Source organism: Beta vulgaris, chromosome 1, assembly GCF_026745355.1.
Source record: "Beta vulgaris subsp. vulgaris cultivar EL10 chromosome 1, EL10.2, whole genome shotgun sequence".
Lineage (NCBI taxonomy): Eukaryota > Viridiplantae > Streptophyta > Magnoliopsida > Caryophyllales > Amaranthaceae > Beta > Beta vulgaris.
This window is the reverse complement of record NC_079202.1, coordinates 39,988,994-40,133,172: the sequence shown is the minus strand read 5'-3', so window position 1 is coordinate 40,133,172 and position 144,179 is coordinate 39,988,994. Positions and strand designations below refer to the sequence as shown.

General features: G+C 36.5%; 11 protein-coding genes and 2 long non-coding RNA genes across 34 annotated transcripts; 3 read left to right on the top strand and 10 right to left on the bottom strand.

The window, feature by feature from the left end:
• Positions 1 to 8,938: 8,938 nt before the first annotated feature.
• Positions 8,939 to 9,791, bottom strand: LOC104889098 (uncharacterized). The gene is made up of 3 exons (XR_789523.4): positions 9,445 to 9,791; positions 9,262 to 9,365; positions 8,939 to 9,152 (listed from the first exon to the last, which is right to left on the bottom strand). It is a non-coding gene; the product is annotated as an uncharacterized LOC104889098 (long non-coding RNA).
• Positions 9,792 to 17,593: 7,802 nt separating this feature from the next.
• LOC104895119 (psbP domain-containing protein 4, chloroplastic) lies at positions 17,594 to 20,154 on the bottom strand. Its single transcript, XM_010681551.4, has 5 exons — positions 19,615 to 20,154; positions 18,828 to 18,931; positions 18,624 to 18,735; positions 18,100 to 18,327; positions 17,594 to 18,009 (listed from the first exon to the last, which is right to left on the bottom strand). Exons 1-5 carry the CDS (start codon positions 19,934 to 19,936, stop codon positions 17,945 to 17,947), a joined length of 831 nt encoding a protein of 276 aa, XP_010679853.2. The 5' UTR covers positions 19,937 to 20,154; the 3' UTR covers positions 17,594 to 17,944.
• A 17,933-nt stretch (positions 20,155 to 38,087) lies between these two features.
• On the top strand, positions 38,088 to 48,361 carry LOC104895134 (putative transcription elongation factor SPT5 homolog 1). Its single transcript, XM_010681563.4, has 22 exons — positions 38,088 to 38,603; positions 40,298 to 40,530; positions 40,613 to 40,759; positions 40,841 to 40,999; positions 41,075 to 41,158; positions 41,391 to 41,461; positions 41,565 to 41,919; positions 41,999 to 42,154; positions 42,355 to 42,452; positions 42,563 to 42,611; positions 42,688 to 42,840; positions 42,949 to 43,092; positions 44,148 to 44,232; positions 44,324 to 44,482; positions 44,563 to 44,611; positions 44,687 to 44,781; positions 44,884 to 44,962; positions 45,250 to 45,304; positions 45,387 to 45,480; positions 45,561 to 45,692; positions 47,438 to 47,538; positions 47,836 to 48,361. The coding sequence occupies exons 1-22, from the start codon at positions 38,273 to 38,275 to the stop codon at positions 48,079 to 48,081; spliced, it is 3,075 nt and encodes a 1,024-aa protein (XP_010679865.1). The 5' UTR covers positions 38,088 to 38,272; the 3' UTR covers positions 48,082 to 48,361.
• A 1,152-nt stretch (positions 48,362 to 49,513) lies between these two features.
• Positions 49,514 to 53,893, bottom strand: LOC104895143 (alcohol dehydrogenase 3). Its single transcript, XM_010681574.4, has 10 exons — positions 53,519 to 53,893; positions 52,329 to 52,465; positions 52,192 to 52,238; positions 51,375 to 51,700; positions 51,201 to 51,283; positions 50,576 to 50,651; positions 50,389 to 50,450; positions 50,201 to 50,296; positions 49,925 to 50,086; positions 49,514 to 49,831 (listed from the first exon to the last, which is right to left on the bottom strand). The coding sequence occupies exons 1-10, from the start codon at positions 53,553 to 53,555 to the stop codon at positions 49,715 to 49,717; spliced, it is 1,143 nt and encodes a 380-aa protein (XP_010679876.1). The 5' UTR covers positions 53,556 to 53,893; the 3' UTR covers positions 49,514 to 49,714.
• A 4,362-nt stretch (positions 53,894 to 58,255) lies between these two features.
• LOC130590849 (uncharacterized) lies at positions 58,256 to 59,499 on the top strand. Its single transcript, XR_008968600.1, has 2 exons — positions 58,256 to 58,835; positions 58,938 to 59,499. It is a non-coding gene; the product is annotated as an uncharacterized LOC130590849 (long non-coding RNA).
• A 297-nt stretch (positions 59,500 to 59,796) lies between these two features.
• Positions 59,797 to 64,295, bottom strand: LOC104895152 (alcohol dehydrogenase 2). 2 transcript variants are annotated; one of them, XM_048643587.2, is made up of 10 exons: positions 64,205 to 64,295; positions 64,133 to 64,171; positions 62,146 to 62,282; positions 62,004 to 62,050; positions 61,413 to 61,738; positions 61,239 to 61,321; positions 61,069 to 61,144; positions 60,790 to 60,947; positions 60,537 to 60,698; positions 59,797 to 60,081 (listed from the first exon to the last, which is right to left on the bottom strand). In XM_048643587.2, the coding sequence occupies exons 2-10, from the start codon at positions 64,167 to 64,169 to the stop codon at positions 59,965 to 59,967; spliced, it is 1,143 nt and encodes a 380-aa protein (XP_048499544.1). In that variant the 5' UTR covers positions 64,170 to 64,171; positions 64,205 to 64,295; the 3' UTR covers positions 59,797 to 59,964. The 2 variants fall into 2 exon arrangements, with proteins under 2 accessions (XP_048499544.1, XP_010679888.1); XM_010681586.4 differs by having other exon boundaries at positions 64,133 to 64,294.
• Positions 64,296 to 74,444: 10,149 nt separating this feature from the next.
• Positions 74,445 to 75,424, bottom strand: LOC109135832 (hypothetical protein). The gene has a single exon (XM_019251493.3). It carries the CDS (start codon positions 75,342 to 75,344, stop codon positions 74,856 to 74,858), a length of 489 nt encoding a protein of 162 aa, XP_019107038.2. The 5' UTR covers positions 75,345 to 75,424; the 3' UTR covers positions 74,445 to 74,855.
• Positions 75,425 to 75,661: 237 nt separating this feature from the next.
• Positions 75,662 to 80,999, bottom strand: LOC104895168 (protein trichome berefringence-like 7). The gene is made up of 4 exons (XM_010681602.3): positions 79,836 to 80,999; positions 78,331 to 78,489; positions 77,323 to 77,634; positions 75,662 to 76,009 (listed from the first exon to the last, which is right to left on the bottom strand). Exons 1-3 carry the CDS (start codon positions 80,738 to 80,740, stop codon positions 77,325 to 77,327), a joined length of 1,374 nt encoding a protein of 457 aa, XP_010679904.1. The 5' UTR covers positions 80,741 to 80,999; the 3' UTR covers positions 75,662 to 76,009; positions 77,323 to 77,324.
• An 18,172-nt stretch (positions 81,000 to 99,171) lies between these two features.
• On the bottom strand, positions 99,172 to 99,726 carry LOC104898980 (uncharacterized). The gene has a single exon (XM_010686117.2). It carries the CDS (start codon positions 99,724 to 99,726, stop codon positions 99,172 to 99,174), a length of 555 nt encoding a protein of 184 aa, XP_010684419.2.
• Positions 99,727 to 103,076: 3,350 nt separating this feature from the next.
• LOC104895179 (pentatricopeptide repeat-containing protein At3g09040, mitochondrial) lies at positions 103,077 to 113,234 on the bottom strand. 21 transcript variants are annotated; one of them, XM_048643629.2, is made up of 10 exons: positions 109,252 to 113,234; positions 107,215 to 107,399; positions 106,850 to 106,958; positions 105,931 to 106,000; positions 105,687 to 105,779; positions 105,091 to 105,176; positions 104,297 to 104,641; positions 103,998 to 104,138; positions 103,756 to 103,849; positions 103,418 to 103,669 (listed from the first exon to the last, which is right to left on the bottom strand). In XM_048643629.2, exon 1 carries the CDS (start codon positions 112,951 to 112,953, stop codon positions 109,915 to 109,917), a length of 3,039 nt encoding a protein of 1,012 aa, XP_048499586.1. In that variant the 5' UTR covers positions 112,954 to 113,234; the 3' UTR covers positions 103,418 to 103,669; positions 103,756 to 103,849; positions 103,998 to 104,138; positions 104,297 to 104,641; positions 105,091 to 105,176; positions 105,687 to 105,779; positions 105,931 to 106,000; positions 106,850 to 106,958; positions 107,215 to 107,399; positions 109,252 to 109,914. The 21 variants fall into 21 exon arrangements, with proteins under 21 accessions (XP_048499579.1, XP_048499586.1, XP_048499594.1 ...); XM_048643637.2 differs by lacking the exon at positions 106,850 to 106,958 and adding an exon at positions 105,579 to 105,609; XM_048643639.2 differs by lacking the exon at positions 106,850 to 106,958 and adding an exon at positions 105,579 to 105,609 and having other exon boundaries at positions 105,937 to 106,000.
• Positions 103,161 to 106,347, bottom strand: LOC104896466 (serine carboxypeptidase-like 42). Its single transcript, XM_048635295.1, has 6 exons — positions 106,338 to 106,347; positions 105,687 to 105,779; positions 105,091 to 105,176; positions 104,429 to 104,578; positions 103,544 to 103,669; positions 103,161 to 103,328 (listed from the first exon to the last, which is right to left on the bottom strand). Exons 1-6 carry the CDS (start codon positions 106,345 to 106,347, stop codon positions 103,161 to 103,163), a joined length of 633 nt encoding a protein of 210 aa, XP_048491252.1.
• Positions 113,235 to 124,207: 10,973 nt separating the features above from the next.
• On the top strand, positions 124,208 to 124,849 carry LOC125492645 (uncharacterized). The gene has a single exon (XM_048635300.1). The coding sequence runs from the start codon at positions 124,208 to 124,210 to the stop codon at positions 124,847 to 124,849; it is 642 nt and encodes a 213-aa protein (XP_048491257.1).
• A 4,010-nt stretch (positions 124,850 to 128,859) lies between these two features.
• On the bottom strand, positions 128,860 to 133,014 carry LOC104895227 (serine carboxypeptidase-like 42). Its single transcript, XM_010681681.4, has 10 exons — positions 132,232 to 133,014; positions 131,606 to 131,713; positions 131,432 to 131,524; positions 131,224 to 131,316; positions 130,657 to 130,742; positions 130,272 to 130,550; positions 130,042 to 130,175; positions 129,680 to 129,772; positions 129,477 to 129,594; positions 128,860 to 129,279 (listed from the first exon to the last, which is right to left on the bottom strand). Exons 1-10 carry the CDS (start codon positions 132,491 to 132,493, stop codon positions 129,112 to 129,114), a joined length of 1,434 nt encoding a protein of 477 aa, XP_010679983.2. The 5' UTR covers positions 132,494 to 133,014; the 3' UTR covers positions 128,860 to 129,111.
• Positions 133,015 to 144,179: the final 11,165 nt, after the last annotated feature.

Genomic DNA, 144,179 nt, shown 5'->3' with positions numbered 1-144,179 from the left:
ATTTAACCCTTAAACTTGTTTTTTACTAAAAAAAAATAATAAATTCCGCTCCACCGGTTCCGACCGCTAAATTTCGAATCTCGACCGAACAAGAAACCTAGAATCACAATTTTTTATGGACCGGTCTGGAGGTCCATTCTGGTCCAAATCTGCACACCACTAGTTGCGAAATTTGTATAGATTAAAAATATTACTCTTTTATATAATATATTGTTGCGATTTCTCTTCGAACTACAACAAAAAAGGACGATTTAACTAATAAATATTAAAATGCGTTTAGCTAGGGTTGGTATTTCTTATGGTGATGGTCGTTGTTTTTTTGTTGCCCGGTCATCCCCCCCCCCCCTCTCTCTCTCTCTCCTTCGTTGCTCCTCATCCATTCTTCCCTTCTCTCTCTCTTTCTCTCTCTCTCTCTCTCACTCTCTTACTCCATCATAGGGGTGTGCAGTTTTGGATCAGGACAAGAATTCGAACCGAAATTGACAAAATCGAATCACACCAAAAATTTAGAGTTTACGATTCCGTGTGTTCCGGTCCAGTGTGGTCCAAACTCGGAATTTTTCGAACTAGACCGACGAACCAGAAGTTCTGATCTTTTAGTAAAAAAAAAAGTTTTATGGGTGAAATAAAGTTCAAAAGTAAGAAAGTTATAAAACTAATGCATAATCTTTATTCCCTTTTGGAATATTGTTTTTAAAATTTTTAAATTTTTAGTGTATCCAATATATAAATATGTTTAAATCTAAGCAAAAACGTCTTTTTTTTAAAAAAAAAATACAGATTTCGAACCAATAGATCCAAAACTAAACCGGACCTGAACTATACCAAAATATTCTGGTCCCGACCGTCCCGATCCACAAAATTTTCAAAACGATCCACCAGTCCGACCGGTTCCGCTTTGGTCCGTTGATGGACCGATGCACACCCCTAATTGTCCTCCGCTGCTCCTCAATCGTTCTTTCTCTCTCACTCGTTTGCTCTACCTTCGTCGTTTATGCACCTCCTTCGACTCTCTTTCACTACCGGAGTTCACCTCCTTCGCCACTCTCTTGTCTCTCCTCTTTACGTCAGATCGTCGTGATTTTGGACGTTCGTCGTCATCTCGCCGACATTCTCTTCTTGTCGTTGTTGCTGGGCATTCTTTCTCCATTCGCCATCTTTGTAAGTAGCGCTAGTGAGTTTTTCTTTTTGATTTGGTTGATTTGATTTGTGTTCGATCTTTTCTTGCTTGAAATTAATATTATTTAGTTTAGCTTTTGTGTTGATATGGTTGCTATTTTATTTCGGATTGTTAGTTTTTTTTTTTTGTACAAATTTGTATTGTTAATTTTAACTTTTGATTTGTATGTAAATGACATTAAATGTTTATTCCCATTTTTCCGATGTATTCATGTATATGTTTTATCTGGATGTTTTTGCTTTTCATAATGAATTCAAAATTTAACGAGGATATAATACTACTATTATTCTAACCTTTTTTTTTTGGAAGGGAAGTAGTATATTGTTGTATTCCATGTCTGGTGATGCCAAATACTTAGGTCTTGTATAGATTTTATTTTGAAAAATATAAAATCACAAAAATATTGTCAAGTTAATTTGTATATATCTTGTAGAGAGGTATTTTTATACACTTTTAATTTTCATTATATGATATGTTTAATAAAGTTCTAGTAACTTGGAATCTTATGGATAAAAAGATTTGAAAGGTTATTAGATCTTATTGTTGTTGTTGTTTGCTATGAATTATAGGTTGATATATTTGTGCCTACAAATAAGGGAAGTGGTGCGAGATTTTCCCAACAAACTCGTTGGTTCACTAGTGGAAAAATAAGGAAGGGCTGCGGTTAAAAGAGCCCTAAGGGCTGCGTTTTTTGCCAGCATCCCTTTCCATAGCAGCCCTTCAATAGAAAAGAAGGGTTGCTGTTTTTAACCGCAGCCCTTCAAATCCTAAAACGCAACCCTTCGTAGCTCGAAGGGCTGCGTTTTAGGCTTAAACTGCAGCCCTTCTTCAAGTGAAGAGAATGTAACACCCCAGAATTTCAAAGCGGAAACGAAAGAAATAAAAATAGTATTAATAGGACGATGGCGGAAACATCGTCTTTTGGGAATGTCACTATTACAAGAAATGTGATTACATAACTAAGTGATAAACCAACATAAGTAAAAAGGTATAAAAAATTAAATTAAGTAGAGTAATAACAAAAAGAGAAAACTTACTCTTCAACTAACTAAAAGTCTAGGCCTAAAACACCTAGCTTTTTAATGCTCACAACTCAACTCGAGCCCAAAACCAAAGGAGAAACCCATTAACATAACCTGCAAAATATACAACAACTTCCACAATCAGTGGGAGTAACTAGCAGTTCTCCCAGCTCTAATAGAAACAGATAATGAACTTAAAAGAAATTAGAAGCAACATCAAAGAACACATTATCAAGATACCGTACCCAGTACGAGGTACAATATTCATAAGCAACCGGTTGTACTCACTATGAGGTACAAATTATCATAAGCAACCGACCGTTACTCACTACGAGGTACAAACGACAACCATGCAACAAATGCGGTCAACATTGCAACAAATGCAACAAATGCGGTCCACAAGCTCAAACATAACAGACCATACCGCCTGTGAGTAGACTCATTGGACCATACCGCCCAAGGCCTACGTTGCATATTCGAGGAACCATACCGCCCTTTTTGAATAGCTAAATTTTACGGATCATACCACCCGTAGTGAACCAATGGACCATACCGCCCAAGGTTAAGTAACCAAATCCTAGGACCATACCGCCCTTAGGATAACTAAACACAAACTCCTAGGACCATGCCGCCCTTAGGATCATCACACAAACTCCTAGAACCATACCGTTCTTAGGATCACATATATCTAGAACCATACCGTTCTTAAAATCAACTAACGCAAATTCCTAGAACCATACCGTTCATAGGGTCAATCAAACACAAATTCCTAGGACCATACCGTCCGTAGGATCAATCCAACTCTACAAGCACAAGGTATACACGACAAGGTATACACAAAATCCATCTAATCCAACTTTCATAGGTATACACAACAAGGTACACAAGCAAATCGAATTCACTAACGAACAAGGTTCGAATGTGTGAATGCACAACAAAGCATAAGCCCTCAACATACTCCAAACCAAACAACCATAGGCTACCCAACAAAATAGGGCACATACCCTTAATGTAACACTTAAGTCGACCAAACTATACTCAAACACCCTTAGTATACATATCTACGACCACTCAAGCAAAGGTACACAAGTTGTAGACCAAAAGGAAACAAAAACGCAACAGCACGACTCAAGAGGCAGACCCCTCGTCGCGAGGTGCGACGAGCATCGCGGGTCGCGACAGCCAGCCGTCGCGAGTCGCGACGAGGCTTGCGAGTCGCGAGCAGCCCACTGCCGTGGCCTGCGAGCTTCTCTCGTTCGCCCACAACAACTCCTTCGAGGCTAGCACCAGCCACCCACGCCTACTCCAACCTCAATGATACATCGACACACACGCCAAGCACTTCCATAAACATCCATACTTCACCAATAACAACAACGACAACTAAGATTCCAAGACGCAATCCAAGTAAATCAACCAAAACTTATTCTAACACACTTAGCATACATGCCTAACACAACACCAATCATCCTCACTTGAGGCTAAATCTTATCAACAACGACAACTTCTCAAAATCCAAAGATAACCCAAGTGAACCAATGAATCAATTTAACCACAACAACAACAAGGATACAACTAATCAACAAAACTTAACAAGATGATCATAGTAGAAATCCAAGGTATGAAAACAACACCAACAACCATGATAATAACAACAACCTACTCCAACACCAACAACAACGACAATAACCACAACACACAACTCCATCAATCATCACAATAACACCCAAGAGTCCAAGACACAAGCAAGCAATTCAACCCAAAAACACAACCACAACATTCTAAGAGAAACAACAATTTGACAAATGCTAACAACAAGTTTGTAGTAGTATTTCCAATCACAAATCAACATCAACAACTATGAAACTACCAGAAACTTTAACCATACAATCTTCTAAGTTCCACCTAACATGATACTACGTTCTCTAACGCATTTCTAATAACCTAAGTTCAATATCTATACTCTATCGAACTAGAATAACGCTAGTTACCTTTTTCTTGAATGTTGAAAACTCTTATTTTGCACTGCTCTGCTCCGATCATGATTTTCGGTGATCAAAAGCTCGGATTCCCAATCGCTTTGGTCAAAGTAAAGAACAAGGTGTTATCAATGTTCTGTCCACATTTTAAGACGATACAACGGTTAGATCTCCGGCTACGGTTATTTTCGTGAAGGTGCGACAAGGAACAAAAACCGGATGACTCGTCTGATTGCAACGAAAACTGCAGTCGCGTCTTCCTCTTTCTTCAAAAACAAATTATACCACGAGTAAGATATTTCCGAGTAGATAGATTTTGACTACTCACACGCTCAATTCGGATAAGAAACGAAGGAGATATGTTGCAAAGAAAATGGGTGTGCAGAAATGGACGAAAACCGAGAAGAGAGAAGAACTCGTTCTCTTCCTCTCTAATGGTTGGACGAGAATGGGGGTTACAATGCAGCAGCCTCAACTGATTAATAACCTTATAAAGCAAAGGTTCAAATGGTGATTATAAAGGTGGGTTAATGGGGTATTAAATAGGGAGTTACAAGAGACTCAAAGGTTAGCTTCATAAGCACGCACCAAAACTCTTCATCCTCCACAACATAATTGCTAACTTTTGGCTAGCATGACACGCCACATGCAATGTAACATTTCATCATCCAAGTCGGTCCAACAATATTACAAAAATGCTACGCGACAAAACCGGATTCTAAACACCCAAATAAATAACGAAACTAATATAACAACTTAAAATAAATATCTAACAACTTAAAATAAATATATCACAACATATAAATATATATACACATTTTCATAACATGTTCCAAAATAATTCAAATGATAAATTATTTATTTTTGTGAAAAGGTAAAATACTATTTTAAAATAAAGAAATACCAAAAATAAAGGGTTAAAATTACGGGGTGTTACAAGGTGGTGCAGATGCATGGTGGTGGCGCACTGGTGCGTGGTGGGTCAATGTGGTGGCGGAGGTAGGGTTCGCGCAAGAAAGGTGGTGCAACTTCGCTCGTAAATTTTGTCTAAGGGAGGGAAATAGAAATGGGGATATTGTACAATATGCGCGCAATTAATTAGAATAAAAAAAAATGAAAGGGAAGGGATACGCTTATCACAAAAACGCAGCCCTTCGTGTATGAAGGGCTGCGATTTTTGGGATAAGCGCAACCTTTCACTTTTAGGGTTGCGGTTAGCCCAAAAACTGCAGCCCTCCTTACAGTATGAATGGCTGCGTTTTCTTGTTAACCTCATCCCTTCACTAAAAGGACTGCAGTTTAGGGTTGCGATTTAAAGAAAACGCAGCCCTTCCTTTTTTTCACCTAGTGGTTGTTAGCGCACAACGGCTAGTGGAAGGTGGTTAGAAACTATTGGACAAAACATGGTAATAATGCAGCAAGTTTAGCACCATGATTCCTAGATCTAAGCAAGCATACAACATGGCTACAAATGTGGGAAGCAGCGCATAACAATCACCAACAACCTGCGAGATATTTCCACAAACGGTAGTGGGGTAAATAATTGTTGCTAAGATTGTCAGATATATGGCACAAGATCATGGATCAAGAGTGCCTACATTTTAGCTGAAGAAAAACTTGGATTTCCAATTGAAGTGTTATGACCGTTGTAGCACCTATTTATAGAGGAAGAATTATTCGAAGAAAAATAACAACTTTCAAGCATCAAAAGTTCATCTTAACATGTAAAGTTTTTCTGTATTTTCTTCTTCTCCTACAATCACTTATCATGGTAATATTGTTAGTGTTTGGGTGAGAGAAATTTTGAGAATATCCTTGTAATTAAGAGAGAGAAAGAAATAGAGAAAAGAGAAGACTCACTACTACACTAAAAGGCAAAGGCAACCCACCAAAATCGTTGCAATAGGGCTAAAGGTCGTTGCAATAAGCCTACTACAACGGTTTTGTACCATTGCAATAGGCCTAATGCAATGACTATTAGGGATATTGCAACGGCTAAACTTGTTGTTGTCTTAGTTCAGCTATGTGTTGTAACGGCTTTGTTAGTGGGTGGTTATGCAACATACTTGGCTATTGCAACACATGCCACTTAAGCTAGTGCAACGAACTTAAGCTAGAGCAGCGAATTGTTTTTTTCTTTTTTGTGGGGATATTACTACGATTATCACTGTAATCTTTTTGTGGGGATAATACTATAGTCGTGTATATATATATATATATATTATATATATATATATATATATTATATATATATATATATATATATTAGTCACGATGCAACAAATGCCAAAATACTCTTGAAATGCCAAAAATAATTGTCATATTTGTATTATAATTTCCAAAACTAATTAAATTAAGAGTATACATGACAAATCCTAATTAAGAAAAACAAAAATGTACTTAATCAAACCCAACTAATAATAAATATTTGTTTTACTACCACAAATAATACTTTTAAGTACATATAGGTCACTTTCCTTCTAACCATCAAGTACCACATCACTATAATATAGCTAAGCTAAATCTGGCCAATAATGTGTATAGTGAGACATCTACATTTGATCTCCTTCGGTTGGTTCATTATTCACCTAAAAATTCAAATATTATAATAGTTAGTAAACGTACACCATCAACAAAGTCCAACTGTCACAATGCATACCCATATTAGATTTTATCCAAAAACTGACTGCCCAATGAAACAATTATGATATTCATATGAACTTTGCGTAAGAAAAAGAAGTACAAACGACAAAATAAATCCAAGCCAAAGGATTGTTAGCAATAATAAAATATCTGGTGCCACATTCAAAAACCCGCAATCCCGTGTATTTGTTTCTTTCTCTTTACTGTTTGTTGTTCCTGGAGTAGTTTATATGGATTGCCACAATATACTAGCCTAGTACTTTCTAAAATGGGCATATCTCTTGCCATTTCTACATGAGGACTTATATTTCCCTCACCTCATAGTTGATACTTGATTTTATGCCTTTTGCTAAAAGGACAAGCAGTACAACATCAATAAAGTTGTTGTATTCACTGTTTTAATGATGACAGATAATGTTATTGAGTCTAGGCAAATTAGTTGAGTCTAGAAAATTAATTGTGTATCTTCGAATTACTTTTAATATTGTCTTACGTGTAATTATTTAATTATAACTTGTGGAGAAATGGTTATGAGTTTAACCTAGTCAAGTTATTTTAATAAATTATTCCATATGCTCGAAATATTGTATGTTATAAAATTGCTAATGTCATGGAATATTATTTTGAATAAAAATAATCTCCATGATGTTCGAAGAGATTATGTTTGTTACTTCCTGTAGAATAAACGGTTGAAATCTTGGGTGTAACAAACTGAGTTGTTGCGAAGAACACTAAACTCAAGCAGCTGTTCCTGGATTCTCGAGAGTCGGTTCCTAGAATCTTGGGGGAGTAACCAACTACCTATGAAGATAGTGCACAACAACTAAACGCTAAAACTATGGAGTGGGTGGTTGCATGAACGTGGATATAGTGGAAATAATAGTGTGGTTATTATGGCAAACTCAATGGATTGATCATGGGTCATTAACACCCACGTCTATGTAATGGAGCAAAAATAGGAGTTGTTGTGGTTTCTATATATAGCTCGACGATCAACCAAAATAGACGAGACTTTGATTTAATGTAATATTTTATGTGAAAGTTTATTTTCGGTTATTACTCTTCAAGCAATTATTGTAATACTTTTCGAGTGTGGGTTGAGAGAACTTAAATCTTGTATTCAAGAGTGAGAAAAGAGAAAGAGAAGAGAGAAAGAGAAGACTTATAGTTAAGTCAAGTGAGGAAAGTCACGTGTTCATGGGGAACAAGGTGACTGGGAACTGGTTCCTAGAGGAACTGAGTGAGGATTGATTTATAATAAGTTGTAATAACTTTTATAAATAAAAGAGCAAGGTTTAGGATAATAGGTCTAGGTTTCGTTTTTGGTTTGGCTTAGAATTTCTCTCTCATCTTTTTTTCAGTTAACTCAGCAGTTTTCCTCGTAAAAGTCTCTTATGTTCCATTGATGTGTTTCCAACAAAAGTTTTATATTCTTCAAATAGTATGCTTGTTAATTACACTATAATACAACCTCCCTATAGTGTTCATATTCGAACACTATTATACCAAGCAAGGCTTAGCCTATCGGTAAGGTTTGGTCTCATGATTTCAAGGTCATGGGATCAAATCCGACTATGGGCTCTTTGGGGTGAGGTTTCCCTTACCATCCCCCCTCCCTCCAAGAAGTGTGACCTGCAAACCTAGCTGCACTAGTACAGAAAAGGCAATTTGCGTCGGATGTGAGGCGCCTATTTGCGTCGGACTTTGGTGCGACGCCAAAGCCCTCGACGCAAATGACTCAAAAACGATCTGCGTCGTATGCGGAAACGACGCAAATGGTTCACCTATTTGCGTCGCACCTGTATACGGTGCGACGCAAGTGGATCTTGCCAGCCAAAATCACCAAGAAAAAATTGTAATTTGCGTCGCACATCGCCTGGGGTGCGACGCAGATGAGTAATTTGCGTCGCACCTTGGGCCACGTGCGACGCAAATTGCAATTTTTTTAAAAAAAAAAATTTTTTTTTTTATTAAAAAAACTAACAAATGCCAGAAATTCTACACAAATTCCATCATGAATCAACAATAACGAATGCAGTAATTGAAAAGGAAATGAATACTGTACAAAAAACTAATAACAATACAAACTACAAAGGTAATGGACTATGGAGATGTAAGAGATAGAGGATTGAAAATCAAATAAAACTAATAACAATACTGTACAAAAATTCGACCAGATCTGGAAAAATAAAAACGAAAATGCTTCGAATTTTAGAACATATATATTACAATAATTCATAAAAACAAATCTATCAATATAGTTAAAAAAAATGTTGGAGCTTCCTTCACATCTTGATCTTCCTTCTCGTTGTTATACTTCGAACACATCTGGAATTCACGAAAATTAAAAAAACGAAGATTTCAAACAACATCTGAAAAAATGAAAAAATTGCGAAAAATTAAAACAGGCGAATAACAAGAAAAAAAAAGAAGTTACCTGGAGATTTTAGGATGAAAAAATGAGTTCTTCGAAAAATTCACGGAAATCTTCGAAAAATTCACGGAAATGAAAAAACGAGGTCTTCAAACAAGATCTGAATTCTGAAAAAAATGACAAATTACGAAAAATTAAAACAGGTGAATAAAAACAAGAAAAAGAAAAAGAAAAAAAATAAGTTACCTGAAGATTCGTTCGTCCGCTGAAGATTCGTCAGTTGTTCGAAGTGTTGTTGCTGGTGTTAGTGTCGTCGACGCTGAAGATCGCTCACTGAAGGTCATGGCGTCGAAGTTTCGATCGGCGGTTGATGCGAACTGAAGCAGATCGTCGGACGAAAGTGAGAGACAAAGAGAGGGACGAAAGTGAGAGAGAAAGTGAGAGAGAAAGAGAGGGAGGCGGGTTGAGAGGGACGAAAGGGAGAGAGAAAGAGAGGGAGGCGGGTTGAGAGGGACGAAAGGGAGGCGGGTTGGTTTTGAAGCTTTAGGGTTTTGAGTAATGTTAAGAGGGGCGCTGGTTATGGGGTTAGAAATAAATTGGGCTTTTGGGCTGATCTGCGTCGGATGGGCTAAGGGGTCCGACGCAGATTACTTTGTTTTGTGCGTCGCACCATGACCTTCATGCGACGCACATAGATGATTTGCATCGCACAATATTTAGATACGACGCACATAGTTCGTCTTATGCGTCGATTCATTGTTACATGCGACGCAAATAGTATATTTGCATCGTTTCCGTGTTTGTGCGACGCAAATGGGCCGACGCAAATTGACCTTTTTCTACTAGTGCTGGTTATACCTGTGCGAGATGCCAGTTTAGTAAGCTCTTTCATCTTACCACCTTAAAAAAAATTGAACATCGTTATGTTAAGCTTTTAAAAAAAACCATTAAAAACTAAAAGATGGTAGGAATTATAGATGTAAAGTGTTTGAAAATGTAGTTGATGTACACCTTTTTATAATGGCACTAGTTATTAGGCTCGGGCTATGCCCCGAGTAAGAAAAAATTTCATTTATTAATATAATACTTTATGATAGTAACACTAGATACAACTTAGCCTAGTGGTTAAGACTTTAATATATGCACTTGAGGTCTCGAGATCAAACCTTATACTACGCAATTTCAAAAAAAAATTATCGACATAGATTACATGAATTAAAACTCCCTAGGGATAGCGCCACGTGGCACAGTTTCTTGTTTATGCACGCCTTTTAATATATTTGTATAGATGTTGACAAACTGATTTATCAAAAATAGTTAGTAATTGAAAATTTTTTTCCTATAAAACAACATTTTTTTCCTCAATTTGAAGTTGCAAATGAGTTATATACCTAATGATTGGGATTTTTTTGCCTTAGGTTTATTTATGTGTTTTTAATTTTCTTTTTATTTTGAGATTGATGTATATATCATGCAACTTTGGGAACTTTTTTTTGGAACACATAGTTAGATATTAGAAGACGAAATGTATGAGCGAGATGAATAATCACTTTACTTTACTTGTGGATGTTAGTGAGCGGGTTAAATAGAAGAATCGCTCCATTCCCGCCTTAGTGGGGTAAGAATGGGTCTTGGTTAGGCGGAATGTAGGTCGAAAATGGGGATGGTAGTGATACCCAGCATAGGTGATGGATTGGGTATGGATTTTAGGTTCTCTTCGCCCGAAGCCACCCCACCCACCCCCACCCCCACCCCCAATGTTCTTTTTATTTGACAAATAGCTCTTTTTTAAGGATAATAATTGTTTATTGAGTTATCCACTCTGTAACGTTTTCCATTTGTTCACTTGTAATCTTGTCACCATTCACAACTATAGATAATTAATATACTAAATTCTTCTAAGTATGTAATAAAATAAATTATAGTCTTGTGGGGTCTTGTTTGATTCATCTCGATGAGTACTTTTTTAATTAATATCAAATCGTTATGATTTTTACTGATATGTAATGAAAGATATTTAAGGTAAAAAAATACATTGACAAATGCGCACAGTAAAAAAAACAAACAAAAAAATACGAGGAATTACATGTTGGAATAAGAGGTAGTAGCTCATTGTAGTACCACCCCGAATTTAAGGTCTATACTTATCGAGCACCCACTATGTACACCCTAGTATGGTGGACTTGTTTAACATTAATATGGGATTTCTATATGCCTGCTACCACAACCACTAAAACCATTTTCTTCCCTCTAGCAGAGATGGAAAATACTTTCCAAAATGCCACAATTTATTGTTGAGACACAAATTCAAAATATTGTTGCTACATTTACATTGCATAATTACATTAGAATAAATTCACCGAATGATCCTCTTTTTCGAGTGTTAGAACATTATCCTAATTTTATATCGTCATTTGAGCTTCCTAATGTTCAGCCTATCGCACAAGGTGAAACTGTAGTGGGAAGTTGTACAGAAGTGAAAGTAATTCATGACCATATAGTCGATTGTTTATGGAAAGCTAGACGACGCAGATCGGTAGTTGTTGAAAACTAATTGATTTTCTAATTTTATGTGTAAGCATTGATTTTTTTTTTTTTTAGGGGGTGTAAGCATTGATTTTTTTAGGGGTGTAAGCATTGAATTTATTTATAAAGCTAATTAATAAAAATGTTGTAATTAAGTTTGTAATAAATCTAATATATATGACTAATATTGTATTTTTTAAATTCCAATCGCTAGTTTTGTAAAACACTTATTATTTAAGCAGCTACTTTATACTCTGACGGCTAACAGCTACTAGTTGATAGCTAACAGCTATTACAATAGCTACCCGCTATCACGACCGCTAGTTTTACCAGACAAGGCCTAAGTCTTGGGAGGGGGTGTGGATCAAATCCTGTTTACATCAATTGTTCTTGTGGGTCTCTCCTCACCTCACTGGAATCATCTCATTTCGAAAAGGAGCTATACACTTCTTATCAGTTATCTATTCCTAATTGTACAAGTGTGGAGAATAATTGTGTTAATCCTGAGTAGGTTAACCCTAGCATTCAATATATATAGTGTTTACAATACAATCCTATGACTAGTAACAGACTATTCTATCCTTTTACATACAATGTTATCTAATACACCCCCTCAATCTTTACAGGGTGATACAACGGATAGATTGGAACGATGTGTAGTAAACAAGTCAGTAGAGAGACCCTTAGTAAAAATGTCGGTAACTTGAGACTGAGTAGGAACATGTCGAACAATAAGACCTCCCTTGGCAACCATTTCTCGAACAAAGTGATAATCGACATCAATATGTTTTCTACGATCATGATGAACTGGATTAGCAGTGAGATACGTAGCAGATCCTTATCACAATAGACAATCACAGGACGACGAAGAAAATGGTCAATGTCAGCAAGTAGTTGCTTGAGCCAAATGGTTTCTGCAATTGTGTAGGCAACAGCCCTGTATTCAGCTTCAGTGGAGGATTTGGAGACAGTAGGTTGCTTTTTCGAACACCATGAAATAAGATTCTTCCCAAGAAAAACCACATAGCCAGTAGTAGAACATCGCGTGTCAGGGTAGGCAATGACAACAGTAGGAGAACTGCTGCTATATAAGAAGAGACCAAAATCCAATGTGCCCTGCAAATATCTGAAAATTCTTTTCACAACATGAAGGTGGGTAGTACGAGGAGCATACATAAACTGAGACACCATATTAACAGCATAAGCAATATTTAGACGAGTCATAGTTAAGTACTGCAATGCACCAACCATCCTACGATAATCTATGGGATCAGCAAGAAGTTCTCCATCAAGTAGAGACAATGTTACTCTAGAAACAACAGGTTTGGTAACTGGTTTAACAGTATGAAGATGAAATTTACTAAGTAAATCAGAAACATACTTATGTTGAGACAAAAATAAACCACAGGGAGTACGCACAACCTAAACACCTAAGAAGTAATGAAGATTCCCTAAATCCTTCATAGCAAACTGAGAAGAACGGACATAAATGAATTTTGTGACAAGAGGAGGACTACTACCGGTAAGGACAATGTCATCAACATATAATAGAAAAATAATGAGATGACCACGATATTTGAGAGTAAACATAGACGTATCACAAGTGCTGCACTTGAAACCAATAGTTAAGAGGAAGTTACTGAATCTAGAGAACCAAGCTCGAGGAGCTTGCTTGTTTCAAACCATAAATGGACTTACGGAGACGACAAATATAAGTAGGTTTAGATGGATGAATAAAACCCAGAGGTTGACACATATAAACCTCTTCATGAAGAAAACCATGAAGAAAAGCATTTTTGACATCTAATTGACGAATAGACCATTTAAAGAAACAGCAATAGTTAGAACCAAGCGAATAGTAGTAGGTTTAACAACGGGATTAAAAGTTTCAAAGTAATCAATACCTGCCTGCTGGTGATTTCCAAAAACGACAAGCCTGGCTTTGAACCGCTCCACAGAACCATCAGAATTATATTTAATCCGATAAACCCACTTACAACCAAGTAAATTCTTATCATAGCTGCGAGGTACCAACTCCCTTCTGTCTTTATTAATTAAAGCCTTATATTCATCTAACATAGCTTGTTGCCAACAAGAGTCTTTAGAAGCTTGTTTAAAGTTTGTGGGTTCAGACTCGACAACATCAGCTTTTAAATTCATTAACACTTAAGGCTTAGTCACACCATCTTTGAGCCTTGTGACCATTGGATGACGGTTAAGGGGAACACTAGAACTCATAGGGGAGGTAGACAAAGAGACACAAACAGGGGTCAGGGAGGGGCGATTGGCCTGCGAATTGGGGGCAACAACGCACGGACTAGGGAGGGACGTGTTTAGGCTGTCAGTCGTTGGGGAGCTAGCGGGCGAGACCAAAATCCCGCAAGAGGGAAAGGGAGCCCCAGCTAGCGCTGGGGAGCTAGCGGGCGAGACAGAATTCTCGCGAGAGGGAAGGGGAGTCCCAGCGAGTGCTGGGTTGTCGTCGGGCCCAACAGAAGAGTTGGAAGCCAGGCCATGAGGCGCTGACGGGGACCTGGGCGAAGCAACAGCAATGCTGCGAGCTCGGGAGGGGAAGAGTACGACGGGTGACAAAGACACGGGGATCGATGGTTGAGTCATAATAGACACAGAGACCGACGCGACAAGGGTCGGGGTAGAAGGAGAAGACTCACAAGCTACATTGGTTAGGTTCCAATCATTCATTAGGACCAAAGGTGAGGTGTGTGACACAGTAGATTGGGGACAACCAAGATCACGATACGGAAATTTATGTTCATGAAAAAGAACCTGACGACTAGTGAAGACTTTGTTGGTAGTAGGATCAAAACAACGATACCCTTTATAATCTAATGCATATCCAATAAAAACATAGGTTTTAGACTTAGGTTGCAATTTGTGATTTTTAGAGTTCAGAAACAAAGGGAAGCATTCACAACCAAACGTTTTCAAAAAATGATAGGATGGAGGACGATGAAACAGTTTTTCAAAAGGAGAAACACCCCCTAAAACCGAGCTAGGCAATCGATTAATAGTATAAATGGCAGTGTAGGATGCATCAACCCAAAATTCAGCAGGAAAGTCAAAATGAATAATCATAGTACGTGCCATTTCAATGATATGACGATGTTTGCGTTCTGCAGTACCGTTTTGAGCTGGAGTATAGGGACATGATTTTTGAAAAATAATGCCATTGTCAAGAAAATGTTGTAGAAGAGGGGAATTATCAAATTCCCTACCTCCATCACTTTGGAAAATTTTAATCTTGCAATTAAAAAGATTTTCAACCATCTTTTGAAAAACAAGAAATTGAGAATAAGCTTCAGATTTACGACGTAAAGGATAAATCCATGAATATCGCGAAAAATCATCAACAAACACAACATAATAACAATATAATTGATTTGACAAAACCGGAGATTGCCAAAGATCACTGTGAATTTTATATAATGGATATGAAGAAATATGTTCAACTAAATCAAAAGGTAAACGATGTATTTTTCCTAACTTACACCCAACACAATCATCATGAAACTTAGAAGTACATGTGATAGATTTATTTGAACATAAAGATCCTAAGATACTAGAATAGGTATGACCCAGACGAGCATGACACACGTCACCCGATTCCTTAGTTGCTAGGAAAGCAGGAATTGGAGTCTTAGGAGGGACAACACTGGGCTGAAGAGGGTAGACACCTTGTTTACTGGATCCCGAAGTAGAACCTCCCCCGTTCTCTGGTCCTTAACAAAAATAAATTTTTTATCAAAACTCACAACACAATCATTTTCTTGACACAACTTGTTAACTGATAAGAAATTATGTTTTAAGTTAGGAGCATGACAGACAGATGATAACTGGAGGGGACGACTCGTAGTTTTTAAGGTTAAATTTCCAGTACTTTTAATCGGGAGTAAGGTACCATTACCAGCTATAACAGAACTAGACCCAGCATAAGGTGTTTTAGCAAAAAGCTTACCATCCTGAGGAGTCATGTGAGATGCAGCTCCCTAATCCGGGTACCAGACTAAATCAGCTTCACCACCAATAGAAAGTCCAGCTAAGGCTCGAGTGACACTTTCAGAGGAAGATGATGGAATTGAATCGTTGAGGACAATAGGCAGTTAACTTAAACAACAAGTAACGGAAGTAGGGGTAGAGGTTACATTGATACTTGATGTATTACTCCCTGCAGACGACAAATTATTAGTAATATAATCTAAACAAGGCATACTATAGGATGACAAGTTAGAATATTTACTCATACCATTGGAGCGTCCCCGATTAGTATTGTTGTTGTTGTTGTTTCCAGAGCCACGAGAATTATTATTTCCCCCATTTCCACCACCATTACCACGAGTATTCTGATTATTGTTACCCCCATGATTATTGTTACCCCCACGATTTATGTTGTTTCTTCCCTTATTCCTCCCTCCAGAATTAGACTTTGAGGAGGAACTTTATCCAGAACCAGTCGATTGAACAACAAGTAAGACATGATGAAAGGAGGAATCAGATCCATCCTTCAAATTTATCAAACCTTGTTCATAAATGAGCAACTTAGGACACAAATCATCAAAACTAAGAGGGAACGGATAATGCAGTAAAGTAGTGACAATGTGATCATACTCAAAATCACGATCCAGGCCAAAAAGTGTGTACTGAACTAAATCCAGGTTCGACACAGGACACTGAATGGCAGCAAGGGAATCAGCAATCACCTTAATCTCACGTAAATAACCATCTATAGTCTGGAAAGCAGTCTTTTTAAAACGAGTTAAATGTCCCTTCAATTCTAGGGATCTAGCCATACTAGCATGCATAAACCTAGTTTGTAACCGAGTCCAAATTTCTACAGAAGCAGATAAATCATGCACATCCACAAAAACATCTCTAGACAAGGTGGCAAAAATCCATGATTTTATTTGTTGATCCACACGCAAATATTCATAGAATTGATTATTAGGAAGCGGAACACCACGTTCATCAATAATAGTAGCAGGAGGGATGGATATAGTGCCTTCAACCATACCAAGCAGTTGATGGGAAAGAAGCAAACAAGTAATCTGAGTTTTCCACAACAAATAATCCTCAGGAGAAGAGAGAGTAATAGTTACCAGATTACTTAAATTAGGCGCAGAGATTTGCGAGAGAGCAAATAAGGACTGAGATGCCAGTGGTGTTTGAGGAAACAAAGACTATGGCGCAGATAGCGGCTGAGAGAAGCCGGGCGGCACTCACGGTGGTGTACGCGAGGAGGTCGATGGCGTCGACGAATTGAAAAGAGCCGACGAGAAGACGTGCGGCTGCGGCGGGGGGAGCCCCCGGGGGCGTGAAAGGGACTCGTGGACGTGGCAACGGCGAATGATGGCTGAGGTCCGATAGCACGCATGGGACTGGGCTGTGAGAACATCGAGGTGAGGGGCTGCATGGCAGCGGGGCTCTGCGCCCGCGGAGGCAACGGCGCTCCGGAGGTCGACGCCGGCGGCGGCTGCGGGGAGGCAGCGAAGGAGGTGGAAGCATGGGTCGAAAGATCCATCAGGAAAGAAAAATTTATTTTGGATAGGAAAAAAAAATTTAGAAAAACCTAGACTGTGATACCATGTACAAGTGTGGAGAATAATTGTGTTAACCTTGAGTAGGTTAACCCTAACATTCAATATATATAGTGTTTGCAATATAGGCCTATGACTAGTAACAGACTATTCTATCCTTTTACCTACAATGTTATTTAATACTAACTTCAATATTGACGCTCGTTAAGTGTGCGATTTTATGGCCCGGAGAAATTGATCGATCAACATGAAACATTGAAATGCAATGCTGCAAGGTCTATTTATGAAAGGATTTGCCGTTGAAATAAGAACAGATATGATTAACAACAAAAAAAAATCCTGCATCTAGTTCAATCATGTTCAATAGTATAAAGTAGAAACACCATCTTAATTCGAACTCGAACTTGCGCAGTCTGTAATCTATCTATAATACTAGGTGCACAAATTACATTTCAATTGAAAATTTTAATCTATAAATTATATTAAGCTTTCAGGCCGTTGAATATGAGTACATGATCATCGCACACCTTAATTAAGAAGCTGCAACCACGCCAGTGATTTAGACAATCATTCCGCACTTAAGAAGCTTTCATGTTCATTTTACAATACTGTGGTCTGTGGACTGTAGGTTGCCTCTTATATTGTATATTCCTTGGGCGATGCCACCAATTTCAAACAATACGGAAAGATTCAGAGATTTGTTTCAGATCCTTGTAATGTCTCTTCCATTGAAGACCTGTCAGAATGATGGAAGCATATGAGAAGTATATTGTATTGATGTTCCTTGAAACAAAGAAAGAATTGTGCACCAGCTTAAGTTGCCTACCACTGCCTGTAACACAAAAAAGATACAGCCGATTTCCAGCTGCTGTCGCTGTGATCAAAACATGAGGAGGCTCCAATTCGAACTGGTAATATTTTCTTCCTGAATGCTCCGCCACTTCCATGCTTAAAACTTTCCCTTCTACATTCTCCCCTATTACTTCTGGTCCAAAGGCATTAATAACCTTCTCAGGTGTTCCAATTTCTTCAATTGTCGTATTGTCCCCAAGTTCTATGCGCAGAAAGAAGCCACCAAGAACCATGTTACTAATTACTATAGCATGTTTGACTGTAAAACTGAAACACTATTTGATGACAATCTGTGGAGGCAGTGCCTTCAACTTAATAAAAAAAAGTTAAGTTTCAGGGCTCATCAGGTCTAATAAGTTCACTCGGAGCACTTCTGGTTAAGAGAACACCCCCTAAGCCGGATGTTTGTTTGAGTGTTCAGTGAAAGTATGATTTTCCTGGTCCATGATTATGCTGATACTACACAATTGACGCCAGTGTTTCAGAATATAAACTCACCATCTGCAAATCTGCGGACTGGAGCAACTACAACAAACAAGCGGCCTTGCTTGGGGCTCGCAAACCTGAGATCGATTTCTGTTCCCCCTAAGTCAGCAATGGAGACTGGTACCTGCAGTGTGGGATCATGAAGCAACTTCAGGAATATTATCAACAACAGTCAAAGCAAAGAAAAATTTCACGGAACTGGTTCGGCTTCTTTACCTCATCCCAGTCTCCATAAACTTTAAACAGGTAAGGAATAATTGGACTCCATCCAACGCCATGGCCTCCCGACTTGTCATCTGGTCTTCGGTATGTTCTCCAGCCTGTCTGAGCAGAGGATGACAAAGGGGAATGAATTATCGGCTCTTTTGCATAATGTGATTGCAACCAATACTGAGAGCCTTAGGATAAAACCCACCTCCTCCTTCTTTATTCGTTCATAATATCACAGTAACCAGAGTTGATACTTAAGAGTTAAGATAGTAGGGTTGCTTAGAGTCTAGCATACACATAAATCATGTAAACACTATGCAGGGTGACTTGTTCAATGATGTTAACTTTAAGGATCAGAACACATCATTCATAATCTTCTCTGTTGTCAAGACTCAAGAGTTCGTTTCCCGTCAGAGAAATGCCTAGCTATATCCTCTCAGGGAGTCAGGGAGGAAAAGCCAAATGTAGGATAGGAGATCTAACTTCATATTTCCCATATTGATTTGAACATCATTAAGTTCCTAACTTTTTTTTAACCTACATTTCGAATTATACACTTCGGCCCAATACTCTAATAGGTTCAGGATAAATAAGATGAAGAGAGCGCACCCTAAGGTTGTGACACGAAGTTTGCAATCTTATAAAATAGTAGTTATATTAGTCACTTACATAATCTCATAATCTCATAATATTATTCCCTTCATAAATGTCAGATGATAGGCAGAAGTATATATTATTCTATGAAAAAAAAACATCAAATTAAAAGTTTGAAGTCCCCAGAAAGCAATTTAACCTTGTTCATCTGGCTCGGACAATCCAGGTACTCTTCCAGCAAGAGGCCCTTGTTTAACTACAGCCAAACCCTGTTCTGGAAATCCAAGAGCAGTTAAAGAAGAAACAAGTGGCACCAACCCAGATTGCAGAACTACTGATCTTCTCTTCAATAAACAAGAAGAAAGTTTTGCAGCTCCATCATCAACAACAGATGTTTCTGGTGGATTAAGTGATGATGAATGAATAAACTCATTCTGAATTCTATGATTTAGACTATGTTTCTGGCTATAATTCTTCCAGGCAAAACATGAAGAGCTACTACTGCACATGGTTGATGCCATTTGTTGCTCTAGCCTCTAGTATTACAGGAATAGTAGGTGATAAGAATTTTGGGAGAATGTAGATAACTTGTGTAATGTGCTAATTTTGCAGGTACTGGTAGATATTAGGTGGTTAATGCTCTTGTATGTTCTGGAATGTGTGTCGATGATGCAATGAAATATGTTGTGTTTTGAGTGGAGAATATTGTTTGAAATGGAAGTTTTGGGGGTGTGTGTTCCTCATTGCTGTGAATGTGGGATATAAAGTTGAGTGAACAAGAAGCTTGTGTGGCTGCTGACCTTACACGTGGAATAACATGATTTATGTTTTCTTATTCTAATATTTTCTCGGTTCCAAAATTATTACAACACTTGTTAGTATTGCTATTTACTGCCCATATTTACTAAAAATTATCCATATTTTTTCCTTAAAATTCCCCCATACCCCTCCCCTTTCACCCCACTCTTACTCTCTCACCTCTCATCCAACTTCACCTCACTCCATCTCTCAGACCTCCACCACCAGTGTACCACCACCACCATCACCACCACCATCACCACCACCTGCGGACCACCACCATCGACAGACCACCACCATCACACCTCCACCGGCGAACAACCACCACTGGAGCCACACTCGCGCATCACCACCATCGCAGACCACCACTGCAGACCACCACCTCACTGTTGCAGACAACCACTAATGGAATGCGGTAAGTCTTTTAAAAAAAATTCTGCCACCAAAGGTACGATACCAAACTGTTTTTTCGTTTCCTCAGTGGAGGAAACAAAAAACCAGTTTGTTTCCTTGGTGGGGGAAACGAAAAAAAATCGATGGAGGAAATCAAGTAAATTTTTCCGGTGTGTTACGTACTAACAACGGGGGTGGTGGGTTTTTTGTTTCCTCGGTGGAGGAAACAAAAAACCAGTTTGTTTTCTCGGTGGAGGAAACGAAAAAAAAAATCGATGGAGGAAACCAAACAAATTTTTCCGGCGTGTTACGTACTAACAACGAGGGTGGTGGTTTTTCCGACGAAAAAATAACAAAAAACTCATGCTTTTTCCGGCGTGTTGTGATGATGGCGGTGGGGTGGTGGGTCTCACGGTGGTGTTGATGTTGCCTCTATCATGGTGGTTGACGCGGTGGTGGTGGTGGTCGCCGAGGTGGTGGTTTTTGCTATGGTGGTTTGGTGAGGTGAGATAAAGTGAGAATGAGAGTGAGAGTAGGAGAGAGAGAAAGTGAGCGAGGGTGAATGAGTATACATAGGGGTAGTTTAGTGAAATCTTGAAAAAAATACAAACGATTTGTAGTAAATACAGGCGGTAAATAGTAAAGCCCTTTTTTAATTAACAATACTTCTAGAAATGGACAAAAATCATGGGATAACTCACCCTCAATAACTCTTCTTTCTCCTTATTTTAACATAATTATTAACACAATACCCAATTTTGAACTCCCTCCTAAATTTCTGTAATAAATTAAAGACAAGTGTTGTATTAATTTTGGAATAGAGGAATTAATCTTTTGGCAATATTAATTACTAGCGAATAGGAGTACATAAGAAAGTAAGTATATATAAGTAATATTGTGCACACTCAACAACTTTTCTTTCTCCTTATTTTAACTTAATTATTATAACTAGTTTTTTAATCTGTGTAAACTTCACGGGAAGTTTTTTGTCTTATAAAGTGAAGAGTTCAAGAAGTTCTTTCTAAAATCACGGTGGTAAATATTAACTTGTGATTTCAAATTTTATAATTATGTATTGAGATTATTTTAAAACTAACTCATGACTTGTGCATTTAGTGGCTGATGTAGTTAATGTTGTAGTGGATCACATAACCCACCTTCTTTTTTATAAAGAGTTTATTGAAATAGTCTTTGATTTGTCTATTATTCCCTTAGTGTCTCAGATAAAATCAATTCGGACCACCACCGAGACTCAACCATAAACACGTTCCGCTTTCGCTCCCACTTCTAGCAGTCCCATTCACCTTCTACCTTGCCTTCTTGCACTACTAATGCACCAAATTTGGCCACCCAGTGGCCACTGTCCACTTATCCATGATTTTAATTTTAGACCTGTGCAAATTGCACAAGAAATTTTCGTTTTATAATTCAAGATTTTATGTTATTTTCCCTAATATTATGGTCAGTAAGCTATAAAAGTGATAATACTACTATAAAAATTAAGAATACAAAAAATAGATATATATAAGTTTGAAAAATTAAATTTTAATTTGCTATTAACCATATACTATAGATTTTCTAAAGCAGGAGTGGTTAGTTATAGAAAATCAAAGATTGGGTTCATGATTGTTTACTTATCTAAAGAAAAAATGATGCATTCTATTTTGTAATGATGTTATCTTTGCTTGTTCAAGGTATTGAATGCACATTTGATCAACAAATTTTTTTTAATATACCTAACAAATTAAATGGATCCAGACATATTTTATACAATATTATTGACACATACAAAGTATCAAGATAACATTATACTAAAATTTTCAAATTTTGGACCTTGAAATATAAGTGAATGGACATTCTAAAGAGGGAAGAAACACATTTTACATATTACCATCAATGTCATTGGCTATAGTCAATGCTTCTAAACTTTGAGAACTACATGAGAACAACTCTATCTAATTTTCATAACTAATAACTTGTGATTTAAATTTTATGATCTTTGTACTGACAATTATGAAAATTGGCTTATGACCTACATGTTGTACATTTATGTTTTGTAAAATAGAGTTCATATCTGAAAATTTTGTTTAATACTTTTGGACTGGTAATATGAAATACTCTTTACATGTTACTATCAATAATGTTATAACTTATAGTCAATGCTTTTAGACTTTGAGAACTGCATGAGAACAATTCTATCTGAATTTTAAAACTAACAACTTGTGACTTAGATGTTATATTCTTGTTTTGAGAATAATTAGAACGTTTCTTATTACTCGTACATTGTAGAGTTACGATTTTTGTCTATCTACCCCTCCTCTCTTGCTATTTTGCACCACTGCTGCATTACACCACGTCACCCAATGGCTTACACCTATTAGCCACCATTGATTGTTTGCTTCACTACAAACCTGCAATCTACATGTACCCTTTTTTCTTTGACTTTGGATTTTTTTCAGTTGATACTGTAATTTGTTGATGAGTTTTAGTTAATTTGCAAGGAGATAAGTTATACTACTAAATTTTGATCGATTATAATTAAAAAATTATAACGAATCATTAGTTTTGATTTTGAATTTTTTTATATTGTGTTGTAATTCTGTTTAATTTAATTTTGATTTTTAGTGACAATAACTTTTTTTCTCTCTTTTCTTTACCATGATAGTTTTCACGGGTTCTTTCTGCTATCTTTTGTTTTATTTCTTCCATTTTTGAGATTACGGGTTTGGTTTTTTATGAGCTAAAAGTTAAGTTATTCAAGTGTATTTTGATTGAAAATATTAGAAATTTTTTCATGGATGTAGCTAAAATTGTGTACTATTGTACTTTGGATATGGCTAAAAATTTAATGGACATGGTCAAAATTGTGATACTAATTTTTGCATGGGTATGTTAAAGCTCGAAAATCGTAATATTACTTTCAAAACCTTTTAGAAAGTATTTCATGCATTAGATATTGATTGATGTTTTGTTTATGTCCCGGATCCAGCACTGCATGTGTTATACAATTATGACTTATGACTTATTTATAATAATTAGTATTATTGATATAATGCTTTTAAAAGTTTGTTACTAACTTGCCAAAAAATAACATTTTGAAAATATTATTTTATATCCATGTAAGTTGCACAAATATTTTTAATTTTTTCAATATGATTGAGTTTTACTACTATTTAAGGTACGGGTAATTCACATCTAATGATTGTTTTTTATGACTGATGTTATCTCGTGTAAAGTGTGTAAAGTTATAGATATTATCTCAATCACAATCTATATTACCCATATGACTTGATATTATTTTTTCTTTTCTCGGCTTATATAATTGTTTCATTCCATGCTTGATAAATCGTATACTATAAATAGTAATTGAATTTAGATAAACATATATGATATCTTAGACATTTATATTTTCTTTTGTGCTTAGCTTCGAGAAATGTTTATGAAGATCATTTAGGTTTTCTTCTTTGTATTTTTCAATGATAGAATACGAAATCATGTCATCTTTTATTTTTTTAATTATTGAATAGCATAGAAAATATGTTAAATATATTTTAATCCCTAACCAATTATGTGATTTAACATTGATCTAATAATGTTTTGTAGGTTATATTCTAGCTTTTTTTGTTATATTATATTTGACGATAAATGAAAAATTCAAAAAACTATATTAAATTTGGATGCTAAATACATGCAAAAAATAAAAAGACTAAATGTAGCTAAAAAAAAATAAAAGACAAACTTAACCTTTTGAAAATTTAACCCCTAAAATGATATAAATTGAGGGGTCGTTTGTGATATGTCATCTATAATAGATGACCATCCTGTTGAACCATGATTAGAAAAATATGTTTTCCTAAGAGTACAACTTAATAAAGGAAAAAGTGTGTGTTGAGAAATGATTGGATAATTATATTCTCAAAGTCAACTTATGAATAAATAATATGAAAACTAATTTTCTTTCGTAAAAAATTAACTCAACGAACATGTAACCAATATCGAGGAAAGGTCTCATAAGGAAAATCCAACAACGTATATAGACCACTATTAATTAGCGCGTGAAAAGAGAAAATATGGTACTTTCAAAAATAGGCGGGTAGAGAAGATATGTTTTTAAGATATTTTTTCACTAACCTAACTGGTGGTTACTTCTTTTTTTTTTACTGTATTTATCTCCTTTTTTGCTGCATATTGCACTTGTATCTTCTTAACTTAGTCTACCATCAACATATTTGTCAGTCTATAAATAAACAACTGCACATTGATTTACGACCTTAAAAAGACTGTAAAAACACATATTGTTAACAACGAAAAATCTATCTTTTTTCAATATGCAAAACCATCTAACATTTTGACATTAAGTTTATTTGTTTCACAAAATTACAATAACAACGACTATCGTAATATGAAATACAAAAACATTAACTGGGAATAAAACTATATTGATTAAAGGTTTATAATATAGTAATTATGAAAATCAAAAATGTTGATTGTGCACGATTTTCTTCCTTTAACAATAATAATCTCCTTGAATTTATTAGCTTCCTAAAATGAGTATATTGAAGATGGAATATCATTGTTTCTTAAATTACCGCAATTAAGATCTCAATTAGAAGGAATGATTGTAGGAAATTTATCACCTAATTCGTCCGAAATTTTTCAAAGAGAGGTGCTTGACACTAAGACCATCTAGTGTAATTATATATATATATATATATATATATATATATATATATATATATATATATATATATATACTATAAAGCAATAAGGATTTGCTTAGTGGCATGAGCAAAGTAAATTGTTGATTTGTCAATTCTTTGTATAAACTTCAAACTTAAATGTTAATGATGTGTCATGTCTTTGTAAAATACAACATGTTTGGTGTACTAAGTTTACTAAATTAAGGTATTTGGCTTCGGTTATATTGAAGACTAGTTGTATATGCACGCGATGCGTGCGTCGGCAATCTTCTGTAGTTTATAAAAATAGACATATTTTTTTAAAACTAAATTTATTTTGATAGTGATGTAAATTATTGAGTTTCTTTTGTAAATGTTATTATCTTTTTAAATTAACGGTGAATGATTTTTAACTGTTCAATACCGTCACTCTAAATTTGGTAGATGATTTAATAATTTTCTTTTCAACGATTTTAGTATAGTTCTTTATCAATTATAGATGTTAATAAACCATATTGTTTGAACTTTGTAAATATAAAATATTATGTTATCACGATATGTTGCTAACTTTTTTTGGTTGAAGATTCTAATTGATTTCATGAGCTGATTGTGTCAATCTAGTTTGTTATTAATCGTATTGCATATTCCATTTTTGATCTACTCATATGGCAAGTTTCATTGATTCTCATTTTTCAATTTTTTATAAAAAGAAAAACATTATTTTAAATTATTAGAGGGTATTTTAGTCACTTCAAAAGAGGACACCACACCTCCTCCCTTGGCTTATATAATAGAGATATATAAGGAAGTCCAATCAAGCTTAATCTGAATCAAGGCAAAAATTAGGAGTCAAATGCACAATCATAATAAAAGTAATTCCTAAAATAAAAAATTATATCAACCTAAATCCGACAAATTTGATATAGTTACCCCATTATATAAGATAATCAAACTAATATAAACCACTATTTATAACAATTGAAACTCTTAAAATATCTTAAAAATACTTTCAAAAATCTGTTACTATTAATTAGCGCATGCTTTTCTCTATTATCACCCATTGGTGTAAATTGCATAAAAATAAACTTTCAGGACAATACTTTCAAAACGATTAGTACAGGACAATGGGTGATGATAGAAAAAAGCATGTGAGGAAGAAGGAGAAATCTTCAATGATCAAGGAAAATCAACTAAGTGACTGTAAAAAAGGTGCACTTGAAGTCTTAAACCCATTTATTTAGAACTCTCAGCCTACAAACAAGTAAGATTTGAGTTAATTGTCTATGAAAGTTTATGGCCAGTGTCCAAATTGGTTACTGAACTCTAATTGGATGTAAAATCGGAAATCAAAAATTAGACGGCCAACTTAGTAGACAATCGAAAAAAATGGCCTCCCATCAACAACCAAATTGGAGCAAAGGTGGATAAAAATGGTGTTCATCTAGATAACCGATTCGTGGTTCCATACAACTCATATTTGCTTCTTAAGTATCGTGCACATATTAATGTAGAATGGTGCAACCAATCAAAATCAATCAAATATTATTCAAATATACCAATAAGGGGTATGACAGGGTTACTGCAGCAGCTTAACACAATCAACAAATTCCCGACGATCCTGAAAAAATTGATGAGATCAAAATGTTTTATGATTATATATATATTTCTCCTTACGAGGATATTTGGAAAATTTGTGGGTTTAACATTCATTATAGAACACCTCATGTTGATAGATTAAGTTTCCGTCTACCCGATGAACAAATGGTTATGTTTTCTGATGACTCGCATGTTAAATCTGTCCTTGAAAGGCCAAATATTGAGAGGGAAAAGTTCTTATCTTGAATGGAATGCAATAAGACATATGATGAAGCTAGAGAGTTAAGATATATGGAGTTCCCAACTAAATTTTTTTGGAAGAAAGATAAAAGAGAATGGATTCCACGTAAAAGAGGTTTTACAATTGGTATGATCTACCATGTGTGGTATCCGATTTTTGACTGTCTTAATTAACAGTCTGAAAATCCCACAAAAGTCTCTCATTGGACTATGAGTTTTAGAAAACTTTGAAGTCGCCACCCTATTAATATCTCAATAGGGACAAATTTATTTAATGAATCATTTTTAAATCAATGTCAAGAAATATCATTTAAAACGATGATGACTTCATATGGATAAGACTTTTTGAAAATTGGTCTTTCATACCATGAGATAGGATTCGGGGTTAAGGTTAAGAGGTGCGAAGGTTTGAAACTCGTCTCCTTTTTCGTTCTAAATAATGGGCCCTTACTTAATCCGTTATTTTCCATTTAAAGTAATCATGGCTATTAAAAAAAGAATGAAAATCACATAGCTTGCACATATACACATCAACCATTTTTTTTAGTTTTTTGGGACCAATATATCATTTGCACATGGTAGGTTTGAGCACCGAAGTTGCACTATGTACCAATCATTGCAGGATTAGAATCCACTCATGGATCAAAATCATCGTAGTTCGATCTATGTCTCACCCTAAATGGCCAATTCCATTAGGAAAGAAAAGGAAATAGATTATTAATAACTCACCTTTAGAATTAAACAAATCTATTGGAGATGAGGTAATCACCTCAATCAGTGATTGAAACAGGATTCAAATAATCACTCCAATTAGTGATTGAAATGAAGGATTAAGATAATCACCTTAATTAGTGATTAAAATTGAAAAGATAAACACCTCAATCAGTAATTAAAATGAAAGTTAGGAAATAATCACCCTAATTAATGATTATTCAAGATTTAAGATAATCACCTTGAATAGTGATTAAAGGAAGAAAAGATAATCAACTCAATTAGTGATCAAAATGAAGGTTAGTAAATAATCACCTTAATTATTGATTATTCAAGGTTTAAGATAATCGCCTTAGTTAGTGATTAAATATGATGAAAGGTTAAGATAATCACCCTAATTAGTGATTAATCAAGCTCTAAGATAATCACTCCAATTAGTGATTAGATATAATGAAAGGTTAAAATAATCACCGTGATTAGCGATTAATCAAGATTTAAGATGATCACCCTAATTAGTGATTAAATACGATAAAGGATTAAGATAATCACCCTGATTAGTAATTAATCAAGATTTAAATAATCACCCTAATTAGTGATTAAATATGATGAAAGGTTAAGATAATCATCCTGATTAGTGATAGATTAATCAATATTTAAGATAATCACCCTAATTAGTGATTAAACATGATGAAAGTAATCACCTTAATTAGTGATTGATGTGAGTTGAAATAATCACCTTAATTAGTGATTAAGATTATGATCTTTTAAGAGAGGCCTTTTTGAAAAAGAGATTTGCTTCCTAATTAAAGGCTTTTGGATGGATGAGAAATAATCTTATTGAAGATTATTAAGTCATTTTTAGCAAGATGATCGATTTGAGATGGAATTCGGAGATTGTGTTTGGCTAATCAAAATTTGGCCATTTAAAGTGAGACACGTGAAATGGCCTAAAATCAATTAAAAGGTCATAATTACCTTTCTAATTATGTCAAATTATATAATTGATTCATTTGAAGATTATGGAGAATAATATTGAAAATGTAAGATGAATCATCATACAATTTAACTTAGTTGGATTTGTAATTATTCCTATTAATTGAGATTGGATCATTTTATTCATATACTATTATATATTGGAACCAACCTGCAATATTTGTAACATTGGTTGCTCATTTTATTCAAAAATAATTGTGCAATTATTTATGATGATTATGCATAAACATTTTCATATTTCCCATTAATTGATTGATGTAATAACTATTTACAACGAAACTATTATTACAACAAAATGTACAAATTCTACAATCTATGCAAATCTTCAATCTTGATCTTCACCATGATGCTCTTCGATCTTCATTTGCTTGAATGGGCTTTGGAATTCATGTTTATTTGTAAACTTGTGAAAGTTAAAGGTTAATTAACTTCTTTAATTTGATTTTTTATGATGATTTTTGTTGATTTTTATTTACTTAATCAACATTGAGTCATTTTAAGAGAAACTTAAATTTTTTAATGAATTTTAATTAACATTTCTGTAACAAAAGAAAACATTTATTTTATGAAAGTTGGTTGATCACTTTATTTCCACTAGTGGAAAAAAGCTCATTTGATGCGGTCAAAATTGGGCTTACTGATGCGGATTTGGTTCGCATCAAATGGGCCACAACATATTATACAAATTAATTGATCCGGTCCACAACTGCATCAAATAACTGACTTAATTGATGCGGTTCTTGACATGACCACATCAGTTTAATAACTTTGAATATTAAAAAAAAAACTGCATACAAAGCACTGTTGACAGTACTTTGTATGCAGTTCCAAGTCTGCAACTCTGCATCCAACTAATCCAACCAAAGCAACGTTGAAAATTAAAAACCAAATGAGCAAACTTAATATAAAAAATCAACGAAAGAAAAACATATATTGATATATTATTATATTTACATAGAATTAGAAAAAAGAATACATTACAGTAAACTGAGATAACAAACAATTATACAACAATAATTATACATCAAAATTAGAAAAACGAAAATTTTACATAAAATTTTTTAAAAAATCAACCGAGAACAGGATTCAAGAATATAACGAAAAAATCGAACAAAATACGAAAATTTAGAAATAAAAATAAAGTGAAATCCAAATCTAGAAAAAACCTTAAAATAACAATGAAAATAAAAATTCAGAAATGAAATTACAAACTTAAAACTAAGCTAAACGAAACAAAATCAACGAAGTTAAACCCATACATGAAATTATGAACGAGAGATGATGAACTAGTGTTGTGAAATAAGATCGGAAATTTTCGATCTATGAGCACGGCGGCACGAAAAGATGAACAACACCATGAAAAGATCTGAAATCTGTTGAAAGATGAACGACGAGGGATGAGAGACGCGTGCGACGATGCGACGATGAAGAGGTTGTTGAAGATGATGGTGCTGAAGATCCTTTAGTTCATTTAACGATGAAGAATGACGACGGATGATGAGAGAGGACGGCGGGTTAGGGTTTGAGAGAGACGAGGGGGAAAAGGAGAGTCAGAGATGGATGGGGGGGGAAGGAGTTAGGGTTAAGGTTTTATGGGGGGAGGGTTTTTTCTACCCGTGCGTGGGTTTGAGAGGGGGGATAGAGTAGGGTTGAGTGAGGAGAGAGAGAGGGCACATAAGGGAAATGGGTTGGGATTATGTAACACCCCGATAATTCTCTCTTTTCAGAAATGACTTTATAATATAAAACTTAGAGAATTACCCAGGCATTATCGCCCGTGTGGTAACGTATCGGCTTATTCAGAATTTTGCAGTGGAAAACAATTTACTAAAAACCAACTTTATTAAAACTTACTAAACAAATGACAAGTGTTTGAAACTTAAACACACCAACTTAAATAAACCACAACCTGAAATAAAGATGTTCCTACGAAAACAGAACTTAAACTACGCTAGATATATATATAGTCTCTCCACTCCAGATTCCCAATGTGATGCACATCTGCGAACCTGTAATGTCAATGCAATATCGACTCTGCTCACCAGAAGGATCATCACAGGATCAATAAGGCAATGCCATGATCACACACACAAATAAAGCACGTAATCAGCAAAGCTGAGTACTACATATCAAATATAAATATTCCTAAACATGATACTAAACAATAACGTATAGGAATAAATAATAAATAATCATATAATAAACTGCAGACAACTTTTACTGAACTAAACTTAAAACATCTTTTTAATACTTAAATGGAATAGTTATTGGGACGAGTTGTCTTGCCTACTAATGTGATATGCGGGCGCGACTCCGCATTTTAGAGTGACCTGCGATATCGAGGAACCTTTGAAATAAAAGAGGGATGGTGATTAATCCATTCCTAGAAAAGATATGGCACGCTCACCATAACCCCAACCCTTATGTCCAACTCTAGATGTGCACAAGTCTAAAGTCTATAACTTATTCTCGCTACACTTTACGTTAATTACATCTTATTACTTGTGTTGACACACACAGACAAGTAACACATAATTAAAATCAAACAGTCATAACAGAACTTCTTTTATCTTTGGATTAACAAGTGATCACAACTTACAATCCAAGACTACTTAATTCCTTTTTATTCTTTACTTACTCACTTACTTGTTGAACCTAGCCAACAATAAACTTACCTTTATATAGGTATAACTTGTAACTTACCAAATAAGGTCCACGGCCCTCATAAGATAATAAAATGATACTTCTCAAGAATATGATTCACTTTAACATACACTAATTCTTATATGAATTAATAAATAAACTAACTTAACATGCTTGCATCAATCATTCCATACAAACATTATAATTTGATAATCATCATCAATTCTAGATCACATGTTGCACACAGGCATATAACATGTAAAATAACTCCAGAAATCACATATATGAACAATCAGGTTCCTATACATGATACTAAAAATTTAAACCTTCCTTAAACATGTTACTAAGCCACGTAGCACGTAAATAATGTATGCTACCTCGTATATACTAGCTTGTAGGCACACTTTAAATCGTTAAAAGTCTCCTACAACGTATTCTCCGCCTAGAAAATAAAGTAACTAAAATTAATAACTTGAACCAAAAATTACAGCAGTTTAAATAGATTAAAACCCCTTAAAAACACGTTTTAAAATCGTTTTTAAGTGTCAAACTTAAGTTATTTTTAATTCCTAGTAAAGTACTACTATTCTAGCAGTTAAAAATCCTTAAAACTCCATAAATACTTCTTTTCTGAAATTACAGCACTTTTAAAATCTAATAACTCTTCTGAAAATATGTACAACGTATTTAAAATTACGTACTAAACAAATCTCATGGTCAATATATTTCTTTAGTTTCTAGCAAATAAAAACCCTAAAAACTCTTATTTCCATGATTAAAACTAAAAATAAACTCAATATAATAAATCTGAAATTTGTTATAATATAAACTATGATAGCCGAAATATATAATATAAAGAAACAGTAATTTAATTAGTAAACATGATAAATAATAATAAAATAACATAAAAACCTAGTCTTTTAATGGAATCTTAGGAAGGAAGAAAGAAAACAACCGACAACAATGGAGGAAAAGTAGAGCCGGCCAGCAACATCACACGGCAGCACACAGCAGCAGCAACTTTCAATTTTTGAGAGAGATTTGTGGCGTTTGATCTTGTTGAATAAGAAACGTTACTTGAAGAAGAAGAAACGAGTTTTTTTGAGAGAGAACCGAGAACGGCGCACAAGAAGGAGAGAGAAAAGGTCGAAGGAAGAAGAGAGAGAGAATGACGTGATTTTTGAGAAAAATAATTGTGTAGGGTGAAATAATTGGGTTTTAGGATATTTATGTAAAGGCTTCCCTTTATGGGCTTAGGAAAAGAGATAATGTTTAATGAAACTTGATGACTAATAAGATGGACAATTTAAGACTTTAGTCATCAACATGACTCTTTCCCTTTATATCCTTTTAGGATTTTCGATCCCATTAAACTTCTTTTTCAATATACTTTCATATTCAAAACCTTTAATAAAACATGCTTGATTAAAATATTTCTAATTTTATTAAGCTATGAAAAATAATTTCATTTGACTTTTAAAATAGTCAACCCTTTTAAAATAGTCAAATCATTTTCCAAACTCATTGGGATTTAAATATAACTATATAAATACCTGAATATATTTATAAAAATTCTTTAAAATTGTGGGGGATTACAGATTATAAGGGAAAGAAATGGGTTGGGATTATACTGGGCCACGAGTTTCCATTTTTTTTTAATCAAAATGAGAAAATTTGATGCGATCCTAGGAACCGCATCAGATGTCAATAAAACCACATCAGTTTTCAATAAAACTGCATCAGTTTTTTAATCTGATGCGGTTTACAAGAGAACCGCATCAGATTTTTCTCCTAGCTTTCCTTCCCATTTTTTTATTTGATTTTCTAGTGCGGTTTTGTAAAAATCGCATCAGTTACTAAGTGACGGATAAGGTTTTTTCTACTAGTGTTCATTTTACAGATTGCACTTTTGTTCTTATAATGACTTATAAATTCATAACTTGTTGTACAGAACGTGCAATTGAACATGTGATACACCTATGGATAGTTCAGTGAGCTTTTTATGTTGTGTCAAAATTTCACAAGCTTTTAGTGACATCTAAAATTATGGTGATTTTTTTTACTAGAATCGGTCAAACAGGACCTTTATCTAATTTGTTCTTTGAAACCTAACTTATTGAATTTGGTTTGAAATGAATTTTGGTATGAATATTTTATACATATTGCAGGACTAGACCAAAAATTTTCACTTAAATTGGACTTTTCAAAGACTCCTTTTTATTTATTTTATTAACTGAAGAGAAAATCAATTTTCTGAAATTTAGTGATTTGTACGAACGATTTTGTGAAAATGAAAAAAATTATAAACTACATATGAACATAATCATTTTTATGTTTTTGGAAAGATACTGACATTTAATTTAAAGTTTATGTTTTTAGTTTTATCTAAATGAGTTTAGTTTGATCTTTGTTGAAAGAACAAGCTTATGTGGTACTGGACGAAATCAGTTCTTCACAACAATTTTGTATTTTTTTTTTGAAAGATCACAACTATTTTGTATGATTTTTAATTAGCTATACAAAATTTATTTTTTAAAAATTCCAAATTCCAATTGCTTGAAATAGCTTTAACTTCATAGGAAAAATATTACATCCTAAAAGATATTTATATAATATAGACGAAAAATGAAATAAAGTACAAAATTAAAAATGAAATAAAGTACGAAATCACCATCCCAAAACAACCGAGTGACTCAAGCCTTCCATGATCATGATTCTTGATTTAGTAACTTGTTTTTCCTATGGAGAAACAAGGAAAACTATAAGAAAATTTTGTAGTTTTATTATTATAACATATTCATTGTTGTAGTATTTCAATTTATCCTCGGATGGTCAAGAGGTTGCCTACTTTTAATCTGAAATCAGGCAACGGTCCAAACACAATATTAAGAAGAAAGCGGACCATATTTCTAATGACTAGTTTAATCTACTATGTGACCACTATAAGACATTCAAGAATCACATTTTTTTAGTCAATTTAGTGACTATTTTAATCCATTTACTAAGATTGCGGGTTATATATCAGAATTTGTAGTGCGATAGTCAAAAGGGAAACAAAGATATGAGAAGAGAAGGGACGACCAGGTTGGTGCGATATATTAGGGATAGTATTTGGTTAAAGTGAGATGAAATGAGCTTATATTAGAAGAATGTAGGATTGAGTTTTGTCTAATTTTATGTTAAAATTTGACCGCCTATTTTAATATTTTGTGTTTTCTTTTTATGTTGTTATTCATATTTTTTTCTCAGTCCAAATTTGGTGCATCAATCATTGTTCGGTATTACATACCTTTAGATGTATATAAATTTTTGTAACAAATCATCTATAAACATCTTAATTTTCCATTTTGTCTACTTAGGCTATCTCAAACATGTTGAGGCTTATGTCTTATGCTATAGATGAAAATCGAATATCTAAACTAAAGAGATAATGCATAATATTATTATATAGAATGAATAAAGACAATAAAGAAAAGTAATTTACTGTATGAAAAAAGAAAGATAAAGGGGTTGTTTGACAATCTGTTGTTGGTTGTTGGCTGGCTGTTGGCTAGTTTAGTTCACTTATTTCATTGTCTGGAATCATTGACTATATGTATTGGCTTTTTAAGTTGTCTGTTTAACCAAGTTGTTTGCAAAAGTGTTTGGTAAAATTAGGTGTGGTGTGGCTGTTTATCACAGTGTTTGTGGGCCAACAAGCCAAAAGCAAATCCAAAAAAACAACTACAAACAAAATTTTCATTTTAGCTTAAAAGCCAGCTTTTCAGCCAACCAAAAAACGAATAACTAAACACTTTTTTTGGCTGTTTGACCAAATTGAAAGGCCAAAAATCAATGAGAAAGTATGATGTAATTTTCGTGGCAATTTTCGAACTCTTTTTGTGTTTTATGATTTTTGTGGACGAACAACAATGAAATTATATGGATATTACTCTTAAGTCGCGGTTAAGAGTATGGACAAACAAGCCTCGGTTGTTTGTTTAGGTTTACTACTTAGAAACCTAGTGTTAGCTTGTGCTTAACATATGCAAAACATATACATCAGTTTTTCTCAAAATCAATCTACCTCTTTAGGAGGATAGACGTCCCTTATTTATAGTAGAAGAGGCAAGAAAACCTTGTTACCAAGAGTTCGGATCCTCTGGAGTTTTAATACAACTTTACATGATAGAGTTGTATCTAAACCATATATTTCAATATAAAGGGCTCATATTGGTGGAAAGGGAAAAATTAAGGGTTAGATTTTGATGAGAAAACATAGGGGGGATTTCGAAAAGATAATATATGAGCCAGTGATTTTTTATTCAATCGTTGATATTGCTCAAACTCTAATTTGTAGAATTATTTTAGAACTCTCACTAGGGGAAAAAACAGAAAGGGCTGCGCAGGAAGGGCTGCGCTTTTCCTAAAAGCGCAACCCTACTAGTGAAGGGCTGCGCTTTTTTAAAAAAGCGCAGCCCTTCTGTAGGTAAGAAGGGCTGAAATTTGAAATAAAAAAGTTCACGGGCTTCAAATATTAAGCGGAATTCGTCAAATATATCCCTCATTCTTCTCTCTCCTCTCTCACGTCCCTCATTATTCCTTTTCCTCCTTCTCTCTCATCCTCTCAAAAACTCCCAGAAATGTTGCGACAAAAACGCTGAAATGATTTGCACGAATCATGCCGACAGAGTCCGATTGCCTATTGTGATACCTTTTCGGAAGCGGAACGAGCCAACGAGTCAAACTCACTGCTATGCTGTGATGTTTAGGCTTTTTAAGCCATCCGAGTTCGTTTAAGCCTCCAAATAGCCATTTTAAGTTTTTCCGAATTTTTTTTTTTCCTTAATTATGTATTAGGGTTTTGTTTTATGTATTTAAACATTATTAGGTTAATGTTTGGAGGTAGTTCTTGTATTTTCAGATCCATAGGTCTTGTATACTTCTCTTTGTTTTGATTAATGTTCTTGTATATTTCTCTTTGTTTTGATTTAATGTTCTTGTATACTTCTCTTTGTTTTGATTAATGTTCTTGTATACTTCTCTTTGTTTTGATTAATGTTCTTGTATTTTCATCTTTGTTTTGATTAATGTTCTTGTATTTTCAGATCTATAATTTCTTCTCTTCTCTATACTAGTTTTTGTTCCTTTTTTTCATTTTCGTTTCGTTTTTTTTTGTTTTGGGTTTAGTATCTTCATTCTCGTTTCGTTTCTCTTCTCTTCTGTTTAATTTCAGAAAATGTGAGATTATGAGTAAAAAAAAATGTCGAAAAAAAAATTTTTTTTTTTTTTGGTAGGAAGGGCTGCGCTTTTTAGGTAAAATGTGAAGGGCTGCTGTCAAAAAGCGCAGCCCTACAAGCCTTTTTCAGCGCAGCTCTTCTTCATTTTTCCACTAGTGTCTAGAGGATCCAAACACGTTCTCGAAGTACGTCACATGACCGAATTTTTCTAAGTAAGAAATAAGGAATGTTTCCCCTAAATTAAAGCCTAGAATCTAGCTAGTTTTTAAGGAAACACTTGATTTAGGAAAGCTTTGCAAAACTTTCCATAAAATCTTACAAAACCACACGCCTAAGTCTTCCCTTATTACAACTCATGACAACTTGGAGCTTAAGTAAATGAATTACAACTGAATTTTTCGACCCTTAGTTAAAACGAACTACTTTAATTAACTAACTTAACTAATAATAACAATAAAAGACATATTTTTGGTTACATGTAAAACCTTTACTTTAAGAGTAAAGTAAAACTCATGTAACAATCTTAACAAAGCAAATTAAATATAGAAATGATGCTTGATCTCATATCAAAGCCATTTATCAAACATGGCCAAACTTTCAAAAAGAACAAAATGTAGATATTTCGAGACTCATCAACCACCCCGAGGCATCAATGGTAAGCCCCTTTCCTCCTTTTTATTTTCAGTTTTTAGTTCATTTTCTTGTTTTCTTCAATAAATTAGTCTCTCTTTATGAGATTTTCTCAAACCCTGTTATGGGGTTTTTAGTTTCTGTTTTGGAAATCTCCTTCTCCCCTATGGGAGTTGTGAGTATGGTTCTTTTATTTTTAGGTATGAGACATTATTCTCATTGGTTGAAGTTCGAGACTCAACATGAAGGTATTAGAATCTCGGATGCGGTCAACCTGACTCGATCAAGAATGTTCTTCCCAAACTATATCAGAATGATAGACTTCCTCATCAATAGCTGCTTGATTCAGCAAATACAAGGGGGTTGTGCTGTATTGTTCGATCTGGTTCATTGTAGTTTCTTCGAAGACGAATTTGATTTAGTCTTGTTTAATTGTATCTTGTTTTACTTTATACCTATTGTAGATGCCGTTTGGCTTTCAATTAATAAAACTCTCTTTCAAAAAAAAAAAACCACCCGAGGCGTGAGTGGTGACCACCACCTAGAGTCACGGCACCTTCTCGTTCTCGGCAAATGTTCTTGGCGTTGTAATATGAATACCCAACATGTCTACCTTTTAAACGATGTCCCCGTGCCATCAAACGCTGCAGCACGGTATAAATTTTGAAATAAAGAGTTTTCCCAAATTCCCCCCTCGGCACTCGGCCCTCACACTTTGAAACCGCACCGCCAAATCGAACAACCCAAATCGGCAAACTCCGACCCGTATCCATCTGAGTGGGTCCCACCTACTCATCACTCATCCAAACCAAGATTTAATACCCACTTCTTTGTCCATTTTCCCTCTTTTCTCTCTCCTCCATTTAGGGCTTTCATTTCTTTGAAAACCCTAAAAATTCCAACCCCAAATCCCTAATTTCACCTTCAATTTCTCCTTGATCTCGCAATTCCAATCATGTCGAGAAGAGACGACTACGAAGACGACGAAGATTTAGAGCCAGAAGACGGTGATGAGTATGGCGAAGATCTCTACGAAGAAGAACCTGAAGATGAAGAAGATGATGACGACTATGGCGGCGGCGGAGGTGGAGTTAAAGGCGGCCCAAAAAAGCGTCGGAGATCGGAGTTTATCGACGATGTTGCGGAAGAAGATGACGAAGAAGAAGACGACGATGAATTGTACGGCGCTGCGCGCAAACGTAAGAAGAATCGTGGTGGTGGTTTTATTGATGATATTGCGGCGGAAGCTGAAGATGATGATGAAGAAGAGGAGGACGGAGAAGATGGTAATTCACTTTTTTTTTTAAATTTATTTCTGCTGTGTGAATCGAGTTTTTGTGAGAATGTGCCGATTTATCTCGGAGATGTACAGACTTTGACATTACTGATATCGAGTCATAGGGGTAAAATATACAAAAAATAAAATAACACCTTATGAGTTAAAATTAGTAACATTTATTTATGAAACTGCCACTTGATGTACAAATTATTGGTGCTTAGGATTTATGAGTTAGGTTTTTGAATCTTATCTTTGCTATGTTGTGGAATAGTGTAGTATACTGTACTTAGGTAGTAGTGATTTTGGCAGTTCGGTTGTCTCATAAACGAGGTTGGTTCGGGTGTGTATTCGATCAGAATGGCAATGTTTGCCTGCCCTGAGCTTGAGAAGTTGCAATTGTATGCATGAAGTTTGTATATTGTGAGAATACATTCTAATGAAGCGTGGTTGAGATGGTTCATTTGCTTGTGATTTATGGGTTGATGATGACTTTTTGGGTGATTGTATTAGGGACGGTTTTACAGAAAGAAAGGAGTCGGGGCCTTGGTTTTTGTTGATAGCGAGATTACCCACCTGTATGATTATGTGCCTTTAGTTCAGTGACAAAGCTGTTCAGTCTCTTTTAGGTTTAGAGGCAATGTATCATAAGATGATCTATTTACCCGAGATAGCTATGAGTATCCTACGCTCAACTTAGTGACATGGGCTGCCAGATTGACCTATTAGTAATCTTATTTGATCTATAGGCTGTTGATATGGAATATGTGCTAGACCGCACTAGTCATCTTTTAGAAGACTCTGAACTCAGGAGAACATTATAGAAGATGCCAAGTATGAAATTGATAGGATGAAGATTAAGTGGACCAAGCATGAAGATTTTCTTTTGGGAAACGATTTTTTGTTTGAAAAAAAATTCAAGTAGTGAATTAATGAGCAGAGCACACATGAAGTTTACACATTTTGGCGAGTGACTTATGGTGTTCCTTACTTGTTTCATTCATAGCGAAGCACTTACAAAGTAAACAAACTATCCTTAAGTCAACATGTATACCTATTTGAGGCTTCATCAAGTCTTTGGAGCCACAACATATAACGTTGAAAGTTTAGGGATTGAAAACTGGATCTGGGAATCAACAAAAAAAAATTGGCCCCCTTAGACACTGGCTCACTTGGTCATTGGATTTCCTTAAGCTATCCTTTTCTCCATCACCAGTTTAATGCTTTCCTTTTTCTCATTTTGGAAAAATCTGGTAGTCTCGATGCTTTATGTAATCCCTCTTTAATGCAATAAACTGCCCATGAAAAATATTCCCTTGTAATTAAGCTTGTCTAAGTTGTCATTGCTTGATGCTAGTTACCATCATCCATCGGTGCACATTCTCTAATTGCTCCTGTACAGTACTCATTTGTATGTGTGGAGTTGCGTTTTTTTTTTTACAATTAGCACACTTGAAACTGTATGCACTCATGTGCATTTCCTTCACAGATCACTACAACAACTGAGTGCCATTTATAATGTGTCAGTCTGTCATGTTATGTAGCTAATGCCTCTCCAAGTTTACAGATGTTCTTATGTCTTTGCCGCATGTTTATATGTTTTCCGTTGTCTAAGCTTTCCAGGATCTCCCTTTTGTTTTTTCTTAATTTTCTTGCTTAGTGAGCAATATTTGTGGTGCTTATTCGTCTTAACTTGCTGTGCAGATTTCATTGTAGACAATACAGCAGATATTGCGGAAGATGAGAGAAGGATGCATCGGCGACCCTTGCTTCCAAGAGAGGAGCAGGAAGAAGATGTTGAAGATCTTGAGAGGAGAATACAGGAAAGGTATGCTCGGTCAAGTCAGGCGGAGTATGATGAAGAGACCACAGAGGTGGAGCAGCAGGCCCTTTTGCCATCTGTTAGGGATCCCAAGCTATGGATGGTGAAATGTGCGGTAGGATTATCTTAATTGATTTGACCATTCATGCCTGTATGGTATTATCATTGTTTGTTTTCATATGTTTGATTTATGTCAGATTGGCCGTGAAAGGGAGGTAGCTGTGTGTCTCATGCAAAAGGTTATTGATAAAGGATCTGAGTTGCAAATTCGTGCTGCTGTAGCTCTTGATCACCTGAAAAATTATATATACATTGAGGCTGACAAAGAAGCCCATGTTAGGGAGGTGCGCAGTAATACACTCACCTTGTACTAGTATGATTTATCTCTTTTATTGTTTCTGATTTGAATATTATTACTGCTTCAGGCCATCAAGGGTATGCGCAACATATTTCCAAGCAAAATAACACTTGTCCCAATCAAAGAAATGACTGATGTTCTCTCTGTTGAAAGTAAAGCAATTGATCTTTCCAGGGATACCTGGGTGAGGATGAAACTTGGGACTTATAAAGGAGATCTTGCAAAGGTATAGTGTACTTACCTTTTGAATTGCATGATCTGGTTGCTTCTTATCTGAGAACTTGATCTTGTCTTTCTGTAGGTATTGGATGTAGACAATGTGCGACAAAGAGTTACAGTGAAGTTGATTCCAAGAATAGATTTACAAGCTCTTGCAAATAAGCTGGTATGTAAGGTTTTAAGCAGTTTATCTATAGAGTTGAGAGTATTAATTGGATGTAGCAGGATAGCATAATGTAGCAGCAAAGCATTATCTCTCCTTTTGATATGTATATTGGAGAATTCGATGGTCTTTAGATGTTAGGGGATTAACTGTCTCATGTAATTTGGTCCATTTTGTTCTTTTGATTTACTTGTTAAAGGGTACTTTGCTTAGTTGCTTACTGTTTCACTTTCAGGAGGGTAGAGATGTCGCTAAGAAAAAAGCTTTTGTTCCGCCGCCACGATTTATGAATATAGAGGAAGCAAGGTATTAATACTACCGCTTCTCTCCCTTTCTTTCCGCTGATGTAGTTGGCTTTTCCCTCTTTATAGGGTTTTGACAATGTGTCACTCTTGGGTTGTATTCCTAGGGAACTGCACATCCGTGTTGAGCGAAGAAAAGACCAAATGACAGGAGACTACTATGAAAACATTAATGGGATGATGTTCAAGGATGGATTCTTAATTAAAACTGTATCCATAAAATCAATCAGTACTCAGAACATACAGCCCACTTTTGATGAGCTGGAGAAATTTCGAACACCTAATGAAGGTGATGGTGACATTGGCAGTTTATCAACATTATTTGCGAATAGAAAGAAAGGGCATTTTATGAAGGGTGATGCTGTTATTATTGTAAAGGGAGATTTGAAAAATTTAAGGGGATGGGTTGAGAAAGTTGAGGATGGAAATGTTCACATAAGACCAAATGAGAAGGGCCTTCCGGTACCTACTCTAACTTGCTTCAGTAATCTTGAATATCTTTTGCTGTCCACATATCGTATATGATCGCATGCTTTTGCAGAAAACACTTGCTATAAATGAAAAAGATCTCTGCAAGTATTTTGAACCCGGGAATCATGTCAAGGTTATTTCTGGCTCTCATGAAGGTGCAACTGGTATGGTTGTGAAGGTTGAGGGCCATGTGCTGATAATAATATCTGATACAACGAAAGAACATGTACAATTTCCTTACCTTTCTCTCTCTCTTTTTTAGTGTATAATTGTCATTAGTAAATATATTGATGACGCCCTCTTTGACCAAAACCCTCTTTAACCAAATAAAAAGATATTGATGACTTCTTTCCTTGTTCTTCTTTGAGCGTCTCTCTTGACTTTATCTTCTTTTTGCGTCTTGATGTTTATTCTTTTTGTTGGCAGATACGTGTTTTTGCTGATCATGTTGTTGAAAGCTCCGAGGTGACAACAGGTGTCACGAAAATTGGGGACTATGAGCTGCATGATCTCGTGCTATTAGAGTAAGCAGCTCTATAATCTCTTTGCACCCTCCCCGTCTTTTGCTGGTATCCAAGTTTTTCTTATAGTTTTAGTTTGTGAATTAAGATTGAAATTATGTACTTTTGTGCAGTAATATGACATTTGGTGTAATTATACGGGTAGAAAGTGAAGCTTTCCAGGTGATTTTCTGTGACTCAACTATTTGAAGTGAATATCTTGAGATCTCCTGTATGAAGTATGTCCTCTGAATTGCAGGTGCTCAAAGGGGTCCCAGATCGTCCTGAGGTGGTTTTAGTAAGGTTAAGAGAGATCAGATCAAAAATAGATAAAAAGTTGTTTGCTCAGGATCGATCAAAGAACCCCATAGCTGTGAAAGATGTTGTTAGGGTTCTTGAGGGCCCATGCAAGGTGTGATTCGTATTTCTTATCTTGCTTGTGTCATAAGCTAAGGTGGTATAACTTGTCTTGTAGTATTCTATTCTAGCATTATTCATGCTTTATCTTTGTAACTTGCAGGGGAAACAAGGTCCTGTGGAGCACATATATAGAGGAGTTCTATTTATTTATGATCGTCATCACCTTGAGCATGCTGGATTTATATGTGCCAAGTCTCAGGCATGTCTGGTTGTTGGCGGCTCGAGAGGGAACAGAGATAAAATAGTAAGGATAATGTTCTTCATGCTGTCTCTTAAATTTTTCCCAATGGAGAATGAGGGAGGAGGGGATTCAGTCTGATGTATCTGGAATCTAGCACCTTGTACATGTTCTTCTAGCATGCTATTTAAGTACAAAATTCTATTTGCAAATATATTCAAGTATTCAAGTTCTAACATTTAACTCCATTATCTTTATTTGTAAGACAGTACCTTGTATATTCTCCTCTAAAACACCCAAACAAAAGAAGAAAGTGGGAGAGAAAAAATAGAAAGGAAAGATTGGGGATAAAATTAAGCAAGAAAAGGTAGTAGGATATTGTGTCCCCGTAAAGCAAGGTAGGCATAACATAAAAGCAAATTTCAGTAAGATTAGTGATAAAAAATAAGGAAGAAACTATAGGAAATAATGTAACTGAGTTTTCGCAGCCAAAGGTGAAAGGGAGCAGGCTATCTGCTATTAACTGACATAGCTGGGGAGAATAAGAAAGGAAAGAGATGAAGATAATATTTAATTAGTTTTCTGGAAAACAGACACAAGCTTTCTAGAGGCTTGTTCTCTTTTAATTACAAATCTTAGTTTTAAAAGGCGCAAGGCGCACTGAGACGCGAGGCGGAGAGAGGTACAAGGCGAAGAAGCACGCATCTCCTAGGCGAGGCTCACCTTTGGTGTCAGAAACTTTAATTATTATTAGTAAAACATTTTTATATTCAAAAGAAGATAGTGATTGAGATTTTCATAAGCTACTGTAATTATTAAAACAAAAGCTATTGTAAATTTTATGATTGCTTATTTACAATATAGCAATGAAATTGAGTGGCTGGTATTTTTACTTTTTTTTTAAAAATAACTAGCCATGGGCTAAGATGAACATAAGCAACAAAAGAAGGAAAGGAGAAGGAAAGAGGGAAAAAAGAAAAGAAAAAAACATTTATAGGGTCATGATCTGTTTTAGTTTTTAAACACTTATTTTCTTTTAACTTGCACATTTACAGACCCCTGGTCATAATTGGGTCCTGGCTGATTCCTTTTTGTTTTATATATTTTTAATTGTTTTATAGGGTGATCCGTTGTCATATCTACGGACTCCACAACGAGCACCACAATCTCCTGGAAGACTACCTCCAAGGGGCCCTCAATCAGAATGTGAGTTCCATAGTATGATTTGCCTTCAACTTGGCATATTTGATAGTAATCAGATGTGTTTACTTTGTTATTTGGTGTCTCAATGTTGCAGTTGGAGGAAGGCATAGAGGGGGTAGAGGGCATGATTCACTCATTGGGACCACAATTAAAATACGTCTTGGACCTTATAAGGGTTACCGAGGACGTGTAAAGGACATTAAGGGCACAACTGTGCGTGTTGAATTGGAGTCTCAGATGAAGGAGGTTACAGGCAAGTAATTGTGGCAAGACAGTAGACAGGTCTCTTCTTGGTTTTTATACCGTGAAGCTAACCATTTTTTATTTTTCCAGTTGAACGTAGTCATATATCTGACAATGTTGCGGTTACAACTCCATATCGGTAATCATTATTTATCCTTTGCTATCTTCTTGTGTTGCTTCTGTGATATGCCTCTTATCCAGTGTCATTTTCTAGGGAGACGTCTCGATATGGTATGGGGAGTGAGACTCCAATGCATCCTTCTCGCACACCGATGCATCCCTACATGACTCCTATGAGAGAGGCGCGAGGTTGGTCTAATTGTGTTCTCATATCTTATGTTATCATGTGACTGAACACTGAAGTATGAATCATGTCTTCTTATCATGGTCCTATTTACCTTATTCTTTTAGCTACACCAATTCATGAGGGTATGAGGACGCCCATGGGGGGTCGCGCATGGAACCCATACACCCCAATGAGTCCAGCGAGGTCAGTTTTTATTCATTTGTCTTTGCTGCGGCTTTTGTTATTCATCTGCGAATATGTGACACTGAACCTGAGTACCAAGTTACTTTTTTTATTATGTTCATGAAATATAATCAGATGTAATTTGTGTAGAATATACATATGAATGCATTTCCTTCTGATATCTCCCCCTGTTCAGTTCCTTCTTTATTATCATATTTGGTTGCACTTGCTGCCACTAGATCTAGTGTACTAATGGGAAGTTACTGCTTCATCGCGACTAAGTTCTTTCTGGAATCTTGCAATATCAGGGAAAACTGGGATGATGCGGATCCTGCTTCTTGGGGAACAAGTCCACAGTACCGGGTATGGATTTGTGTCACAATATTTAAATTTAGAAGTAATTTTTTTTGTTTGAAATGAGGTTGACATGCTTGATGCCCTTCAGCCTGGAAGTCCTCCGTCAAAGCCATATGATGCACCTACTCCTGGTGGCAATTACGTTGAAGCTGCGACCCCTAGAGAAACTGGTTTAGCCTATGGTGAATTAGCTTCCTGTTCAATTTTGGTAATTTTGAATTTTCTGTATTATAATACTGATTAATTTTTATTCTCTTTTCAGGTAATGCTCCAAGTCCTTACTTGCCATCAACCCCTGGTGGACAGCCGTCCACACCAGGCTCTGTGTCATATTTACCTGGTACTCCTGGCGGGCAACCAATGACTCCTGGAGATATGATGTCTCCTACAATAGGTTTGACCTTTCTCTCTCTCTTATGTCTATTTAGCGTTCATCATGATGACATATGCAGCAGGTTGAAAGGTTGCATCATTTGATGAGATAAGACAAGTGAAAAACTTTAACTGTCCTTGTTGCTTTGCTTATATATTTATTTGATGAAGCTAGGACCGAGATCCTCTATGACAGTGTACTATAAGGATTATGCTGTGGCAGTGGCAAAACAGCAGAGGTGCCAAGGCAGTAATAACATATATTGACTTTCCCATTTGCTGCAAGTTTTGGATTCTTCAGTATAGAAAATGATATTGGATACGAGATTCCTTCATACTTCTTGCTGACAAAATGAACACAATACTTCTACCTTTCCCTAGTGCAGGATCTGCTAACTGTCCGAACTACCCAAGTTACTTTTGATACTCCTCGTTTTGTCTTTTTTCTTTCTTGGCTAAAAGCCTGTTGTCTTGTTTGGCGTGTCTCTCAAAGGTTTAGTTTGACTCCATGGCATGGTATTAAATCTCGGTTTCGTTGCCCATTGCGATCGCATTGTAAAGGTTTTTGAGCTTAGGAGACCGAGATATAAGGCAGCATAGCTCCAAACCATCTGCACTGCCTGCGAAATCTGGGACCGTATCCAACATTTAAAACCGCGGTCCGTGGTCTAGGTCTTATTTAGAGCTATTTCTTCACATGTCATGTTATATCTTGACTATATATCTTCATTCATAGTTCTGCAATATGGTGAACTGAAATCTATTTAGGGAGTTGTTGCTTCATATGATTTTGGTATGAGGTATGGGCTTAGAATGAGCAAAACCCATACCTAGTGTTTGTTTAATAATTTGATAGATTTAAAACCCATACCTTAAACCCATAAGGTATGGGGTTTAGAAACCCAAGGGGGGAGGTGGGTTTGGCTCATAACAATACCTCTAGGTATTAAATAGAAGAAAAAATTTCATTCCCAAATAAAACCAAACACATGGTATTAGGTATTAAGTTCCAAACTTATACCACCATAATCTAATTCTTGATTCCAAACCATACCACTATATGAACCAAACACCCCCTTAGAGCTTGGAATTCTGCAGGTCTATGAATGGGTAAATTCAAGTTATCTATCGATGCTTTCTTTATACACTTGTACTGATATTGGGAGTTCAATTTAAAAGGGATACTTACCACAGTTTAATAGGCCATTTAAGCTTCTTATCTTCTTATCTTCTGGATATAAATGATAGATTGTTTGCTTCTTGATGGGATGTTACGTGTTTGAATGAAGTGAAGTCATAACTACCTTCTTCCCTGATTTCTTTCACACCTCCCTGTGGGTTGTCTCGAAATTATATATGCGAACTTCTATTTTGGGTTAAAAGAGAACAATGTAATTTATGTTTTTAACTCTTACGCTGTCACATCAACCCTTCTCATATTCGTCCGCCTATCCACCCTGCAATTTTATCTACTTTGATTACTTTTTATCTCCATTCCGAATTTACATGTGAAGGAATTTGGGATGGAGGGTGTACATTCTTTTTCTTCTTTGGAAAGTATGTGTGTGCATGATCCTGTGTGGTTATCGAAAAAGTGGGGTGTTTGTTGGGAACTACCTAAGCTCCTCTATAGGTGTATAATCATTTTGCATGGGACGTCATATGCTCTTATAAATCACTAGCCTTTTGTTTTATCTATTACCAAATATATGAAGAATCTTTGAACAATATATTAATTCGACTCCTGTATGTAATTTCAATGTGCAGGTGGTGAGAATGAAGGATTATGGCTTTTGCCTGACATTTTGGTAAATGTGGTAAAGTCAGGTGATGATTCCATGGTGGGAGTTGTAAAGGAAGTGTTGGCGGTATGTTCTTGTTTTCTTCGACTTGATTGGTTGTAGTTTGAGATGCTCTCAAAGTTGCTGCAGTTGGGTGGCTAGTGCATAATACTGCTGCATGTATTGTTCATATAGTAATTTTTTTTGTACTTATTTTCATTCTCATGGTCAGTTGGTTTCTCTTGGATGAACGCTTATCCTGATAGTTGCTCAACTGACTCATCATGCGAACATCCAGAAATTTCTCCGCTAAACTGTAGGAGTGCACATGAATATGCACATATTTTCCGTTAGCATTCATCTTTGCTTTCTTTTTTTTCTCAGGATGGATCTTGCCGAGTTGCGTTTGGAACAAGTGGCAATGGTGAGGTGATAATTGCGTTGCCAAATGAGATTGACTTGATACCTCCAAGGAAATCAGACAAGATTAAGATCATGGGAGGTGCACAACGTGGTTTTACAGGTAAATTGATTGGGGTGGATGGTTCCGATGGAATTGTAAAAGTAGATGAATCACTCGATGTTAAGATTTTGGATATGGGTATTCTGGCGAAGTTGGTACAGTCCTGATGCGAGCAACTTGTTTTCTGAGATAGTGTAAATTTTGTTCCCTGAAGCACATTGTATATTTTTTTAGCTAGATCAATAGATTAGTTTATAGGTCCCTTTTTTTTTCTTCTGGAAGTATAATTGCAGGCTTAGATCTCTGTTTTTTTTCGTAGATATAGTGGTAATAGGGTTTACTCAAATGGTGAACTTAGGAGCTCCAAGTTTAATGCTCCCACTTTGAGGTTCATCAATGGATTGACCCATTAACGTTCATAAAGATTTAAATCGAGTTTATCATGAAGTACCAATCTAATCACAAATGAAGCATCTTATATCAAATAAAACTATTAATGAATGTTTCTCAAAATAATCTGAAATTTAGTTCCACGGATATACTCGATGAAACTGAAGTACAATTTTTAATTGGATTTGATCGATGTGAACTATTTCAGTTGGGGAATTTTAGTTTCAATCATATTTGATCAGTTTAAAATTTTGTTTGATATTGTAGTTAGTTATCTTTTTTGTATTTGAATTGTTTTTCGAAAGTTAAATGAGAATCTGACGTGGATATCTATAATAAGCTTGGGTATGGATAAAAGAAACTTTTGTTTTTGTTTTTTTGGCAACATGATAAAAGAAACTTATGTCATGATGATTTGTACAAGTGTGCAAAAATACTCTCCCCATCTTTATTGACTGCTACCAAGGATCCTTGAGTCCAATGATATGGCTTTCTATTTCCCACATGGAAGACCAAGGTTTGAATTTTGGTGAAAGCAAATTTCAATATTGTTGGGGAGGGGGGAAGGGGGTTTGGGGATTGTTGGGCCTCTGGGTGAGTGGCCTTGTACGAGGGCAGCTCAGAGGTATTTAATCTTACCACGGTTTTCGAAAGGGGGCCAAAAAAAAAAAATCTTTATTGAGTGCTACATTTTCTTTTTGAGATCTATTTTAACTGATTATTCTGATTTTTGTAGGTAAAAATGTGTGATTTGTTAGACTTGTGAATTTATTAATTTCTTTGGTATTGATCACTTCACAAAGATTTGAGCTTTAGCGACAAACCCAAAAGGATAGTAGGATACCACTGTGAGAGCCAATAAATATGGATCTAGCTACCCGTAAAAAAAATACGGATCTTTTTGAAGGGTTAATAGTTGATTAGTTGTTTTGAATAAAATATTATGTTTGATCATCATATAAAATATTATGCAAAATAACATATAATTTATAATTATTCTACAAAATTATCATGTTAGGATTGTTTAACAAAATAAAACACCTAAGCTATGGGGTTTAAGACAAATAGACAATGTTAACTAAACAATAAACTTTGGAAATTTTTGGACCCTCAAGAGGAGAGACTATGTCTAAGACGTATTGATGTCGGTCACTATGGACATTTTTTCACAAGAGTTAAGAGTTAGTGATTATAGATTTCCGCCTGCAATTATATAAACTCAAGGTCCTTTCATTCCTCAACTTTGGTATATAAAAATTTGAACACTAATTCTCAACGGAAGCTCATATACTATGGGAGAAGTAAACCCTCCATATCCATTAACATCATACAGAAAAAAACATTGCTAATTTTTATTCATCCTTACAACTCGTTTAACACAAGAACATAAACAGAGCTCTATCTTCAACTTCATGCATCCATGCGGATAATGCACCTGATACTTTCACCTTTCAACATAAGGTCGAAAGCCTTGTTGATATCCTTAAAGGCGACTTCATGGGTGATAAATTTATCCAGCTCAAGTTCCTACATAGTTTAAGAAGTACATTGAAAGATTGCTTAGATACAGATAGTAATCTACAAATCGTTTGAAAAGAGCACACACAATTCTTTTGTTACCTTGTTCATGTACTTCTCCACGACCCCTGGAATATCAGTACGGGGTTTATAGTTTCCGAAGAAAGTCCCTTTAAGTGTCCTCTCGTTCAGGAAGTTCACAGGGTGCGTCTTGAAGGCGTCATCTTTGTTGGGTACACCAACAAGAACAGCAACACCCCAACCCTGAAATGGATCAAACCCATATGGCGTAAAACGATCAGTATATAATCCGAATGATATTTGAACTTTATTTATCTTATTAGTAGAGGTTGATAAATTGGTTGGTTGAAAACATACATCATGGACACATTCAAAGGCTGAAATCATGGCTTGAATATTTCCAGTACATTCAACGCTTCGGTCCACACCTCCATTGGTCATCTCCGCAATTACCTAATGAAGAAGCACAAGGAGCAACATGAATGGGTTAACTACAGTATCAGAGAGGTTGTATACTGAAGTCTTTAAGGAGTAGAAGTAAAAACCTCTTGCACTGGTTTGTTATGGTCTTTGGGGTTCACAAAATCAGTCACACCAAACTTCTTTGCTGTTGAGAAGCAGTAATATATATCATCAGATTATAGCAACGTATGATGTTTGCAAGATAATGGTACTTCTCATGAAACAGATTATATGGAACAATCAGGATAGTGATATAGTATAATAATGTACCTGCTTCAAACCTACTAGAAACCAGATCCACCCCTATGATCTTTGATGCACCAGAAACTCTGGCACCCTCAGCAGCCTAAAAACATATATCAATCATATCAGTGAAGTTCAATCAGAAAGTTGTACTCCCTCCGTCTTTTTTTATTTGCTACAAGCACTTTTTCACAAAGACCAAGGAGGGAGTGGGGACCATTGACATAAATGGAATTAACAAAAAAGCAAATAGGTAAATTGTGGGACCTGTGTATTATATATGGAAACATTTACAAAATCACGAAGGGAATGATGACAAATTTGTAAATAAAGTGTGGGACCTATGTACTATATATGGAAATATTTGCAAATGTAGCAAATAAATTGAAACACCCCTAAATGGCAAAATGTAGCAAATAAAAAAAGACGGAGGGAGTATTAAGTTTTGAAGCACAAAAACCTCTAGGACATGAAATGTTTCCATTTACGGAAACCCAATCATTTCCGTGCTAATGAAGCTCAGAAATGGTTGGTCTTGAAGTTTGCCCATTATGGCATCATAGAGATATTTCTATATTCAAAACCCCAGTTGTTCCCATGCTACATAGTTAATAAGCATCATCACATAATGTAGTCACGGAGGAATACTAACCGCAAGCCCAACAGCTCCTAGGCCGAAAATAGCAACTGTTTGACCCTTCTTTGGTCTTGCGACATTCACAGTGGCACCAAAACCTGCAAACAAGGCCCAGATGCTAAAATTCATTAGCAATATACTAAATTTCGCCATATCATGTCAATAATGAAAATGGGTAATCTAAACAACCTGTAGAGATTCCACAGCTGAGAATACAGACTTTGTCAAGGGGTGCTTCAGGATTGATCTTAGCCAGGCAACCAACATGAACCACTGTGTATTCACTAAACGTGGATGTGCCGACAAAATGAAATATGGGTTTGCCGTTGATTGAAAACCTCGATTTTCCGTCATTAAGCATCACACCCCTGTCAGTATTGATCCTCAAAAGATCACACATGTTACTCTCCTCTGACTTGCAGTGCGCACATTCCTTGCACTCACCAGTGAAAACAGGCAGGACATGGTCCCCTGGCTGGAGGTCTGTCACACCCTCTCCAACACTTTCCACAATTCTATATGATCAAATTCATAAAAGCACAATTTTAATTACTAGCCAGCAATGTTAATGCTACAAACAAATCATTTCTGAGGTGATCAATTATAAATGTCAGGTAACCAACCAGTAATTGAATGTGATCACTAGTCCAGTCAAACACAATATAGTTTATGCATATGTCATTGCTCATTCTATGATTTCTATTGAATAAATTAGCATTCTCTCTAAAAAAATATACTTCCTCCGCTCAGATTACTTCTTGCAACGAAGCTCCTATACACAATTTTAGGAATATGCTAGACGAAATAAACATTCAATTTATAGAATTGATTTCCCGGGAGTTTGGTTGCAAGTATTGTGAAACGGTAGAATTAGATAATAAACAACAACAATTGCATAATTTTGGTGCCAACAACTTCAACTATCCAATCATTCCACGAATTCAAAAGAATAAAACACAAAGTTGAACATGTTAACCAAAAACATATTTGAGAAGAATTTGCATACCCTCCAGCTTCATGACCGAGAATCCGAGGAAACACTGGTGTTTGCCCCTGAACAATAAAAAAAAAACAAAGTTGAGTAAAAACTGCATCATATACACACTAGTACACTATACCAATGTTATGTGGTAATCATATTACCTTGGCCTCCCAAAAGTAGACATCAGTATGACAAAGGGAGGTGAAGAGGATCTTCACACGAACCTCCATTTTCTGTGGAGGAGCAACCTCCACTTCTTCCATCACCAAGGGTTTTCCAGCTTCCCATGCTACAGCAGCTGCATTCATGCCATTATCACAACATCAATCTCACATTCCTCCCTCTATTTGGTTGTACCACGTAGGATTTACAACGAACGTAGACTCCTAGACTCGTAGGAGATAATTTCAGATAATGATTGATCACCATTTTCTTCTAGGTTTTTGGGTTTTTATTTTTATTTTTTTGTTGTTAATTTTTATTAATCTTAAGGCAACAAACGATCAAAGAATTACAACCCCGAACAGTTTCCATTTGTGGTAATAATCATAATTTAAGGGTTTTCCATAACAGGCGTACTACCTTGATATCTTAGCACAGTCAACCTATTGACTCATATCTTTTTCAATTAAATTTGATTGAAAGCTTTTAACATTTTCCGGGACTACATAATCTCACTTACAAGATGGATATATTGTTTTGAAGTTACAGAAATGCGAAATTCATACAAATTAAATGGACATCTATAAGCGACCCTTTACTTTAAAAATTACTCTCCATCTCTTACTTTATTCCTTATTTGGAATTTTTTCTCTTTTTTACCTCTCATGTCTGTATCATATGGTCCACCATTACATTATTAATTCAATTTTACTCCATTTCTCTATCTTGTTTTAACCCTTTTTATTTGTTTATTTATCTTAACCTTTTCCTCTCTCCTATTTTACCCAGCCCCACACTCCACACAACTTTATTCTCATTGGTGTATCTAGAGTGACAGTAACACGGAAGATCTCTAGAAAACGAAAGTAAATTTTTAAATACCAACATTAGTACAAATTTAATGATCTTGTTAAAAAATGCATCATTTTCAACTTGACATCAAGCAGACATAAACATCATCAACAGGAATCCAAAACATGAAAAATATCATAATAAGTTCTTAAATAATTATATTTTAAAAAACAAATCAAAAAAAATGATGGATCATGAACTTGATCTTACAAAAAAAAATTAGATAAAACAAAATTTCATCTTATACCCATAAAAAATGCAGTAATTCCCATCAATAAAAAAAATTAAAAAAAGAATGCAGTAATTAAAGTTGAGCAATTTGATGAAATGATCATACCTTTGCAACGAATAACTTGACCAGCAGTACTCGTCATCTTTTGAACTTCTAATATTTTCCCAGAAATTCAACCTCTTATACTATTTATAAAATAAAGGGACCGAATTTTTCTCTAAGAAATATAAAACTTTCTCCTTTTTTTGTTTGTTTGTTTGTTATCCAAGAAAAAAAAGTTTAGAATTTGCACCAAGAAATGTAAAGTTGTAAATGAGATAGTACGAGTGATGGGTTTATGTGGCAATATAAGAAATATTGTTGTTGTATTTATAAGAAATAAATCAGGCGTCATCTTATACTTTCATTAAATTTTGGGTATATTATTAAAGTAAGAAAAACCGAGTGCAAAACTGTGAGTTGTTTCCTGTGTGAGTTAACACGTAAGAAAAGAAAGAAAATGGTTTTGGAAGGAAGAAAACAAGAGGCTTGGTTTTGGATTTGGCATTGAAAACCATTTTAATTTTGATACTACTACAAGTCTACAATACTACTTAGATAGGTTTTGGGTTTGAAATGCAGCACCCCTGGTTTTGGTTTAACACCAGCTACTGTGCTAATTGGTCAGTCAGCATTCAGCAAAAGTTAATGGTATCATTGTTCATCATCTTAGATCTATGAAAATGATAGGCTAGCGTGTGTACTATATTTAGCTTTAATGAAATATTAAGGTAACGGTTTTCTTTATTTTATTACTTTGGTCATAAAATCGGTAGTTTTTTTTTATGGGATATACAAATAGGATATTTGACATTTTGCGGGACATACTTCGCTGAATTTTTTTTTTTGGGATATACCAACTTAAATTTAAGTTTTGTTATACTAACATACTATTTTCGACGAGAAAATCAAATTTTCAGCCTTTGACATGGTACTCGCGAGTGAGCCACAAATAAAGTTGGAGAAAAAATAAATGTAATCGAAGCAATTGAATATCACGCACTATATAAAGAGTAATTAAGCAAGTCAAATGCCGAAAATTTGACTTTCTCACCAAAAATAATATTTTTGGTACCTTTTAACATAAGTTAAATTTAGGTTAGTATATCCCCACAAAAAAATTTAGTCTGGTATATCCCCGCAAAAAACTCTAAAAAAGTGAACCTTCGTCATTTTGTCTTTGTCTAGCTAAGTCAACAATTTTTTTTTTATGTTTCTCTGGTAAATTGTATTTGCATATTTAGAATCTTTTTTGTATATAAAAATGATTTGTTTTGTACATTTAAAAACTATATGAGGATATCCATAATGGTTTTTATATCTTCATGCATTAGTTTTCTTGTACATCTAAAAACTATCTTTGTACATGCATAATATATTTTGTACATCCAAAAATTAAGTTTGTATATCCAATAAGTCCAAAAGTATTTTAGTACATCCATGTAATTTTGTACATCCAAAAATTATATTTGCATATTCATGATTTCTTTTGTACATCCAAAAACTACATTTGCACATCCATAATAGGTTTTGCATCTTACATCCATTAGTTATTTTATACATCCAAAATATATGTTTGCACATCCATAATTGACAAAAAATAATTAAGAATATTTTCCAAGAAAAAATACATCCATATAGACAATGTTCACTCGCGAACATTGTGCCATCTAGCCGGACTCTTCATTTAGAATGTAAAGTTTGTCTTGATGCTTGGAGTTTATTCTATATAGAAAAGAGTTTTTATATCTACATGTGAAAAAGAAATGTAGTGGATCCTACTTTTAAAAGAAGTTAGAGAAAATGAGTTCATGGACTCTGCATATTTCAAACTTTTCAATGTTTGAGATTTACATATTTAGTTATTTTATATGTAGGAGGTAATTTTTTGTATAATCATTAGTTGTAAGTATGAAAGTTCAGAAATATATCTTGGACATTGTCTTGGAATCATGTTCGATTTTCTCCATTTAACAAGATATTCCTTAAGGGAACCCCCCTCCTTGTAGCATGACTGCAAATCTCTTCTTGCGCCATTTTACAAACTAAACTTTCGAAGGGTTAGTTCGTTTTTTCTTCATCTAACTGTTGAGTCATCTTACACAATTCTATATTGGCGACATCATCGAAGTGTGTGCTCTGGGTTAGTTCGTTTTTTTCGACTAACTGTTGAGTCATCTTACACAATTCTATTGGCGACATCATCAAAGCTTGTGCTCTCAAGCCGGGCATAACAAGAACATACATAGCAGAAGCAACAACTCTCCATCTAGAATTTTTCATAGCAATCAAAGAAGCGGTTCAATATCTTATTATCAAAAGTAATAATCTGATTGTCATCAATGCTGTTATAGGAATATGGAGTCCTCCATGACAAATTACCAATATTATTAAAGATCTCTACATACAGTTACAGTCATTTACAAGTTGGGGTATCAATCACATTTATAGGAAAGTTAACGGAGCCATAATTTGGATACTTAATGTTGGTGATTTAGTTGATTTTTTCTTTGGGTTTTTTCACCAGGTACCCCTGTGGTTTTAAAAAATTCATGGGGTACCCCTAGTTTTAAAAAAATGCACCAAGTACCCTTATTATTTAAGTAAAATGCACGAAATGCGCTTAATGACTAACGGTGTCAAGTTTCCGTTAGTCATTAGGGTTAATTAACATCTCTAACCCTAATTTAAACCCTAAATAAACCCTAATTAAATCCTAATTAACTAACTAAACCCTAACCTAACCCTAAAACCACCACCCATCCCACCCCCACCCCACCCCCACCACCACCTGGCAGCCCCCCACCTGGCAGCATCCCTGCTACCCTAGCAGCAACCACCCCCACCCCACCCCGGCAGCATCACTGCTCCCCTAGCAGCAACACCCTCACCCCACCCCACCACCACCCCCACCCCTCTCTAAAACTGATTTCGAAAATCAATTTCAGAAAACAATTTCAAAATCATTTTCAAAATCATTTTCAAAAATAATTTTCGAAAAGGATTTTGGAAATCATTTTTGAAAAGAAAAACCATTTTTGAAACTATTTTCGAAAACGATTTTCGAAAACATTTTCGAAAATGGTTTTCGAAACTATTTTCGAAAACCAATTTTGAAATCACTTTCGAAAACCATTTTCGAAATCATTTTCGAAATAAGTTTTTGAAATAAAAAAAAATCGATGAAGAAGAAGGAGAGAGAAAAAGAAATGAAGAAGAAGGAGGTGGTGTTTTCCAGTTCGACGGCTGGGGGCTTCGATTTGGCGGCGGGAGTGGGGCAAGCAGGGGCGGTGGTGGGTCACCATTGGGAATCCGACGGGGTGGTGGGGGTGGGGAGAGGGAACTCGACGGGGGTGGTGGGGGTGGGGAGAGGGAACTCGACAGGGGTGGTGGGGGAAGGGTGGGGGTTGCTTGGGTGGGGGAGGGGTGGTTGGATGGTTGAGGTAAAGGTAAAGGTGAGGTATTAAGAGGTTAGGATTAGGGTTCAAGAGTTAGGGTTAGATGATTAATTAGGATTAAAGGGTTAATTAGGGTTAATGACTAACGGAAACTTAACACCGTTAGTCATTAAGGGCATTTCGTGAATTTTATTAAAACCTTAGGGGTACCTGGTGCATTTTTTTAAAACTAGGGGTACCCCATGAATTTTTTAAAACCACAGGGGTACCTGGTGAAAAAACCGTTTTTTCTTTGATATTTGTCCTTGTAATAATTACTTTTTATTCCTGTAAATAATATATTAAGTACTTTTCTCGTGAAAAAGGGTCCATTAATATTTTTTTTTCTTTATCTTATTTTAAAAAGTTTCAATATGATAAGATTGTTATATATGACAAATTGTTAATGACAAAAAAGACTAGTCATTTTGGTCAATTTTGAAGTTTTGTCAATCAAGTTCAATGCAATGCAATGAATATAGTTTGATTTAGAGAAACTTATTATGTGGACTTCTTTTTGGTGAAGGGTTGATGGCCCTTAATTACAAGGAATTTATGTGGACTTACTATGCCCTTAACGTAAAATTCTGTCTATGACACTATTGTGTCATAGTTGTACTTTCATGTTGTGTGAGAGACACTAGTGGTCAAACATCTACTACTCATCAAATCACATTTTAATTTGTAACTAGTTATTGGACTCGGGTTATTCTCCGAGTAAGAAAAAATTTTATTTATTAATATAATACTTTATTATAATAACACTACATACAATTTAGTCTCATGGTTGAGACTTTAGTATACGTACTAGAGGTCTTGGGATCAAACCCTATACTATGAATTTCTAAATTTTTTTATTGTACATGGACATAGCCGTTTTGAAGATTTTGGGGTCCCGGTTCTAACAAAAAATTGGGCCCTAATTTATAGAAAATAAAGATGAAAAGTTGAAAATCTAAAGATAAATCATTGACAAATTTATTAAGGGTGGAAAACAAGGGTGATTTCTACAAATATGAAGTAAAATTTTCAAAATAAAATATTTTGAGACTTTTATAATTTTACCCACATTTACCCCTCTGTACATGAATTATATGAACTAAAACTCCTTATGAAAAGCGTCATATGGCACAATTTCTTATTTATGTACGCCTTTTAATACACTTATTATATAGATATAGATTATGTCACAACTAAAATCCAAATTGTGTTGTATTAATATGTTAGATGCTTATTTCTTAATCTTCTGAATCTATACCTCTATATTTTTTTAAATCCTTATTAAATTTTCTATACTGTATCTCCAGACTTACGAACGTGTCATTAGTAACAAGAGTTGGACAGACATTAAATTGCATCATTGTAATTACTTTTAATTTATTTGCCCTCCACCCCATTTCCCCTCCTAAGAACATCACCAATGGATTAGTTGGTTCTTTAAAAAAGAAAAAAAAAAAGGGTTGGTTGTTCTTAACTAGTCTTTATGTTTTTGTCATTTTCTCTCCTAGTCATTCCCCTCCTGTGCACTCCATCCGAAGTGAAGTTGGTTTGAAATTCCAGACCAACCAAATCAAAGGACCAATTGTCCCAATAATAAAATCAACCAAAACTAGTTTTACTATTTCTTAGATCAACCTAAAACTATCCCATTTTACTGTACATGCTCTAAGAACTTGACACTCTTCACAACCCCTTTTATTTCCATCTCTCATCCAGTCATCCTCACTCTGTTCGTCTTCTGAGAAACCAAATAAGAAAAACAAACCCCTAGAAATCGAATGCTAGACCTGCTCAAAGACTTCGACCCTCACACTTGAACCAAAAAATGAAACACATGGAGCAAAAAGAAGGTAATCATAGGCTCATAGCATCATATCTGCAATTCAATTGCAAAGGACTATGGTGGTTGAGAAACAAAAAATCGAGCCTTTTGAAAGATCAATCAGGTATATTACTATTTTTTTTCACTTTTTGGCAAAATCTTTAATGTATAGTAGTATTTTTATATATGTGCAATTTCGCATTTGGTTCCAAATCACTATCTGCAGCAATTGGTGAAGAGGAAGTTGACATTTGAAGAGTGAGAGTGCGTGGCGTAGCAGATGGTGCGAAGAGAAGAATAGATGGATAACCCGCTTAATGATACGGGTCAGGCTACTGTTAAAGGGGTTTCGACACGATTAACTATATGGGTCGGGTTAGTCTCAAGAGTTTTCGACAATTCGACACGATTAACTAAGAGTCCGTTTGGTTCATATAATGGTATGGGTTTGGAATCAGGAATGAAACCAAGGTGGTATGGGTTTGGAACTTGATACTTAATACCTTTTGTTTGGTTTCATTTAAGAATGAAAAATCTTCTTTTATTTGATACCTAGAAGTAAGGTATGAGCCATACCCACCTCCCCATGGGTTTGTAAACCCCATACCTTATGGATTTGAGGTATGGGTTTAAAATTAGAAATAAGTTAAACAAATACTAGGTATGAGTTTTGTTCATTCCAAACCCATACCTCTTGGGTAAGTGTCGAGCTTCTTGAAAGTTGGTACGATAACTACGATTAATGTATGACACAAATACGAAATAGACACGATAAGACCTATTCGATAGCTCTAGCCTCTAGTGTTAGCTAATGTGAGATAATGGACGATAATTTTGTGCATTGTTTAAAAGTTTGAAGGCACGATGTGGAAAATTAAAAAAAGGTAAGGTTAAATGTAGAATTTCAAAAAACCTTGGAGGACTATATTAAAAAAATCCAATAATTGAAGATACTCAGCAGACAAATAATCATTATTTTTCATATTCACAAATACTTTTCTGCTGCAGATTTTTTATCAGTGCAATTCAGACAACAGTGTACAATTGAAAACAATTTGCATGTATTGAAAACAACTACACAAGTATAAACACAAAAACTCGTCCTAATAAATAAGCAACATTTACGTTAATACAACAATGAAATAGATACAACTACAAGACTATGAAATTCCACTTTTATCATCTCTATTAACACTTTTGTATCTTGATAGAATGTACTGTTGAAGGTAGACTGGTAGAGCTTAATCTTCCGTCTACGCGTCCATGCGGATAATGCACCTGATACTCTCCCCCTTCAACATGTAATCAAAGGCCTTATTGATGTCCTTGAAGGAGACTTCATGAGTTATGAATTTCTCTAGCTCAAGCTCCTACAATACCCAAATCATGTCACAAAAAAAAAGACTTACGGTCTTTATCTATCTGAGAAATACTAACTAAGGCTATGTTCAATTCACCTTATTTTTGCTTATTTCAGATTTAATCACATCAGATCAGATCAGAAAAATAAGTTCAGATCAGATCATGCTTATATTTTAAAATCATTTTACTATTAAATATCTTTCATTACATATTAGTAAAAATTATAATAATTGAATATTAATAAAGTACTCATTGAAACGAATCAAACAAGACCCACATGACTATATTTTTTCTTATATATTGAGAAAAATCTAAAAGATAAGATCTTGTAATCAGATCAGATCACTTCAGATCAGATTAGATCAAATTAAAAAAAATAAGTTCAGATCAGAAAATTTCAGGTGAACTAAACATAGCCTAAGAAGCAATCCAAAGCGAGATTACCAGGAGAAAAACAAATTACCTTCTTCATATACAATTCCACGACCGATGGTAAATCTGTACGAGGCTTGTAGTTACCGAAGAAAGTTCCCTTGAGTGTCTTCTCATTTAGGAAGTTTACGGGGTGGGTCTTGAAAGCATCATCTTTGTTGGGTACTCCAACAAGAACAGCTACACCCCAGCCCTGTGATTGATACAATTAGTCAGAATCCAATATCAGGAATATACAGGGGATATATTGAAGCAATTAATGGAGTATCGATTTATGAACATACGTCATGGACACATTCGAAAGCAGAAATCATGGCTTGGATATTTCCGGTACATTCAACACTTCGGTCCACTCCACCATTGGTCATCTCAGCAATTACCTCTTGAACTGGCCTTTTGTGGTCTTTAGGATTCACGAAATCAGTCACACCAAACTTCTTCGCTGTTCGCAAAGAGTATCAACCTTCATTAGTCTCTCTGCCTCAGTGAATCTTACACGCTACAGAAAAATATTTGATTAATAGAAGAACAATTATGATTTGCTGTTGCATATTATCATTTACCTGCTTCGAACCTACTGGAAACCAAGTCCACACCGATAATCCTTGATGCACCAGAAACTCTGGCACCCTCTGCAGCCTAAAGAAATGAACAATCAAGAATGTTAGTGAACTGCATATCGAAGTTTTAATCGTAATTCATAAGCACACAATGCCTGAAAATATGTGCTTACAGCAAGGCCAACAGCTCCTAGGCCAAAAACAGCGACTGTCTGTCCCTTCTTTGGTTTAGCAACATTCACAGTAGCACCAAAACCTGTCAAAGGAATTTCAACCAACATTCATTAAAACCAATGTGTATATTCACTGTCTTATATCAAGTAATAGAAATGGGTAATATAAACAACCTGTAGAGATTCCGCAGCTCAGAACGCATACTTTGTCTAGGGGTGCTTCAGGGTTGATCTTAGCCAGACAACCAACATGAACCACTGTGTATTCACTGAATGTGGATGTTCCAACAAAATGAAAAATGGGTTTGCCGTTGATTGAAAACCTCGATTTCCCGTCATTAAGCATCACACCCCTGTCAGTGTTTATCCTCAGGAGATCACACATGTTACTCTCTTCTGATTTGCAGTGCGCACATTCCTTGCACTCGCCTGTGAAGACCGGGAGAACATGATCACCTGGTTGTACTTCAGTCACTCCCTCTCCAACACTCTCAACAATCCTACATTCCACAATGCATAAAATCACAAAAATTAATTACTACGATTACCCTTAAATATTATTGCCAGAAAAATACCATGGAAAAAAAAAAATAGTTCATGGATCAAAAACACAAAAAATTCACCCCCATCATGAACAAGTTGCATAGTATTTTTGGTCATATTGTGACCAACAAAGGAATTATTTATGGTGGTGGATGGTCTGAGGTTCATTATTTATTCAATTGGGTAATGTAAGAAATCATCTTGGAAGGAAGAATGACGTACCCTCCTGCTTCATGACCCAGAATACGAGGGAAAACTGGTGTTTGACCCTGAACACATAATAGTAACAGGAAAAACTGGTAAATATTTCACAGCAAAATATTATACTGAAAATTTTTGCTGTATTTCTATGAGATATGAGTACCTTGGCCTCCCAAAAGTAAACATCAGTGTGACAAAGAGCGGTGAAGAGGATCTTCACTCGAACCTCCATTTTTTGGGGAGGTGCAACCTCTACTTCCTCTATTACAAGGGGTTTTCCTGCTTCCCATGCCACAGCAGCTGCATTTATAATTCGTCAAAACTATTAATATTCGAGTTATTACAATTAACCAAGCACGATATATGTCAATCTCTCCTTTTCACTTATATCATTTGTTGCGAAATATTCTATTTAATTTGTGTAAAACAAGTCATAAGCATTTAAGTGAATGTCTTAGATAACGTTCATATACCTACTTTTGATAAAACTAACTTTGTATGATATTTGAGTTAGTCTTGCGTGGATGGTGGACCTGGTCCACAACAATATTATTGTCGACCAAAACTACTTATTTAACATAGCGATCTTTATTTTCAATATAGTAACATTTTAAAATTGTAAGTTACATTATACCGTTACTCTATATCATAGTGACCGTTTTTTTAATATAGTCCTCTTTATTACATTGTTTATTATGATGCAATTTTCACTTCAGGGGCGGGGCAAACATAGCGGGGGCCCTATACGCTCTTTTAAAATTGGGTCTTTCATATTTAGTTCATAAAAGATATTAGATTCTCAATTAAAAAAATACTTCTACATTGAAAATAATATATATAATTACATCATATTAAAATAATCTAAATAGATCTACTTGAAAAAAAGTGTTACTCTTTTTTGCACATTCAAAAGCAAAATCACTAACAACACATTGTACATCAATATCCTCCAGAATATCGCTCTCAATTGCCATCATAACAAGTCCATTTAAATAGATATAAATACACTCTCAACATTTCAAATAATTATAAACAAACAAATATTTAAATATAAATAGAGTAAATTTTATTTGAAAATTGCAATAAAAAAATATAGGAGTATAAAGTAGAAATTAATGAGAGAGAGTTAGGAAGAGAGAGAAAGCATGTAATGGAAATGTGGAATGAGATTTGAATCAACCAAAGAAAAATTAATGTGAGTAGGTGATGAGTCAGCAGTCATAATTAAAACAGCAAAAAGTAAAAAAAAACTAATCCTAACTAGAATCGAACCCACGCCCCTTTGCCCCATCCCTTACCACTTTACCATTGATCGAAATGCTTTCCTTTTGTTTTTCTTTCAAACATTTAATACATACTCTAATATATTTCGGGACCCCTTTATTTTTGGGGCCCTACTCTGTCGCCTATACTGCATGGGCCAAGAACCGCCCATGTTTCACTTTATGAAATAAGAGCTTTTCTTTCACATAGTCAAACTTTACAATCTATATCTACTCATCTTATATATATATTTTTAATATAATAACATTTTTTTTTCATAAACCATATGAATTAACACTAGGTCAATATATAAGTTTTTTATTGGATATTTTATTTTAAACTAGTCGTTTAGTTTGGATGATGTTCAAGGCAATTCAATAAAATAAAGAAATATGTATAGCTTAAGATTGACATATTGCCATAAGCACACAACATAGTTTAGTGTTAAGATCATAATAATACAAGGTAAGAGGTCATCGCCTCATCGGTTTGAGATATTTTATGCATTTTTTTAATAATTTTCTAAGCAAATCTTTGGTTGGCATATGAATGCTATATCGAAGACAAAGCATCACCATGCATGTGATCTAATGAGGTAGGGTGTCAAGGGTGATATATGTGGTGTATAATGTTTGTTCATGTGTTTTAATAATATATTATAGATTTAGATGTAGATATAGATATTTAATATTAACATGAATAGTAAAAAAAAGACACCATTTTCATATATAGATAACTTTTTAGCTCAAGTGAACCACTAGTTAATAATTACACTTTACTAAAGAAAGTAACTAATTACCTAATATTGTAATATATTTATATCAAAACATATACTATCTCTATTCTAAATCCATAAATGATCAATCAATGTAATACTCTAATCATACCTTTGCAGCGGATAACTTGCCCAGCAGTGTCCAACATCTTCTGATTTAGTGTCATTTTCTTAGGACCAAAATAATTGTAATTGTAAGAAAAACTTTGAGAAATTTTGTGCTCTAAATATGAAGTTGTTTTTGAGATGCTTGTAATGATGTGTTAATACTTAATGGGTCAATATGTGGGTATATATAGCGAATGTGGGTGGACTATTTTTCCATAAAAAAAATGAGTTTTGTTACTTTGTTCTGTGTGCTAAAAAGTTTACACCTGAAACTGATTTGTTTCACACTTCTAAACGAGACACTTTAAAAAATTAATACTCCTAGTTCGTTAGTAATTGTAATGAATGAAACAGGAGGCCCTCCTTTTATTTGAAAACCATTTCTGGTTTTTAAAATACTGCTAAACAGTCGCCAATTAGTCTAGAAAAAGCCAAAAAGGTGTACTAGCATAGATGCACACTAGCAGAAATGCCAAGAAAATCAGAAAAGTCAAAGAAGAGTTTATTTATTTATTTATTTATTAAACTCCTATTCGTGGTCCTGAAATTGCTTAAAATCGTCCTATCTATCATGTAAATATACTATTATACCTTTTGTGGCTTTTACCATTTTACTTGACTTTAGAATTTCAAATTTTCACTTTTAACATTTTACCAGTTTACAAATATCTCTCTCCACCACCACCTAAAATCACTAACCACCAATCGCTACCTATAACCCAACACCATCATCATCGACGATCATTACCGACGACAACTATGTTTTCCGACGAGGTAAATCGTTTTTTTTAACGAATTCTATGGGTCTAACGTGTGGCATGCACGTTTGTCCCATGGACACAACGTCTGGCCAGGACGTTGTGTCCATGGGAATAGACGTTGTGTCCATTAGGATAACGTCTGAGCCAAATGTTTGCCACATGGACACAACGTCTGGCCGTCCATGGGACAAACGTGCAGGCCACACGTTAAGCCCATGCATACGTATTTTCTATATTAAAATTTATAATATTATTGATTATGTTGATATTAAACTTTTAAAAATTTATTTTAGATTATAGGTAAAATTGCCTTTCAATTAGGTACTAAATAGTAAAAAGATTTAAATAAGATTAATTTGGTTAAACTAATGTGTGAAATAAGATTAATTGATGATTTTTTCTTGTAATAACGATGATTTGTTTGTTCAGGAGCCTGTTGGTAATGTGATTAATTATAACCTGTATTTCGACAATAGTCCATAATTTCAAAGTCGTGATACTGCATGTTGTCGGAGTAGTGTAGGGACATTGCCGTTGATCTTAGGTTTTGTTTTTTTGACAATCAATAGTCATAAAAAGAAGTATCAGCTTTTGGATTGTCATCGTGGCAAGAAGAAGGAGCTCGTGATTTCAGCACGACAATCAGAAGAAAAACCAAGAGAAAAACACGTGGTTGTGAATATAGGTTGTTTCTTGTCCCAAAAGGATTACGCATATTGGGTAGTCGAGACTAAGGTTGAACATGGGTTTCATAACCACCAAATGATGTTATACCCAGAGGGCCATCAACAAGTCAGGTTGGAGAACTAACTTCATCCCATGTGAAACCACGACACATCATCAAAGTCATCACATGTGCATTTCCGACTTTGAAGCCTAACATGTGGCAAATATACAATTGTATAGATGTATTGAGAAGGGCTAGATCAGAAGGCATAAATGCAGCTTGGTAGTTTCTTCATCATGTTGTTCAAAACAATTATCTAATCTGGCTCCATTCGAACGAGATGGGTAGGGTGACACATACATTCATTGCAAACCCGACGTCCGTGAATTTAGTGCGTACATATCCGCACGTAATCCACATTGATGCAACGTACAAGACAAACAAGTACGTGTATCCTTTGGTGGAGATTGTTGGAGTGACACCTAACAACAACAATTTTCTTATTGCATGGGCATTGTTGCAGCATGAGGATGCTGAGAGCTATCGTTGGATGTTGGAGAGGTTGAAAAACCTCATTGGCATGAGTGTGTCTCCGAATGCCATTGTAACCGATCGAGATCTGGCTTTGGTAAAATATCTCTCGGAGGTTTTTCCCAACTCTGCTCATGTACTTTGTACGTAGCATATCAATCATGATGTGGAGGCATGGATCACAAAGAAGGGTGGTGGGAAAAGCAAGATGGGAGTTCGGTTAGGGCGAGGAAGTTGGGCTAGGGTGATGAAATCCAAAATCGAGGAGGAATATGATATAAATGTAGCCAACATGATGGAGGAGTGAGGTGTAGTTGGGAAAAACACATCCATTGATTTTCCTACCTACATAAACTCGACTTGGCTTGTGCATAAAGAGAAGTTTGGTAATATAACAAACAACAAATTCCCTGCCAAGATGAGATTTTTGCAGCAACGTAGAAAGAGTCGAGAGTTCTCATCCGGCCTTGAAAGCGTGGATTGCTACTCCAACTGAAACAATTGACACACTGTTCATGCAAGTTGATGATTTTGTTGATGGGCAGTTGGCAGAGATTAAAAAAACACCTTGGAAGCGTTGCGCCGGACTCATGGGACTGGATTTGATCCGCCACCATAGACCGCATTAAATGGTGTTTGTTCTCAGTATTGTTTGAAGATAATTCAAAGAGCGCGTGCAAGAATAGTTGAGCTGAATTGGGACTGGAATAAATGTGGATGTGTTGTTGAGACTGCGCATGGTATTCCATGCTTGCCATACCTTTTTCTCCTTGCAAGCAGAGTATTTCCTATACAAGCATGAGGTTGATCCATTTTGGTGGAGACTAGTCATTGGTGAAGGGGTAGATACGACATAGATACTATTGGAGTGCGATCAGGATCATCAGTTCTTCCAGAAATTTATCACTGAGGTACATGCTAGGGATCGGATCCCGCGGTCATGAGGTATGTTTCTCGGCTAATCCATTCAGAGCTCCACCCCGAACATTGTTCCTTCGAGGAGCATCAAGTAAACCTAACGAGTAAAGGCCGTGAAAAGTTGAAGAAGGGTATGCGATGGGAAAAAAAGTGGGTGGGATCACGTTATGGACAAATCTTCTGGATCTTCTAAGGGTCGTGGCAAATCATCTGGGTCGACCAACATGTCATTATCCCTTGGTAATAATATATTTATTTATATACTTTAATTGTTTGTTTCGTATCATTGTACACATTTAATTAAATTGATTTATAATAACTTTGTAGGGTTGGGATTAGATATGAAATTTTTTTCATACTTTCATAAACTTCCATTAGCCATCCAAGAAAACATAGAAGGCTGACATGATGTAATTGTCGATAGTAATTGTGGTTTTCGATGCGCAACAGATGCTTTGTATTCTAGTCAAAAAAATTGGGACATTGTACGTCGATCTGTAGTGAGTGAGTTGCATCAAAATGGTGCTCAATTTCATTGGGTATATGGTCGGGACCTCAATGAGGTAGGTTGTGGGGAGGAACATTAAATGGAGGCCATTGTAGACTTGTACCCCATCGCGAACCACTACAGAGGCACGATCTTTTTTTTTCGCTCTTAACGGTCGTATTGATATGTCAGCTACAATTTTTCCACTTGATGTTGGGGGCCTGAACGCCCTACCACAAAGGGAGTTGGCCATAGCTTATCTAGGGACTTACAAGCATTTTATCCGACTTCAACTTCACCAAGGACATCCGATCCCTATGATTCCTCCATGCTGGTTTCAGTCTGCTTCTACAGTTGTTCGTCCTTCGACAAGTCATCATTCAGCAAGGACCAAACATTGGGATTCAGATACCTCAACGACTCCAACAACTACTTCTTAGTTTTACCTATTGCTAGTTGTACTTATGAACTTATGGTATTCAATGTGCTAATTTTGTAAACTGATTGTGTTAATTTATGAATTGATTGTGTACATTTAACCCTAAAAAGAACAAAAAAAATTGCAATAGAATTAATTGAATAAAGAGAAGAATGAAGGAAAAAGAAAAAAAAATCGCATTAAAACTAATTAAATAAAGAGAAGAAGGAAAAAGAACAAAAAAAATCGCATTAACACTAATGCCTCTTTTTATGTGTATATTCTTGATTATGGAATTACTCATGAATAAAAAAGCATGGATAAAATAAGTTAAAATAGATAGTGAAAAATTTTCAACATAATTAAAATCCGCTAGTAATAGCTAAAAGTGTTTTAACATAAATATAATCTACTACACGTTCTCTTCATTCTTCTTGTGTAACACTTTGTTCCAATCCTCAATGAGCTATCCAACATTACCGCATGCATCTTTTGCGTCATCCCATTCATATTCGTCCCGATGTTGCATGAATGAACGAGTAGCATTTATCTACCTATTCATCCACTGTCGCATAATAAAATAGTGGGTCGTCAATATTAATTTCGATAGATTGGTCCAAATGTCGAATCCATTGAAATATATTTATCTGCTCGGTTGTTGTACGATCTGGTATGGGTCGAGCACTACTACATCCATCATTCAACAAATATGGATGTGAATGCCGTTGATACCAAGACAAGTAGTTAGTGGCGCAAACCACCGATTCTGAACCCTTCTCAAACATCTCAATGTTTACACAATTACCTGTTGTAGACAAAATAAAATTTAATAATAATGATATTAACGATAAAAATTAACATAATATTAATATAATATTAACATAATAACGATCAAAATAACATAATATTAATATAGTAACAATAATAATAAACATAATATTAATATAATAAAAATAATAAACATAATATTAATATAATCACAATAATAATTACCTATTGGGAACAAGAACCAACCCTATTAATAATGGATAATAGAAGATTTCATCGAATACTTTCTCTTGCTTGGCCTAGATGCAGACTCTGGAGCAATAATTTGCACAACGCCTAACTGTCGCAAACATTGATCAGGCATATAGGGCTCGATAACTCCCCGTTATCGAATGGTACCCCTGTATAATGTTCTTCGGACGGTGATCTAATCAAAATAATGACCATAAGGCTGTCAATCCACCTGCAAATTTTTTACAAATAAGTGATTTTATTTAATGAAATGCAAGTATAGAAAAAACTCCTAATAATAGTACATAAATAATCACTTACATCCTCTGATGTCAGTGTGTCTACCTGTCTCCTGATAGATCAAAGATGGTAATGAGACCTCTGCTATGGGTACATACTCCAACTTTGCGCTCGTGGAGCCTCCTCACCAGTAATGAACTTGGCGAGTGGCCTAAAGTACGGAAAGTACTCATTAATCCGTGCATGGAGTAAAAACCGCTGATCCCGACTGTAGAGGTCTTACTAGCCTCACCCAACTGATGATACAAGTACGCAAGTGTAGCCGACCCCCAGGAGAATGTGTGAACGATATATGGACACCTGACCTCAACAATGTCAAATGGTCTCAACCTCGATCCACTCTTATCTGTAAACAAACAGCACCCTAAAATAAACCATATAATACATGTCAGCTATTTCTCCAATGGGGCAGGTGCCTGCCCATCTGATAGAATATCAACAACTCCTTGTGTAGCAATAGCACCATTTTCCCAAAATGGACTCACGAAATTTACAATTGTCCTACCGATCGAGTCTGCAACCAAACCTCTAAGAGCACCAGCCGGAGTGGTGTATGGACCGTGCACTCGTCAACTGGAATACACAATATATGCCACACATCATGGAACATGATTGTCAGCTCCCCAAACGGTAGGTAAAAAGAACTCATATCAGGTTGCCATCGCTCGACAAATGCTGAAATCAAGGGCGCATCAATGTGCGTGAACATAGTAAAGAGGATATGATACAAAGACATTATACGAAGACGATCTTGTATCGGTGGAGGAAACTCCTTAGCCCACGTCCTCAAATGTGCACCAACGCTCTCTCGGTTCTGACACTTTAGGAGAATTCTATCCCCCCTCCCAGATCACCATTCCTACATGTCCACCAAAACTAGGGATAACATACCAACCATAGGTCCTCCCGCAACTAGACAAGTGACCTTCCAGCTAAGGTCATCGGCATTCTTCCCCTTCCCCTTTTGACTCTCAACAGCCGATGAATTCCCCTCGCCGCGTACAAATTGCTCACGCCTACCCTTATAGACATTCCAACGATCATCGGGTGTAAGGTCTACATCTCTCTTAAATTCCCGCATAAATGCATCCTCAACATCATCATTGTAAAGAACATCAGAACCCGACTCATCTTCCCCCGCATCCTCATCAATCTACTCGTGCTCCCTTACATCGTGCGATCCACCAACCCCCTCACCATCTAACTGAAGTTGACATCGCGGACCACTCAGGTTCATCTGCGTTCTCTTGACTGAAGCGGAATACCACATGAGTGGGGATGACGCAGACCTGAATCCTCGTAGTGCATACCGCGGAACCCGGAAAGTGTCTTCCCGATAAATTGCCGAAACCCAGATTGCTATTCATCAACAAGTACATTAAAATTAAATAATAATAAATCAATACATTAAGCATCCTACAACAATAATTATTTATAAATTTTCTACATCCTACAATAATAATTATAATTAAATTGAAACATAATAAACAATATTTTACGAATTATTTTTATAAAATATTACAATAGTTATTATAATAAAAGCATCAATTTCATTTAATGAATTAAGAAAATAATAACATTAAAAAAAATTCAAAAATAAGAAAATATGACATAAACAAAAAAATTAATAACATAACATTTAAAAATTAATAATGTAGTCAAAACAAAAAAATTAATAACATAACGTAAACAAAAAAACTTAATGACTTTTTAACAAAAACGGTTCCTTACAAGGAAGGAACGTCTGGGTGGACATTCCCTTCCATGGAAGGAACGTGTGGCTGGATCGTTCCTTCCATGGAAGGAACGTTGGGCCAGTCGGATCCTTCCATGAAAGGAATGTCCAGGACAGACATTCCTTGCATGGAAGGAAAGCCCCAGCCAAACGTTCCTTCCATGGAAGGTACGGCCTGGGCAAACGTTCAGGCCTTTATGTTTTAAAAAATATTACTTGGGACTCCCACAGCCGTATGAGGCTTGAGGACAAGTTTCTTCCGTGGCGTTGGATTTTCTAACGGATGGTCTGACATTTTTTGGGTTTAGGTGGTGGTGGTAGTAGTTCTTGTGTATGATGGAGAGTGAAGGATGAGAGTGATGAAAGGTGAGTGAAGATGAGTGATGAATGGTGAAGATGAGAGAGAAGATGATGAATGGTGAGCAGGCCTGTCCCTGGGCATGGACAGGAGGGGCGTCCGCCCAGGGCCTAAGGAAAAAAGGCCCATATTACTGATTTACAATTTGTTGTTTGTCGTATAAAATAAAAATGCATGCATAAAATTTGTATAATAAAGCCTTGGCTCCTTGGTTACTGTACATTAATGCATCTCTCCATTCCACGGTTCGAATCCACCATATAAGTGTTTTCAAAAAATTTCAGCTTTTTACTTTTATTTTTAAAATTTTTCAGCTTTTAAACATTTTTCTTAATTTCGCACCTTTTAAATTTTTTTCCTTTTAGATTTTCTTTTCTTTTCAATGATTTTGAAATAGCTTCAACTTCCTATTTTTTTTTTGGTTTTTTTTTTTTTTTTTTTGAATGATTTTAAAATAGCTTCTTTCCTTCTCATATAAAGTAACTATGTACCTTTTGTTATTTCATACCCCTTCGACTTTATAGTCGTACTCTTTTTATGTTACATTGTTCGTTTCTACCCCACTTCGACTATAAAGTTACTAATATATAAGAACAAATGTTATTATATTTATCTTAATGTATGTTAATTTCGATATCTTCTAATTTACATAAATTTTACGAATCGATAAAGTAAGATAGCTCAAGATATTAGATGTTAATAAACTAGTGCATTTGTAAAAGCGAATGTAAAAATGGAACTGTTAAAAAAGTGAAGGGTTATGTTATCGTCTTTTCTTTTTTCACAATTCAAACCAGAAAATATTACAGAAGTAATCTAAAAGGCCAAAGCACTTACACAATTTCGTAATCTAAATCCATACTGCAATTGATAACTTGATGTTGAGGATGACGTGATAAATTTAAGAAGCAAGATATGACTTAGTTTAGGAAGACATGTCATAAAAAGATAACCATCAATCCAGTGGGTATATTATAAAAAATGTAGGCTAAAATGAATCCAGATTTCATGAGTTATTACAAAGAAATCATATTTAGCAGAACTTTGACCATTAATATCTCTAAATCAATATATATAGAGAATAATAGTTGAGATTGGAGAGGGCCCATATTTTTTAGTTCGCCCTAGGGCCTCCAAAATGTCAGAAACGGCCCTGATGGTGAGCATAGTAGGCGGAGGAGTTAAAGTTAAAGTAAAAACCAAAAAAAAATAAAGTAAGGGCATAATGGTATATTTACATGATAAAAATAAAAGGGAAAAAGAGGCTTACTATGGATAAAATAATCCATGACAACTCTTAATTGATAAAAAAAAAAGGATAGGAAAAGCTATTTGAACTTATTTGTTCCTTGAATTTATAACAACTTAGGATCCCAAAGCCACTAAACCCAACTAACAGCACTAAGAGGAATAATTTCCATGAATTTTTTTTAATACAAATAAAATACATTTTTCAACAATTCTAACATTTCTTAATCGTAGTTCAAAGTTATTAACTTGTTTTTAGTAAACCTTTTCAATAGGTAGACGGTTTTTAGTAGGTTACTTATGATACGTGTTATAATATCCCACCTCCGCCTCCCTCGCCTGTTTTAGAAGAAGAGACATTGTAACACATATCATAAGTAACCTACTAAACAAGTCACAAACAGGTTAAAATTCAATAGAAGAAAACGGACATACAAGCCTAACTCAATCAGGGATAATCAAAAAGTATACTTAAAATGAAAAATCAAAAAATAAACTTAAAATGGAAAGACCGTGCAAAGGTTGACTTATTTAAAACAATTTTTCCTTTTATGTTTTGATGAAAGTTTCGCATAGAAAGGGGGAGAGAATCAAACTAGCCGCATTCTTATAGTGAAATCATGGCAAAATGCCCCACTTAGATGTCGGTTGTTATGTGTTCTTGTGAATCCATTTGAAGATCTTGTAGTAGCAACAATTCTTCTTCATATATGTCTATAGAATCCCTTTTTCATCCACCATGAGCCAAACTTCAAAAGTTTCATCCATGGTGACTGTGTTGTGGCCTGTGTGTGCAAGTGGTAGTGTTACTGTAAAAAAGTTTCAGAAGATTTTTTTTAGAAGATGTTTTTTTTGTGAAGTGTGTGCTTGTGATTGTGAGAATTTGTGATGAATGTTGGTGAAGAATATAATAATTTCCTAAATCCCTTTGCTTTAGATATCGGTAGCAAATTTGATTTTGAACACAAAGTTTAAATGAAATTTTTATTTTGGAGCCAAGTTTGAATGAAAAGTTATGAGTTGGCAGTTTTTTTTATAAAAAAAAATCGGGTACCCATGTGGCCATGTGCTATTGGGGACCACTTACTTTTATTAACTTTACAATTAACTCTTCTAAATATGTGGTTTCAACTTTGTAAAAAAACTAATATGAACCCGGTGTACACTAATTAGTGTGCACCCGATCCATATCACGTGAGTTTATGATAGTGTATATTGATACGATATAGTGTATGTTAAAATGATATAGTGTATGTTAAAATTATATAGTGTATATTAAAATGATATAGTGTATGTTACAGTGATATAGTGTATGTTAAAATGATATAGTGTATGTTAAAATGATATAGTGTATGTTACAGTGATATAGTGTATGTTACAGTGATATAGTGTATGTTAAAGTGATATAGTGTATGTTAAAATGATATAGTGTATGTTAAAGTGATATAGTGTATGTTAAAGTTATATAGTGTGTGTTAAAATGATATAGTGTATGTTACAATGATATATGGTATGTTAAAGTGATATAGGGTGTGTTAAAGTGATATAGGGTGTGTTAGAATGATATAGTGTATGTTAAAGTAATATAGTGTATGTTAAAAGTGATATAGTGTATGTTAAAGTGATATAGGGTGTGTTAAAGTGATATAGTGTATGTTATAATGATATAGTGTATGTTAAAATCATATAGTGTATGTTAAAGTGATATAACGGGTCACGTGCGTGGACCTGGTCCACACTACTTTTAGTGTGAACCGGGTCCACGCGAGTCGGATTGTCAACTTTGTCTCTTTAGGTGCATTGATTTCTTTCCATTTTTGCTATGTCACTTATTAAAATACGTCAAAGTGATAAGCAAGCCAAAATGCATTTTGCAACTTAAAACAACCGGGGAAATAATAACGATGGTATTGTAAAAATAAAACATGGTAAAGTTGGTAAATTCATCATGGAATGAATAAAATCCAGTACATCAGTACCACATTTACACCCTTCCTGAAGTCGAAGACTGATAAAATGAAGTATATGGTAAATATAGCTATATCGTAGTGATAAAATTATAAAATAGTGTAGAACCTTTTAATTTTATTAATTTTAACCAAGTAAGTGTTGGCCCAGTGGTGATGGGGACTGGCTTTGGTAGGACGGACCCGTGTTCGAATCCTCGCAACACCCTTGGGAGAGGAATGGAACCTAACCACCCCGAACTTGGCCTCGATCCGGATGTAGCCCAAAGGGTGAACCGGGTGAAAACACCCAAAAAAAAAAAAAATTAATTTTAACGGAGTAACACCGATCAAAGCAATCAAACTTGGCGTTCAGGAAGGCTTAGCTGTTGGCTAGAACCACTATGTCCACTACTACCACCTGCATTACTTTCAAGTGCTTTAGCAACACCCTCATTGTGCTTTCCATGCAAGCCTTTACCAACCATATCAACCTCACTCCTGTGGACATCCTCATGCACACGTATATCGTCCTCCACCGATACCAACACCTTCTTTGGGCCATGGCGCCCTGCCATGATCATTTCCTGCACTTTCAAATGCTCGTCCACATTGATGTCTTTCCTTTCATTAATAAGCTTCCTCTCCGTCCGTTTCTTCTTCATGAACCACCAAATGCATAAAAGAAGGGCTCCAAGTAAGAAGAGACAGCCGAATGAGATGAAGATGATCACTATTACTGTTGGGTGGGAGTCCGGGGAGGGGGGTGGCGGAACTGGAGTTGGGTGTGGATGAGGAGGTGGTGGGGAGGGGCGGAAGGGGTTGAACGAGGTGGTGGAGTCGGCCATTATAGATGATTACTTGTGGGTATTTGCGGAGATGATTGATCAAATAGGATTGAGTTCAGATGGATGGATGTTAGAGGACAAGGTTATAGGGACTACTTATACCCCTATGTCTATATGATGACAATGCATGCTTCTAAGTCTTGCATAACTTGACACCCCTGCTAAGTCATGAAGGTTGCATTTGAAAACACTACTTAGTCTTCTTCCATTTTATCCTGAATATTTTTCTTCTGTCCTCTTTCTCCTTACCAACCCCAAAAAAGAGAGACTTCAATTTTTTTATGGGAACTTCAAGAAGACAACAAAAAAGGAACAGGTGCAACAACAAAAATTAGGCATTTATCATTTCACCAGGTCGATATGGACGCAGAAGTCCGCAGAAATATGCACAAAGAAAGCTCTTTTGGAAGACTATAATTGAGAATTTACAAACATACAGCAGAGGCAGCAAGAATACATGGGACATTCCAGAATATCGATTGATTCTCACATACAATATTCTATTTCACGTTCAATTTTGGTTTGGAAGCCTGATGAAAAACAGCATCCATCCACCGCAGAAGACTGAACAACTTTACAACTTGACAAATTTAAAACTTTTCTACGTTGATCCGTGTATAATTATCCTCCCTCATGCCTCTTCTTTCCATAATTGTGATACAAAACTGCATGGAAGAAAACTTCTTAGCGATTAATAGTTCTTTGCTCATATGAGCAATTAAGCGATGCAAATAATAAATATCCAAAATTGGAAATGGTTGCACCACTCAAGGAGGAAAACCAACAGGAACAAGTGGATCATCAAAATCTATATTAGAGAGTTTATGCTCCAACTTACAAAACACCCGTGCCACTCTTTTCAACAAAAAAAAGAAAAGAAAAACACCCGTGTCAGGAACCTCAGTTATTAGCCTATGATATGATAGTTGGGGACTTACGAAGACACGGACTGCATCTTCCCTAAATTGGACAGGGTTGATGTAAGAAGCATATCCTCATCAGTGGCTACAGTTTCATAAATTACATCTAGAACAGAAGTAACAACTCAGCTTTATACCAATCTACTTCTAAGCATACACAGTTTCTTCTCCCAAAAACATCAAGTCCTCATCCCTCCACAAGTTATTAGTTTACCCGTATTCCTTTTTGGGATGTTCCTTATTAGTTTACCCCTTTCTTTTGTTTCTATTTTTGAAATGGGACCCCTAACTTTTCATCACATACATTCAACTTTAATATAAAATAATAATTTCTCTTTCTTTCTATGACCAACAACATTATTTCTCCTAAAACTCCGTGAAAAAGAAAGGGGTAAATTAATAAAGACCGGAGGGAGTATTAGTTAAAAAATTCTGGAAGCTTGTACCCACATGATTAAAAGGATGGCCAAAAAATTGTCTGAATTAACCATGAGAAAAAACCTTTCTGTATAGTGATAGTGTTATAAGCAGAGAAAACTAGGCAATAGTTTGACTACTAAATTTCCTGGTATGCCAAATAATCGCCACTTATCAATAGATAACTCACAGGATTTCTCCAATACGACAATATCAAGAAATAGATATATTAGTAAGACAGCCTTGCGTTTGGTTTTTACATATGCTAAGAAGCTTTGCTAATAATATATTGATAGAAATTCATCCAGAAGTGATTCTCAGTACAGAAAACATCAAATTTCATTCTACTTCCTCTGTCTCACAATGACACTATGTATGGTTGTCACATTCATTTTTCACTGTTCTATTTTGAGTCAAAACAATTATTTTCTTCATCTTATTAAACCCTGATCCTCTCTGTTCCACTATTTTCTATTTCACTCAATTTATTCTCTCAACCCCCTTTTATATTCTTATTTCTACTTCTATTTCCATAGTAATCTTCATGCCAAACCCAAAGGTGCAAAATGATGTGGGCTTAAGGGGGCACATCATTAATACCAAAACATAATACAACAAAGGAAAAAGAACTCAGAAGTCACCTTCACTTTGTAGTTTGTTGTTTGGAAATTTGATCTTTGTGCAGAAGGTAAGTGAATAGAATTTCATTCCACATATCTGGCAACCCAGGCAGACACCAGTGACTACAATCTGGCACTGATGGGTTATCACTCCATGTACCCACATGCGCATCACTGCGATATGATCCCATTGGAGTAACGTGCAGAGCAGTAACAGGTGCTGACATACTCTTGATAACCCTCAATATCACATCTGAAATAGGGCTTTTATCCCTACCCTGAGCTGTCAACATTGGTCTTCGACTCACTTTGCATGTATTACGATTCCGACCACTGTAATAATCACCAGCATTAATACCAGAATCTCAACAGTTTTTCTATCTAAAACTAAACAATCATGATTTTGACTGAGATAAAACTTCGAAATATAGACAATGAATAACAAGACTTCATATACTTGTATGGTGATTCCTAATCTTTTTTTTTATCTGGAAAAGAATTCACATATCATTCACTAAAGCAGTTATAATAAGCAAAACCTGGAACCTCAAAATTGAATAACAAGACTTCATACACTGCATTATCCTCTTTTGACAACCATACTCAGGAACTCTAGCTCGATATCTCGATATAATAGATTCTAGAAGTCCTTGTAGAAGCCAAGCTTGATGAATGGCTCCATTCTTACTTATATGTTATGTCTATTTCACGGAAAGAAAGCTAGAGCTATATTAAGAATTAGCACTGGACACTGGTGCTACAGTTATACTGGGATTAATGAGCTGCGACAGTCGAAAATATATACTTGGATTCCAGAGCACCAGATAGGAAAAAGGAGGGGGGGGGGGGGAGAGAGAGGAGCAGATCAACTATGACTGCTTAATACGATCGAGATCAAGTCTAGCACAAAGATTACTCCCAATTCAAAGGAAGTTCTAACTTTAAACTAGACCATGATCAAGCAAAAATGAACACTATCAGAGGTATTCACCAGTAATGTTTTGTTGCGAAGCCTGGAATGGAAGTTACCTCCAGTGTGAAGATTCAAAAGTGCGAAAGAATACATGGGTCCTATTATGATTGATCTGTGATTCAACCCATGATGCCCAGGTCTGAAGTGTCTTTGTTAGAGCTTTAGTTACTGGCAATCCCAGCTTTAGCGATTTACCAACCTGAAAATAGGTACCCCTGTATGAACAAAACAAGTTAGAAGCGATTTCATACAAGAGAACCAACAAATTAAATGGAGTGCCACAAGCAACTGATCATTGAAAGAATTAATGATCATCCGTAAGGTATAGCCATAAATTCCGAGGACACTACCACATCAAACTCAATAGGGGAGGGATTGTTTTCCTAAAGTGTAGTCATCAATTGATGGTCTAGAGATGTCATTACGTGTTGAAAGTAAATTTCTCATGAGCCCTCATCGTGAATGTTTAATATTGAATTGGCCATCATATCTTTCAATATCTATGCCCTGGTGCCCCACCTAAGTATAAAAGGGGGAGGGGAGGCAAAGATAAGGAGAGAGGGCTTTTTTAGTTCAGTTTAGGATTCACAGAGTGACCAGGTATAAATAAATAGAGGGTCACAAGGCAATAAGGGGGTTATAGGCTTATAGCATACTTTGATTAAATTTCTATTCCTCGGTGGCTGCAGACAGTGAAAGGTTAGTTTAATAAGCTAACTGTTAGCTATTAAGTAGGCTCGCAGCTTCGCCAGAAGCGACGAAGGGGGGCTGGGGAAGAAGGCCGACGACTACATGAGAGGGAAGCTGTCTACGAAGCTTTGCCCCTTGCTTTACAGAGATTGTTATGAACTGACTAAATGACTAGATTCCCCCGGAACGCTAGCTAAGCTATTACTAATACTATTGGTACTACACAAATTATAGAACAGGAATATCTTACTTGAGTGTACATTCCCCGTCAGAATAATAGAACCAAAAAGTAAAAGTAACCACCCATATTATATGCAAGCAACCAAGCCAGTTTTTGCTACCATAAACACTCAACCAAAGATGAGAAACCAAATACCTTAGGAACACATCAACTGTGACAAATTTGAGATGTCTGTTATATGCCCTTCATAGCCGAAAAACTAACAGAAATTCTACAACTAAATATTTGTGCAGTACCCTACAGTACAAGCAAGATTGTGGCTTCATGTCATTTTTCCTCGTCTAAATAAATTTGATTCAATATCACCATTATTAATTTAGGCCATAAAAATTGTATAGATTACATGATGTGGATATCCCATTTTCAGCAGGGAAGCATGAGAATTAGAGATGTGCCCCTGGCATTTTTCTGACTCAAACAGATAGATTTCACATTTTCTTATCATTTACTGAAGTATAATGTGATCATGAGGTGCTTGAAAGTAGCCTATATGCGAAGACAACAACATGCTCAGACAAACAAATGAGAACTGTAAAGTTCTTAAGCAATAAGTCAAAGTTCCATGATCACCAGAGTTCATAGCATAATCACCTATGAAATTAGCACATAAATCCAATGTCAGAAACTTACGTTTCGAATAGCTTCGTCTTTGTCCACCAATGTCCAGTATTAAATATCAGAACATCCGAATCAACCCATTCTTCATGAGCATTATCCATCTTGTCAAGCCTAACTGTCCACTTGACTCTCTTGGGAGCTCGTTTAGGTGGAGAGGTAAGCCACGAAAGGAAAACAGACCGATAAAACTCGACCGTGAAGTCATAAGAATCAAACCTCACATTCAGAAACCTAATTTTCTTAGAAATTTTATTCTGATTGACTTCATACACAAAACGTTTATCTTCAACCCCAGACATAAGCATACAAATGAATGATTCCCACTGTGTTCTAGTCAATGAATCACCAACAAAAACGACCCGTTTCCCTCGAAGATACTTCAAAACAGCTTGCACATTAAACCTTGGAAGATCACAGCCTTTGGGCTTCCACCTCCATTTCAAATAATCCTCATCTTTCCTCCCATTTGCTAAGCAATTAAAAGAAGTTTCAGCAAATGGGCAATCAGATGCATTATACAAAGGATAACTATCATCTGGGACCCACTTTCCATCAAACACATTGCATTTCCCAGTTGCATCATTAGGGCCAGGAATACTGAAACCCTGATCTAAAGAATTAGGTTTTAGATCCCTAGAAATAAACCAATATGCACCAACTAGAGCTAAAAAGAAAATCAAAGAACACCCAATTGCTATAATTCCATTTACAGATCTAAGAACTGAAGTTGAGTTCTTTCCATTATTACCCACAAAATTAACATCACCATAACTAGAAATTCTTGTGTAAAATTTCTTGACCTGACCAAATGAGTTCAAATTAAGACCACTAATCAAGTCTTTTAAGAATACCCAGTACAATAAAGCTAGTAAATAAATCAATGTAAGTGAACCCAGAATCAGAATTTCATACTCCATTGGAACAGAACAGAAATTGTGGTAAGTACTTACTAGATTAGAAGCAAATGTAAGAACATCATATGAGAGTGAAATAGGGTGAAAGAATAAAGCAAGTAATTAGTGTGAGTGAGTGTAATTTGTAGAAAAAGGCAAAGATCTTACAAACTCTTTCCTTGTTAAGATGGCAACAACCAGTAGCTGGTAGTGGTAAGTGAGTGGGGGTTAGAAAGTTGGTGTCGACGAGAAGGTAGCTACAGTTAGCAATGAATTGGAGGGTATTAATTTAAAATATTAAGACGTGACCGGCCAAACTGGTTGTTGACAAATGGCCATGGTCCCGTACTCCCGTGGATATTAAAAAAAACGGTTTTTTCACCAAGTACCCCCGAGTTTTCAAAAAATTCACCTGGTACCCTCCAAGTTTTCAAAATTCACAGGGTACCCCTAAGTTTCAAACTAATACACGGGTACCCTTAAATACCCTTAATGACTAACGGCGTTAACCGCCGTTAGTCATTAACCCTAATTTTCTGTTTTCAACTCTAATTATCCTCTAAACCTAACCCTAACCCTAATCCTAACCCTAACTCTAACCCTAAACCCTAAACCTAAACCTAACCACCCTTCCCCCACCCTCCCACCACCCCTACCCCCTGTCCCACCACCCACCGCGCCCCCTCCCTCACACAGCAGCCCCCCTCCCGACCTCGCAACCCCACCCCCACCGCAGCCCCACCCCCTCCCCACTCAGCAATTTTCGCAGCCCCTGAAATCTCACCTCCTCCCCCACACCCGACCCCACAGCACACCCCCACCCCGCGCACCACCCTCGTTTTCGCAGCCCTGAAATTGCACCCTCCCCGCCCTCGTTGCACCACCCTCTCCACTTTGCGAAACAAGAAGTCCCCCACAGCGAAAAAAAACAGAGGGAAGAAGAAGGGGTTGCGGGCGGCGTGGGGGGCGAGGCGGTGGAGTGCGAAATGGAAGGGGGTGGTGCTGTGGTTGGATGGGGGTGGAGAGAAGGTCGGGGGGCGCGCGATTGGGAGGGAGGGGTGGGGGGACTGCTGAAATGAACTGAGAGGGGGAGGAGGGCGGCGCGAGGGTGGAGGAGGGGCTGCGGGGGGTAAGGGATGAGGGCGGCGCGAGGGTGCGGGAGGGGCAGGGGTGGTGGGAGGGTGAGGGTGGGTGGTGGGGTGGTGGGTTAGGGTTAGTGTTAATGTTAGGGTTTAGTGTTAGGGTTAGAGGTTAGGATTAGGGTTAAGATTAGGGGATTAATTAGGGTTAAAGCAGAAAATTAGGGTTAATGACTAACGGCGGTTAACGCCGTTAGTCATTAAGGGCATTTAAGGGTACCCCGTGTATTAGTTTGAAACTTAGGGGTACCCTGTGAATTTTGAAAACTTGGAGGGTACCAGGTGAATTTTTTGAAAACTCGGGGGTACTGGGTGAAAAAACCGTAAAAAAAATTAAGTCCTTAACTTTAATTTCTCGCCTCCAAAATACATAAAATCGCCCCAACCCCCACATGAATGGATTTTATGCCCTTAGCTTCTTTTTTTTACCATCTTAGTTTACTTTAGCATTTGAATTTTTTTATGCTATGTTTGGGAATGAGCATTTCATTTCTAAATGAGAAATTGGGCTAAATGACATGTTTGGGAAATCTAGAAATTTGGAATTGGAGTTGGCCAAATTCCAACCTTTATAATAATAGCCCAATTTAAGAATTCTCAAATTTCATGTGCAATGGTGTCATTTGCAAATTCTAAACGCTAACTATTTTCTACTCTCCTCTTTAAGTGTTCAACATATTCCTAACTTTCTCTCTCCTCAATTATGAACCCTAGCTTTCTCTCATTCATTCACGAATCTCTTAGCTTTCTTTTCCTTCATTAATGAATCTCTAGCTTCTAACTATTCAAGCTCCTCTCTGTAAATTCTACGATAAGCCAAACAATGAAGATGGATTTGAAATTCTAAATTTGAAATTCTTAAGTTTGCCAAACAATGAATTTGATTTTAGATTCCATGATTTGAGAATACAAATTTCAAATGAATCATTTCAAATGAAATGCTCATTCTCAAACACTACCTTACTTCATTTCAAATCTTTACTTCAACTCACACTTCTCTCTAAAATTACCACCACTCATCGTCACCATGTCGACCTCCAACCAACCGCCAGGACGAACGCCATTACCACTGGCAACAATGTCACCTTCTTCAGAAATGGTAAAAAAAAAAATTTAACTGTATTGAAATATCAAACGTTTGGCCAGAACGTTGTTCTCATGGATGCAACATCTGGCCAAGACGTTGCATCCATGGGAACAACGTTCGGCCAGAACGTTCCCTCCATGGATGCAACGTCTGGCCAGAACGTTAGCCCCATGGTTGCAACGTCCTAGCTAGACATTGCATCCATGGGGCTAACGTTCTAGCCAAACGTTTGCTCTATTGTTTTACGTAAAGTTGATTCCTTAGTTGTTAAATATTTTATAAAAAAAATTAAAATAAGATTAATTTGATTAAAATAATTTGTGAATATTCTGATTTTTTTGTAATTGACGATAATTTGTTTTTTCAGGAGCGTGTTGGTGATGGGATTAATTATAACAAATATTTCGGCAATTGCCCTAAATTTGATACTCGTGATGCTGCTGCCGAGTGGTGTAGGAACATTGTCGTTGAGTTAGGTTTTTTCTTGACGATTACTAGTTACAAAAAGAAGTATCAACTTTTAGATTGTGATCGTGGCAAGAAGAAGAAACTTCGTGATTTCAGTTCAGCAATCAGGAGAAAAGCATGTGGCTGTGAATTTCGGTTGTTTGTTGTCCCAAAGAACAACTATGCGTATTGGGTAGTCGAGACTAGGGCAGAACATGGGTTTTATAATCACCCAATGATGTTATATCCAGAGGGTCGTCGACAGATCAGCGGTCTTAGTCCCGGTGCGAAGAAGTTAGTTGGAGAACTAATTACAGCCTATGTGAAACCACGACACATGCCGTTTAAACTAATTTATTAAATACATTTACCAATGCTTCCTACTTAAAAAACACTAGTCCTTCACCCTACATTCTTCCAGTTCTTCATCTTCCCACAAAAAAGAAAGAAAGAAAGAAAGTCTACTTTCCCAACCCACTTGCCAAAGAAGACCGCACATGGGTAAGAATAAAGATGTGCAAATGCAACCCTCCAAAAATGGCAGAGATTCGTTTATCTGAAACCATAAGTAATCCAGGCAAGGCATTTTACAAGTGCAGAGTTTGCGGCTTTTTTTCATGGGTGAATGAGCAAGATTTTAATAAAGAAGTTGCAGAATTTTTAAACGAGATTAGTGAACTAACTAGGTTTATCATAAGAGTTGCTAAGATAGCAATAATTATTGTTCCAGTATGGAATAAATGGTAGGGTATGAACCGGTATCTCCTTTGTATATAAGCCGGTTTGATGTCCTACAAAATAGAACACGTAAACTAACCTCGAGGATTGATCCGAGGAATGCCCCTCCGATTTCTAAGTCAGTAATTGGTAAACCAATAGCTCCAAGTTGAGTATAATAATGATTGTGAACGTACCTTGTGACTCAGATCAGCGGGGTATTTATAGGAGCCGGCAAGAGTCCTTGCTAGGGTAGGACTCTGCTCATATTGGTTGGGCATAATTCTATCCTCTTTAGATACAATTCTATCGCCTTTGATACTTATCTTTAGGCCCGTAGGCGCATTTAAGATAGTAACTGGATTAAACCCAAGCCCATGTGAGAATGGCCCAAGAAAGAGTACTGTTAAGGTATCCTGATAAAACCGGTATGACAAAGTCAACTGTTCTTTGGTAAGCGCATTGACCATGATGATTCTTATCGGTCAACGAGGACCGGTATGGAACTTAGACAGCCCCCATACAACTAGCCCCCAAGCCGGTATGTCTGGTGAAGACGTATCTTGCTTATTGGATGCTAAGTCGTCATGAATATATCTGATATAAATGGGTGTAGGCATGTCAAACATTACCGTTGAATGCCAATCTTCGTCTCGATGCGCGCAAATGGTGTCAGAGGCCATTATGAGCAACTGCTTAACAGTAGTTTCCGTGCTTCATAACACGTGGCGTGATCAACGATGGGAAGACGAAGAGTTGCCTAATCCAAGCCGTGAATTTTTCTATAAATACGCTTTGGGTGACTCCGCTCCTCATTTCACATCACTCTTCATTTGCTCTAATTCTCATAACGGACTTTCTCTCTCTAAATCGATCTTCTGCGTCCTGACGAACTTGATTGGATCTTCCCTTCCGGATTTCATGTATATTTGGATATCGGTTCATACTTTCTTCAACTCCTTGCTTCCAGGCATTTCCACAAAATCTATACATATCTTTCATACCATCTTAAATTATCAGTATGTCTTCAAATTCTGATTCGCAAAACATATCTGGAATCCCTTCTGCTATGACCGATAGTGATTTTAATTCTGACAGCACCTCCTCTAGTCCTGTAGTCTCTGTTAATTCGCCGGTAGTAGACAATGCTAGGGAACTTAGGACCAAGAGCCATAATGATTGTAGCACCTTAAGTCAAAATAATGAGGAGTTGACTTTGCGCGCTTCTCCTATTGGTTCAATAGTGGCGCTTGGAAACGCCTTGGGGGTGCCGGTATATGACCAATACGGAACTATTGTGGGTCTTGCTGAGCATTCCCCCTGGGCGAAGCTTCGTCGTCCAGGCCGGTAGGAAGGGCGACTGAAGGTGAGGCCATAGCTAGGCCATCCCGTTGTCCCAGAGAGGTGTCGTCTGTTGACTCAGACGAGTTGAAAGTGTCATGCGTTCCCTCTTGTCTGATGGGGAGTCCGTCACTTTGAAGGCCGATGATGACGAAGATCCTCCTTAGGTCATTCCGAATGACTCGAATGAAGAGGCCCTGGCCGAACTGTATATGCCTCCCAACGAGGCCGGTAGCGCGGCCTTTATTGTTTTTGACATGGGATGGGTAGGCATATGTGTAGAAAACCGCTTTTTGACCAAGGGGGCTATATATTTTGCCTTCCCGGATGATTATAGGCTAGTGATGCCGGCTGAGGGGGATAAAATAATTGACTGCCCCCCAGGACATGTCGCGATTTATGCACACATGTTAGACTTCGGCCTCCGATTCCCCTTAGATCCTTTCATAATCAAGATATTCCGGGCTTGGAATATATATTTGGCGCAGTTGACGTCGTTAGGGTGGTGCAACTTGATCGCCTACGCTTGGGTTGTCCGGTATAAGGGATTTCCTGAGACCCTCAACCTGTTCCACAAGGTCCATTAGATAAAGGAGGAAGGCTCCGCTAAGGGGAAGGGTAAGGAAAAGAGGAAAAGATCTCAGACTGACGAAGACCAAGGCCGGGGTGGTTGGATGTCTCTATATACCAAGGCCGACAAGCTAATGGTTTATCCCAAGCTAACCTCCTTGAAGCATGGAGGGAGAGATTTTTCTGGGTGAAGGTGCATGTCGACTTCCCCCTACGCAACCAATGGACCAAACCCTGCTCTAGGATGGAGCACATCCCTGACATAGGGTTGAGTGGCCGGGAGAAGGAGGCCTATGACTTTTTTGCTGCCACCACCATACCGGCCCTAAAAGGAAAGTAGTGTCGCTCACTTGGCTTCCTCATGTCAAGTATATATTGAGCAATGCGGCCCTCTCTGCACTCGGTTTTTGTCTGAACCCCATGGTGGGTTTTATTGGAAGTTGCTAATTTTTGTCTTTAGATAATTTCCTTGTTGATACAGTTCTAATTCACCTTTTCTCTGTGTTTGTAGGCCGGGAACATCTCATCCGAGAGGCGTTGCATTTGAACCAAAACTACGAACCAATCAGCAACATGCCGCCTAAGCCAGCTCGCCGGTTTACCTCTATTCCCTCAAGCATTCGCGGTCGTGGAGGAAAGCAGGGTCGCGTGGCCGATAGAGGCTCGAGCCCGGAGGAAGATGAGAGGGACGTTATCCCCCTTGCCCAATGCAAGACCTCTCTCCTTCCTTTGAAGAGGAAGGCTAAAGCTACGCCTGAGAAAGGGTCGAACGAGGCCAAGGAGCCTAAAAAGGCGCCGGCCAAGGCTTCTGCTGCTGCGGGATCGGTGGAACCGGATCCTAAGGGCCTCATGAAAGGCCGAGTTGGCGGAGGTCGGCACCTTCTCGTTGTGCCCGAAGATCTACAAGCAGCTTACCCTACCCGACATGGTGCCTGAGTTGGAGCAATTTGCTAAGCCACGAAAGGCCGGCTTTCTGGAACGTTCTCAGGTGGAGGTTCCGGAGGTGCTGAAGAAGCGCTGGTCCCAGTCTCCTGTAAGGGACGACGAGGTTTTCCAGCCCAAGCTCAACGTCTTGGACGATGAGTCGCTGCTGCTGGACCGTCCTTTGGAGGGCGGGAACCTGCGATATCGTATTTTAAACGTTATGTAGCTGATATATGATATGTCAATGGACGAGGTTCGAGCGCTTGCTATTGTGCATGCGCACAATATGGCCATGATAAGTAGCAATTTTCTTGTTTAATTTACAAGTGTATTACCAGTCTGTTTTATGTCATAATCATCTTCTCCTGTTGCCTTTTCAGTCAGCCCGGTCTGGTAAGGAGTTGTGCGACCTCTACCAGTACTTCTTGACTTCATACTTCAACCAGCTAGATGCCCATAAGACTCTAAAGGGCAAGATGGTCGTGAAGGAGCAGGAGCTGAAGGTGGCTCAGGATGATCTGAAGGCCGCCAAGGATGCTGAGAAAAAGGCTGATGACGCCTTAACGAAGGTCGTGCTCGATCATTCTTTGGTCCTGGCAAACAAAGATATTGAGATTCGTCTCCTCCGGGATGAACTCTCCGATGCCAAGGCCCAGGAAGACGATGCGATAGGCGAATACCGGAATTCCATGGACTTCGTTGCTCGTCTGGCCAACCGGTATAATGGCGGTTGGGCAGCGGTCATGAGGTGGGCCAGGCATGCCCTTCCTAACTTGTACTGGTCCAAGGTGGAACAGGCTCATGGTCGCCGGGACTTTGAGCTCCCAGTCGAGGGAGAGGTCCTTGACTTTGGGGTCACTGAGGCCGATATAGCCAATGCTGACCCCCGATTTGAGTTCAAAGAAGTGCAGGGCGAGGACGTTGACAACACTGCTACTGCTACCGAAGATCCAAATGATCCAGGCAGATACAATAAGGTCGTGGACTGGTAATTATTCGTCGTTTAGGGGTCGCTCCTGACGACAGATCCTAATTTGTCATTGACCGTCAGAGGACTTATGTTAGATTATCCTTGGTCGGCAAATCCAATTGGTCATTGACCGCCAAGGCCTTCGTTCTGATGGAGTTTCTATTAACAGCAGATCCTCTTACGTCATATACCATTATAGAACTTATTGACAAGCATGATCATAGAAGATGCTCATTTTATTAAATAAAACGACTCTTCCCGGCTTTTTCGGATTTATTGCCTATAACAATAATTTAAAATGCAACTACTGGCTACAATGCCCATTGCTAAATAAGTAGAACTTATTGGCAACAATGCCTTACTACTACCTAGAGTTACTTATACATAGTACTTCTTGAGGATGCTGGCATTCCAGCTGTTTTTCAGCGACTTGCCTGACATATCTTCAAGCCGGTATGCTCCGGGGACTATTTCTTCCTTTACTAGGTGGGGTCCTTCCCAATTGGCCGTGAGCTTTCCGTTCGTATGGGCTTTGCCAGTAGCTGATGTGCGCCTGAGTACCAGGTCTCCTTTCACGATCGGTCGGCTTCACACTCGCTTGTTATAAGCCCTTCTAATCCGATCTTGGTACGCTGTCGACTTGAGTTCAACGGCCAGTATAACCTCCGACAAGAGGTCCAACTCTTCTTTATGCAACTTCTCATTCAGCTCTGGGTCGTAGTTTAGGATCCGCCAGTTGGGCACTCCTACTTCGACCGGCAACACCGCTTCTACCCCAAAGGCCAACCTGAAGGGTGTTTTGCCGGTAGCTTCCTTTTCAGTGGTCCTGTTTGACCATAGTACGGCTGGAACCATGTCTGCCCAAGCCCCTTTCAGATCATCCAGTTTCTTCTTCAAGGCGTTCAAGATCTGTTTATTAGTGGCTTCTGCCTGGCCATTGCTCTAAGGATGGCATGCTGACGAGTATGCAAACTTGATCTCGTATGGGCTTAAGAAGCTCTTGATGGGGCCGCAATCGAATTGGACGCCATAGTCAATGACAATTCCCATGGGAATCCCAAACCTAGTGATGACATTCTTCTAGATGAACTTCTTCACTTGATTGGTTGTTATCTTTGCGGTCGGTTCTGCCTCATCCATTTTGTGAAGTAATCAATACCCACAATTAGGAATTTTCTTCCCCCAGATGCCGGTGTAAATGGCCCTATAATGTCCATCCCCCATTGAGCGAAAGGGATTAGGTTGAGAATCGATTGCAGATCATTTGCCAGTTGGTTGATTATCGGTGCGAACCTCTGGCATTTGTCGCACTTCTTCACATAGGCATGTGCGTCAGTCAGCATGGTTGGCCAGTAGAACCTAGCTCTTAGTGCTTTTAATGCCAACATTTTTCCGCCAATATGGTTCCCACATACTCCCTCGTGTATTTCTTTGATTATTTTTGTGGCCTCGTGGGCTGTTACGCACCTTAAAAGTGGGAGTGAGAAGCCTTTCTTGTACAACTGTCCCTGGAAAATGCAGTACCATGGTGAGTATCTCCTGAGCTTCTTGGCTGCCATCTTGTCCTCTGGTAGAGTATCAGTCAGCTTGTAGGCCATGATATCATCATACCATTCCACGCTCTGGCTGACGGTGTTAACTGCAGATGGGGAAGTGTCAACACTCCTCTCTATCAGTGTTTCAAACATGACGCTCCGCTTCGTGTCGCTGGTACTTGAGCTAGCCAGTTTGGACAGGGCGTCGGCCACCATGTTCTCTGTTCTTGGTATCAGCTTTACCTCGAAACTCTACAAACCTGTCGTCATGCTCTTGACCTTGCTCAGGTACTTTTGCATGACGGACTCTCGAGCTTCGTATATGCCCTCAATCTGACTTGACACCAGTTGGGAGTCGGTCATCATAAGAATCTTCTTGGCACCTGCTGCAATACTCAGGTTTATCCCAGCCAAGGCTGCTTCATATTTTGCCTCGTTATTGGAGGCCTTGAAGCCGAAACGGACGGTGTATTCAAAAATCTCCCCCTCTGGGAAGTCATTACCACGTTGGCCCCTGCTCTTGTTTGTGCGACAGAACCGTCAACTGCTATTTACCAGATGCCGGCAGGTTCAGATGCATCTGCATACTTTGTCTCGACAATGAAGTCCGCCAATGCTTGGGTCTTAATAGTCGTGCGAGGCCGATACTAAATGTCAAATTTTGACAGTTTTATTGCCCACTTTAGCAGTCTGTCGGTGGTATCGAGCTTGTGCAGGGCCTTTTCCAAGGGCTGGTTGGTGAGGACATGGATGGTATGTGAGTCAAAGTATGGCCTCAGTTTTCTTGCCACGATGAGTACAACGTATGCCATCTTCTCCAGCAGTTCATACCTCTGTTCATTCTGCTCCAGTCAGGACATGGCTTATGAAGTATATGGGGCTTTGCTACCCCTGCTTCTCTACCAGCAGTACCGCATCTACCATTTTTTCAGCTACCGAGACGTATAGATGTAGTTTATCCCCAAATTCTGGTCGGGTTATCGTTGGCAACTTCTTGAAGTGCTCCTTGACCTGCTCGAATACCTGTTTTTGCTCATCCCCCTATCCAAACTTCTTATTTCCCCGAAGCACTTTGAAAAATGGCAGGGCTTTCTCGGCCGATTTGGAGACAAACCTAGTTAAGGCCGCCATCCTACCCGTTAGCTTTTGGATGTCCAGGATGCTCTTTGGCTCCGGTAGCTCACTAATGGCCCTGATCTTGTCGGGCTTGGCATCTATCCCCCTCTCGCTTACCATGAAGCCCAGAAACTTGCCGGATCTTACCCCAAATACACACTTTTAGGGTTCATCGTCATTTGATATTTTCGAAGGGTTGCAAATGTCTCTCCCAGATCGACGACATAAGTCTCCTCCGTGAGACTTTTTACGATGCTGTCATCAACATATACCTCCACATTCCGACCTTTCTGATGCTCGAAGATCTTATCTACCAGCTTTTGATAGGTTGCACCGGCATTCTTGAGACCAAACGACATGGATTTGTAGGCGTATACCCCTGCATCGGTGATGAAAGCCGCTTTGCTTCTGTCAGACTCTAGCAGGCAAATCTGCTGGTACCCCGAGAAGGCGTCCATAAAACTCAGCAGAGTGTGGCCACTAGTGGATTCCACCAGTTGGTCGATCCTGGGTAAGGGATAACAGTCTTTTGGACAGGCTTTGTTGAGGTCAATGAAGTGTACACACATCCGCCATGACCCATTGGCCTTCTTGACCATTACCACATTATCTAACCATTTCGGGTAGTCACATGGTGCGATGAAATATGCCGCTAGCAGTTTATTGACCTCTTCCTTGATGGCTGCATTCTTTTCTGAGGAGAAGTTCCTCTTCTTCTGTTTTGCTAGTCTGATGTCCTCGTTGACGTTCAACCGGTGGACCATAAATACTGGGGTCATTTCCCGGCATCTCGTATGCAGAGAAAGCAAAGATGTCGGTGTGGTCTCTCATGAAGCTTATCAAGTTAATCTTGACCTTATCTGTCAAGTCTGCCCCAATCTTCACTGTTCTTTCTGACCTCTCCAGCTCAAGGCTAATTGCTTCCATTTACCCTTCCGGGATACGTCTCGGCAGATCTGTCGGCCTTCCCTCAAAGTTCTCCATTGACAGATCTCGCTTAGCCTTGTTTTCTATCCAGCGCCTTTTCCTTGCTGATGGCGGAATTCTTGAGGGCCGTCAGGTAACACCCCCTGGCTGATTCCTGATTCCCCTTGATCTTTTCCGGCTTTCCTATATTTGACGTGTAAATCATCGTCAAGTGATAGATTGACACTACCGCTTGTGCATCATGGATCAGGGGTCGCCCAATGATGGCATTATAGGCTGCCGGGACGTCGGTACGAGAAATTCAACCATCATATCCATGGACTGGGATCCTTCACCTATCTTCACCGGTAACTTGATGGTCCCTTCTGGGACGACAAACGCCCCGCGTAAATCCGATCACGGGATACGAGACCGCCTTCAGACATGACACTTCGAGGATGATAAGTCATTTTTATATATAGTTTTTAGGTGCATTTAGGTTGCATTTTAGAGCATTTAGTTTCATATTTAGGTTCATTGTTGCATTATATTCTTAAGTTATGCTTTTCTATTCCTATTCGGTATGTTTTCTTGTTTTTGATGAATTTCAGGCATTGATAACGTATTTGGAGTATGATTAGCTAAGCTTAGGATTAGGAGCACTTGGAAAGAAGCTACAATGCATAAGGATCGTATGGATATGTCATAGTACGAGTTTGAGCAAAAACGAAGCGGAAAATCATTAGAAGAAATGTGAAAAAAGAGTCATGTCTACTCTTCTGATCATAACTTTTGATGTACTTCTTAAAATCGAGTAATTCCAGCAGATTTAGAAACTAGACTTGAAGAGCTTTCCAACGATAGGTGGCACACCCCGAGGAGACTTCGGTCAAGAAGTTTATGCCTTTCGGAAGAATTGCACTGTTTCTGCTGGAATCTGCCACGCGTACGCGCGGATCACTAATCCGCCTATTAATGATTTAATTAAGACTTTCCTTATCTTGTAAATTACTTTCCTAGTCATATTAGGTTAAAGAATATTATTTAGATATTTTTTTATTCTTTTTCTCTCTCCCTCCTTTCACGTTATTTTGATTTCTTGGTTTTAGTTTTCTCTCCTCTCTTTCTCTCTAGTTTTTAGTTGTAAACCCTAGTTTTCATCTTCTTCATTAATTCATGTTTCTTTATAGTTTCTTTGATTGATTTCTTTGACTATGCTCTCTTTTTATTTTAGATTTCATTTTTTATTCATGATAGAGTAGTTTTTATTTCTAGGGTTTGGGAATCCATGTTTATATATGTATATTGATTGATATTTATTCATGGTTTGTTATTATTGATTTCTCTAATTGATTAGTGTTTTATTGTTATCTGCAACTGATCAATTGTCTGATTAAATATTGCTAATATAGGTCATAGATCGAGAGATAGTATCTTTAGAGGCTTACCTACAATTAGCAAATCTGATTATGTTGAGCGACCGTACTAGCATATGTTGATTTGAGAGCGTTAATGCCTGACCAAGGATTAACCATGCTCTAGATATATGATTAATTGAACTTGATGATATTTTGATAGTTTATAAGTATAAACATGGTGAACCATTGCCCTAGATCTTTTTAGTTTGATTTTCGTAGTTTGATTAGTTTAGAACTTTAATTCAATATTCTGATCTTGTTTAGTTTCTCCATACTTATAAGCTAGATTAAAACGACCATCTCTCTGTGGATTCGACCCTACTTACCCTACTACATTGTTAGAAGGTTTTGCAGGAATTATTTTTGACGGGTGTACGACATCCTATCAAATTTTGGCTCCGTTGCCGGGGAGACGGTATTGTTTTGTTTAGTTTTTATTGTTGGTGAAACTAAATTGTATATATTATTTTTTTTCCTTTTTGTGAATATTTTTATTTTTTTTTATATTTTTTTTTTGTATCATGGAGTCATGCTATTTTGATGATGGGGATAATTATTTTGCTAGGCAACATAGTAATAATTCTTGGAATTCTCATGTTTACAGTTTTGATGCATCATATCAAAATCCTCAATTTTTACATGAGTCCCCTGAATTACCTCATATGTTATGTGAACCCCATGTGCATGGTAGTAATTCTAGAGCAATTTTTTCTTTTCCTCAGTATGAGAATGAAGTGTTTTGGAAGTATTATCATAGGCTTGGTGATTTTATTGGTCCTAATCATGGAATTGAACTGTGGGATATGTGTCTAGTGATTTATGAGGGGTTAAATGAAGAAACTAGGATGGTGGTAGAATCTATGTGTAATGGAGATTTCTATTCCAATCACCTGATTATTGTTGGGATTTAATTGTGTGGTTGGCTAGGGATACCTATGAGTGGGAGATGTCTTCATCTGCTCTTCTACCCCAAACTTACATGACACCACCTTTAGTAGATGGTTTTGACCCCTCTTTCCAATTTGAATGTCAATCTGCTCAAAATTCTAACCCCAACCCATTTATTTATGATGATACTGAGGGGTGGAGTTTTAATGAGAGCTATTTGGATGATGATAAGATTGAGAGAAGTGCTAATGTGATGGATGTTTTGCAGGAGGAAGAAATCATGGTTGAAATTTTCTCTTCGGAGGAAAGTCAAGTTGAGAGTGAGGTGATTTATGAGTCTTTATCGACACCGTATACTGTTTTTGAGTCTCATGTTTCCTTTTCACAACCATTTGGCCTTATTCCTTCTTCTCCTATATTATATCCTCCATCGTTCCTTCTTTCTCCCCCTTTGAATGACTCACGTGATAACGTAAATAATGTACATTTAGTTTCTTTTTCTTCTTTTGAGTCATGTAAAAAGACTAACGATTTTTCTTTTTCTCTCTCTTGTAAATATAATTTTTCCTTTGATTTTTCTTTTTGTAGTTTTAATAATTCTTTAGTATTAACTTTTTTTCATTTTTCCTTTTTACTCTTATATAATCTGCTCTGAGATGTCTGCAGGAACATATGATAAGCTTCTTAGAGCATTGAACTATTATGAGTGATCTACTGGTCTTAAACGGTCATGCAAGACCTTAAATTTGCACTTCTCGGGAGGCAACCCGAACATTAACTCATTTTCTCTCTTCTTTTCTTTACTTTTTTTTTTTTGATTTTTGTTTTTTTTTCTTTTTTTTTTGAGTGATTTTACTGATTATGGTGTGTTTTGTGTATTTGTTGTAGGTAGAACGGGTTTGAAAAAAAAAAAAGAAAAAAAAAGAAGAGACTGGACCGGGCAGAATAGCCCCACCGGGCGCGCAAGCACATTGAGATCTTCAAAAATTTGTCCAACTGTTTCTTGCCCGGTTGACCGGGCCAAATGGACTGACCGGGCGGATTTTCAAATGGTCGCCCTGCATCGCACCACACCGCAGGCGACCCCCCTGCGCGGAACCACCATCTCCGATACCTCGAAATCCTCGCGACCCCCTCCTGGTCCTTGCACCACCAGTAGCCCCTACTCATTCTCACGTTCTTATCTTCCTTCTTTCGCCACCTCTTCAGCGCACAACACAACGCACCACCCTCACCACCATTGCACAACCGCCCCTTCTCCTCCTCTTCGCGTCTGCTGCTCTCCCTCCTTTCTCCGCCTTTCTCTTCTCTACCCACGCCTGGTCCTGCGAACCACCGCCCCATTCTTCCCATCGCACCTGCGCCCCGATCGTCACCTCCTTCGACCACCTACAATAGCCGCAAACCCACCTATCATCTCTCCTGCATCCGACCACCTTCCATCCTCCTGCCTTTGACAACCCCAGCCAGCCTTCCCCTGTTTTCTGCTCTCTCTCTCTCCTTGCTTTACTCTGTTTCTTTCGGTTTTTCTTTTCTTTTTCCTATTTTTTTTTTCGATTTCTTACTATTGTTCCCTAACTTCCCTTAATGAACCCAACTTTTCTTTTTCATTTTTTTTAATCTAATTTTTTTTTTATCAATGGTTGTTTAGGTGTCTCTTCAAGTGGCTACAAATTGATTCAAGTTTGTCTCCAAGAAGCAATGCCATGTGCTTTTTAAGCTTATTCGACACATCAGTTGGGTAGTATGCCTTCGTATTCTATCTCGTTGATGCTTTTGATATTCTTATCAATTTTTGCTTGGATTTGTTGTACTTGTTGAGTTCTTACGACTACATTGATTTAACTCTTTCATTGTTGGGGTTTATGTGCGGGAATAGTGGTGAATTATGATGTTTGACGGAGTATGTGATTTGGTGATTCCGGGGTTGCTTTTCATTCCTTTTCTAAACTGGTTTATGCAGTGAGGACACTGCAAATTCTAGCTTGGGGGAGGAATATTCTATCTTTTATTGCTTTTTAGTGTAGATATCATTGCTTTCGTAGGATGTTGCACGGTTTGTACTGCTTATTAGGAGTAGGAGTTTACGTGTAACCAAAAAAATTGTACTGCTTTCTTAGTTGCATTAGCATATTTCATCTCATATTAGATTTCATCTCATTTTAGTTGCATCTATGAGACTACTGCTAAGACTTTTTGAGAACCTTGCTGATATTTTACTACATTTGTTAAGTGTCACTCATCTTGTTCATGATACTTCATAGCATGATTGTTTCGCAACTGATTGTTTGTGGTAAGATTGATTGATCTCTCTCTGACTTGATTTAACATTACTATGCAGACACCTTAACCTATGTGAGCTTTTGTGCCTATAAATTGACGTATCTGTGTCAGTTCTGTTCTTTCATGTGTGATTAGTTCCTCGTTGTTGCATTGATCTTGACTTTGACTTGGTACTCTTTGATATTTGATAGTGCATACATGTTGATATGATTGAGGCGTTTCATTTGATGATCTCAGCTCCAGAGTTATTTTTATTTTCATATTATCCTTCCTCTAGCCCTGCTGAGCCTTTTCAGAATTTGTTTGATTGATACCTATATTACAAGCCATTGGCCTCATTTGATTCTTGTCCCAAGCCTAGCTTGGGGGAGCGAGTATTTGTTTTGGTTTGGTTTGTATTGAATTGAAGTGCTCTAATTGTGGTTAGAAGAATGAAAAATATGTTTAGTGAGCTTGGAAATTGAAATGAAAGTTTGTAAAAACACAAAAAAAAAAAAAGTGAAAAATGAAATGAAAAAGAAGGAAAGAGTTTGAATAAGTGTGAAATAAAAAGGGTTATGATTGAATTTCTTAAGTGAAAAAGGTTGTTGATTAGATTTGGAGATTGTTGGTTGTTGCATGGAGTTGTTATGACCTTTTATGGTTATGTTTCCAGTTATATGATGCTCCCCCTTCTTGGTTTTTCCACCACAATTCCCAAATTATTTTCCATACCTTTAACCTCAGCCCCATTACAACCCTTAAAAGTCCTCTTGATCATCGTGTATTGTATTGTTGAGTATTAAGTGAGTCAAAAAGTCAAAGTTAAAGAGTATTTGCTTCATCTGAGTCGACTTGTTTAGGTTGAGAATCATTATTTAACCCTTAAACTCATGAGAGATTTGAGTGCACATAACTATAGTGAGGTCTGTCATGTTTGGTTAAATCCAGTTTGGGAGAGATGGTTTGTGGTATGATTGGAAAGTCGATTGCGATACATGACATGCTATGCAGCTTTGTTCGAGATTGTTTCGATGCTTGGTTTATGTAGTGATTATATCTCTCGTGTTCTCAATTGAGTGTTTAGCCCTGTTGTAGTCCTATATTGTAGGTTGTCTAACTTTTCCGTGTCTATGTCTTATTGCTTGAGGACAAGCAATGGTTTAGCTTGGGGGAGTTTGATAAGTCATTTTATATATAGTTTTTAGGTGCATTTAGGTTGTATTTTAGAGCATTTAGTTTCATATTTAGGTTCATTGTTGCGTTATATTATTAAGTTATGCTTTTCTATCCTATTCGGTATGTTTTCTTGTTTTTGATGAATTTCAGGCATTGATAACGTATTTGGAGTATGATTAGCTAAGCTTAGGATTAGGAGCACTTGGAAAGAAGCTACAATGCATAAGGATCGTATGGATATGTCATAGTACGAGTTTGAGCAAAAACGAAGCGGAAAATCATTAGAAGAAATGTGAAAAAGAGTCATGTCTACTCTTCTGATCATAACTTTTGATGTACTTCTTAAAATCGAGTAATTCCAGCAGATTTAGAAACTAGACTTGAAGAGCTTTCCAACGATAGGTGGCACACCCCGAGGAGACTTCTGGTCAAGAAGTTATGCCTTTCGGAAGATTGCACTGTTTCTGCTGGAATCTGCCACGCGTACGCGCGGATCACTAATCCGCCTATTAATGATTTAATTAAGACTTTCCTTATCTTGTAAATTACTTTCCTAGTCATATTAGGTTAAAGAATATTATTTAGATTATTTTTTATTCTTTTTCTCTCTCCTCCTCCCCTTTCACGTTATTTTGATCTTCTTAGGTTTTAGTTTTCTCTCCTCTCTTTCTCTCTAGTTTTTAGTTGTAAACCCTAGTTTTCATCTCCTTCATTAATTCATGATTTCTTTTAGTTTCTTTGATTGATTTCTTTGACTATGCTCTCTTTTATAGTTTTAGATTTCATTCTTTATTTCATGATAGAGTAGTTTTTATTTCTAGGGTTTGGGAATCCATGTTTATATAATATGATTATTGATTGATATTTATTCATGGTTTGATTAATTATTGATTTCTCTAATTGATTAGTGTTTTATTGTTAATCTTGCAATCTGATCAATTGTCTGATTAAATATTGCTAATATAGATCATAGATCGAGAGATAGTACTCTTTAGAGGCTTACCTACAATTAGCAAATCTGATTATGTTGAGCGACCGTACTAGCATATGTTGATTTGAGAGCGTTAATGCCTGACCAAGGATTAACCAGTGCTCTAGATATATGATTAATTGAACTGTGATGATATTTTGATAGTTTATAAGTATAAACATGGTGAACCATTGCCCTAGATCTTTTTAGTTTGATTTTCGTAGTTTGATTAGTTTAGAACTTTAATTCACATATTTCTGATCTTGTTTAGTTTCTCCATACCTTATAAGCTAGATAAAACGACCATCTCTCTGTGGATTCGACCCTACTTACCCTACTACATTGTTAGAAGGTTTTGCAGGAATTATTTTTGACGGGTGTACGACAGCCTATCAGAGGACCATTTTATCGAACATGTCCTTATATAGGATGTTGGCGGAACTGCCGCCATCTACCAATATGCGGTGAACCATAACCGTTGAGATCTGCAGAGATACTACCAAGGGATCATCATGGGGGTAGATGATACCCTTAGCGTCCTCTAACGTGAATGCCACGGACGGTATGCTTGGGGGTGCCGGCCATTGTCCGATGTTGTGATAATTCACTTGGTGCCTAACCTCCTTCAGGCTGGCTTTGGCACCGTGTATGCTTGCCCCATGCGCCGGTCCTCCTGAGATGACATGGATTTCGGTAATTCGTTCTTTCACCGATCTCCTGTTGCCATTTTCATCTTCTCTGGACGGGGATTTTCATTCAACTCTTGCTTGGTACTGGGTGAAGTAGCCTCTTCACACCAAGTCCATCCCATCTTTCAGGTCATTACAGTCATCTGTGACATGACCGTAATCCTTGTGGAACTCGCACAACTTTGATTTATCCTGGCCCTTATAATACATCTTTCGGGGTCGTTGCCACTTATCTTCTTTCTTTTGGAGTTCATATATCTCTGCCCAGGACATTGTTAGATGAGTGTAATTGCGATATCAGTCAGATCGCCCTTCCTGACCCTTCTTTACCGAATTATTTTCCTCCCTCCTACCGGAATTGTCCGGCTTCTTGTCCTTCCAGTACTTGTCTTTCTCCTTTTCCTTCCCATCTCCTTCCGGCCTTTTAGCAGTTGTTGTCTTGTCGAATTCTTCTCCTCCGATGAAGTTATTTGCCTTCCCTAAGACTTCTGTTAGGCTTGTCAGCTTTTTGCGACCCAGGTAGCTTCTGAAGGCAGTCCCTTCTTTCAGACCTGTGATCAGGGCTAAGACCGTTACCTCCTGCTGCAGACTGGGTATGGTAACGGCTTCTGCATTGAAGCGCCCTACGTAGTCCCTTAAGCTTTCTGAGTCTCCTTCCTTGATGGACATCATCTTGCCGGTAGTCTTCTCCCTGCGTTTGTTACTGATGAAGTGGGTGACAAACATGGAAGTGAGCTGGCGGGAATCGAAGACAGTTGCCGGTGGTATGCTTTTGAACCACGTTTGACCAAGCGTAATTAGCGTAGAGGGGAATACTTTACACCATACCGAGTCGGTATTCGTGTACAGCATCATATGGCCCTCGTACGCCTAGATGTGATCCTCCGAATCCGTCTTGCCGTCATATTTGCATTTCGGCATTTTGAACTTCTCCATAGGCTCTTAGAGGATGGCAGTGGAGAAAGGAGAGTTTCTTAAAGATACCGGTGTCCTACGCCGGTATTCGCTTCCTCTTCTAGGCTGGCTTGACTGCTGGATCGCTGTCTCTTGCGCCTCTTCTTCATCCTCCTCCCCAACTCACTTAGTGGGGGTCTTGGAATTTGCCACCTGATCCTGGTCATTCCGGCCTTGTTCACCCTGGCGCCCTGTCGCCAGTGAGCGCATCTTTCTCACCGGACTATGGGGTCTGCTCAGAGGATGTTTGCCGGCTTGACCAGTCGGTGGTGTCTGGCTAGCCATGGCTTGAAAAACCTCCGCTGCACTCTGGAGCTGTTCTGGAGTGAACATGTGTTGGAGTGTCTCGAAGATATTTTGTTGAGGGGTCTAAGCAGCCTTCTTTCCCTTATCAGTTGGTGGTTTGGACGATCCTACCACCAGTAGGGGAGTTGAGAATCCTAGTGGTGCTTTCCCCAGTGAGATGTTGTTTTCGTCAGTTTCCGGCATCCCAAAGTGCTGATTAGGATCCATGAGAGTGGTTTCGCTGGCAAAAGTATGGCTTTAGACTCAAAGGTATAGTTCACTCCCTCCTTCTAGCGCTAATTGTTCCGGTATGGAATAAATGGTAGGGTATGAACCGGTATCTCCTTCGTATACAAGCCGGTTTGATGATTGCAAAATAGAACACGTAAACTAACCTGCTCGGGGATTGATCTGAGGAACGCCCCTCCGATGTCTAAGTCAATAATGGGTAAACCGGTAGCTCTGAAGTTGAGTATAATAATGATTGTGAACGTACCTTATGACTCATATCAGCGGAGTATTTATAGGAGCCGGCAAGAGTCCTTGCTAGGGTAGGACTCTGCTCCTATTGGTTGGGCATAATTCTATCCTCTTTGGATACAATTCTATCGCCTTTGATACTTATCTTTAGGCCCGTAGGCGCATTTAGATAGTAACTGGATCAAGCCCAGGCCCATGTGAGAATGGCCCAATGAGGAGTACCATTCAGGTATCCTGATAAAACCGGTATGACAAAGTCAATGGTTCTTTGGTAAGCGCATTGACCATGACGATTCTTATCGATCTACGAGGATCGATGTGGAACTTAGACAACCCCCATACAATTATGATATTCATTGTACTTGTAATCTCTCTAAAATGATTAACTTCATTATTGTGAAGGTTATGTTATGTCCGATTTCTAATGTTTGAATGTCTTAGATTTTAAATATTTTGTATCTAAATTATTTTTATTATCAAGAAACAATGAGTGAATCTTTGCATATGTTCATAATCAACTTTTCCCTTCATTTTATTTGTTTCAAATTAAGTACAAAAAACATGGATCCGATATGTTGAACTTAAAATAATTTCACAATTCGTTGTGGGAAAAAAATAAGCTTAAAGTTAAAAAGTCCAAAAATTTCTCTTATCTACACATATTCATCCATGTTCAAGATTCGAACCCGGGTTATCAGCGAAATCAAGTACAAGCAGTACCCGAGTTAGCGAGGTATCAGCACATTGTTCATCTTGCAATTAAAAATATTTGTACAAAATGAGAACTATTCAATATATTACCCTTTAAATATACAGTTATACGAAATAAAATGTTATGTGACTATTGTAAATACTATGATACTAAAAAACTATCATGTTACTACTTCCAATCTCCAAAACCATTACAACTTTTTCGTTATTTGACGTTCTTATTCTAAATGTTCAATCTGCGACTCTAAATGTTCAATCTACAACTCCAAACCTTCATGTTCTAAATGTTCAATCTGCAACTCCAAATCCATATGATGCACTTCAATTTTCGAACATATATGAGAAATTATTTTAACTTCAATAACTTAAATCTTTTGCGACGACCACTCCGAATCGGGGTAAAAATATACTCCCTCCGTCCCGAAATATAGTTCTGTATCTTTCTGCACTGTCTTTAAGACGTATTTTTGGCATGCAATATCTTCTATTTCGTATTAGTAAAAAATATTAAAAGTTGGTATTATAAATGTACACATTATGGCGAATCTAACAAGATTCCACGTGAGTATGTTATTTTATCTCTATTATATAAGCCAAGGGGGATCTATGGTGTCCCCCAATGAAATGTCTTTTTTATCCTTAGCTAAGAATATATACTTAATTGGATATTCATATATTGTACAATTATATACTTTCCTAATTTAAAGATTGGACAAAATTTCCAATAATAAACTAAATAATCATTAACAAAGTAACTTGACATAATGAGAAAAATGGTTACTCAATAAAAAAAAATTACAAATTTAATTTGACTACAAAACTTTACATCTAAATTTATATCTCAATTTCTAAATTTTTTTTTATAGATTACAGTAGTTTGTATAACAATAATTATAAATCACACTTCTATAATTATATTTTGATGAAATTTATTAAGAATAGACCCAAACAATCGACTCACACATCGCGTGTATAAAAAATATTAAAAGTTGATATTATAAATGTACACATTGTGGCTAATCTAACAAGATCCCACATGAGTATGTTATTTTATATATATTAGTGACAGTATTTGGTCAAAGTTTTTAAAGTTTGACTCCCAAAATAGAAACAGGAACTACATTTTGGGACGGATGGAGTAGCAAAAGGACTTATAATTAATCGAAATAATGGGTTTTAAATCCCGACAACTAATTTCGGTGACTACCGACGAAAATACTGGCAGAAAACATTCTAATTCCGGCAACAATTTCGATGACAAAAAGAAAAAAAATCCGGCTACAAATGCCCAAATCTAGTTCCGATAAGACATCCAATGAAAATACGACAAACATTCCAGCTACAAAGTCCGAGTTCTAATTCCGACAAGAACAAAGATTTTCCGACAAGAACAAAAAGTTCTAGCTAAAATTGTGCGTCGGTTAAGAGAGAGAAGATGGGAAATTTTAAAAGGGTAATTTTTTGAGGTGAGTGAATTGTGAGGAGAGAGAAAAAATTGAGAAAGGTTATTAAATTCAAAATCAAATTTTCATATTTTGGTTTGAAATTCAAATGAAAATTTCAACTTAGTAGAATTTGGACCCCACTTCTTCTCGCCAATGAAATCACTTGTGTATGTGATCCCCACATAAACAAAGTGTATTAGTCTTTCTCTTAATATCTTGTACACTTGAAAAAGTAGCAAGTTGATAAAAGAGCCACACTAGAAAGCTTATACGATCTATTAGACTGTTACCACATTTCTACAGCTCATGCATGACTGAGTCTGATAATAACAAACTGATAGCTCCTCACATCGCAATAAAAATTAGATCAATTCACAGTTCCGTAGTTCATACACGAGATGGCTAATCTTGTTAGTGATCGGTGGGCAGGCGTGTTGCATTTGGCAATCTTTGTCCACGAACAAAATAGCTGAAGAGATGTAAAGCCCTTGCTGGCTGTGAATAGAGCACCATATGTGCAGCACCCCTTACTGTAGCAAAGGTCAACAAATTTCCGTACTCAATTGACCAACCTCCTACCTATTGCCAAATATTTCAGATGTTAACATCATACAAAGACATTTTTGGCTGTGCGAAACTGTTCTCTTTCATAACTTGGGTTGTTTCCAAATTAGCATACTACTTGTACATTGTCATTCCCTATATTTTCTCAAGCTGTTATGTTAAACCTTTCACCATCTGCTTATTATATGTACTAGTTTTGCATAGACGACATGAACTTGGAAGGGGGTTACCTGCTCTTTATGAAACCAGGCTCCATAAGGAACAGTGACCTTCAAATTTAAGTCACGAGCAAGTTCATGAATCATCGTGCGGGATCCCAGGCTCCCAGCAGTGGAGCTACAGAATCTTGATCTCCACTGAGGAAAAAGTAGTTGATCATGAAATGTCATACAAACCACCCATACTTTGGTATAACTGATTTCTTGCGTCGTGTAGTATTTACCTGTAAATCCAAACTGGAACACCCTTTTGGATGATTATTTTAAGCCAGTGGAAGCATATCCAATCTGATGTCAGTCTTAGTATAGTTTGAAACACTGCGACAAAGAAATACGCAAATATCAGCAATCTTTAACCCCATAACCAAATAAAGTGTTCCCCGTCGCCAGGGAAGCTAAAATGAAGGGTCTCCGATAAGGCGATAACACTATTGCCATTGGCCAGCATGCAATCTGTGAAACGTACTCACTATACATGGACCAGGTATAGGGCAGTTTTGTCGATTTGCATGGAGAGCGTGTTGTACTTCTGGAACATTGAAATAGAACCAAGATTCATAATTGATGCAAACATCAATACCTAAGAGGCTAAGCTTAATTTAGTGGCCTGCAGATGGAAAGATACTTCAGAATTCAGGACTATATCACAAGAAACCAAGCAATCAAAAAAAAATTGTTTGCTTAATTTCTCTTTTTTTTCTTTTTTTTTTTTTGGGGGGGGGGGGGGGCACTTGTGGGGTTGTTAAAGAACGACAATGGACATACCACTTTCCTCAAACGAAGTTCTTGCTCCACTATTGATGGGTAACAAACATCTAGAATCACATCATAATTATCAACGTAGCTGCCAACGCTGAGCTTCGCTTCTGTTATTGCATTTTAGCACTTCCTGGATACATTATTATCAGGATTGCCAAAACTGTAATCATTGAAGTTACACTCCTTGATTATGGTGAGACCAATTTCATCAGAAATCATCCCATGTGACCATAAGAACTCATATTCAGCCTGAATATCTCGATCAAGTTTGAGCAAAGGATTTCCTATCTGACTCACCAAAATAAAGAGTGGGGGGATTTCCTATCTTGAATTTCTTCTCTGATTGGGGGGCTGCCAAAATTTGATGTCAGTGTTGAGAATTTCCGACCCATCTAATTTAACGGGTCAACATGACACAGCACGTCTTATGACATGGGTCGGGTTAGTGTTGAGATTTCTAAGTCGAAGATGACATGCTAAACCCTTTTAACACAATTGCTAAACAAATGTAGGATTTTAATTTACAAAATTGTTCCAAAATTGTCAAAAAAAAAGAAAAGAAAAGAAAAAGAAAAAAGCTTAGCAAGAGAACACGACAAAAACTGATTACGAATATAGCGGGTCATTATTGAGATTCTTGGCATGTTTAGTAAATGGGTCAACACGACCCGACACGTTTTATTAAATGGGTGTCAAATAAATTTCAACCCATTTATATACAACACAAACACCACATGATCATGAACTTTTACCAGTAAGAAAAGAGGCAACATCACTGAAAAAATTCACATAAGACTTACAGCAACTCCTTTTATGTTGAACTTAAAAGCACTTGAATTGGCATTATGATCCAGTAAAGCAACAGCCGACTGTGGTATGTAATGCCCTGCAGATTCCCGTCCATCATATCAAGAAGAACACAAAAACTAGTCAAGCACAAACAAATCACTGTCAATTACCACTACTTTCCCCATTTTAAAGTGTTCGTCTTAGACTCCAAGTTAATTTCCAAAGCTACTTCGTATAAAGAAGTAATAATAATGCACAGTGAGGTAATTAATAAATAGGAAGAGTCAAATAAACAAAAAGCAGAAAGAAAATAAACTGGGAAGGATGAGAGTAAATACGAAACAAGAGGAATATTTTGGGCCAGAGGTACGCTGGTAGAGTATTATTTCAAACATATCATTTTAAATCGAGAAAAGAGTACAAAAATAATACTCTACCAGCGTAGCTTTCTCCAGTAAGAAAGAAATCCCTAAACTTGAGTACTGGAAATTTCTCATACCACATCATCATAAATATGAGCATGTCCATTGCTGCAAAGAGAACTAGAATTAAGCTTTCTATTGAGATTGTAAAGGATGGAAAATTGTCTTAAAATAATGTACAATACCTGTTGAGATATCCCAAGCATTGTAATCGGAAGTTGTATTTGAATATGACCATCCTACTCCAGCTGGAGACTCAACAAAGAGGAGATTGGACGCTGTCATGGACACAGAAAAACAAGTACAAATTATAAAAATGTGGGTCATAAAAAAACCAGGTGACTTAAAACTTCTAAACAAAGGGTAAAAGAGATGGTAGAAAAGTGTAATCTTTATTTCATGATTTTGAATTTTGAAGTAGACCCCTACCATCACCTGTAGGGAAAAAAAAGGTCCCAGTTCCGTATAGGCACCACCACCAAGCACGAAACACCAGGGCCTGTTGAATAAGATACAGGTGAATACTAATACTTCCTCCGTTTCATATTACTAGCTACACTTCTCAATTTTACGGACTCCTAGGCAATTTTTGGAAAGAGAGAGGTAGAGAGTAAAAGGAAAAGGGACCCATGTGAGAGGAGAGGGATAGAAAGAGTTTATTTCCCAAAAAGGAAGTGTAGCAAGTAATGTGAAACTTCCCACAATGGAAAGTGTAGCGAGTATTATGAAACGGAGGAAGTACATACATGTATTATTTTTGGGTCTACCAATTCTCCAACAATACTACATTAGATAAATAATAGGTATTATTGTAGACAGATTATAAAGAATCATACCAGCTCCCATTTTGACTGGGCGTGGCCTAAAGTGTTTCATTTCTTAATCTTTATTCACATTTGTTTTTTATTTTATTTTATCAGTGGGTGGGGATACAGCCAACTCTCAAGCTTAATACAATCAACATTTGAGCTGCTCTCATTAGTCTGAACAAATACGAGTATTGGGGCACATCTATGCCAAACATCAGTAAACCAAAACAAAAACAAAGCAGGGGACTCATGAGTGAAAATTGTATCACTCAAAGCCTCTCTAATTAGAGCACCTGCGAATGATATTCACCCTCAATAGAGCCCACAGTTACTCCCCTTGATTGATTATTGGTTTATGGTTGAAGTGATTGGTGAGTTCCTCTACCCTAGTGCAGTTTATCATTCTTTGACTCTTTAAGCGTATGGGTAGGTTTGATTGTGGCTAATTTTTTTGGTTACAATTCCTAAATAGTTTATATATGCAATAGTTGATTACCCTTTTTACCAATTTAGACCTAACTTATCATAGTCGATATTACCTGGAGGATGGTTCTCTTGTTAGTCCGTCCATGTGGTATCAACCCTTGCCCTGCTATCTAGGTAGAAGGACCTTGCGAGGTTTGTATCTTTGGTAGGCTCTACGATAGCCTATAAGGGACAACTATAAAAGGCTGCAATCAGGTTGGAAATTTGATCTCTCATTTTTGGTACGAAAATCTGAAGGCCTTGTGGACACTGAACTCTAGCCCATCAGAAATATCACAGGGCATTGCAGTAGCAAATAATCAATAACGAACACAAGGCAGCCAATTGCTGCTTGTCGTCCAGGAGCAAGAAGAATATAATGCAGCAGTTCAGAATGAAACATCATGGTCTAAAGCAGAAGGAAGAGCAAGAACCTAACCTCCATTGAGCTAGAGAGTGAGAGGCTTAAGGTCAAGATCTTGTTCAGCTTCAACAAAGTAGTAAAACAAGCTCCTCCCAGCCTTGACATCCACATCAATGTAGCCAGCAAACTGTCTGAATCCAACCTTTGGTTGACCGGGCAATCCTACTAAAAGATCTTCCAGTGGGTACGCGTCAAACCACCTATTCCAACAAAGACCACCAACATCAACCACCAATGGATGCTAGCCATGCTTGCCATTCTCAGTCTATCTCCAATAAAATTTATAAAAAGTATCAGAGATGTGGTTCTCTCAAATTCAATAGAATTAAACATGTTTTGAACTTTTTAGTGGCCATCATTTAATCAAATATAAAGTTCCCGCCTTTCAGTAAGCAGGGAAAACGGAGGCTCATCTGGATAGCTTTTAGACCGGCACACGGCCGAAATCTTTATAAGGCTAGCACTAGACACTCTCAGCTCCATAAATACCATTTTTTTATTCCTATGTTCAGTCATTTCATGTAATATTAAACCTGGACTGCTTAATCAATTATCTTCTTGAACAGGAAGCCAGCAAATGCCATACCTTCAACATAGCTACTATTATTTTAGTAGACATACTAGCGGACAAATTTCAATGATATAGTATAATATAGTCACTGCAGATTTTCCCAAAAATTGGGAATCAGGATAAGTAGGGAAAAAATTTGTCGTTTCCGAAGCTACAAAACCACCAAACACTAAACCTGACACTGAGAAATTGTAATGCTTAAAATACATTTTTACTATGTATAAAATGTATTCAGATACAGACTATTGCATATGATCAGTATATAGGTGTAACTACAGATATGTTGCATCCAAAGAAGCCAACTATGCATGCTTAATATAACATGTTTGTTAGCTGAAATTTTGTTATAATACTTTCAGGCATACTCATCTCAAGTCTATATATATTTCTCTCTCCTCATCAAATGGGTACTTCCTCCCATCTCTATCTATCTCCTCGACACATACTTGAAACAGAAGGCTAAGTCCACGCTACCTTCAGCCTTTTGATGTATGAATAATCACGTTTTATAATTCTCTGTAATAACTGCTATTATTAGAACTTCTATGATACGGAATCTTTCAAATCTAATTATTTCACACATAAAACTCTCAAGTCTTAACAGATGGTAAAAACTTAATTAATTAGTTTGCAGCTATTTGCCACTTGACAAACAATCGCCTGGACATAGGTTCCACATTTCATTAAAGCAGTGAGAAAGTGGAACGCATAAAAATAATCCCTATGATTTAGTGTTGGTGAGACAATCCACTGATATCAAAAGCTCAAATAAAGCTTAGAAATTTGTTGGATTATGTGACTGTACCGGGACACACTAACTTACCCAGTTTGCAATTCTACTGCCTTCATAGCATCATAAGTCCATCAGCAGTCCTGGTGATTACAACCTCTTGATAGTAAAGAGGACTAGTGCACCATTTTTTCTAGAGCCATGGTACTAGCCACTAGACACTAAGTGCGTTAATTATAGCCCATAATTATTTTAGTTTACCACACACAAAAAAAAGTGTCTAAGCTTACAAAAACTCTTACAAGTTAACGTCTCTGATGTATGACAGCAGGAAAGATTTTAGAAGAACGGGAAGAGGATACAATTGATTCTCGTTAATTATCTATGGAAAAGGATGGATGTCGCAACTACTCAAGATGATATCATGCCATCCCGTGTACCCAGCTTAGGTCACCTAGAACAGAAAACCTTAAATTACCAAAATATCTGACAGGTCAAGTCCATAGGAGAGAAATTACCAAGTTGCAGCATGTATAACTTATTTACCAGCCATTAACTCACATTATAACCTCATTCATGTCTTCAGAGTTTAGAGTTTCATATCAGTAGGAAACATAGAAAAATTATGGTGGAATTACAGGTCATATGAACAGTTTCTTAGAGCACTAATCCAACTTTCCCCCCACTCCACCTAAAAAGATGAATAAAATTTATATGGCTAAGCTTAATAATCTGATTATAAGCCACTTACAATCTTTCCAGCTTCTGATTAACTCTTTTTGAAGACTTAACAGCATCGTAGCTCTATCCCTGCCTTAACTGTGTCTATAAGATCTCTGCTGCCATTTCTTTTCATCATTACTACTAGTCTAAGACTATAACTCCCAAAAATGCCTGACTATTTTTGCTACAGATTCTGATTGATACCTCTCTTCTACTTTAAACTTAAATATTCTTCACTGAGGGGCCTTGTCTTAGTCTTGAATCACAACGTTATGTACATCTTGATCTCCCCCCACACCCAGCCAGCATGGGACGCGCACAACTGCTTCTACTCTCAGCTCCGTGATATCAACTTCTAATATCAACTAACTTGTCAATATTAGAAAGTAAAAGATGGAAGCCAACCCCAAATAAAACTATGTTCAAAAGCGCTTTTGCTTTGTCCATCACTCAAATCTTCTGTCACAAAACTGCTTCTACTCTCAGCTCCATAAAGATTTCTTTGCAATCTGAAGAGCAGATAACCAGACCATAGGATGCCTCGACTCTCAAGAGTATTACATTAGGAGGACGGAAGAAATATGGTGCGGCACTGTTGTCTGTTTTAAGATAATGTTGCATGGTGCCCAGGAAAAGGATGCATGGCCTCCAATGCCTCTTGAGTAAAGCAGCTTGAAAAATAACCAATAAATTATACCAAGTTATGAACATCATCCTCCTTCCTACTAATCCAGCTAGATCCAGGAAACTTTGGGACACCCTTTTCTCTCATTTGCGTCCTCAAAGAGTCAACCTCACTCCAATTACCTGAGGAAGCATGTATACTTGAAAGCAAAATGTACGCGGAAGAACTTCGAGGATCCAAATAAATCAGCTTTTCTGCTGCTTTCCTCCCTCTTGCATCATCTCCATGCAATTTGCAGGCACCAAGAAATGACGCCCAGATCTTCGCATCAGGTTGAATCTCCAAATTGTCAATAAAGCTCTCTGCTTCCTCAAGAAAACCCCATCGACCAAAAAGGTCAATCATACAGGCACAGTGATCGTTTCTTGGCTGAATACCGCACTGATCAACCATCATATTGTAGATATAACGACCTTCAATTATTTTGCCTCCATGACTACAAGCACTAAGAACACCGAGAAATGTCACCTCATCAGGATCCACATGTGATTGCATTAGTTCACCAAATATCTTTAGTACATCTTCTACATAACCATTTTTAGCTAATCCAACTATAATTGAATTCCAAAGGATGACATCCCATTTACTGTCAATTTCCTTGAAAACCTGCACAGAACTTTTCACATCTCCACATTTGGCATACATGTCTATAAGAGCACAGCCTACTAACATATCTGAATTGAAGCCAGAGCGAAAAACAAATGAGTGGATTTCAGTACCATCCCTCGATGAAGTTAAAATAGAGCATACTTTGAGAATGCTAGCAAACGTTGCTTGATCTGGCAAAACATCATAGCTGCGCATTTCTCTATAAAGCTGCAAAGCCTCCTCATGGCAGTCATTTTGGTTTAATCCGGAGATCATAGACGTCCAGAGTATTGCACTCTTTCGTTTTGGGAACTCCAGAAAAAGTTTACTCGCATCTGATATCTTATGGGAATCCATGTACATACCTAACAAGGATATACCCAAGAATCCGTCGTCATATAGCATTCCTTTCTTTAGCAAGAGGCAGTGGATTTGCCTCCCTAGATCAAACATGAAAGACCCATGACATGCATCTAAAAGATTAGCAAAGGTAATTTCAGATGGACATAGTTCTTCAGCTAGCATAAGCTTATAGATTTTTACCGCTTCTGCTAAATTGTCCTGAGCAAGCCCAGCAATCAAAGCATTCATGGAAACCACGCTGCGATTATGCATGCGACAAAAAACCTCTTGTGCAGTCTGAATAACCCCACACTTGACATACATGTCAATAAGAGAGCTTCCCACATAAAGGCTAGTAGCTAAGCCATGTTTCACAGATAAACAGTGCATTTGTCTGCCTTGGGCAAGATCTTTCAAATTAGCACAAGCGCTTAGCATACTTGCCATAGCAACTTCATCAGCTGCTGTACCATCAGACATCATCCTCTGAAACAGGCCAAAAGCCTCATACTCCTTTTCCACCTGTACATACCCAACAATGATTGCATTCCATGAAACATTATCCCTATCTTTTATTCTCTCAAATAGCTGCCTTGCTTCTGCTAAACTGCCTGATTTAGCGTACATATCAACCAACGCATTGCTTACAAATAAATTTGATTCAAGATTGGTCTTAATTATCTGAGAATGCAATTGGCTCCCAAAGTCCAATCTCATCAAGCAACCACATGCACTCAAAATGCTGGTATAAGTAAATTCATCAGCTTGATATCCACCATCCTTCATGTCCATAAACAGTTCAGCAACCTCACTAGCAAACCCGTTCTGTACATAGCCCCCAAGCATGGTATTCCACAGCACAATGTTTTTCTGTTCCAAAGAATCAAAGACTTTCCTCGCAGACTTTGGCTTCTGACATTTGGCATACATATTTAGTAAAGAACTGCCGACATAAACATTATCATCAAGTCCTTGCTTGATTGCCTCTGCATGAACTGATAGGCCAACATGAAGAGCCTTCAAATTAGCAGTGGCTCTTAGAACACTTCCCAAAGTGGAACGAGTCGAAGATACACCAGCTTTTCTCATATTTAAGAAGAAATTCATGGCTTCCGCTTCATAACCTCGTTTTGCCAGCCCAGAGATCATAACATTCCAAGCCATACTGTTTGGATGAGGCATCTGAACAAACAAACTTCTTGCCTTATCTATCCCCCCATCATTTACAAATGCATTAATTATAGTCACAAACGCAACATGATCAGGAACACAGCCTAAATTTTGCATACTCTCAAACACTTTGAGAGCCTCGTCAAGCAAACCCATCTGAATGAATGCTGTAATCATCGCAGTACACAAAACCAAATTTGGACTACATGATTGATCAAACATTCGTCTGGCATCACCTAAAGCGTTGCATTTAACATACATATCAGTCAAAGAACCTTCACAAAATGAATGATAAACAAAACCCATCTTAATAACATCACAATGTACTTGCTTCCCAAAATCAAACATCATCATCCTAGCACAAACAGAAAGCAATATAGCATAAGTGTACGCATTCGGCTGAACACGAAAACCACGCATCGTCAAAAATAACTTGACAACTTTATATAGCACCCCACGTCTTGAATACATCGACATAATCGAATTCCAACCCATCACATCCCTCATCTCCAACCTCTCAAAAACCCTTTCAGTATACCCTGCATTACCACACTTAGCATACAAATCAAGAACTGCATTACCCAACTGGCCATTTAACCCAAAACCAAACTTCAAGCTACGAGCGTGGATGGCTTTACAAGCATAAGAAGCTTGAGATATTCTCTGAGGCATTTCCTCGAACAGTTGGCGTGCTTTGATTTTCCCACATTGTTCCAAACATAGTTTTAGAAGATGATCATAAGTTTCATGTATTATTTGATTCGTGGGTGGGTCAATAGTACTTATTTCTTGGGAAATTGGTGTAAATTTGCAGTAGTAACGTATGAAACGCGAGTTTTTTGTGTATGCTTTTACTGAGAATAGGAAGTTATAGTTCATTGCTTCATACTTCATTGGTCCATAGATTTTTATTTTTATCTCGAGGCTCGAGCGCAGCGCGCGCATGAAGTTGATTGGAGCCCCTTATTGAATATTCATATGGGTAAAAGGAAAATGAAATTGGAGCAAATCAAAATGTGAAAGGTCAAGGATTTGATTTTATTAAGTGCTTGTTGAGAACCAAAACTTATACTGAACATCTTTTTTTTTTTTTTTTTAATTCCTCTTTTGAAACTCTCCATGTTAGCAATAAGGGAAAAAAAATTATCTTAAGATTTACATATCCTTTTCGCTATTTACCGCTCATATTTATTAAAAATCGTCTGTATTTTTCTTTGAAATACCCCATATACCCAAAGTTATTAAAATCGCGATTCAAATCTTAAAATCTTACGATTTTACGATTCAAAATATGGTAGACGATTCGATTCACGATTCTAGACGATTCTATACAAAACCTGTTGACTAGTGAAAACCTCGCAGGTTTAAATCATACTAACAAAGAAAATAAGAGATATATATTGTTACTTATTGCCAATATAGTGAGTAAACAACTATTTTTTTCAATTTTTAGGTCTTTTAACTTACAATTTTAGCATATTCAATGAAGATTGAGTGCAATATCTTGATTATACATGTTTGTAGAATCTTACGATTCTACGATTCGATTATCCGATTCGATTCTAAAGGTTGTTTTCGATTCAAAGTAGAATCTCGATTTTAACAACATAGCATATACCCCTCCCTTTCACCCCACTCTTACTCTCTCACCTCTCACCAACTTCACCTCCACCTCACTTCATCCCTCAGACCTCCACCACCAGTGTACTACCACCGACAGACCACCACCACCGATGGACCACCTCCACCGGCGTACAACCACCACCACCTGACTCACCACTGCATACCACCACCACCACTGCGAACCACCACCACCGGAGCACCACCTACCTCACCGTCGTAGACAACCACCGATGGAATGTGGTTAGTCTTTTAAAAAAACAATTCGCCACCAAAGCGCGGTACCAATTTTTTTCGTTTCCTCAGTCGAAACAGATCTTCGTTTCTTCCTCCATGGAGGAAACGAAACAAAATTTTGTTCTCTCCATGGAGGAAATGAAGATCTGTTTCATTTCCTCCATGGAGGAAACGAAATTTTGTTTCGTTTCCTCAGTGGAGGAAACGAAAAAAATCGGTGGTCTCTGTCGTAGTGGTTGACGGTGGTCACGGTGGTGTTGGTGTTGCCTTTGTGTGGTGGTTGACGTGGTGGTGGTGGTGGTCACTGCCGTGGTGGTGGTTCAGGTGGTTGTGGTTCTGGTGTGGTGGTGGTTCAGGTGGTTGTGGTTCTGGTGTGGTGGTGGTTCAGGTGGTTGTGGTTCTGGTGTGGTGGTGGTTCCAGGATTGGTGGTTAGGGTGAGAATGAGAGTGAGAGAAAGAGAAAGAGAGAGAGAGAGGAGAGAGAGAGAGAGAGAGAGAAAGAGAGGGTGACTGAGTATATATAGGGGTAGTTTAGGAAAATCTTGAAAAAAGTACGGACGATTTTTAGTAAATACGGGCGGTAAATAGTAATACCCCATATATGATATATCCAAGTGTATATTCATTTTTATTTTTGCAATATTCATATACTTATGTTGTTTGGGAACTAATGACTAATATAATATAAACTTTAACATTTAAGATGCTTGATTTATTGCAATGTTATATTTGCAAGATTTCAACTTTTAAAAAATTTCACAAATAAATATTCAGATATATTAATGGTTAAAGTTGTAAATTGACAAATGTAAAAATCAAAATGTTGCAATTATTATAAAACGAGATAAATAAATTGTAACAAACTTCAATTTTGCTACCAATACATAAGATGACGTTGAGGCTATGAAACACCATATCTCCCCTACCTCAAAGAATTATAGCATTTATAGAATTTTGAGTCGCACGCATAATTTGTAATGGACTGAAAAATTGACAGTGCAATACATTTTACAAATAAATATAACGCAAATTATATAACAATGTTTTTAGTGGGACATTTGTTCCATACCCATGTAAAAAAACAACTCTCGTATTCTTTTTTTTTTTAGAGTTCATGTCTCACGTATCTCTCTCACTCGTTTGTGTATGGTGAGCTCATGTTTCACCCCCAATTATGTGAGAGTGTATAAGTTTAGTTGAGCTCATGGGCTCATGGCTCAACCCACTCTTCACATCTACCTCTACGCTTTGATAGATTATATTACTTTATTTTTCTACATCACGATCTAATTGCACCATGCACCAACCAAGCAAGTTTTGGTCTAGTAGTAAAGGTTTGGCTTCATGACTTCAAGATCATGGGATCAAATTCCACCAGGGGCTTCTTGGGAGGAGGTTCCCCTTACCATCCCTCCTCTCTCCAAGGAGTCTGACTTACAAGGTTATACCTATGCGAGGTACCCACTCTTCACATCTACCTCTACACTTTGATAGATTATATTACTTTACTTTTCTACATCACGATCTAATTGCAACATGCACCAACCAAGCAAGTTTTGGTCTAGTAGTAAAGGTTTGGCTTCATGACTTCAAGATCATGGGATCAAATTCCACCAGGGGCTTCTTGGGAGGAGGTTCTCCTTACCATCCCTCCTCTCTCCAAGGAGTCTGACCTGCAAGGTTATACCTGTGCGAGGTACCAATTCAATAAGGTTCCTTGATTTTAATTCTTAGCAACTTAAAAAAAAAAAAAATTGCACCATGCACCTATTTTTAGTTGTCATATATAGGTTAGTGATTTCCTTAGATTTTTTTTTTTTGGCATTTGCTAGAATCTTCTCCTTATATCTTTTCCACATCTTTCTTACCATCAGGTGCTTAATGGAAAAATAATTGGAACTGTCACAGTCTAGTTGAACCATTAATAGTAAAGAGTGTTTTATTTCTTCCAATATCTGGATTTTTCTACAATTATCTCCAACAAAAAATGGGAATTCGCATATGTTCAATACCTATAAATAATACTAAGTGGCGTGCCACATAATTGCCGACCCTTCTAACATGACCACTTAACATAATGAAAAATCTACTACTAGCAAGGGCATGATGAATAATGGTATCTAAAATTCGTAAAATAAACTGATTGTGCACTGAGATGAGTGATTATAGATTAGCAATTGGACTCGTGAATGATGTGTTTCAAATCATAATGATATGAGTTGGTTACAAATCTATATAATAAAGTGGAGTGTTAGAAAAGGATGAGAGAGAAAAAGAGAGTTTATAGTGAGAGAAACAATAAAGGGCAATGGACACTCGTTAGCAAGAAGAAACCAAAACCCAAACGCATCCAAGCGGCTAGAACATGCTTCATAAACCACCTTCCCACAATCATAACCATCTCAGATCTTGCCCAAATTTTCAGAAAGCATGGAGCAATTGAAAACATAACCATACCCACAACCCAAAAGAACCCGAATTACAAATTTGCTTTCGTACAATACTACTACCCACAATCGCTCAACACAGCAATTCGAGACGAAAATGGGCAAAGAGTTGAGGAATTAAAGATGATTGCTATATCCTGCAAAGTACAACAAACCACAAACCCTACCAAATCAACCAAAACCTTTCACACAAAATCCCCCCCCCCCAATTTCAAAAACCCCATCAAACAAAACCAAAAGAATTCAATAGCAATTCAAGGGACAATCACTCTTACAAAGATGTAGCAAATCCCAAACCACCTATAAATGAAAACAACAAATCCAAACCTCCGAAAAAACAACCCCATACAAAACAACAAAACTTCGACCCAAACAAGCCACCTTTCCCTTTGATGAATCCCTACCAACACCTAATCTCACCAAACCAAATCCCTTAGGCCACAGAGTCATGAGCTTTAGAGTCTTGGGAGAAGACATTGAGAGAATTAGAAAATCTCTCATTGAAATAGAAGTTCAAGGAGACCTTGCTGCAACTTTGCTAGGAAAAAAATGTGATGATAATAATGAGATGCTCTCAAGGAGTGTTATAGCAATCGCAATATCTTCTCATTCTGCATAGGTTATACTCTACCACATACTTTCAGAGGGGGCCAATTGTCTTTCAATTAAGTCGATGGGTGGGATGCAACACTTGATCACCTTTCATACATTTGAAGAGAAGAAGTTAATGATTGAAAGTAGGTGGCTTAAGAGATGGTACATGGGATTACGAAATGTCAACAAACACAGTGGGTCTTTGTGGAGAGAGACCTGGATAAACATCTATGGAGTTCCTCTTATAGGGTGGTGCTATGAAACTTTTTATGATATTGGCAGTATTCTATGCAACACAACAAGAAAATCACCCTTTTCCGTAATTCGGTGACTGATCGTCAGAAAATTAGTCGTCGGTAATTCAGAAAATTATTATGGAGTCCCTCTTATAGGGTGGATAAGCCGTCGGTAATTATTACCGTTGGTTTTTTTAGTTACCGACGGAAAAATTGTTCGTCACAAATTACCGACGGAGAACCTGGACCGTCACCAATTACCGACGGATTCCTTCCATCGTAAATTACCCTCGGGCAAACCCCACGCTAGATACCGACGGATAAGCCCGTCGAAAATAATTACCGACGGTTGTATCCGTCGGCAAATTGACTTTTTTCTACATAACCGCCTGCTTTTACCGACAGACATCACCGTCGCAGACTTTTACAAAAGGACAGATCCGTCGATATTTTCTATTGAATTTTTTTTTTCCCTGTTAAACATTTTATTTTGGAACCTGTACATTTTTTAATATAATATACATAATGCATACATATGATCCAAGCTCAATTCTCCATGCTCGTTGTAGTTTATAGAATAACCTGCTTGTAGTTTATAGAAATATCAAATACTATCCTAGTTAATATTGATTAATATCCGACATAATATATAAATATTCATCTTCCATGTTCTAGTACATTGACAATAGGTACAAAATACAAGTCTTAGACAAATCTAAACAACAAATGTGGATCCGTTTCCGCCACCGCTGCCCGGGTCGTCGCCAGGGTCCTGAGTGAAAGGAAAGAAGTCGCAACACTGACTAAACATCCGATTGTAGCGCTCCAATGCCCTCTTCATCTCCATTAATTCTTCTTCTCTTTCCTCTTAGCTTCCTTTTGCATTCGCGTTCTCTCTGCCTCGAGTCGCTCTCTTTCCATCTCTTCTCTTTTCCGCTCAGATTCTTCGAGGCGCACAGAAAGATGAGAAATCATGGATGGAGTGCAATTCAAAGAAGAGGAGTGTCCACACCTCGATAACCTCTCAAAGTAAAGATCATTTGCACTCGTACCAAGACCCAAAACTCTTCCCTTTTTCCTGCCACCAACAGTCTCTAAGAATATTTGGTTCGGGTCTTTCTGAGTTCCGCTTGCTTGACATTCTGAAATTTTTTGTCATATGCGGCCTGCAAAAATTCAGTTAGTATAATATATTGTATATTGTATCAGCACGACATCAAACGCAAGTGAAAAAGCATGATGGATCAAACACAAGTCACCGTGGGCATGTCTTGGCTTGTTTTGGTTCATTCGTTCCCACTCTCTTACCATTCAACCTAACTGTTGTTTCTAAGTTTTAAACATGTCATTTTTGGTGCATATGAGGTTTCTAAGACTTGAATGAATTCATTCTAGGGGCATACAAGCAAAAGACTTCAAACGCAAGTAAAAAAGGGTATTATTTAGGCTTGCTTTAGTTCTTTCTTTCCCAATATAGGACCATTCAATCTAATTCTTATTCCTATGTTTTAAGCATGTCATTTATGGTGCATTTTTGCTTTTTAAGACTTGCATGAATCATTCCAAGAGCAAACAAGCAAAACACATGGAACACAAGTCACTTGGGGGCTAAAAATGTCTTATTTTGGTTCTTTCGTTCCCAATCTTTTACCATTCAACCTAATTCTTGTTTCTAAGATTTAAACATGTCATTTATGGTGCATTTGCGCTTTTAAGACTTGCATTAATCAATCTAGCCGCAAACAAGCAAAACACATGACCCACATGACAAAGGGGGCCAAAAATGACTTGTTTTGGTTCTTTCGTTTTCAATCTTTTACCATTCAACCTAATTCTTATTCCTAAGCTTTAAACTTGTCACTTATGGTACATTTATGCTTTTTAAGACTTGCATGAATCATTCCAAGAGCAATCAAGCAAAACACATGAATCACAAGTTACTTTGGGGCCAAAAATGGCTTGTTTTGGTTCTTTCGTTCCCAATCTTTTACCATTCGACCTAATTCTTGTTTCTAAGCTTTCAACATGTCATTTATGGTGCATTTCATCTTTCCAAGACTTGCAAGAATCATTCTAGGCGCAATCAAGCAAAACACATGAAACACAAGTTACTTGGGGGCCAAAAATGTCAATTATTATAAGCATTTAGGGTTCTTGTAACTTAACTTGATCTGCTGCACTTTCTTTTTTAAATTGATGTGTTGTGCATGTGATTTCTAAAATTGAATACTTCAAATTTCTATACTTTATAGTCATAATCATATAGTCATATAGTTTAATCATATAACCATATACTTCAATCGTAATTATAATCATATATTCATAATATCATAGTTTAATTAATATCATACTTTAATCATGATCATAATCATAATCATAATCTTTTCATGATCATGTAAGATAATCATAAACAAATTATAATCATAATCTTCAATCATATTTATTAATCATAATCTTTAATCATACTATGATCATAATCATATACTTTAATTATATACTTCTCAATAATGATACTTAAGAATAATTCATACAGTTTAAACAACAAGCATATACTTAAAATAAGCAAAAAGTCATTATCTTTTTTAAATTGATGTGTTGTATATGTTATTTCTAAAATTGAATACTTTATATTCCTATACTTAAAACTCATAATCATATAATCACATAATTTAATCATATAGAAAAGACTTCAATCTTAATCATAATCATATATTCATAATACCATACACTTTAATCATAATCATATACATTAATCATAATCTTCTCATAATCATGTACTATAATGATAATCAATTTATAACATAATCTTCAATCATATACTGAAATCATATATATTATTTAATCATAATCTTTAATGATACATTAATCATAATCATATACTTTAGTATAATTCATACACTTAGAACAAAAATCATACACTTTTAAAAATAATCGTATACTTTATAAAACCAAAAATTAATTATCTTTTAAATTAATGTGTTGTGTAACGTTGGACGTTTTGTACATAAGAATTTATATAATCCTACTAGTTAAAAGTTATTGTTTGCTTTACATAACAATTAAATCCCATATGATTTTGTCCCTGAGTGGAACTAATAAATAGAAATTCTCTACCTACATATCTTAACTTGAAAACCAACAATACCAACAACAATAATAATAATAATTTTAACAAATGGAACATAAAAATTAGCAAATATAGTATAATTCATTAAACAAAAAATTATCATATCATATAATATAATTAAACAACAAGTCATATCATATAATTTAACATACAATTATTTCATATAATTCAACAACAAATTATATTATATAATTAGCATATCATACCATATAATTCAATAACAAGTAATTCATTCACAATAACAAATAACATACAATTATACCATGCAAATAATTCATTCAACAACAAAATTAATTAATTAATTACACAAAAAAAAGGTTAGAAAAAAAGGAGAAAATCAACCTGAAAAATGAAGCAACAGCAACAGCAGCAGCAAAGGGGAAGCTCAGCGGTGAGAGGACAGCGGTAGCAGCTTAGCGGCGAGGTGGTCAGCGGTGAATGCGCGGCAAGCCAAGGCTGAGTGAGAAGAGAGAGAGACAGCAACGGAACACAAAGATGAGTGCGAAGAGAGAGAGAGCAAAGGCGAGGGAGTCGTCGGCGGCGGCGAGAGTACAACCGAGTGAGAGTGGCGACGACGGCGTCGCAGTGAGAGTGATTAGATTTGCGTCATGAGTGGTTTAATTCGAATGAGAGTGATGGACTGAAGTTGTCGAATTTGGGAATTTAATTAGATCTGATTTACCGACGGGCTGGCCATCGGTAATATCAATTGTCCATCGGTAATTTTTTTTTTTTTGATTAATTCACATCTACTTACCGACGGTTTAACCAACGTTAATAAATTTAATCCGACGGTAATTACCGATAAAAACAACAACCCATCAGTAATTTCAATCACCCGTCGGTAATTCGGCCGTCGAAAATATCTGTCGGTAATTTTAAAATTTACCGACGGGTAACTTGGCCGACGGTAAAATCCGTCGGGAAAAACGCGGATTCTTGTTGTGCAAGGTCATTTCAATGAATTACAAAAATGTTGATTGTGCAAATATGCTCATTATCACTGACTACCTATTTGATGTCAATACTAAAATATCCATGGGCATTGATGGAGTGGACTGTCCAATATACATATTAGAGAAACAGCAGCACTGCAGGTAATCATCATGCTCATGCAAAGTACACATCATGTCAGTCCAAAAGAAAAATCAACAAATCATCAGTTGTCATCTCCAAGTCCAATCATGACGTCACTTATTATGTTGATGTTGAGAAAAGGAAAAGTCGTTTTTTCAAATGAGCAGTATATGATTAACAGCAATAAAAAATTGGAAAATCGTGCCCACTATTTTCTTGAACCTCCCCATCCCATGATAGCCAAAACGTCACACCAAAAAAAAGCTGAAAAACTCCCCACAAATTGATGTGTCCCAATGCAATACGCCTCAGTCCAATTACCAACTACCAGAAAAAACAAATCACAAAAAAACAACGGTTTTTTCACCAAATACCCCCGACAAATCAAAAAATTCACCATATACCCTCAATGTTTCAGAAATGCACCGTATACCCTTGAGTTTTCGAAAACGCGCACCAGATACCCTTTTGCCTAACTGTCGTTAACCCACAGTTAGCTTTATTTACAATTTTGCCATCATTAACCCTAATCCTAATTAAACCTAACCTAATCTAACCCTAATCCTACCCCTAAACCCTCCCCCTTACCCTAACCCAACCCTTGGCAGCCCCCACCCCCACCCCTCCCTCCACCACCCCAGCCTCTACCCTCCCTCTCCCCCACCGTCGATGTTTGGCCGGCCTCCCCACCCCACCGCACCTCGCTGCGCGTGCCGGCCACCCTTCCTCTCCCTGCGCGTCTGTTCGCCACCCTCACCCTCCCTCTTCGTTCTGCGCCGGAGTCCCCCACCCCCTCTTCGTTCTGCGCCGGAGTCCCCCACCCCCTCTTCGTTCTTCGCCGGAGTCCCCCACCCCCTCTTCGTTCTGCACCGGAGTCCCCCCACCCCTCTTCGTTCACCGTCGACTCCCCCGCCCCTGTGCGAAAATCCGACTACCATGTGGTGAAATCTAACCCAGCCCCCGCGAAAATCCCCCCTTGCGCGAAAAACCGATAACCCTCGCGGACCGACCACCCTGCGCGAACCAACCGCCCTGCGCGAACCGACGACCCTGCGCGAACCGACTACCCTGCGCAAACAGTTGATGTGATGGTCAACGAAGAGGGGGAGGGGGAGAGGGAAGGATGATGTCGGGGAGGAAGGGAGGTCGGCGGTGGAAGGAAGGGGGATGCGGCGGTGGAGGGGGAGGGGTGGGGCTGGGTTGGGGGTTGGGCCTGGGGTTGAGGGGTGTTGGGCTGGGTTAGGGTTAGGGTTGGGTGAGGTAGGTAAGCGTTAGATTAGGGTTAGGATTAAGGTTAGATTAGAATTAGGATTTAGGGTTAATAATGGCAAAATCGTAAATAAAACTAACGGCGACTTAACGTCCGTTAAAAATGGGTATATGGTGCACAGTTTTGAAAAGTCAGGGGTATATGGTGAATATCTGAAACATTGAGGGTATATGGTGAATTTTTTTTTTGTCGGGGGTATTTGGTGAAATAACCGAAAAAACAAAATTGGTCTTTTATGAAACATCAGTTCAAAACCTAGAAAATACGTTGGCCTACCAACCACAACATTTAACACAAAATGTGAACCACACAAATTCCCACAAAATGATCAGTCCAAAGCCAAAAGTCCCAAAACCGAAAATTCCCAACTCCACATCCCCTCTTTCACCAGTCTAAACCTCAAACAAATTTAGGCCCTTGCTAAGGCCAAATAAAGCCAAATCATCGTCTGCCTCAAAACTGGGATTATCTTCCAGCTCTTGGCCCCTCTTCCCACCAGGATTTGAAGACACCATACCAGCCCAAACAAAACTTGAAAAAGAGAAAAAAAGAAAAAAGAAACTGGAAAAAACAAAAACTGAAACAATCCTCTCTCACTGGGAACCACTGCCCCCCCCCCTTTCTGCCCTCCGACAACATATCCAATTTGATTCGAGTTGATGACGTCATTAATATGGCCAAAGTATTGGGCCTGTTTTTTGATGGTCCAACATCAGAGCTAAGAACTAGAGTAGAGGCAGTGTTGTGCAATCAGAGATAAAATTGGGAGGACAATCTTCTCTAAGTCCTTATCAAAAACTTCCATGACAAATAGTTGCAAAATGTCAAATCATGGAATATGTGTGGGATCAATGCAAGGGCAGAGAGAAGTTCACTTAGAAAACTGATTTCAATTCATGATCCAACTTTTGTATTCATTCAAGAAACAAAAATGGAAGATATCAATCAGAAAATGGTTCGCACATGTTGGAAATCAGATGACATAGAGTGGCTTTTCAGTCCGTCAATTGGCAATCCAGGGGGAATACTATTCATATGGATCAAATCCATATTCACCATCAATTCTCACATGGTGACTCGACATTGGGTTGAAATTAGTGGAACTTTCCCAATGCTCAAGCTTGATTGTACATTGATCAACATATACAATCCTTGCGATGTATCATAGAGAGCAAAAGTGTGGTGTGAAATCTCAAACTTTCAATAATCCAACCCTCGTCCACGCCTCATTATTGGAGATTTCAACGAAATTTTGAACGTAACTGATCGAGGTAGTCATACTTTCTCTCAAACAGGCATTGACAATCTTAAAAATTTTATGCAGGAACTCACTTACTTGAGATACCATCTACAAGTGGATGATTCACATCGTTTTGGGGAAACTCAAAGAGCAATCTTGATAGGTTAACCGTGAACCCAAAATGGATTGCTACGTTCCCATCTATGAAACTGTCTCTTCTTCAAAGGGGATTATCGGATCATTGTCCTCTTTAGTCCACTCTCAAGCAAAGAATAGGGGACCGAAGTCGTTTCGATTTCTTATTGTTGGCTCACGGACTCCAAATGCATGAATTTTATAAAGAACTCATGGATGAATGCAACAAACCATCACATATCTGACAAAGTCAGAATGTTAAAAAGAAGTTTAAAGGTGTGGAATTACAATGAGTTTGGCAATATAGACGGCAACATCAAGAAACTGGAAAACTCGATACAACACTTTGATGACTTGAGCAATGAGAGAGATCTTGATTCTCAAGAACTAGAACTTCGAAAACAGGCTCAAACTGATTTGTGGCAGTGGATAAAAAGAAAAGAGTTGTACAGGGCTCAAAACTCCCAAACCCGATGGCTCAAAGAAGGCAACCGCAACACAAAATTCTTTCACGATGTGGCCTCCAATAAGAGGCGAAAAAACACAATTGGCAGCATTGACACTGATGGTGAAACGATGAATGATCCCTCTCGAATAAAATCTGAAGCAGTTAATTTCTTCAAGAATATTTTCAGAGACAATTTTGCAAGCAGACCAGTATTCGAAGATCTTCAGTTCAATCAACTGTCACACGAGCAAGCAACATCCCTTACTCAACCATTCTCTAATGAAGAGATTGATGCTGCAGTGGCATCTTGTGACTCAAACAAGGCTCCGAGGCCTGACGGTTTCAAGTTCGTCAAAAGTGCATGCGACATCATCAAGGAAGATATGTACAAGATTGTTCACGAATTCTAGGCCAAAGCACAATTTCCTCGTGGCAGCAACGTGGCATACATTGCACTTATTCCAAAAATCATCAATCCTTTGAGTTTCAAGGATTATCGCCCAATTAGCATGGTTGGGTGCATATGTAAAATAACTATAAAACTTATGGCAAGAAGAATCCAAGGAGTGATGAGTGATCTTGTTAGCCCCCTCCAATCCTCATACATTGAGGGCGTCAAATTCTAGATGGTGCACTAGTTGCTAGCGAAGTAATTGACTCATACAAGAAAAGGGGCCTCGACGCGACTCTCCTCAAATTGGACTTTTACAAAGCTTATGATAGTGTATCACGGAGCTTTCTTCAATGGATCCTCGAAAAAATGAACTTTCCTCCTCTATGGTGCAAATGGATTATGACATGTGTCTCAACGGCATCGACACAATCTTAATAAATGGCTCCCCTAGTTGTCCTTTCAATCTACAAAGAGGGCTCAGACAAGGTGATCCCCTCTCTCCTTTTCTATATGTGCTAATTGTTGAAGCTTTGAATCAAATGATGAAAAAGGCGACAAGATTGAACTTGTGGAAAGGAGTTAAAATTTGCAAGAATGGCCTAATGATCACTCACTTACAATATGCCGACGACACTCTCATTTTTAGTGATGCAAGCCTTGCATATCTAAAAAACATCAAGCAAGCCCTCATATTATTTCACCAAGCATCGGAGCTTCAAGTGAATTCCACATACCTAGGCTTGCTTATCGGAGGTAACCTCTCTCGGATCAAAGCATGGGATCCTATCATAGAAAAGTTGTCAAAAAACTCGCAACTTGTAGAGGAAAGATGTTGTCAATATATTGGGGAAGGATTACATTCATCAAATCCTCATTATCGAATCTCCTTCTCTATTTCATATCCCTCTTTCCAGTACCGAAAGGTGTTGTTGAAAAAATAAACAAGATAACTCGTGCTTTCTTGTGGAGTGGAAGCATGGAGAAAAGAAAAATTCCCCTTGTGTATCATGGAAAATCATTCAATTACCAAAAACGCTTGGTGGCTTAAGCATTGGTAATATAATTCACAAAAATCTTGCTTTGTTGTGCAAATGGATATGGAGATTCTTCCATGATCCCTGTTCTCTTTGGAGCCAAGCCATCCGAGACAAATACAAGTATCCTCAGGCATTCTCTATCTCGGACTTGTCCATCCCCTCCTCCGGGGGACCATGGAGGCAAATATGCTTAGCAATTTTCAGCAATTTGGCGGTAAAGTCTATCGTGATAAATGGCATCCGGAAAAATATTGGAAGTGGCACCACTTCGCTTTTTTGGCATGATCCATGGCTCAATACAACTCCATTAAAAAAGTAGTTTCCAATATTATTCTCAATGACAATGAACAAAAACACCAATGTTGAGTCACAAGGTTTTTGGGAAGGGTATAATTTGATTTGGAGTTTTAAATGGCAAAGATTCTTGAGGCCACGAGACTTGGTGGAAAAGTCGAACCTATACAATCTTTTACGCTAAGTATGCCCTACACATGAAACAAAAGACATGTTGATATGGCCTACAACAAATCTGGGACTTCTCTACCAAATCAATTACCTTTGCGCTTGATAAGCTTGGCCCACTCCCACAACAAGATGCAATTAAAGGCTTGTGGTGTGGCCTTGTACCTCATCGCATCGAAGTGTTTGTGTGGACTGCCCTACTTGGGAAGATTCACACCCGAAGCAAACTGGCATCCCTTGGCATCATCCCTCTGGAATCCGATGTATGTCCATTATGCTCTTCAACACATGAAACAAGCTCTCATCTCCTACTACACTACCTATTCTCTCAGCAACTTTGGTCATGGTGGCTCGACTTGTTGCACGTTAAATGGGTTTTCCCAAGTAGCCCACGAGAAGCATTTGATTAGTGGCAAACTGGCAATACCCGAAAAAATCCGCCTTCTTTAAAAAGGTATGGGTTGCTTGTTTTTTTATCATAATATGGACGGTGTGGAAAGAAAGAAATTTGCGCATATTTAGAGATTATCAAACATCTTGAGCAATCTCAAAGATCTCATTCTTCTCAGATTAGGGTGGTGGATAACTGGTTGGTGTGATAATTTTTCATACTCACGGATGGATATTCAACGAAATCCATCTTGCTTGGAATAGAGCTGCAAATCCTCACCTTTGAATGTTGCCTCTATTTCTGTTCCTCAAGAGTTATGGATTCCACTTGATATTGACCACGTCAAGTGGAATGTGGACGCGTCCGTAAACATCTCATAATTGTGCTCCGCCATAGGTGGGGTACTGCGAAATCATCAAGGAAATTTCATGTGTTTATTCTCGTCCTCAATTCCATTCATTGAAATTAATTGTGCAAAATTCTTGGTCATTCATCGCGCAATATCCATTTCCTTAGCATCTAATGCCACGAAAAGATGCAACATAATTCTTGAAACGGATTCGTCGAATGCAATTCTATGGTGCAATAGTTAGAGTGGTGGACCTTGGAACATGAACTACCATCTAAACTTCATAAGAAACGCATGTAAGAGGGGTTTGAAGATTTCAATCATTCATAAACGCAAGAATGCCAACTTTGTGGCTGATTTCATGGCTAAACAAGGACTTCATCGCAATTCAGAATTTATTGCGTGGATCTAAGCATGATTGAAGCAGCTAGGGCCCCAGATCAGTTAGTCGGATAGTCAGTTGTTTTTTGCTCATTAGCTACTAGCCATAGAAGTCTTGATTTAATGTTGTTTTATATGTTGAATCATTTGTTGTAATTTCGTGCCTTTGTTACTCTTTGTATGCTAAACTAAAGGTTGTAATCTTTTTGGATGCAAACAATTACTTCCTCAATCCAGGGTGTGCCAAAGCACTATAAAAGTTTCATTCTTTGGAAGGAATACCCTGCATGAGTTTAGAGGTTTTTGTTTCTCCTTGATTGATTAATGAAATGGCATGATTAACTATCAAAAAAAAAAATTCGGTTACAAATTTTCTGTAAATTGATACATCTATCCGTAAGGTAAGCTACTCACTAAAAATAAACAATTAAAAATTATTAACACTGTTAAGTTGACCTCGTCAATTATTAATGTTTATATTTAACAGGTAGATTATGTACAAGGTAGACAAAAAAAATATCTTCAAAATTATCCACACGCAATTTTTTGTTATTTTAATGGATGGTTGAGGGGCCTCAAAAATATTAAGAAATGTTCTAAGATCATACAATAAATTCTACCCATCCCAATAGGGGTGTGAGGTTGGGACTTGGGAGATGGAGAGGAGCCGGGGAGAAATAATGTTTCATAAAAAGGGATATAATGTCCCGTTTTTTCGCTCATTTAGAACTTGGAAGATGTTAGTTTTTTTTTTTTCCTCCTTTTGAAGATGTTAGGTACACTCATGTTTATAGTGCTTTGACTTGAATTGAATGCGTTCAACTATACATAGAACTGCGGTTCACAATAAAGGCATTATCTATTTATTCACGCCAAAGCTACAAACTTTCTCATCAAGAAGTTGACAAGCCATAGATGATAGATGGTGTAACTTAAAGTGTTCTACTCAGACCTGAAAATATGGTAAAGAAAAAAAAAAGGAAGTGCCCGCCGTGGGAATCGAACCCACGACCACAACCACCCATTTTTTATAATGCTAACCACCCATGGAGAGTGGTGGGATATACCCTGTGTTGCGCTCTACCAACTAAGCTAGGCGGGCTATGATGAGTAAGTTGAATCGAATAACTTGTATTAGTATTGCTAGCAGTTGCGACGAAGGAGGGAAATACAGTAAGATATATGTTGTTTATTATGCACAACAGCACAAGCCAACCAGAGATGGTCAACATATGCTGCTTATTCAACATCTTTTCTGTACAAACATTAAAAACGGGTCTTCTTTGAACAAATACTTCCTCCGTTCTAAATTAAAACAAGTTAAACACTACCCTCTTTTATGTGAGCTTTCTGAGATAACAGAGAAAGTATATTTGAGCATTGTATATGATTTTCGATAAAAAATCTGCAGAACAATAGTCAAACTTTTTATAACTTGCAATCCTCGATTACAAGAATCTGGTTCCTTTGAACCTGATTCCAACACTCAAATGACAGATGATATCTATGCCCTCAATTCTTGAGGATAAAATTGTTGAAAATTCTCATTATCCTAAGTTCTATCCTTTCACCACTAATCATCTAAAACTATCCTCTTTATTACAGTTTTGCAGGCGGCAATTCTTGAACACGCAGAAATGAACCAGTTTCTAGTGTAGTTAGTCACCCATGGATGATTTAGTTGTGCTCGGCAACCTTCGCCCTCGAATAAACGAACTGAAGAGATGCAAAGCCCTTGATGGCTGTGTGTAAGGTACCATATGTGCAGCACCCCTCACAGTAGCAAACGTCAGTAAGTTTCCATATTCGGTTGCCCAGCCTCCAACCTGTAATTAGGTCAAGCGTTATAATCCCAAAAAAAAATGCTTGCTTAGATCCTGTCTTTTTCAGTAGTTTTGATAAGCAAAAATCAGTTGTAATAAGTAAGATTCAATTTCCATAAGCGAAAACCAACAAATTAGAACCTTAATGTGGGAACAGGAAAAGGAGGAGATAAAGCAGATGTAATGCATCAACAGTTTACCTGTCCTTTGTGGAACCAAGCTCCATAGGGGACAGTGGCCTTGAATTTGAGGTCATGAGCAAGCTCACGAACAAGGGTACGTGAGCCAAGCAGTGGTACGACGGAATCTTGGTCTCCACTGCACAGTGTCACAGATGCTTAAGACATTTTAATTCTTAGTAATTTCCTTAGAAAATGTCTTCACAAGTTTCATAAAGTAATACCTGAAAACCCAAATAGGGATATGATGCGAAAGTATCTTTTTAAGGAGAGGGAGCATATCCAAGCTACCATCATTATCACTGTAATTCAGAATGCTGTAGAACAAAAAACAGTCAGAAATGATTGACATGGATCTTGTGGAATATATCATGCAATTCCAAAAAAGTTACTACTACTATAATCTGTATCTTATTGTTAAAAGTATTGAAATTAGTATAATTATGTTGGAAAATTCACTTAGTAAATACCTACAGATCTCAAAAACAAGCCACTCGAGAAATTTCTAAATTGGCACACTTATAAAAGTATAGCTACAAAACTTTATCATCATAAGCAGACGGAGTAGTATCATATTGTTATGTACCTGCTGCACATAGACCATTCATAAGGCAGATTAGTCCGATTTGCATGGAGTGCTTTCTGTACTTCAGGAAGATTGAAATAGAATCTCCTTTCATAAGTCATACAAACATCAACTCCCAAACTCATTTTAGTAGCCTGAAGATGAAAAAAAGAAACTCACATTTAAGAACAAAAATCAATCTCTTTGTAATGTTATTTTATCCAAATTTCCTTCACCAATGTTTTATTTACCATTTTTTTCAACCGCAATTCTTGCTCCACAATAGATGGATAACACACATCGAGGATGACATCATAGTTATTTATATAGTCGCCAACTATGCTGTTTGCTTGTGAGATTGCATTGTTGCAAGAATCGGATTCGTTATGAGGACTTGCAAATGTATAGTCTTCAAAATCACATTGATTCATGATGCTAAGGCCAATTTCATCAGATATCATTCCGTGTGACCAAAAGTACTCATATGTTGCTGGAACATCCCTATCAAGTTTGAGAAGTGGATTCCCAATCTGAATCAAGAAATAAGAAAGCAAAACAGATTACTTACACTGTAAATTTAACTATGAAGAAACATACTAATAATCACAAAAAAACTCAAGAAAGACCAGTACTTACAGCAACTCCTTTCAACTTCATCTTGGAAGCCCTAGAATGAGCATTATGATCTAACACAGCAACCGCAAGTTGTGGTATGTAGTGCCCTGCAGTACACACATCCACAAAGACACAGAATTCACAAATCTAGCTGTAAAAAGGGATATGGCAGAAAAATAACGACCAAGCTAGTAGCTTTAAACAGAATCAAGAATCTTGGTATGGTTATGCTACGGCTTTGCTCATTTCACCTGAAAAATTGTAATTTAAACCTATGAACTTATTGTAGTAGTGATTTGAACTTTGGTAGCCTTCATCGAAACCAAATAAAGTTACTTAAACTTCTTGAAACCTATTTAAGCTTAACTAAAATTTAATTTGTCTGAAACATATTTTTTTTTCATGTCGAAAAAACAATGACGGCATCCCAATCAACTACAACAACAGAATTATCATAATCTAATCACCCTTCTCTATTAAATCAAATCCAAATAGTAATTTTAAGATACAAGCAAAGAAATTATGTTTTTCAATGATACAAAGACCAATCAATTTTCTCTTTAGATGCAAAATTAACCACTAACTAACCTGCATAGCTCTCTCCAGTAAGAAACAGATCCCTAGATTTGAATTCAGGAAACTTCTCAAACCAATTCACCAAAAATGTGAGCATATCCTTAGCTGCCAAAAGAAGTCAAGAAAATTCAATTCAGAAACTAGCATTACAATTTCCAAAATCATTAATTTCAATACAAAGGCAAAACTCGGCCAGGAGCAAATGCTACATTGTCCATACCAGAGGCTGCATCTCCTGTATTGTAATCAGACGATGTGTTCGAATACGACCATCCCACTCCAGCAGGGGACTCGACGAAGAGGAGATTCGATGCTGCAAACAAATGAACACCAGTATAACCACAAAGTTCTGAAAACTAAAACATAGTTTGAAGTAAAACAAAGATTCTCCAACCTTTATTCCAAGACATTGAATTTCTCCTTAGGCCTCTACCATCACCACTGGGGAAGAATGGTCCCAATTCAGTAAATGCACCACCACCCATGGAAGAGCAACCAGGTCCTGCAAATTATTTATTTGCATTGAACTTTCACTGTCCTTTTTCATAAAATTTTGATAAACAGAAATTCCAATAACATGAAGCATTTGACAATCTTTCATTCAAATTATAGTTACTTCACATTTTGATGCATATATAAACCCAAAAAAAGGTACAGATAAACAACAGTAACAACAATAAAGCTCCAAAAAAATTCAGAGAAAAAAAAAGAAACATAAAAAGCACATACAAACAAATCAGAAGTGGCATTCCCTATTCAAACAAACACACCCATTTGATTATTTGAAAAATTGTTACCATTAACAAGTAACAACACTCCCGCCTAGAAGGAAGCAAACAACATAAACATTGGATTTCACCCCACCAAAATATACACATAGATTACTGCACCAACTTGAGATTCAAAATCTAAAAATTGCAAAATTCAAAGATAATAGTACTATATTAAATTAGATAAATTAACAAATTATTATTATTATTATTATAAAAGACTAAAAAACTTAATAGTAGTGTAATTTACCTCCATTGAGCCAAAGAGTAAGGGGTTTAGAATGAGGGTCATTTTTTGCTTCAACAAAATAGTAAAACAAGCTTCTTCCAGCTTTAACATCTACATCAATGTACCCAGCAAATTGTTTAAACCCAACTTTTGGTTGCCCAGGTAAATTTACCACAAGGTCCTCCATTGGATACCCATTTACTGTTTTACCACAACCATTTACCACCATTAAAACCACCAACAACAACCACAAACCACCACAACAAAAAACCCTACTCCCCATTTTTACTCTCCTCCAACAAAAAATGGAAAAGCCAAATTAATTCTACTTTCTTGAGGAAAAATGCAAGTCACACCTCTTCTTATACTAGTAATAAAGTCCTTGAAAGTTGAAGCAATAAATGCAAGTGTAAAGATAGAATTTTTTTTTTTTTTTTTTTTTTTGAAGATAAAATATAGTGTCACACCAAAAAGAAAGTGTTTTTTTTGCTTTAATTTAAGGAAGTGTAGTGAAAATAATAACTGAAATGTTGGTGAGGGGGAAAAAAACGTGAATGATGGTTATCTTTTTATGATTAAAGGAAGAGGGGTGTGTTTGTTTAAGCAAAGATCTGAAGTGTAGGAGAATTTTAAAATTTCACGTCATAGAATTAATGTTAGTTTCAGCTTTTTGTAAAGATAGAAAGTGCATAGAAGGATAGTTGGTTGATGATGACTGCTGAGTGCTGAGTAGAATGGGGCCTTCTGCTGTTATCTTTTTGGAATTAGATATCAAAGGATAGATGGATGACGGAGATATAGAGATGAGATAGGAGGAGGTTTCGAATAAAACAACGTTATAAACTTCCATTGTCATTTGTCCCTATAAGCTGTAAGATTCATTAAGCCCAATCCTTCCAAACTTGTTTTGACTCAACTGGACTCAACTGTGTTGAATTATATTAACATAATATTATTAATATTAATTATTATAATAATCGATAACAATTATTATAATAATCGATAATAATCAGTAAATAATAATAAAAAATAAATCGAACTGAAATAAACTTATTTTTGCTGAACTAAACTGAACTGAACTTATTTTGGTTGAACTGAACTTATTTTGGCTAAACTGAACTGAACTTATTTTGATTAAATTGAACTGCGCTGAATTGAATTGAACTAAACTAAACTAAAAATAAGTCTAAAAAAACAGGGTCTACTACTACATGTTAGACTAGGTTTTATTTTCGTATTATTTTAGCAACTTGTTCAACATTTTAAATTAGGAGCTTATTGAACATTTTAAATTTTGTACGAGGAAAGATTATGAATTTACACTTAGAAAACTACATGTTGAGACCATTCTTGTTATATGTTTTAGTTGTATATTAGCGTAATATTATGGTCAAATTATATTGAATTACGATATTATACTAGAGCAGATCAAATAAAAAAAAAGATTCGGACTAGATCAAATCATACCATATCATAAGATATTCAGACCATATTATTTTAATTTAAGGTCCTGTTTGACACTAGCGTTTTAGGTAGCGGGTAAAGGTTGGACAATGTTAAAATGCTATTTGGGGGGAAAAAGTGTTTGACAAGGCAGCGGTTATGAATTATGATAGTGGGTAGAAATTAGAGCAGTTTTTGGGTAGCTTTTAGAAAACATTAGAATAGGTAATGTTTGAAAAACATAAGCTAGCATTTGCTAACAGCTTGCATTACATTATGCTTTTGATCATCTTTTGGTTCCTTTTCTACTATCAAGAAATCTATAAATAAAGTATTGGGTGAATTGCTTATTAGTTAGACTACTTGGGACATTTCGTGTTAATTTTTTTTCTTTTAGAAAAGGGCTAGTTAAAGTTTTAAAATAATTTTATGACCCAAATTTCACAAGTGTCTAAGTTAAACTAGCTATTATAAACAAGATATATGCCATTTTTTTATGATTATTAGTATTATTAAGATGTTGGTTTACCTTGTCAAAAAAAAAAGAAGACGTTGGTTTACATATATCTCTATTATATAAGGGGAGGGGGAGCAATGGTGTCGTCTTTTGAAACGCCTATTTTGCCCCCCTTTCCTTTCTAAATTACAAAGGGAATATCAAAATCCAAAATCGGCACTCAAAGAAAACTACCTAAAATAAATTTACAACACTCACTCACAAATCACTTAAAAGAAGAAACTTTACAATTCACCATACAATTGAGAAAATCACGTTATAAAAATCACGCAAATCACTCAAATAATCATGAAACTTTATTAAATTAAAATTAACATACAAACTAAAACTAGCTAATAACCTAGAACGTCAATACATACAAAAATATTTACAAAAATTTACTTACAAATCAATATTCTCAAGAACCATTCACAATTAATGGTGGGTCATGATAAAAAATAGTGGTGTATTTGTAGTGAAATCAGAATTTAGAAGTTAGACAAGGAAAAAAATTATTTACTTTTTTATAGTGTTTCCTATATATAATGAAACTTTTACATATATTTGGACCTATTTTTCTCTATTATATAATAGCGATTAATTATCAAGGTAAAAAGGTTTATGTAAAATAATATTATTCAAGAATTAAAGTACAACATATCTCTATTATATAAGGGAAAGGGGGGGGGAGCTATGGTGTCCCCGAATGAAGAGACTATGTTACCTCCTTCCCATTCTAAATTACAAATTCACTTACAAATCAAAGGGGGATTCAAACAAAAAATCAAAAATATAATTATAAAATCACTCACAAGTCAACTAAAATCATAAAATTGCATAATTTACGTTATGCAAATCACTAAAATGAGAAAAATTTACAAAAACTTAAAAATTCACTTACAAACTACGTACAACCTCTGAAAAAATTGACTTGAAATCAAAGTGTCTACTTTCTTTACACTTTATGAAGTATTGTACTTAATTCAAAAATCAACTAAAAAATTATAATATTAGAAATCATAAATAAATTCAATAAAATTTCTATTTTGTTCATAGAATTTAACTTTGAAAAGTAAAAAAAAAAAAAAAAACAAACAAAAAGAATGGTGAGAGATTTAAGTGACAGAAACTAAAGCAATCAAATTTTGCAACTAAAAACAATTATACTTCATATGTCTAATGTTCAAATTTTGACTCTTATGCCAAAGAAAATCGAGTTTCTGTTTCGAAAAAAAATTCAAGCACGCATCGCGTGCAAAAAATTCTAGTATTTCAAAAGAAAACGGAGGAAGTATGTTTTATAAATGATGACCAGTTTCCAAGGGTTGGAAAACTATCCTAAACTTATATGTTTATTTAAGTAGTAAAAGTTGTATAATCCTTCTATATGTAAGCTTCATTGAAAAATAATCATTTGAGTTTAGTTATTAAATTACTAATTATTCAAATTGTTATATATAATTCCACAAGTAAATATATGTCCTTTTTTGTTTTTTGCAAGTATGGCAGCTACTTTTGCCAATCACTTGTATTTTTAATAACTACTTCGAACGCTAATTGCTAACAACTACCTCACTAGCGAACAACTACTAGAACAGCTAACAGCTACTGCAACCGCTAGTTTCGGCAAACAAGGACTGAGTGAAGATAACATGACCTTAGCGATAGTAAGATGGATGGCAGTACCTTAACAAAGAATGAGATTAGGGTTTCTTTAGAGTGAGAGTGGGGAAGAGATGGAGAGAGAGGTTATGAACATAACTTAAAATTGCTTATATATCTAGTTTTTACTGTTTTTGGTATTAATATGTTTTAGTAAAAGTTTTTTTTTTTTTTTTTTTTTTGAAAGCATGTTTTAGTAAAAGTTACCTTCTTTTCCTTTTAGCTCTAGCTATAAAGAAAACTTATGCATTAGTTAATTATTCGTTATTAGTTAACCTCTTTTTTATTTAGATGACATCTTTCGTTAAATATTAAGTCACTAGTTTTTCCTTTATCATTTTAAAAAATTAACCTAATTTTTATAGTGAAGGATTTGTCATAATAATCCCAATTAGATTAAATTGCAATTATCCCAACCATGAGGTCATGTTTTCGAATCACTCCAACCTCACTACAAACCTATCACTTAGCTATCAAGATATATTCTAATGGGCAAAAATTGTAGTCTATCATGTGTCATATCTTCTCAATAATATCATACTCACGTCATTCTCATACATTTAAAACCCCATCACTATTTATTGTCCGTATTTACTTGAAATTGTTCGTATTTTTTTCTTTAAGTACCCCCATATCCCCCCCCTTTCACCGACTCCTACTCTCTTAACTCTCATCCAACTTCACCCATATTAACCTCTCTCTACCATTTATAAAATAAAAATATATTAATTTAATTTAACGATTTTTCACTAGGTACCCCTGTGGTTTTTTTAATATTCACCTGGTACCTTCGCGTTTTCCAATATTCACCGGGTACCCCTGAGGTTTGGAAAAATTCCTAAAAGTCCCCTGTCATTAAGTTTCTGTCAACTTCGTTAGGTTTCCATCCAAATCATTCATATTAACCCAAATTAACTCTATTAAAATCTAATTAACCCTAATTAACTTTAATTATCCCTAATTAACTTTAAACCTCCACCAACCATCACTCATCCTCTACCCCCCAAACCCACCTCCCCATCCCCCCAAACCACCCACCCATATCCCCTGCTCTCGAAAACCACCCCCCTGCGAATAACCCCCACCCCTCCACCACCCCCTGTGCAAAACTCCCCCACCCCTCCACCACCCTCAGTGCAAAACTCCCCCACCCCTCCACCACCCTCAGTGCAAAACTCCCTGCCACCCCTCCCTCCCCCTGCGAATGACCCCTATCCCTCCATCACCCTCGGCGCAAAACATGTAAAACTTGAGGGAGACCACAACATGAACCACTTACTACTTCGGTATAAATTTTATTCAAATTTTTTATGGATTTTAGTTTTGGGATTCAAAAATATTTCTCTGATCTCCATCTTAATCATCAAGCACCAATTGTTCAAAGAAATCCGGGTTTGGGGGTGGGGGAGGCAAGTGGTGTGGGTGGGGGAGGGGCTGTGAGGCTGGGGGTTGTCGTAAAGAGTGGGGAAGGGTTTCCAGTGGGGTGGGTGGGGTGGGGAGGCGTGGTTTCTAGTTGGGTGGGTGAGTGGGGGTGGGGGTGTGGAGGAGGGAGAAAATGGTTGTAAACTTATCAAACCTAAGGAGTATTTGGTAAATTAAGAATGTGACGGAATCATAACAACAGGGGCATTTAAGGAATTTTTCCAAACCTCAGGGGTACCTGGTGAATATTGGAAAACGCGAGAGTACCAGGTAAATATTAAGAAATCTCAGGGGTACTTAGTGAAAAACCCGTTAATTTAAAGTGTCGAACCCACAACCTCAAGTGTAAAGGAAAAGAAATCCATTTACTATTTTAGTACGGAAAATTTGCGAGAAAACACCTTATTTGTTTAACTTTTTGTAAGAAAACACCTTATATAATTTTTGTTTTGAAAAAACACCTTATATAATATTTTTTATTAAAACAACCACCTTTCTTATAAAATACTCCCTCTGTTTTTTTTTATCATTCTCACTTTCCTATATGCGTCTCCCAATACACCTCTTTGAGCTTAAATATCTTTCATTATATATTAGTAAAAATTATAACGATTGAATATTAATAATGTACTAATTGAGACGAATCAAACAAGACCCCACATGACTATGTTTTTTCTTATAAATTATGAAACAATTAGAAGATTCTCTCTAAGTATGAATAGTGCCAAGATTCTAAGTGAGAAAGATAAAAAAAAAACAGAGGGAGTATTATATAAGGTCAATGCCGGAAAGTTGACTTGTTGGCCGGATTTCGACATCAAGGTGGTTGTTTTAATAAAAAATATTATCTAAGGTGTTTTTTCACAAAAAAAAATATATAAGGTGTTTTCTTACAAAAAGTTAAACAAATAAGGTGTTTTCTCGCAAATTTTCCTTTTAGTACACGCTTATTGTTTCTTTTAATAGAAAACAAAGTTTAATTAAATATCATATTTCTTAAAAAATGGATAAATTGACTTTATCTATATCATTACACATCTAATGACATTAGTTGTCTTGAACTACTAAACAAAATCACGATATTTCAAACCTCAAAATAGCCCGAGCGATAAAAAGTCTCAAACTATTAACTCCTATTAAACTACAACTAGTTATTAGGTCCGGGCTTTGCCCCAGGTAAGAAGAAATTTCATTTATTAATATAATACTTTATGATAAAAACACTAAATGCAACTTAGTCTAGTAGTTAAGACTTTAGTATATGTACTTGAGGTCTCGGGATCAAACCCTATACTATGCAATTTCTAAATTTTTTATTGTACATTGATTACATGAACTAAAACTCCCTAGAGAAAGCGTCACGTGACACATTTTCTTTTTTATGCATGCTTTTTAATATATTTATATAGATACTAACAAAGTTACAACAAAACACCAACTCTAAACAAAGGCCTTGTTTGGTTGTACGTAGGAAGTCATACTTCCTAAGAAGTTATTTTTTCCATGTATTTGAAATTCCTAGGAAGTGTAAAATTGTGTTTGGTTGATAATGGGAAGTAGAACTTCTTATGGGAAGCTCTACTTACCTAGGGGGGCCTAGGTAAGTAACTTCCTCCATTTTGGAGAAAGTAGAACTTCATAGGAAGTGCAAATTCCCATGGTTTTGCCAACCAAACAACTTCATATACTTCTACTTCCTAGGAATTTGCACTTCCCATGATTTATTTTGTCAACCAAACAATACCAAATAAAACAATACAATATTTGGTTTTCTTACAATCTCCCGACAATCTATTATACTAGCCTTCATATGCACGCGATGCGTGCGTTAATTTCAAAATTTGTTATTTTATTAAATACTCCATTCGTACTTTATTTATAATTAAACTTAAATGTGAAAAATTCAACAGTTAGATGATTTTAGATATATTAATTCGCTAATGTAAAAAATTAAAAAGGTTGTGAGTGATTGTTAAAATTATTTTTTTGTGAATGAATATTGAACAGAAAGAACAAAAATAATGAGTTGGTTTAACTGAATTAAAGAGTATCAAAGGTAGTGAATGTTCAAACTTTTCATATGCACGTTATGGAACTTTTTCCTTGAATAATGCAAAAGTGGGTTTTAATTCCCAAAATATTCCCAAAAATATAAAAATTTTATGTGTACCGTCCACGTAGGACAGCACGCGAGAATTTTTTATTTTTTTTTCTACTTAAGTAAAACCGCTAATTGAAGTAGCGGTTTACAAAAAAAAAAAAAAAAAATTTGTTTTGTTTTGTTTTGTTTTGTAAACCGCTACTTCAAGTAGCTGTTCATTAATCAAGTAGCGGTTTGCTGAAATCCCTAACTCCAGAGTTTGATATGTGCTTGCAACATTTTGCCAAGGAAAACGCTACTCAGAGTAGCGGTTTATATATATAAAGGCTACTTGAGATAGCGTTTTATGTGTATAAACCGCTACTTAAAGTAGCGATTTATTTTAAAATAAACCGCTACTGTGAGTAGCGGTTTTGGTGGGCAAAAACAAAAAAAAAAAAAAATAGTTTCTCGCGTGCCGTCCTACGTGGACGGTACGCAGAGAATTTTTATCTTTTTGGGCATATTTTGGGAATTAAAACCCACTTTTGCATTATTCAAGGAAAAAATTCGCACATTATGTATGCCATCTTTTTTATAAGGTATAAATATTTTGTCCATTTAATTTTTGATTGAAGTATTTGATGCATATACCATTTTAAACTTGTTTTAAATGGCAAGTTGGAATGAGAATTTTTAAATGATTTGCTTTTGTAATTTTTTTATTCCATTAATTAGATCATTAAGGGTATTTTAGTCACTTCAAAAGAGGACACCACACCTCCTCCCTTGACTTATATAATAGAGATTAGTCCCAGACAATCTCCTGAGTCAAAACTAGTTGCTTTGGTATAACAACGAGCCACTGCCGTTCTAGAACTTATTTAAGAGTTATAGTGCCCTGATATTAACTCCACCTACCCATGCACCTTTTCCATAATTGATTTTTACTCCATCCGTCCCAAAATATAGTTTCCATTTTTATATTTAGTTTCATATTTTTCCGTAACTTGTCTAGAAAAACCGTGTCCCATCATTTATTTGTTTTTTGAATTTTGTTTTTTCCTTTGTTTATTCAACCAAAATATTACAATTAATGCTCTTTCACCAATTATATTCCATTCTCTCTCCTAAAATCATCTTTTCCCATACAACATTTATTTAAATAAATAAAAAATCTTTACTATCCCTACTTACATAAATTACCGTGAAAAAAGGAAATGAGAACTATTTTTTGGAACGGAGGGAGTACAACATTCAAGCACCTAACAATTACCGTCTCAATACCTTTGTATTTCATTCAAAATTATTATGTTGACACTTGATAAGTAAGCTCCGCGCCTCCGCCAAATTCTTCCCACATACTTCCCCCTTTTTTTTTCTACGTAAGTTTTCACATTTGTTAATTTATATCCTCAACTATTAATATCTTTAGTTACCTTTTAATAAAAATTATACAAATTAGATAAATTAATTTAAAAATATATCGAGATAAATCTAACTACACTCCACATGAGTATATTTTTTCTTACGTAAAAATCACAACAAATAGTTAAAGGATGATGATTGTTGCAATAAAAAAAAAGAACAGAGAAAATAATATCCTATTTTACCTTGGATATCTCATAATATAGTGTATGTAAAATCTTTCTATTTTAATTGTATAAGTTGTTGTAATTCTATTAATTGTTTTTAATTTTTTGAAATTCATCTTGTTGGTTGAAATATTAACCACATTTTACCACAAGTTTTAGAATGTTATTTGGTATTTTTGTTTGAAACAAAAGGGAAAAACCACTGAATACCTAATACAAGTAAAGTATTAAGTACAATTTATGATATGATCCACTTTTTAATTTTCGAGAAAAATGAGAAACAGGTACTACTTCATGCGTTTCTTTTTACTTGCAACGGTTGGATTTTTACACTATTTACCAACTTTACTTAGTTTATTTTTGGTGAGTTAAGGAAAAATATATTCATGTGAAATCTTATTAAATTCATCTCAATATATTTTTTTTAGGAAAAAGCTAAATGCAGCCCTAAGGGTTGCATATAAGAAGCTAAAAATGGAAAAAACAAGCATTATCTGATCATTTATTACATAGACTAGAATTTTTTGCACGCGATGCGTGCTTGAATTTTTTTTTCGAAACAGAAACTCGATTTTCTTTGGCATAAGAGTCAAAATTTGAACATTAGACATATGAAGTATAATTGTTTTTAGTTGCAAAATTTGATTGCTTTAGTTTCTGTCACTTAAATCTCTCACCATTCTTTTTGTTTGTTTTTTTTTTTTTTAACTTTTCAAAGTTAAATTCTATGAAAAAAATAGAAATTTTATTGAATTTATTTATGATTTCTAATATTATAATTTTTTATTTGATTTTTGAATTAAGTACAATATTTCATAAAGTGTAAAGAAAGTAGACACTTTGATTTCAAGTCAATTTTTTCAGAGGTTGTAGTTTGTAAGTGAATTTTTAAGTTTTTATTTGTAAAGTTTTCTCATTTTAGTGATTTGCATAACGTAAATTATGCAATTTTATGATTTTAGTTGACTTGTGAGTGATTGTTATAATTATATTTTTGATATTTTTGTTTGAATCCCCCTTTGATTTGTAAGTGAATATGTAATTTAGAATGGGAAGGAGGTAACATAGTCTCTTCATTCGGGGACACCATAGCTCCCCCCCCCTTCCCTTATATAATAGAGATATGTTGTACTTTAATTCTTGAATAATATTATTTTACATAAACATTTTTACCTTGATAATTAATCGCTATTATATAATAGAGAAAAATAGGTCCAAATATATGTAAAAGTTTCATTATATAGGAAACACTATAAAAAAGTAAATAATTTTTTTCCTTGTCTAACTTCTAAATTCTGATTTCACTACAAATACACCTCTATTTTTTATCATGACCCACCATTAATTGTGAATGGTTCTTGAGAATAATGATTTGTAAGTAAATTTTTGTAAATATTTTTGTATGTATTGATGTTCTAGGTTATTAGCTAGTTTTAGTTTGTATGTTAATTTTAAGTTTAATAAAGTTTCATGATTATTTGAGTGATTTGCGTGATTTTTATAACGTGATTTTCTCAATTGTATGGGTGAATTGTAAAGTTTCTTCTTTTAAGTGATTTGTGAGTGAGTGTTGTAAATTTATTTTAGGTAGTTTTCTTTGAGTGCCGATTTTGATTTTGATATTCCTTTTGTAATTTAGAAAGGAAAAGGGGGCAAAATAGGCGTCTCAAAAGAGGACACCATTGCTCCCCCCCTTCCCTTATATAATAGAGATTAATGCAAACTTTTGTCATAAATTTACAACTACATTCCATTTTAAGCAATGTATTTATGTCTTATATGCAACCCTAAGGAATGCATATAGCATACAATCCGTCTTGCATGGACCCGGTTCACAATAAAAATAGTGTGGACCAAGCCCAGGCACGTGACCGGTTAAGAAGTACTCACTTATACACTATATAAAAAATAGATACACTATATCAAAAATAGATACACTATATGATACATAGGTACACTATACCATAACTACGTACACTATATCATAACTACGTACACTATATCATACAGAGGTACACTATATCATAACTAGGTACACTATATCCTATAGGAACACTATATCATAACTAGGTACACTATATCCTATAGGAAAATATTTACTTAAACGCATTACAGAAACATACACTATATCAAAAATAGATACACTATATCAAAAATAGATATACTATATTATACATAGGTACACTATATCATTTTAATATACACTATATCATTTTAAACATATACTATATCATTTTAAACATATACTATATCATTTTAACATACACTATATCATTTTAACATACACTATCCTAAACTCACGTGATATGGACCGGGTGCACACTAATTAGTGTGCACCGGGTTCATATTAGTTTTTTTTTATATAGCATAACCCTTTTTTCAATATCTATTTTTTATAATTTTCAATTATAAGTTCAAAAATATTAATAATTGAATTATGAATCGGCAAATATCCAAGTTAAATGATTGTAATTAAAAAGAAATTGCACTTCAAATGACGCCAAAAGTGGCAAGCAATAGAGACAATCGAGAGTCAAAAATATGTGGGACCTATGTAAACTCAAACTGCATGTATTTATTTTTTATAATGGAGTAATAAATAAATTGCAACCTTAAATCAAAAGAGAGGTAAAATCAGAAGTCAAAAAGCATGGTCAATTGGTCAATATTAAAAAATAAAAATACTCCTAGAGCCCCACTAATACCAGTAGCTCCTAAAGGCTAAAACATAACATTAATGATTAACCTTAGTATTTTAAAGCTCCATGCAATCCTAAGTCCAACCACCACTTATCCAATCAAATGTGCTTATCCATTCATATTTCCTAATGCTAAAGTTATCAACACTCGCCTTTGTAGACTCTATTAGGAAAAAAAACTTATATACTACTCTTTTTGTTTTTGTATTTCTTATATGGATCCCGCTAACCAGGGCCGTCTTGAAGATTTTGGGGCCCCGGTTCTAATATGAAAATTAGGCCCTAATTTATAGAAAATAAAGATGGAAGGTTTGAGTTCTAAAGATAGAAAGCTGAAAATCTAAAGACAAATCATTGACAAATTTATTAAGGGTGGGAAACAAGCTCAATTTCTTCAAATATGAAGTAAAATTTTCAAAATAATATATTTTGGGACCTTTATAATTTTGGGGGCCCTGTGCTGTTGGGCTCCTTGCACACCCTCATCTACCCCTTTGCCGCTAACGGACGGCCCGAAGCATTATATAAGAAATATTTTGTTCTACTTAATTACTCATATTTATACAAAATAA

Coding starts and splice junctions, on each gene's coding strand:
- LOC104895119 (XM_010681551.4), bottom strand. CDS start 19,936: ATGGCATCAACCATGTGCAGTAGTAGCTCTTCATGTTTTGCCTGGAAG. Junction 18,932..19,614: donor GTCCGAGCCAGATGAACAAG/GTTAAATTGCTT, acceptor CTGCTCAGACAG/GCTGGAGAACATACCGAAGA. Junction 18,010..18,099: donor TTTTTGTGTTACAGGCAGTG/GTAGGCAACTTA, acceptor TCATTCTGACAG/GTCTTCAATGGAAGAGACAT.
- LOC104895134 (XM_010681563.4), top strand. CDS start 38,273: ATGTCGAGAAGAGACGACTACGAAGACGACGAAGATTTAGAGCCAGAA. Junction 41,159..41,390: donor AAGCTCTTGCAAATAAGCTG/GTATGTAAGGTT, acceptor TTTCACTTTCAG/GAGGGTAGAGATGTCGCTAA. Junction 43,093..44,147: donor GAGGGAACAGAGATAAAATA/GTAAGGATAATG, acceptor ATTGTTTTATAG/GGTGATCCGTTGTCATATCT.
- LOC104895143 (XM_010681574.4), bottom strand. CDS start 53,555: ATGACGAGTACTGCTGGTCAAGTTATTCGTTGCAAAG. Junction 52,466..53,518: donor TCAAGTTATTCGTTGCAAAG/GTATGATCATTT, acceptor GCATGAATGCAG/CTGCTGTAGCATGGGAAGCT. Junction 52,239..52,328: donor TCTACTTTTGGGAGGCCAAG/GTAATATGATTA, acceptor TTTATTGTTCAG/GGGCAAACACCAGTGTTTCC.
- LOC104895152 (XM_010681586.4), bottom strand. CDS start 64,187: ATGACACTAAATCAGAAGATGTTGGACACTGCTGGGCAAGTTATCCGC. Junction 61,739..62,003: donor CTGGGTCATGAAGCAGGAGG/GTACGTCATTCT, acceptor TGTGGAATGTAG/GATTGTTGAGAGTGTTGGAG. Junction 60,082..60,536: donor TGGAATTGTATATGAAGAAG/GTAATTTGTTTT, acceptor TGGGTATTGTAG/GAGCTTGAGCTAGAGAAATT.
- LOC109135832 (XM_019251493.3), bottom strand. CDS start 75,344: ATGGCCGACTCCACCACCTCGTTCAACCCCTTCCGCCCCTCCCCACCA.
- LOC104895168 (XM_010681602.3), bottom strand. CDS start 80,740: ATGGAGTATGAAATTCTGATTCTGGGTTCACTTACATTGATTTATTTA. Junction 78,490..79,835: donor AAGACGAAGCTATTCGAAAC/GTAAGTTTCTGA, acceptor TTGTTCATACAG/GGGTACCTATTTTCAGGTTG. Junction 77,635..78,330: donor TTTGAATCTTCACACTGGAG/GTAACTTCCATT, acceptor TGATTATTACAG/TGGTCGGAATCGTAATACAT.
- LOC104898980 (XM_010686117.2), bottom strand. CDS start 99,726: ATGCTGTACACGAATACCGACTCGGTATGGTGTAAAGTATTCCCCTCT.
- LOC104896466 (XM_048635295.1), bottom strand. Junction 105,177..105,686: donor TGCTTGGGATATCTCAACAG/GTATTGTACATT, acceptor GGGAATCTGCAG/GGCATTACATACCACAGTCG. Junction 103,329..103,543: donor CCTGGTTTCATAAAGAGCAG/GTAACCCCCTTC, acceptor ATTTGGCAATAG/GTAGGAGGTTGGTCAATTGA.
- LOC104895179 (XM_048643622.2), bottom strand. CDS start 112,953: ATGCGCGCGCTGCGCTCGAGCCTCGAGATAAAAATAAAAATCTATGGA.
- LOC125492645 (XM_048635300.1), top strand. CDS start 124,208: ATGAATGCAACAAACCATCACATATCTGACAAAGTCAGAATGTTAAAA.
- LOC104895227 (XM_010681681.4), bottom strand. CDS start 132,493: ATGGGGAGTAGGGTTTTTTGTTGTGGTGGTTTGTGGTTGTTGTTGGTG. Junction 130,176..130,271: donor AATTGCGGTTGAAAAAAATG/GTAAATAAAACA, acceptor TTTCATCTTCAG/GCTACTAAAATGAGTTTGGG. Junction 129,773..130,041: donor GAATGGTCTATGTGCAGCAG/GTACATAACAAT, acceptor TTTGTTCTACAG/CATTCTGAATTACAGTGATA.